Below are 112,258 nucleotides of genomic sequence, written 5' to 3' on the forward strand. Positions count from 1 at the left end.
ACACTCCCAATGAGCAGTTAGGGTGATAAGTTTGAGTTATGGAATTGCTGATATGTTGAAAATTAGTTTGACATGAATAATGATTAATATAACTTCCTCAACTAAGAACTAACAAGAAGAGAGAGAAGTCATGAGGCTAATTATGACAGGAAGAAATGACAGGCTTTGAACTGTTCAGGAAACCCAAACAGTTTCTACTGAGACGTTGATAGTAATAGATCAAGAGGCAAGCAAAGAAGAACATGGCTAAATAATGCAATCGAGCAAAGGCATTATTCAGGAGCTGATACAATCCATGTGTGCAGAGACCAGGAAGAATGATTAGCAACTTCTAGAACAGACTGACAGAGGTTGGGGCTGAAACTCAGTGGTCGAACATGATTATGACAGAGTCTTGAAAATTCATAAAAGGTGGCAGCCTTACACAAAATCTATTTTCATGTATCTAAATTTATTTTCAGGAAGTGGGCATCACTGGCAAGGCTGGCATTTATTGCCTATCCGCAGTTTCCCTGAGAAGGTGGCAGTGGGCCTTCTTGAGCCACTGCAGCAGGTTTTGATACTACAGAGAGGCTTGCAGGCTCAGAGGGCATTTAAAAGTTGATCTACCACACTGTTGAGAGGCTGGACTCACATATAGAATACCACTGGGTAACGACAGCAGGTTTCCTTCCCTAAAGGACATTAGTGAACCAGTTGGGTTTTTACAACAATCCGACATCTTCATGGTCACTTTTACTGATAACCAGCTTTTTAGTTCCGGATTTTTCGTTGAATACCTGAGTGCAAGCTATTGGAATGTTTTCTCCTGAAATATTCCTGTAGTGTGGTAAATATTTCACTGGGCCTTTAATTCAACATTGATAGCTAGCTTTTTCTATAAATCTAATCAATAGAAATTGCTTCTGTACTTTCAGCAGTTAGGCACAAAAATCAATTAGATCAGTATTTTCAAGCTAATCCAAATACACTCACAGAATCACTGTGCTGCACTCATGAAAGGATATGGAGAGAAATATTATTTTAAATGATGTCTCCAATGCCAAAGAATCAAAACTGTGAGACCTTTCTGGTACAAAGGTTCACTTGGCAGGTCAGAGAATCAGGGATGGAGGTCAGTGCACTTGAACCACAGTGGGGTAAATTTTAACTTTCGGCAGTGGGTGGAAAGTGGGCAGTGACGGAGCATGATACACCCCACCCGAGGACTGGTCAGTAGAAAGGAAAACAGGACAAAGTGTATAACAGCTGTTTGATCCGCAAATGTCCATTTTCCACACAGCCCAAGTTACAAACTACCCCAGTGTTTCCCATGCTACAGCAACTAAAATCAGGGGTGATGCCTGCACTCTGTTCTCCAGTCTGTGCCTCCATTCCACACTGGGGCAGGATCTTGCAATTTTGGGGTTTAAGGTCACAACAATCCAGGTAATGTGTTAACTGATTTCTCAAAACCACATTTAAGAAAAAGCAGATTTAATATGCTAGAAATCACTTACAATTGTTCAAGACTGAATCCTACTTAAGATGAAAATCTTTTCCAATATGACACAATTTCCAATCAATACTATGCAAAATATTGTTCATAGAATCTTACAACCAAGAAGGAGGCCATTCAGTCCATCATGCCTGTGCCCATTCCCTGAAAGAGCTACATAATTATTCCCACTCAATGTTCCCTCTAAGCCGTGTGAGTGCATGGTCACAGAGCAATCTGGAATGTACCGCACAGTGCAATAAGCAGGCAGTGCAGAACAAAGAAAAATTAGAGGGAACATGGGTCCCACACCCTTACTCTTTCCTCACAGCCCTGCAATTGTTCAGTTTTTAGAAGATCAAAAGATGAACCAAACATTTTCTCATTTAAGGCCAAATTGTATGCATTCCTTCTCATACCAGAATAACATATTAATCAATTAATCAGGTCTTCAGGGCTGATAACGACTTTTTAAGTATGAAGGTGCTTTTACAATGTGCAGCAGATGTCAGAAGAAACATAACTGAAGTGAGCACTCACACCTTGTTTCACTTTTGGTGATTGTGAGACCCAGAAAGACTTGAGAAAATTATACTGTAGTGACAATGGTAAATGACAGGTTTCCGAACATTATTGCATGTTGCAGTGATCTGGTTCAGCATGTGAAAGTTAAGTCAGAGATTAATCTCTACAGTCAGGGGATTGATATCCAGATAATGAGGTAATCTGTGGCACTTTCTACCAGCCAAAAGAATGCAGTGCCACTGCTGGCAAGCTGGGCGAGTTATTTACAATGATCCAGAACGCTGAAGTGTAGCTACAGTTGTTCTTGTGCTCCTTGCATAACCATGGTGTCCTGGCTTAAGAACTGGGAACTCATGATCCTCCTTCAATTCATCATCTTAGAGAACTGAGGATCTGACTCTATCTGTTTCACATCGTAGCACAGGGTTGTCCAACCTTTTCACATGGGAGGACCACATTAAAATTTTTGTCTTACATGGTGGGGGGGGAAGGACAGTGAGACAATTTCGGAAAGATAAAGGCATTAAAATATATCTTATTATTAATCAAAACAACAACAAAGGCACATTTTTGTGAAGAAGCTTTAAATGAGAAAACTAATTTATTGACTTACTTTCTGGTCACTATGTTGGACACTGATTTCGTGAGATACCTGACATTTTTTTGTTTGCACAGGTAGTCAGTGTTTTCACACTGACACACTTGTTGCAGTGATGTGGAGTATTCCGGATAGATGTCTTTCTGTCAGGAGTGATCTTGATCACTCTCTCTCTCTGTACCCCTCTCTCTCTGTCCCCCCACCCCCTCTCTCTCTCTGCCACCTCTCTCTTTCTCTCTCTGTCCCCCCTTCTCTCTCTCTCTGCCCCCTTTCTCTCTCTGCCCCCCCAGTCCCCCTTTTGCTCTCTCTCTGTTCCCCCTCTCTCTCTGTCCCCCTTTCTCTCTCTTGGCCCCCTCTCTGCCGCCTCTCTCTCTCAGCCCCCTCTCTCTCTGTCCCCCTTTCTCTCTCTCAGCCCCCTCTCTCTCTGTCCCCCTTTCTCTCTCTCTGTCTCTCTGACAGTTGCAGAGAGCAGGAACGCTCAGCAAATGGTTGATCAGTTTTAAATCAAAATCTCAAGTCAGTTTCACAGCTGACAGATCCTGACATCAAGAACAGCAGTTTCTGACTCCAAATCTGTCCGAAGTTCAGAAACTGCTGTTCCTGACGTCAGGATCTGTCAGCTGTGAAATTGACTTGCAATCTTATTTAAAAGCCCCTCTGACGATGGGAATTTCTCATCTCCAGTCACGGGCCCCCGGCGAGGAAAAGGAATGGCCCCGGGTACAGTTTAAATTCCCGGGCCTGAGGGAGTTTTTCACAGGCTGGATCCAGGCCCGCAGGCCTTATGCTGGACAACCCTGTTCTAAGTATTTAAGATCGACATTTATCCATTCAGCCTGCAATTTGATAAAATATTTGATGTGATATCCTTTAGTTGCTGCTGCATTCTTTTAGCACACTTTTCTACAATAATGTATTAACTAGCAAAAAACAACCAAAAGGATCAGAATCAATATTTTCTTCATTAGATTTAAAGAGTTGTTGAGATTAAATTCTGCTGAACATCTATTTTCACTTGGTTTGATCCCAAGTGGCTCTTCTGGAAAGGTAAATCTGCAGGGAGGATGTTGAGAGGCTGCAAAGAGATATGGACAGGCTAAGTAAGTGGACAACAGAATGGCAAGTGGAGTATAATGTAGGGAAGTGTGAAGTTGTTCACTTTGGTCGTAAAAATAGAAAAGCATAATTTTTTTAAAAGGTGTGAAAATGGTAAGTGTTGATGTTCAGAGAGACTTGGGGGTACCCGTACAAGGAATGCACAGAGTTAACATGCAGGTGCAGCAGGCTATTAGGAAGGCAAATGGCATGTTGGCCATCATTGCAAGGCGATTAGAGTACAGGAATAACAAAATCTTACAAAAATTGTACAGGGCTTTGGTGAGACATCACCTGAAATACTGTGTGCAGTTTTGGTCTCCACATTTAAGAAAGGATATACTTGCACTGGAGGCAGTGCAGCGAAGATTTACTAAATTGGTCCCTGGGATGAGGGGGTTGTCCTATGATGAGAGGTTGAGTAAATTGGGCCTATATTCTCTGGAGTTTATAAGAATGAGAGGCGATCTGATTGAGACATACAAGATTCTGAAAGAGCTTGATATGGTAGACGCTGAGAGATTGTTACCACTGGTCAGGCAATCTAGAACACGGGGACGGGCCCAGGATAAGGGGCCGATCATTCAGGACTGAGATGAGGAGAAATTACTTCATTCAAAGGGTTGTGAATCTTTGGAATTGTCTATCCCAGAGGGTTGTGGATGCTCCAATATTGAATACATTTAAGGCTGGGATAGCTAGATTTTGGACCTCACAGGGAATTGAGGGATATGGGGAGTGGGCAGGAAAGAGGAATTGAAGTCCAAGGTCAGCCATAATTGTATTGAATGGTGGAACAGGCTCGATGGGCCATATAGTCTACTTCTGCTCCTATTTCTTGTGTTCTTGTGATCACAAAAGCAGATTATCTGGTCATTATCGCATTGCTGTTTGTGGGAGTTTGCTGTGTGCAAATTTACTGCTGTGTTTCCTACATTTCAACAGTAATTCATTGGCTGTAAAGTGCTTAGAGACGTCCTGTGGTTGTGAAAGGTGGATGTTAATGCAAGTCTTTCTTTTATTAGTGTTCCAAAACCTGAACTGGATGTAGTTCAGCTGACTGAGTGCAGTACTAAGGACCACTGAGGCCTGGGTTTATATCTCAACAGAATTTACTCAACTTTCTAATCATTTGAAGGTAGTCAAGATCTTTGGATGTGGAAAGAGAGCAGGATGTTGAATGGGCTGTGTGCTATTTTGAAATACTGATATAGATATTGTCCTGGGGCGTTTCTGTTTTCAGATACAATGCCAGAGAGGAGATTAGTCCCCACAAGGCTGCAGGGTTCTGCATAGGTCAGGGGTCTGCAACCTGAGGCTTTGAAGCGCGTGTGGCTCGTTAAGGACTCATGTGCAGCTCCTGACCTTGATTAGTCAAGCCCATTTCAATGGTAACTACTTGGCTTGTTACACTTTTTTCAACTTTTATGAGCATTATACTTGTGAGAAAGTATCGTTCTTTTAACAACTTTTTTGTAAAAATCTTTAAAATGTTGTTGAAATATGTCTCTGCCTTGTTTTTCATTGTTATTGGCATTTGAGTAACAGCCCATGGACTCCCACAGCTACCTGGACTGCACTTCCTCACACTCTACTTCCTGCAAGGACACAATTCCATTCTCGCGGTTTCTCCATCTCCATCACATCTGTTTGGATGATGCAACTTTCCACACTAGCGTTTCCGATATGTCTCCGATATCTGTTCATCCAGGGAGAAGATTCGGAGGGTGGAGTTCCGGACCGGTAAGTATAAAAAACTTACCTGGGGGATTCGTGGCCTTCATCCAGGGAGAAAACACGGAGTGCGGAGTTCCGGGCCGGTAAGTATAAAAAACTTACCTCAGGGATTCGCGGCCTACATCCAGGGAAAAGACTCGGAGGGCGGAGTTCCGGATCGGTAAGTGTAAAAAAACTTACCTCTGGTAAAAAAAACTGAAAAGAAATTGAAAAAGTGACATCACAGGAAAGCTGTGACCTGATTGGCTGGTAGGGAATCTCTACTGAATTTGAAAATAAAACTTTGATAAAAATTGATTAAACCCTAATTAACTAATTAATTAATAAGTAGAGTAACTAAACCAGAGGGAGGAGATTACTGTAACAAAAACAAGAAATGCTGGATTCACTCAGCAGGTCTGGCAGCATCTGTGGGAAGAGAAGCAGAGTTAACGTTTCGGGTCAGTGACCCTTCTTCGGAACTGACAAATATTAGAAAAGTCTCAGATTAGAAACAAGTGAGGTGGGGGTTGGGTAAGAGATAACAAAGGAGAAGGTGCAGATTGGACCAGGCCACATAGCTGACCAAAAGGTCACGGAGCAAAGGCAAACAATATGTTAATGGAGTGTTGAAAGACAAAGCATTAGTACAGATTAGGTGTGAATATACTGAATATTGAACATCAGCAAGTGCAAACCTGAAGAAAAACAATCTGAAAAAAACAGTGGGTAAGCAAACTGAACAAACTAAGATGAAATGAAATAAATGCAAAAAAAGATTGTAAAAAATGTAAAAAGGAATGCAAAAAAAAAAGGAAGAAAAAATAACTAAAAATGACTAAAAATGAAAGTAAAGTGGGGGGCTGTCATGCTCTGAAATTATTGAACTCAATGTTCAGTCCGGCAGGCTGTAGTGTGCCTAATTGGTAGATGAGATGTTGTTCCTCGAGCTTGCGTTGATGTTCACTGGAACACTGCAGCAATCCCAGGACAGAGATGTGAGCATGAGAGCAGGGGGGAGTGTTGAAATGGCAAGCAACCGGAAGCTCAGGGTCCTGCTTGCGGACTGAGCGGAGATGTTCCGCAAAGCGGTCACCCAGTCTGCGCTTGGTCTCCCCAATGTAGAGGAGACCACACTGTGAGCAGCGAATACAGTATACTACATTGAAAGAAGTACAAGTAAATCGCTGCTTCACCTGAAAGGAGTGTTTGGGGCCTGGGATAGTGAGGAGAGAGGAGGTAAATGGGCAGGTATTTAGTTAGCATTTAATATTTATCGTAGAAATCTAGCACTCGGGACCATATAGTTAATTGTAACATAATTTAGTAAGGATTTAATAAGTATTCATTTATTTTAAATTAATTTATTAATTGGTGCTAGTAATGTCAGTTAGAGGGGTAAAGTGCGTCACCTGTGAGATGTGGGAGGTGCATGACGCTTCCAGCGTTCCGGGTGACTCCATCTGCAGGAAGTGTACCCAGTTGTAGCTCCTCACAGACCGCATGGATCGGTTGGAGCGGCAACTGGATGCACTTAGGAGCATGCAGGTGGCAGAAAGCATCATAGACAAGAGTTTTAGAGAAGTCATTACACCCAAGCTGCAGGCAGATAGATGGGTGACTGCTAGAAGGGGCCGGCAGTCAGTGCAGGAATCCCCTGTGGCTATCCCCCTCTCTAACAAGTATACCGTTTTGGATACTGCTGGGGGGGATGGCCTATCAGGGGAAAACAACAGCCAGAGCAGTGACACCACGTTTGGCACTGTTGTTCAGCAGGGAGGGACAAAGTGCAGAAGAGCAATAGTTATAGGGGACTCTATAGTCAGGGGCACAGATAGGCGCTTCTGTGGACGTGAAAGAGACTCTAGGAAGGTATGTTGCCTCCCTGGTGCCAGGGTCAAGGATGTCTCTGAATGGACAGGGGCCATTCTGAAGGGGGAGGGTGAACAGCCTGAGGTTGTGGTACACATTGGTACCAACGACATAGGCAGGAAGAGTGACGAGGTTCTGCAGGGGGAGTTTAGGGAGTTAGGTAGAAAGTTAAAAGACAGGATCTCTAGGGTTGTAATCTCGGGATTGCTCCCTGTGCCACGTGCCAGTGAGGCTACAAATAGGAAGATAGTGCAGCTAAACATGTGGCTGAACAGCTGGTGTAGGAGGGAGGGTTTCAGATATCTGGATCATTGGGATCTCTTCAGGGACAGGTGGGACCTGTACAAGAAGGACAGGTTGCATCTAAACTGGAGGGGCACAAATATCCTGGCTGCGAGGTTTGTTAGCGTCACTCGGGAGGGTTTAAACTAGTGTGGCAGGGGGGTGGGAACCAGAGCTGTAGGACAGCAGGTGAAATAACTGAGGAGGAACTAGGAAATAGGGCCAGTAAGACTAAGAGGAAGAGCAGGCAGGGAGATGTTGCTGAGCACAGTGGGACTGGTTGTCTGAAGTGCATTTGTTTCAATGCGAGAAGTATAACAGGTAAGGCAGATGAACTTAGAGCTTGGATTAGTACTTGGAACTATGATGTTGTTGCTATTACAGAGACTTGGTTGAGGGAAGGACAGGATTGGCAGCTAAATATTCCGGGATTTAGAAGCTTCAGGCGGGATAGAGGGGGATGTAAAAGGGGAGGGGGAGTTGCATTACTGGTTAAGGAGAATATCACAGCTGTACTGCAGGAGGACACCTCGGAGGGGTCATGCAGCGAGGCAATATGGGTGGAGCTCAGGAGTAGGAAGGGTGCAGTCACGATGTTGGGGGTTTACTACAGGCCTCCCAACAGCCAGCGGGAGGTAGAGGAGCAGATATGTAGACAGATTTTGGAAAGATGTAAAAGTAACAGGGTTGTAGTGGTGGGTGATTTTAACTTCCCAATATTGACTGGGACTCACTTAGTGCTAGGGGCTTGGATGGGGCAGAATTTGTAAGGAGCATCCAGGAGAGCTTCTTGAAACAATATGTAGATAGTCCAACTAGGGAAGGGGCCGTACTGGACCTGGTATTGGGGAATGAGCCCGGCCAAGTGGTCGGAGTCTTAGTAGGGGAGCATTTTGGGAACAGTGACCATAATTCCATAAGTTTTAAGGTACTTGTGGATAAGGATAAGAGTAGTCCTCGGGTAAAGGTGCGAAATTGGGGGAAGGCTAATTATAACAATATTAGGCAGGAACTGAAGAATTTAGATTGGGGGCGGCTGTTTGAGGGTAAATCAACATCTGACATGTGGGAGTCTTTCAAACGTCAGTTGATTCGAATCCAGGACCGGCATGTTCCTGTGAGGAAGAAGGATAAGTTTGGCAAGTTTCGGGAACCTTGGGTAACGAGGGATATTGTGAGCCTAGTCAAAAAGAAAAAGGAAGCATTCGTAAGGGCTAGAAAGCTGGGAACAGACGAAGCTCTTGAGGAATATAAAGAAAGTAGGAAGGAACTTAAGCAAGGAGTCAGGAGGGCTAAAAGGGGTCATGAAAAGTTATTGGAAAACAGGATTAAGGAGAATCCCAAGGCTTTTTATGCGTATATAAGGAGCAAGAGGGTAACTAGGGAAAGGATTGGCCCACTCAAGGACAGAGGAGGGAATCTATATGTGGAGCCAGAGGAAATGGGCGAGGTACTAAATGAGTACTTTGCATCAGTATTCACCAAAGAGAAGGACTTGGTGTATCTTGCGTCTAAGGAAGGGAGTGTAGATAGTCTGGGTCATGTCATTAACAAAAAGGAGGAGGTGTTGGGCGTCTTGCAAAACATTAAGGTAGATAAGTCCCCAGGGCCTGATGGGATCTACCCCAGAATACTGAGGGAGACAAGGGAAGACATTGCTGGGGTCTTGACAGAAATCTTTGTATCCTCATTGGCTACAGGTGAGGTCCCAGAGGACTGGAGAATAGCCAATGTTGTTCCTTTGTTTAAGAAGGGTAGCAAGGATAATCCAGGAAATTATAGGCCAGTGAGCCTTACGTCAGTGGTAGGGAAATTATTAGAGAGGATTCTTCGGGACAGGATTTACTCCCATTTGGAAACAAATGAACTTATTAGCGAGAGGCAACATGGTTTTGTGAAGGGGAGGTCATGTCTCACTAATTTGATTGAGTTTTTTGAGGAAGTGACAATGATGATTGTTGAAGGAAGGGCAGTGGATGTTGTCTATATGGACTTCAGTAAAGCCTTTGACAAGGTCCCTCTTGGCAGACTGGTACAAAAGTTGAAGTCACACGGGATCAGAGGTGAGCTGGCAAGATGGATACAGAACTGGCTCTGTCATAGAAGACAGAGGGTAGCAGTGGAAGGGTACTTTTCTAAATGGAGGGCTGTGACTAGTGGTGTTCCGCAGGGATCAGTGCTGGGACCTTTGCTGTTTGTAGTAAATATAAAAAGTCTTTGCTCGAGTCGCTCTGAACAGGCTCCAGAAGCTGGCCGAGCGCGTCTACCCTGAGGCACAGTGTGGCTTTCGTGCAGAGAGATCGACTATTGACATGCTGTTCTCCCTTCGTCAGATACAGGAGAAATGCCGTGAACAACAGATGCCCCTCTACATTGCTTTCATTGATCTCACCAAAGCCTTTGACCTCGTCAGCAGACGTGGTCTCTTCAGACTACTAGAAAAGATCGGATGTCCACCAAAGCTACTAAGTATCATCACCTCATTCCATGACAATATGAAAGGCACAATTCAACATGGTGGCTCCTCATCAGAGCCCTTTCCTATCCTGAGTGGTGTGAAACAGGGCTGTGTTCTCGCACCCACACTTTTTGGGATTTTCTTCTCCCTGCTGCTTTCACATGCGTTCAAATCCTCTGAAGAAGGAATTTTCCTCCACACAAGATCAGGGGGCAGGTTGTTCAACCTTGCCCGTCTAAGAGCGAAGTCCAAAGTACGGAAAGTCCTCATCAGAGAACTCCTCTTTGCTGACGATGCTGCTTTAACATCTCACACTGAAGAATGCCTGCAGAGTCTCATCGACAGGTTTGCGTCTGCCTGCAATGAATTTGGCCTAACCATCAGCCTCAAGAAAACGAACATCATGGGGCAGGATGTCAGAAATGCTCCATCCATCAATATTGGCGACCACGCTCTGGAAGTGGTTCAAGAGTTCACCTACCTAGGCTCAACTATCACCAGTAACCTGTCTCTAGATGCAGAAATCAACAAGCGCATGGGTAAGGCTTCCACTGCTATGTTCAGACTGGCCAAGAGAGTGTGGGAAAATGGCGCACTGACACGGAACACAAAAGTCCGAGTGTATCAGGCCTGTGTCCTCAGTACCTTGCTCTACGGCAGCGAGGCCTGGACAACGTATGCCAGCCAAGAGCGACGTCTCAATTCATTCCATCTTCGCTGCCTTCGGAGAATACTTGGCATCAGGTGGCAGGACTATATCTCCAACACAGAAGTCCTTGAAGCGGCCAACATCCCCAGCTTATACACACTACTGAGTCAGCGGCGCTTGAGATGGCTTGGCCATGTGAGCCGCATGGAAGATGGCAGGATCCCCAAAGACACATTGTACAGCGAGCTCGCCACTGGTATCAGACCCACCGGCCGTCCATGTCTCCGTTATAAAGACGTCTGCAAACGCGACATGAAATCGTGTGACATTGATCACAAGTCGTGGGAGTCAGTTGCCAGCATTCGCCAGAGCTGGCGGGCAGCCATAAAGACAGGGCTAAATTGTGGCGAGTCGAAGAGACTTAGTAGTTGGCAGGAAAAAAGACAGAGGCGCAAGGGGAGAGCCAACTGTGCAACAGCCCCAACAAACAAATTTCTCTGCAGCACCTGTGGAAGAGCCTGTCACTCCAGAATTGGCCTTTATAGCCACTCCAGGCGCTGCTTCACAAACCACTGACCACCTCCAGGCGCGTATCCATTGTCTCTCGAGATAAGGAGGCCCAAAAGAAAGTAAATATAAATGATTTGGAGGAAAATGTAGCTGGTCTGATATGTAAGTTTGTGGACGACACAAAGGTTGGTGGAGTTGCGGATAGTGATGAGGATTGTCAGAGGATACAACAGGATATAGATCGGTTGGAGACTTGGGCGGAGAAATGGCAGATGGAGTTTAATCCGGACAAATGTGAGGTATTGCATTTTGGAAGATCGAATACAGGTGGGAAGTATACAGTAAATGGCACAACCCTTAGGAGTATTGACAGGCAGAGAGATCTGGGCGTACAGGTCCAGGTTAAGAAAAGTACAGCACAGGAACAGGCCATTCAGCCCTCCAATACTGCGCCGATCTTGATGCCTGCCTAAACTAAAACCTTCTGCACGTCCGGGGACCGTATCCCTCTATTTCCATCCTATTTATGTATTTGTCAAGATGCCTCTTAAACGCCGCTATCGTACTTGCTTCCACCACCTCCCCCGGCAACAAGTTCCAGGCACTCACCACCCTCTGTGTAAAGAACTTGCCTCGCACATCCCCTCTAAACTTTGCCCATCTCACCTTAAACCTATGTCCCCTAGTAACTGACTCTTCCACCCTGGGAAAAAGCTTCTGACTATTCACTCTGTCCATGCCGCTCATAACTTTGTAAACCTCTATAATGTCGCCCCTCCTCCTCCGTCGTTCCAGTGAAAACAATCCGAGTTTATCCAACCTCTCCTCATAGCCAATGCCCTTGAGACCAGGCAACATCCTGGCAAACCTCTTCTGTACCCTCGCCAAAGCCTCCACGTCCTTCTAGTAGTGTGGCGACCAGAATGTCTTCCTTTTTCCTCAGCCGGGGATTTCCCCCACCATGGTTTGCAGGGCCCTCAAGCATGTTTGATTTGTTTTATGCACTTCTGCGCCTACCCTTCCCCTCCCTCCCAGAACCATGATAGGGTTCCGTTTGTCCTCACCTTCCACCCCACCAGCCTCCATATTCAACAGATCATCCTCTGCCATTTCTGCCACGTCCAGTATGATGCCACAGCAAACACAACTTGCCCTCCCCTTTCAGCATTCTGATCCACTCCTCAGTTACCCCCAACACCTCCCCCCTTCCCGAAGGCACCTTTCCATGCAAGTGCAGGAGATTCAACTCCGGCCCTTTTACCCTCTCCCTTCCCATTGTCCAGGGACCCAAAGACTCCTTCCAAGTGAAACTGTGATTTACTTGTACTTCTTTCAATACTGTATTCGCTGCTCACAATGTTATCTCCTCAACATTGGGGAGACTAATCACAGACTGAGTGACCACTTTGCGGAGCAACTGTGTTCAGTCCACAAGCTCATCCTCAAGCTTCCTGTCACTTGTCATTTTAATTCTCCACCTTGCTCCCATTCTGACCTTCTGTCCTTGGCCTGCTACAGTGTTCCAATGAAGCTCAATGCAAGCTCGAGGAACAGCACCTCATCATTCGACTGGGCACTTTACTGGACTCAATATTGAGTTCAAATAATTTTAGATCATAACCTCTACCCCCATTTTTTTTTGTTTTCTCATTTCTGTTTGCTGGTTTGGTTTCCCCATCCACCATCCACCCCCCCCCCCCAACCCCCCACCCCCCCACCCCCACTGGACCTTTATCTTTCTTATTCTCTTCAGTTTTTGTTAGGACAGCTGCCACACTGCCATCTACTCAGCCAGTTCCGAAGAAACGTTAACTCTGCTTCTCTTTCCACAGATGCTGCCAGACCTGCTGAGTGAATCCAGCATTTCTTGTTTTTGTTTCAGATTTCCAGCATCCGCAGTATTTTGCTTTCACTTCTTTTATTTCTTTACGTGGCTTTGTACCAAGAATTCTTTTGTCACTTAATGTCTCCTGCCCTCCACCCTATCACCGACCTTCCCTTTTGTTATTCTTCCCCACTCCCCCCCGCCCTCCACCTCCACTTGCTCAAAACTATTACATTTCTAACCTTTGCCAGGTCTGATGAAAGGTCATCGACCTGAAACATTAACTCTGTTTCCATCTCCACAGATGCTGCCAGACCTGCTATGTATTTCCAGCATTTATCTGTTTTTATTTCAGATTTCCAGCATCTGCAGTATTTTGCTTTTGTAGAAGTGGGGATAGATATCAAAACTTTGCAGATGGTACCAAACTGGCAGGGACTGCAAACAACAAGGAACAAGTTGATCAGATACAAAAGAAGCTGGATGATTTGGGAACTGGACTGACAACAGAAAATGTCACTAAATATGGACAATTGCAAAATCATGAGCTTAGGAAAGGATATTAAACAATGGTGAAATAAGGCTATTATTCTACAGAATAGGCTGTAGGAATAGGTTATATGTGTTCACACCTGTAACTGGAAGTCCTGGCCCACCTTATTAAGAAACATAAGCCAATTGAGTGATTTAGTAATCCAATTCAAGAACATTTCTTAGTCAATTTGTTAGCCTTCCCAGAGCTCAATTAAATTTGGTTGCCAGATATAGAATGAGGACTGAAAAAGGGCAATATACACCCACATTCAAATGTACATTCATTTCTTGGCAGAACACGTCATGGATTGCTGTCCGTAAAAGTGGTTGCTTGTGTTGCGTCTCTCAAAGATTTCAGGTGTGACACGCCGAAACATATCCCATAAAGCACGAGCCCCAGAAATCAGACACGTGATGCTCATTGACATGCAGACACCTCCCAAAATCTCTCCAGCTCCTTCTGTATCAGATCAGCTTGTTCCCTGTTGTTTGAAGTCCCTTCCAGTTTAGTGCAAATCAGCTGGAAAAAAACAGGTAGAGACACCGTGACACTATACAGGGCGACAGAAGGGAATGTGTCCTCAGCATGCAGCTCAGCTACATACATATGTATGAGGTCATAGCAATCTGTTCAACAAATGCAGCCACATTCAACCAACATTGAGACAATAAAACTTTGGCATGCCACATATATTGTTTTTGATTGCTCAGTGATTAATTGCTCTGTCCTGTGTCTGTAAGACCGCTCACAATGTTGTCAGTCAACCCTGAGGGGGCGTGGTTCCAAAAGTGAAATTAGGACTGATCAATGCAGCCATCTGAATGAAGCCTACACACACAGAAATCATGAGTCAAGTTCAGGGATTGTCAACCTTTTCTTTAGTGAGAGCTACTTCTGATAAAGGAAAAATATCCTGAGCCGCCCTCCCACTCGCTCTGCCCACTGCTCACTCCGTGTCCTTGCTTGATCCCTCCTCCACTCGCTCCCCCCATCTCGCTGCTCGTTCCCCCTTCACCGCTCGCTTATCCCGTTGAGATGTCAGTACGTGTGGTGACGTCAGGATGTGCGGCCGTGGATTAATGCTGGCAGGCTGAAGAAGGCAATCAGACTGCGTTGTCAGCAGCTTTATGCAAACTACTCAAAGGCCGACACGAGCTACTAGTAGCTCATGATCGACATGTAGCCGACCCCTGATCTAGTTTCTTCATGCTAGGTGTATGAAACATAACATCTGGCAATGAAGACGGCGAGTAATTTAAATTTACCGGCCCCAGCACCTTTCCTGTCATCAACGGGAGATCCTCCCAGTCTGTGGGACAGATGGATTTCTGAGTTTGAAATCTACTTGCTCGCTACGGATATTGTTTTGGGCCTCCTTATCTCGAGAGACAATGGATACGCGCCTGGAGGTGGTCAGTGGTTTGTGAAGCAGCGCCTGGAGTGGCTATAAAGGCCAATTCTAGAGTGACAGGCTTTTCCACAGGTGCTGCAGAGAAATTTGTTTGTCGGGGCTGTTGCACAGTTGGCTCTCCCCTTGCGCCTCTGTCTTTTTTCCTGCCAACTACTAAGCCTCTTCGACTCGCCACATTTTAGCCCCGTCTTTATGGCTGCCCGCCAGCTCTGGTGAACGCTGGCAACTGACTCCCACGACTTGTGATCAATGTCACAGGATTTCATGGCGCGTTTGCAGACGCCTTTATAGCGGAGACATGGACGGCCGGTGGGTCGGATACCAATGGCGAGCTCGCTGTACAACGTGTCTTTGGGGATCCTGCCATCTTCCATGCGGCTCACATGGCCAAGCCATCTCAAGCGCCGCTGACTCAGTAGTGTGTACAAGCTGGGGATCTTGGCCGCCTCGAGGACTTCTGTGTTGGAGATATAGTCCTGCCACCTGATGCCAAGTATTCTCCGGAGGCAGCGAAGGTGGAATGAATTGAGACGTCGCTCTTGGCTGACATACGTTGTCCAGGCCTCACTGCCATAGAGCAAGGTACTGAGGACACAGGCCTGATACACTCGGACTTTTGTGTTCCGTGTCAGTGCGCCATTTTCCCACACTCTCTTGGCCAGTCTGGACATAGCAGTGGAAGCCTTTCCCATGCGCTTGTTGATTTCTGCATCTAGAGACAGGTTACTGGTGATAGTTAAGCCTAGGTAGGTGAACTCTTGAACCACTTCCAGAGCGTGGTCGCCAATATTGATGGATGGAGCATTTCTGACATCCTGCCCCATGGTGTTTGTTTTCTTGAGGCTGATGGTTAGGCCAAATTCATTGCAGGCAGCCGCAAACCTGTCGATGAGACTCTGCAGGCACTCTTCAGTGTGAGATGTTAAAGCAGCATCGTCAGCAAAGAGGAGTTCCCTGATGAGGACTTTCCGTACTTTGGACTTCGCTCTTAGATGGGCAAGGTTGAACAACCTGCCCCCTGATCTTGTGTGGAGGAAAATTCCTTCTTCAGAGGACTTGAACGCATGTGAAAGCAGCAGGGAGAAGAAAATCCCAAAAAGTGTGGGTGCGAGACAACAGCCCTGTTTCACGCCACTCAGGATAGGAAAGGGCTCTGAGGAGGAGCCACCATGTTGAATTGTGCCTTTCATATTGTCATGGAATGAGGTGATAATACTTAGTAGCTTTGGTGGGCATCCAATCTTTTCTAGTAGTCTGAAGAGACCACGTCTGCTGACGAGGTCAAAGGCTTTGGTGAGATCAATGAAAGCAATGTAGAGGGGCATCTGTTGTTCATGGCATTTCTCCTGTATCTGACGAAGGGAGAACAGCATGTCAACGGTCGATCTCGCTGCACGAAAGCCACACTGTGCCTCAGGGTAGACGCGCTCGGCCAGCTTCTGGAGCCTGTTCAGAGCGACTCGAGCAAAGACTTTCCCCACTATGCTGAGATGGATTTCTGAGTTTGAAATCTACTTGCTCGCTACGGATATGGACAGTATGGATGTAGCAGCAACCTGCAAGAAGGCGATATTGTGTTTTGCCTCAGAGCAGAGGGCCAGGTAACGGGTGACACTTTTACTTTCGATAAGGCGGTAAGTGCTCTCGAAAAATGCTTTGGCCTGAAGAAAAGTGTGATGATTGAATGATACACATTCCACAAGAGATGCTAGTGAAATGGTGAGCTCATAAAACAATATGTAGCAGTGTTGTGTCGGTTGGCTTGTACATGCAAATTTGGCACACTAGCTAATGAACTAATTCATGACCAACTAATTAAAAAAACCTCAATCCCACAAATTAAGGAATGCCTACTCATGGAAGATGATGGTTTGACTTTGGAAAAAGCCACAACCTTGGCCGTCCAAATCAAATCCGTCATGTTAGATTTGAAGATGTTACACAAAAATGCACCCTCAGGGTCATAGACACAGCTTGCCCAATCAGCTCAAGTGCAAGGGTTACGGACAAAGAGACCTCAGCAGACTCATCAGCACTTGCCTATCACAGTCAGGCACCCTCAAAATGGTGCCCAAATTGTGGGGGTACCCATGGATTCAAAACACCATGTCTTGCGCAAGGGAAAAAGTGCAATTCATGCTCAAAGGTGAATCACTTTGCTGAGGCATACAGGTCATCAAAGAAGAAGACTTTGTCACTTAGACACATGGTGGAACCTATTCCTGAGAGTGAAATACAGTATGTGTACACTATCATGGACAGAAAAGCACCCAGTCCCATGTATGGAGATTACTTCAAGGGTTGCACAGTCGTGATTGTGGGCATTTCAGTGTTACTCCTCAATGACGTGGGTACGAAAGTATCCATATTGAGCAAAGACCTCTACCGTCATTATTTTTCACAACTTTCTTTCACTCCTGCAAGCTTACGATGACTTGATTATCCCAAAATTCAAATTGATCACAGTTCTAGTGTGCTACAAAAATGTCAACCTGGACAAGTTCACATTCTATGTGGCCAAAGGCCTTATGGGGGTAGTCCCGTTCGATAAGCTTGGCTTCAAACTTGCAGACCCCACTGGAGCACACATTAATGTGATCAATGATACAGACTATGCACAACAGTATCCTTCCTCATTCACCAGATTTGGAGAGATTAAGTGGTACTGTCATGTGCCTTGCGTCGACACGTCAATTCCGCCTGTTTAGCAAAATTTGGGATGGTTGCCATTCGCAATCCACGCCGAAGTGTCACAGGAGCTGAAACGACTGGAGGTAGATGTATCAATGAGCGAATCAACTCATCCCCATGGATATCAAAACTTGTCATTGTGCAACACAAAAATGGAGAACTTGTACTGATCTGTCAGTCAGTCAACAAAGCAATTATTCCGGACAAGTACCTGTTTCCTACGATCCAAGAACTATCAGCATAATTTCATGACTCGACATTCTTCACGAAGCTCGACATGTGACCTAACTATCTTTAGATACCACTAATGGAGCACAGCCGACATCTTACAGCATTTGTTTCACAAGATGGCATGTTTCAGTACTGCAGAATGCCCTATGGACTAAGGTCAGCACCTAGCATATTCCAGAAGATTGTCTCTTCAGTCTTGTCAGATGTCAAGAGGACGCTCAACCTTCTCGATGAGGTCATTGTCCGTGGAAGAGTCAAAGTAGAACATGATCAGTGGTTACCCGCGGTACTCTGTCCACTTGCACAACACAATTTGACACTCAACAACGACAAATGCACATTTTTGGTATCAGAGAATGACTTCCTTGGGTACAAAGTGACAGCAACAGAAGTAAAGCCTCCGTCTAACATAACAGAGTTGCATCATTCCTAAGCAGTATCAAATTTTATCACAAATTTGCGTCCCAGTACGCGGAGATCGCGGAGCGTGTTTGAAAGCTACTGCGCAAAGATACACAATGGGAATGTGTTTGACATGTTAAAGATGAAGATGGGACCTCATACATTTCAACCCACATGTGGAAACAGGTGACAGCAGAGGCATCAGGAAGTGTGTTGGGGAGCTGTACTCTCGGTACTTTGCAGGAAATTAACGAGCGATTGTGTACGCATCACACCTGTTGTTGGAAACTGAAAGCAAATACTCCACTGGAGAGCGGGAAGCACTAGCCTGCTTCTACGCTTGAGAACATTGGTACATGCATCTCTATGGTAGGAAGTCCACCCTCCACACTGATCACCAAGCATTGGCTACATTGTTAGCCATGTCAGGATCTGGTCATTGACCTTTACACATCTACCGATGCTCTGATTGTCTTCATCAGTACAACTTCAAGCTCAAGTATCTCACAGGTTCACGGAATGGAGTAGCTGACATGCTTAGCCACACCACTATTGCGGACAGCAATAGCGAAGCATCTTGTGACATTGAAGATTATGTAGTCATGATGATTTTGCACGTGACCATAAATCTTGTGACAGGAAAGGCGTTGAAGGCAGACGGCATACTGCAGAAAGTAAGCCAGTACCTAAAAACCGCCTGGCCTCACGAAATAGAGGAAGAACTGGTCCCGTACTACAGAATATGAAATGGGCTCACATTGTTTGATGACAACTGTATCACACGCAGACCTCAAGTGGTTATCCCAAAAGTGCTACAGTAACAGGTGTTGCATTTTGCCCATGAAGGACATCTGGGCATTGTTAAGATGAAACAATGATCTTGTGAAGCAGTCCGATGGCCGGCAATAGATCGCTGTTTAGAAGAGTTCAATCAGAAACTGTGTAGCATGTACACTCAGTGAAAAATCTGCTAAACTGTGACCTGCACCTTTTCAACTGACCCCATGGGCAACAAAACCATGGAAACAACTCCAAGAAGATATTTTCAGAGAAGTGCATGCAGCCCCCAGCAATCAATATTTTTGCTTGTTGTTTATGATCTACATAGCAAGTGGCCAGAAATCACTACAACAAATTCCGTAATCAGCACTTCGGTCCTTGACATTCTAGACAAGTTGCTTACAAAGTGGGGTTTGCTGGAGACTATCACTACAGACAATAAACCACAGCTTGCTTCCAGTCAGTTCACAGAAAGCTATGGAATTCACCACCATCTGACATGGTGATACAACCCTCAATTGAATGATGGTGTCGAGCGTTTCAACAAAGTGATCAAGGACAGTTTGAGAGCTACAATGTCAGAAGGGAAAATGTGTGAAAAATCCATTCATTTCCTACTTCGCACATATCGATCCATCCCACACTCTCTGATTGGAAAGACACTGGCCAAACTTATGACTGGTGGCACATTCACATGCTGTTGACCATTCTTCAGCTGTCACCACCATCCAACGCAAATGTCAGAACGAAAGCAGGCGAAATCACAAAGCAACAAGGCAAAGTAAAAGCATACTCCAATAAGCGAACATGCGCAAGCAAACCACGATTGGGGTTGCATCAAATGTCCAAATTACAATGTAAGCCCACGTCATCTCAAATGTGGATCAAGGGCATGCTCGGTACCAACACTTATCTCTTGGATGACAACACCAAGTGGAATGAGAGTCGCTTAATTGTGAGCAGACCTGGATCTTTTGATGATCATGACTATGAGGATATGTTTCCTTTTCTGATTAGCGGTCATGATGTTGATCATTTACCTCATCAAGATGATCGCGCTAAACCACAAATACGTCTTCATTGAATTCAGCGCCATTATAGAAGACCTCCATAGCTCAAAAAGGAATAGACTCTAAAAACTGACTCAATACATACCTGTTTGATACTTGAGGTTTAATTCAAAATACGCTCCTTAGTCTACAAGGGGAAATATGTTGTGTTTGATTGTTCAGTTATTGATTGCTCTGTGCTGTGTTTGTAAGACTGCTCACTATGCTGTCAGTCAACCCTGAGGGAGCGTGGTTCCAAAAGTGAAACTAAAACAGATCCAGGCAGCCATCTGAATAAAGCCTACACACACAGAAATTGTGAGTCTTCATGCTAGGGGTACAAAACATAACAACACAGAAATAGATAGGCACTTGGCAAAGAACGTCTCTGAGATTTAAATGATCTCTTATATTCAATTGTCTTAAATGATCTCTTATATTCAATCACTTTGCTAAATTTGAAATAATGCAGCCAATGGCAAAAATCATTGTAAACACAAATTGAGGTTTGAGGACCTTTGTTAAAAGTATCAGGAAAACTTCGAGCTTTCTCTTTTCTCTTCATAGGACAAATACAAATCAATAACCAGCACTAACTTTAGCCTGGACGGAGAGCAATTAGTTTCTTTAACATACAACTCTAGATTAAGTCAGCTCTAAATGTATTCCTGATACTGAGCTGCTCACTGGTATCAATTCAATTGTTAGGTTCTCTTCCCAGTTGCAAACATTAAGGACATTCCTAGTCATTACCTAAGGTTTGAAGGAATGGGGGCAGTAGAAGAAACTTGGTGATGAAGTGGGTTTAAACATTGTCCCTTTGTCTCTAGGGATTTGGGTTTCAGTTTGACTTAAACAGATACATTGTTTGCCCAAACATCTTTTCTATGTGTTGGTTGTGTGGGGAAAAAGTGAAATGAATTTGGACATTTCAATCCAGCTCCTAATGGTCAAGGGTAAACATCATTAGATCACCCACAATTCAGCACCAAATGTATTTATTTATTTAGAGATACAGCACTGAAACAGGCCCTTCAGCCCACCGAGTCTGTGCCGACCAACAACGGCCCATTCATACTAATCCTACATTAATCCCATATTCTCTACCACATTCCCACCATTCTCCTACCACCTACCCACACTAGGGGCAATTTACAATGGCCAACTTACCTATCAACCTGCAAGTCTTTGGCTGTGGGAGGAAAACGGAGCACCCAACGGAAATCCACACGATCACAGGGAGAACTTGCAATTCTTTCAAAAAGAAACCAGGTTTGGCTGTTGTAGGAAATAAAAATGTTATTCTGGTAGGATGTAGATATTCTGTTTTTAAAATGACAAAAGGATTTGATAATGTAGATAAAGAGCAACTATTTCCTCTGGTGGTGGAATCCAGAACAAGGGGGCACAATCTTCAAATTGGAGCTGGGCCATTCAGGAGGGAAATCAGGAAGCAGTTTTTCACACAAAGGCTACTGGAAGTCTGGAACCCTCTGCTCCAAAAGTTTGTGGATGCTGAGGGTCAATTTAAACTTTCAAAACTGAGACCAACAGATTTTTATTTGGTAAAGGTATCATGGCATCTGGAACAAAGGTGGGCAAATGAGTTACAGACCAGCCATGATCTAATTGAATGGTGGAACAGGCTTGAGGAGCTGAATGGCCTGCTCCTGTGACTATGTTCCTATCTGTTAAGGTGCATTGGTGCAACATAGGAGAAGGAGCAGACCCCTGTGTATGTCCATGTTTTAATTGAACAGAACATGCTTGAGCTTAATACTTGGTGCTAAGAATGGAAAAAATCCATTGTTCAGCACTGATTAAAACTGGACGGAACACTTGGCATCGACCTAGGCACTGGAAATAACAACAGCAATAACTGTTGCTGGATCAAAATCCTGGAACTCTCTCCCTAACAGCACTGTGGGTGTAACCGCACCAGATGGACTGCAGGGGTTAAAGAAGACAGCTCACCACCACCTTCTCAAGAGAAATTGGGGATGGACAACAAATGCTGGCCTCGTGAACGATGATCACAACCCATGATATGAATAAACAAAACTGACATCTTTCACCTCACAAAAAAGAGGAACAGTATTCACATAAGTGATGCACAATCACCGTGCCACGGGATAGTATTCCTGAGGTAACTACAGAAACTCAGATGGGGAAACCAAAGGCACAGTCAGAGAGGAGGCTATTAAGGCAGTGGCTGAAAGTGGTGAAATGATGGGAACTAAGTAGAGAATTCCAGCGGACAGGAGCGTATTAAATCAACAAGTCTAATCTCACTCAGTGCGAACCCTTTCATAAATCACTACTTTTATAATTCAGATCATTCTCAATTCCTGCTTAATGAAAAACAGAAGGGTTTAGTTGGATAATATTTGTGTGGAATTTGTGTGTCTATTTTGCTTTGAATTAGGATAAATAGTGTCAGAGGCACAGATGATCGGAAATTTAAATGAAAACAGAAGCATTTCATTTCAGAGAATCGAGTTCAAGAAGTATCCAGGAACATTTATTTGATTTCATATTTATTTAATATATATTTCATGTCAGTTAAATCGGAAGGGATTTGAATAGAGGGAAATTAATAGTTAGTATTACAATAGAGATTTTAAGACTAAAGAAAATGGCAATAATTAAAAAGATAACACAATTCACAAGCTACTGCAATCAATGAGAAATTCAGAAACCCATTTATATGCTAATCTGATGTTTATTTATTGTAAAATCATAAGGCTTTTCATGATTAGGATGAATAGAATCAGATTTAAATTTGTTTACATGTGGAATTTAGGTAATTTGCTGCTACTTGGGTCCTTTAATTTTTGAATTGAATTAGAATTAGAGATACAGCACTGAAACAGGCCCTTCGGCCCACCGAGTCTGTGCCGACCATTAACCACCCATTTATACTAATCCTACACTAATCCCATATTCCTACCACATCCCCACCGGTCCCTATATATTCCCCTACCACCTACCTATACTAGGGGCAATTTATAATGGCCAATTTACCTATCAACCTGCAAGTCTTTTGGCTGTGGGAGGAAACCGGAGCACCCGGAGGAAACCCACGCAGACACAGGGAGAACTTGCAAACTCCACACAGGCAGTACCCGGAATTGAACCCGGGTCGCTGGAGCTGTGAGGCTGCGATGCTAACCACTGCGCCACTGTGCCGCCAATTTCGTATATATCTTGTTAAAAAATTATAATTACCAGATAATTTGCATAGAAATATATAGACATGGTTTGGTGCTTTAAGATGTGAACCTTTTCAACAAAGAGTGTAAAACATAAGAACATAAGAACTAGGAGCAGGAGTAGCAATTCAGCCCCTCGAGCCTGCTCTGCCATTCAATACGATCATGGCTGATCTCATCTCAGCCTCAACTCCACTTTCCTGCCTGTTCTCCATAACCCTTCAACCCATTACTAATTAAAAATCTGACTATCTCCTCCTTAAATTTACTCAATGTCGCGGCATCCACCACACTCTGGGGTAGTGAATTCCACAGACTCAGGACCCTTTGAGAGAAGTAATTTCTCCTCATCTCTGTTTTAAATCCACTACGCCATCCTAAAACTATGACCTCTTGTTCTAGATTGCCCCACAAGAGGAAACATCCTCTCTACATCTACTTTGTCAATCCCCTTAATCAGCTTATATACCTCAATTAGATTGCCTCTTATTCTTCTAAACTCCAGAGAGTAAAGGCCTAAACTGCTCAATCTCGCTTCATAAGACAAACCCCTCATCCCTGGAATCATCCAGTGAACCTTCTCTGACCTACCTCCAATTCAACTACATCCCTCCTCAAGTAAGGGGCCCATAACTGTATGCAATACTCCAGGTGCCGTCTCACTAATATCTTGTACAATTGCAGCAACACTTCCCTACTTTTATATTCTATTCCTTCAGCAATAAATGCTGAAATTCCATTTGCCTTCCTTATTACCTGCTGTAACTGCATACTAGTTTTCTACAATTCATGCACGAGGACACCCAGATCCCTCTGCACCGAAGCACTCTGAAGTTTCTCTCCATTTAGATAATAATTTGCCTTTCTATTCTCCCAACCAAAATGGATAACCTCACACTTATCCACGTTAAACACCATCTGCCATATTTTGGCCCATTCACCTAACCTATCCATATCCATTTGTAAATTTCTTATTTCTTTATTGCAACTTACTATCCCACCTATTTTAGTGTCATCTACAAATTTGGTTATAGTACCTCTATCCTTGCATCCAAGTCATTTATATAGACTGTAAATAGTTGGGGCCCAAGGACCGAACCCTGTGGCACCCCACTAGTTACATCTAGCCAACCAGAAAAAGACCCATTTATCCCAACTCTGTTTTCTGTTGGGTAGCCAATCCTCTATCCAAGCTAATAAATTGCCCCTGACCCCATGTGATCTTACCTTGTGTATTAACCTTTTGTGCGCCTTATCAAATGCCTTCTGGAAGTCCAGATATACTACATCTACAGGATCCCCATTTTCCACTTTGCTTGTCACAGCTTCGAAGAACTCTAGTAAATTAGTCAAACACGATTTACCCTTCATAAAACCATGCTGACTCTGATAGATTGCATTTTGAATTTCTAAATGTCCTGTTATTACTTCCTTAATAATGGATTCTAACAATTTCCCAATGACAAATGTTAAACTAACTGGTCTATAGTTTCCTACCTTCTGCCTCCTTTATTTGATAGCCTCTTTTCCCAAGTTGTTATGTAGACATTGCTTTATGCTCGCTATTTAATGACTCGGTAGTTACAATGATTAAACAGCTTTGGCAAGAAATCTTATAGCTTTCCAGAGATTCCAAATAACAGGTATTATCAAAAGTGCTATAGATTGACAAGTATGGGACCCAATCCTTTTAAACTTCACTTCCTTGCGTTCCAATTACCCATCTTCCAGATTATCTGCTTGAATTTCCACCGGACATAGCTTTGTGTGAGATGTTATCTCACTGCAGCCTCATTGTATTTCAACTCTTTTACTTGGTAAGTAAAACTGCATGATGTCCCTCTTAGTGTTTTTAAATGTTGTCTTCATCCCTGTGCCTTTCATATTGCTGTACCACATTTATATATAACTGAGCTTTCAGAATGGTCAAATATCACTCAATTTGGATTATCTGCCAGAAAGAAAGAGGTTGCATTTATACAGCACCCTTCATGACTGCAACACATCTCGAAGCATGTTGCAGCCAATGTAGTATTTTTACATGTAGTCACTGTTACAACAGAGGGAAACGCGGCAGCCAATTTGCACACAGCAAGCTCCCACAAACAGTAATTGACCAGGTAATCTGTCGACTGAGCGATAAATATTGGCGCGGCCTCCCCTGCTTTTCTTCAAATCTGCCATTGGATCTTTTATGTCCACCCGAGAGGGTAGATTAGGCCTCGGTTTAACATCTCATCCAAAAGGCAGCACCTCTAACAGTGCAGCACTCCCTCAATACTACACTGGAGTAGTCAGCCTTGATTTTATGTTCAAGTCTCCGGAGTGGGACTCGAACCCACAACCTGGTGGCTCAGAGGGGAGAGTGCTACTCACTGTCCCCCAGCTGACACAGAGCCAGGTATTCCACCCCCGGGTGGGTCATGGTGGGTGGTTTACAAGTATAACATCTACAATTTTAATCTTTGGCACAAGCAGTGGAAATGAAAACTGCAGGATGAGGAATTTCTTGTCAAAGTAATGAACAGGATCGGAGTGATTCCATCATTCAACGCTCCCAACAGGGAATGGCACTCACAGAAAACGCACCTGGGAAAATCACAGGTGCATAATTCATAATGTTATAATAGATGGGAAATTGCAGGGTATATTCCAAAAATGTCCACCAGGTGGGTGCCGCTTCCAATTGGAAACACTGGATGATGGAGTAATAACTCACACAGGACAGTATTTTCCCTCTTCTCTCCTGAACACTCTCTTTATGCAATACGTTGCCTCACAAGTTTTCTTTGCTAATTTGTATATTTGTATATTTCTTGCTTTTAGCAGACGACACTTATCTTTGGAAAGAAGGGGGATGTTGTGTGATTGCCTTTAAGAGTGATGTCCTTTTTTGATCTTAGTATGCTAATGAGCTATGTGTCAGGATGCAGTCATGTGACTACATGCCAGAATCACTCTGCAACTGTAACGCCAAAAAGCAAGTCCTGTAAATAGATAGCTCTGTGCTGTATATATTAGCTGTTTAATAAACCAGTTTGCTATTTTCAATCAACTGAACTCCACACATCTCATTTCTGTCGCATCAGACAACAAAAAATGCTTCTCATTACAGTAAATAGATGAAGAAGAGGATGGGGATGGATAACCATGTGGGGAAGGGAGGGAAGTCATTGTGAGGCTGTGCGGGCTGCAGTGTAACCGGTAGGGGTGGAATCACACAAGAGCATTCCCATTGAAGAGGAGAGGCATAGGACAGTGTGGGAGACTGTATCAAATGTTGTAGGTCAGTCAAGGAGCGCAAGGGAGGATAACATGCCACGCCACAGCTACTGAGGATATCATAGGCAACATCGATTGAGCAGCCTCACTACTGTAAGCAGAGTGCAAACCAGTATGAAGAGATGGAAACAGGGGATCATGAAGCTCGAAGGTGTCGATATATTTTAGACAGATGTTAGAGAAGGGGCAGCAGTTGAAGAGGACTGATGAGTCAAAGGCAGCCTTTCTGATAGTGATAGTTTTGAAGGGGAAGCAATAGTGTCTGAACAAGAGGGAGATATTTAACAATGTTGGCAAGAATTGGAGTGAAATCAAGTAATAGAGGTGGATCTTATGGAAGAGATTAGCTTGGAGTGGTACTGTAGAGGGACATGAAGTCAGGGGCTAATGCCTGCTGGATAGTGACCGGGACATGGAGAGGAAGGGATGGTAGCAGCCGAGGAAATTGCATGGACAGTGTTACGACCAGGTGAGAAAGGGGTCTAGGGGTCCCTTTCAGCCTTTACCTGGTCTTACTTTAACAGGGTTTAATTTTAAACACACTGTGTTTTTAGCTCCCCCTTGGTGAATGCTTGTTCACCGCTTTCCAATTATAAGGCAAAGAAACTAGCATGAAATGGTTTTCTTAGGTTTAAAGACAAGAAGGTTGAAATTTATTAAACTTAAACTCTAATTCAGTTAATGCCTATGGATACACGACGCGCCCATGCTAGCATGCATACGCACATGCAGATAAGGACAGAACAGTGCTCAAGAAATAAAGTGGAAATGTTTGAGGCAATCTCTGAAGAGGGTTTTTGTTATGGTTCTTCAAGCTCACTGTAGAGTCCTTGATTGTAGGTAGATCTTGCTTTTCGGTGGAGCCCAGTATTCTTCTTAAACCTTGTTCTCTGTAGGAGACTTTTCTCTCTTGAGTTTATGTGTCTTCAGTGGATTCAGAGGCTTGTGAGAAAGAGATGGGAGAAGACAGGACAGATATTCTCAGTCCAGGAGCAAACAGTCTTTCTGAGTTCAAACTCTCTGTGGCGAGTTCAAAAGACCTTGGAACAGCCAGTAAGTCATGTGACCAGCTGGTTTATCCAGTCCTGAATTGTATCACTTTAGCAGTCTCAGGAATGCTCCTCTTACACACAATACCTGGTAATCAAGGTCCATTTTAGGATAAGCGGATAAGGGACGTAATCTCTCTTGTCCCCATTGATATGCAAATGTCCTCCATCCAAGTCTGGCAGCCTTTGTAAAAGGCCTTCTCTTCTTCCCAGCAACAATTTGAAATTTAATGTCCATATGGCAAAATTATTATGCCTCATTCTTGGCAGGTGGGGGCCCAGCATGACAACAGTCTTAATCTTTTTAACAAAGAACTACAAAGTCTTTCTCTCTTTTGCTCAAGTTTTGTCAATGCTATGTATTGTCCTTAATCAAGTTAGTGTTTTGAAAGCGTATTTAGAGTAAATTAAAAGAGGTTAATTCAGCAATGAAACACCTTTAGAGTATTTAGGAAGGGTTATAAAATCCATCCACTGAGATCAGCATGTATGAAAGTCATTGATATGTAACAACAGGATCATTTGGTACCCATCAGTTAAAACAACTGCAGTGTGTTCCACTGGAAAAAAGGTTCTTTCAGCATGCCAGCATACCTTGCTTCTGAAGTGGTTATAGTTTCAGATTGAGAACTCAAAATTAATATAGGTTAATTAGATAGATAAATGATTTCTAATAGGCATCAAGTTAGGCATGCTCCCTTCGACTGAAATTGTCTGCTTGCAATATTTATATTCAGCCACTTGATGGCAGGGTATAGAATCTTCAGGCATGACAGGGGAGGGGGTAAAAGAGGAGGTGGCATTGCACTGTTGATCAAGGAATCAATTACTGCAGTAAGGAGGGATGATGTTTTTGCAGCAGCTTTTTCGGGAGCAGAGAGTGCGAGCGAGTGAGCAGCTGGGAAGGTCAGTTTGAAAGTAAACTTAATTTCCTTTTGTTTTCGGCGGAGGCCAGGGGGCTGCTGGGTAAGTAAAACACTAGATATTTGGGCGGTTTAAAATAACTTTCCTTTCATTGCAGCAGCTTTTTCGGGAGCAGAGAGTGTGAGCGAGTGAGCAGCTGGGAAGGTCAGTTTGAAAGTAAACTTAATTTCCTTTTGTTTTCGGCGGAGGCCAGGGGGCTGCTGGGTAAGTAAAACACTATATATTTGGGCGGTTTAAAATAACTTCCCTTTCATTGCAGCAGCTTTTTCGGGAGCAGAGATTGCGAGCGAGTGAGCAGCTGGGAAGGTCAGTTTGAAAGTAAACTTAATTTCCTTTTGTTTTCGGCGGAGGCCAGGGGGCTGCTGGGTAAGTAAAACACTATATATTTGGGAGGTTTCTGAACCCGAGACACCACACTTGTAGTGTCTCCCACCCGCCCTCCTCCTCTAACCAAAAAAAAGGACTCGGTGGGGTGTATATAAGGTAAGGCTTTTTCTATTTCTCTGGTTTTATCGTGATTGGTAAAAACTTTTCGTTCCTTTTTCATTTAACTAAGTTAAGCTTAAGATTAAAAATGGCAGGAGATCTGAGACCCGTGTCATGCTCCTCTTGCTCAATGTGGGAGCTCAGGGACATGGCTGATGTCCCTGACTCCTTCACGTGCAGGAAGTGTGTCCAACTACAGCTCTTGTTAGACCGCATGACGGCTCTCGAGCTGCGGATGGACTCACTTTGGAGCATGCGCGATGCTGAGGAGGTTTTTGATAGCACGTTTAGTGAATTGGTCACACCGCAGATTAGGATTGCTGAGGGAGAAAGGGAATGGGTGACCAAAAGGCAGAGAAAGAGCAGGAAGGCAGCACAGGAGTCCCCTGCGGTCATCTCCCTCCAAAACAAGTATACCGTTTTGGATACTGTTGAGGGAGATGGCTCACCAGGGGAAGGCAGCAGTAGCCAGGTTCATGGCACCGTGGCTGGCTCTGCTGTTCAGAAGGGCAGGAAAAAGAGTGGAAGGGCTATAGTCGTAGGGGATTCGATTGTAAGGGGAGTAGATAGGCGGTTCTGTGGTCGAAAACGAGGCTCCCGAATGGTATGTTGCCTCCCAGGTGCACGGGTCAGGGATGTCTCAGATCGGCTGCAGAACATTCTAAAGGGGGAGGGTGAACAGCCAGTTGTCGTTGTGCACATAGGCACCAATGATATAGGTAAAAAACGGGATGAGGTCCTACAAGCAGAGTTTAGGGAGCTAGGAGCCAAGTTAAAAAGTAGGACCTCAGAGGTAGTAATCTCAGGATTGCTACCAGTGCCACGTGATAGTCAGAGTAGAAATGAAAGAATAGTCAGGATGAATGCGTGGCTTGAGAGATGGTGCAGGAAGGAGGGGTTCAGATTTTTGGAGATTGGGACCGGTTCTGGGGGAGGTGGGACTATTACAAATTGGACGGTCTACACCTGGGCCGGACTGGAACCAATGTCCTTGGGGGTGCTTTTGCTAACGCTGTTGGGGAGGGTTTAAACTAATGTGGCAGGGGGATGGGAACCAATTGAGGAGGTCAGTTGACAGTAAGGAGGTAGTAACAAAAGCCTGTAAGGAACTAGATAATGAAGTCAGTGTGACTAAGGGGAAGAGCAGGCAGGGAGCAGATGATGAATGTAAAGGGACTGGTGGTCTGAGGTGCATTTGTTTTAATGCAAGAAGTGTAGTAGGTAAGGCAGATGAACTTAGGGCTTGGATTAGTACCTGGGAGTATGATGTTATTGCTATTACTGAGACTTGGTTGAGGGAAGGGCATGATTGGCAACTAAATATCCCAGGATATCGATGCTTCAGGCGGGATAGAGAGGGAGGTAAAAGGGGTGGAGGAGTTGCATTACTGGTCAAAGAGGATATCACAGCTGTGCTGAAGGAGGGCACTATGGAGGACTCGAGCAGTGAGGCAATATGGACAGAACTCAGAAATAGGAAGGGTGCGGCAACAATGTTGGGGCTGTACTACAGGCCTCCCAACAGCGAGCGTGAGATAGAGGTACAAATATGTAAACAGATTATGGAAAGCTGTAGGAGCAACAGGGTGGTGGTGATAGGAGATTTTAATTTTCCCAACATTGACTGGGATTCACTTAGTGTTAGAGGTCTAGATGGAGCAGAATTTGTAAGGAGCATCCAGGAGGGTTTTCTACAGCAGTATGTAAATAGTCCAACTCGGGAAGGGGCCATACTGGACCTGGTGTTGGGGAATGAGCCCGGCCAGGTGTTTGAAGTTTCAGTAGGGGACTACTTTGGGAATAGTGATCACAATTCCGTATGCTTTAAAATACTCATGGACAAAGACGAGAGTGGTCCTAAAGGAAGAGTGCTAAATTGGGGGAAGGCCAACTATACCAAAATTCGGCAGGAGCTGGGGAATGTAGATTGGGAGCAGCTGTTTGAAGGTAAATCCACATGTGATATGTGGGAGGCTTTTAAAGAGAGGTTGATTAGCGTGCAGGAGAGACATGTTCCTGTGAAAATGAGGGATAGAAATGGCAAGATTAGGGAACCATGGATGACAGGTGAAATTGTGAGACTAGCTAAGAGGAAAAAGGAAGCATACATAAGGTCTAGGCGGCTGATGAAAGTCGAAGCTTTGAAAGAATATCGGGAATGTAGGACCAATCTGAAACGAGGAATTAAGAGGGCTAAAAGGGGTCATGAAATATCTTTAGCAAACAGGGTTAAAGAAAATCCCAAAGCCTTTTATTCATATATAAGGAGAAAGAGGGTAACTAGAGAAAGGATTGGCCCACTAAAGGACAAAGGAGGAATGTTATGCTTGGAGTCAGAGAAAATGGGTGAGATTCTAAACGAGTACTTTGCATCGGTATTCACCGAGGAGAGGGACATGAGGGATGTTGAGGTTAGGAACAGATGTTTGATTACTCGAGGTCAAGTCCGCATAAGGATGGAGGAAGTGTTGGGTATTCTAAAGGGCATTAAGGTGGACAAGTCCCCAGGTCCGGATGGGATCTATCCCAGGTTACTGAGGGAAGCGAGAGAGGAAATAGCTGGGGCCTTAACAGATATCCTTGCAGCATCCTTAAACACGGGTGAGGTCCCGGAGGACTGGAGAATTGCTAATGTTGTCCCCTTGTTTAAGAAGGGTAGCAGGGATAATCCAGGTAATTATAGACCGGTGAGCCTGACATCAGTGGTAGGGAAGCTGCTGGAGAAGATACTGAGGGATAGGATCTATTCCCATTTGGAAGAAAATGGGCTTATCAGTGATAGGCAACATGGTTTTGTGCAGGGAAGGTCATGTCTTACCAACTTAATAGAATTCTTTGAGGAAGTGACAAAGTTGTTTGAAGAGGGAAGGGCTGTCGATGTCATATACATGGACTTCAGTAAGGCGTTTGTGAAGGTTCCCCATGGCGGGCTGATGGAGAAAGTGAAGGCGCATGGGGTCCAAGGTGTACTAGCTAGATGGATAAAGAACTGGCTGGGCAACAGGAGACAGAGAGTAGCAGTAGAAGGGAGTTTCTCAAAATGGAGACGTGTGACCAGTGGTGTTCCACAGGGATCCGTGCTGGGACCACTGTTATTTGTGATATACATTAATGATTTGGAGGAAAGTATAGGTGGACTGATTAGCAAGTTTGCAGACGACACTAAGATTGGTGGAGTAGCAGATAGTGAAGGGGACTGTCAGAGAATACAGCAGAATATAGATAGATTGGAGAGTTGGGCAGAGAAATGGCAGATGGAGTTCAATCAGGGCAAATGCGAAGTGATGCATTTTGGAAGATCCAATTCAAGAGTGAACTATACAGTAAATGGAAAAGTCCTGGGGAAAATTGATGTCCAGAGAGATTTGGGTGTTCAGGTCCACTGTTCCCTGAAGGTGGCAACGCAGGTAAATAGAGTGGTCAAGAAGGCATACGGCATGCTTTCCTTCATCGGACAGGGTATTGAGTACAAGAGTTGGCAGGTCATGTTACAGTTGTATAGGACTTTGGTTCGGCCACATTTGGAATACTGCTTGCAGTTCTGGTCGCCACATTACCAAAAGGATGTGGATGCTTTGGAGAGGGTGCAGAGGAGGTTCACCAGGATGTTGCCTGGTATGGAGGGCGCTAGCTATGAAGAGAGGTTGAGTAGATTAGGATTATTTTCATTAGAAAGACGGAGGTTGAAGGGGGACCTGATTGAGGTGTACAAAATCATGAGAGGTATGGACAGGGTGGATAGCAAGAGGCTTTTTCCCAGAGTGGGGGATTCAATTACTGGAGGACACGAGTTCAAAGTGAAAGGGGAAAAGTTTAGGGGGGATATGCGTGGAAAGTTCTTTACGCAGAGGGTGGTGGGTGCCTGGAACGCGTTGCCAGCGGAGGTGGTAGATGCGGGCACGATGGCGTCTTTTAAGATGTATCTAGACAGATACATGAATGGGCAGGAAGAAAAGAGATACAGACACTTAGAAAATAGGCGACATGTTTAGATAGAGGATCTGGATCGGCGCAGGCTTGGAGGGCCGAAGGGCCTGTTCCTGTGCTGTAATTTTCTTTGTTCTTTGTTCTTTAAGGCTCCTCAAATGAGGCTATATGGGTAGAACGTAAAAACAAAAAGGAGGCAATTACTTGGCTGGGTGTGTACTACAGGTCCCCAAACAGTCAGGGAGAGATAGAGGAGCAGATATGTAAGCAAATCTCAGAGAGGTGTAAAAATAATAGGGTAATAATAGTAGGGGATTTCAACTTCCCCAATATCAACTGGGATAGTCTAAGTGCAAAAGGCTTAAAGGGAGCGGAATTCTTAAAATACATACAGGAGAGCTTTTTGAGCCAGTATGTAGATAGTCCTACAAGAGAAGGGGCAGTACTGGACCTAGTCCTAGTCCTAGGGAGCGAAGCCGGGCAAGTGGCAGAAGTGTCAGTGGGGGAACATTTCGGGGATAGTGACCATAACTCTGTAAGATTTAAGGTAGGTATGTGAAAGGACAAAGATAGACCGAAAATAAAGGTACTGAATTGGGGGAAGGCCGATTTTAAGATGATAAAACAGGATCTGACCAAAGTGGACTGGGAGCAGCTACTTGTAGGAAATTCGACATCAGATCAGTGGGAGTCATTTAAAGAGAAAATAGTGAGAGTTCAGAGCCAACATGTTCCCATTAAGGTGAAGGGTAGGACCAACAGGTCCAGGGAACCCTGGATGCCATGGGTTATAGAGGATTTGATCAGTAAAAAAAGAAGGCTTATGGCAGATTCAGAGTGCTGAAAACAGTGGAGGAACTAGAGGATTATAGAAAGTGTAGGGGATATTTAAAAAAGTAATTAGGAGAGCGAAGAGGAGACATGAAAAAACACTGGCGGGCAAGATAAAGGAAAATCCTAAGACATTTTATCAGTATATTATGGGCAAGAGGATAACCAGGGAAAGAGTATGGCCCATTAGGGATCAAAGTGGCAATCTGTGTGTGGAGCCGGAGGACATAGGTGAGGCTTTAAATGATTACTTTTCATCTGTATTCAGGACGATGTAGGTGTAGAGATCAGGGAGGGGGATTGTGATATACTTGAACAAATTAGCATTGAAAGGGAGGAAGTATTAGCTGTTTTAGCGGGCTTAATAGTGGATAAATCCCCAGGCCCAGATGAGATGTATCCCAGGCTGCTATGTGAGGCAAGGGAGGAGATAGCAGGGGCTCTGAGTTATTGTTTTAAACCTTACAAAGACTCAGCGATCTCTCCAAGCTAGAGGAATCAAAGTTTTCTCCTAGTAGCAACAATATACAATATGGTGGCAATGGTGAACAATGGAAAAACTTGAAGAGCTCCAGAGTGGCTCCATGGACGAAGGAAGGCATGGAATCAGGGAGTCCATGTCCAGAGGTGTTCAGGCTGCACCACAAAGGCGTGGTGGTCTGTGAGGGAAATCCCGTTCCAGAGATCGCAGGCTTCGAGTCAAAGAACCAAGCAACAGTCGGGGATCTGATGAGCAACCTTTGGAAAGGATACAAAATTGATTTTAAAGCGCATTAGATAGGCAGCAACAACAAAGCTGAATTCCTAGAAAAGGCAAATCTGAAGTTGGTGGCCATTACACAAGAGGACCGCGAGGCTGAAAAGTGGAGGAAAACTCCTAAACAGTGCTGGAAAACTCCTGAAAAGTGCGGGAAAACCTCAATTACGGGAAGGAAAATTTAAAGAAGTAAAATATCTAAAAGCTTAGGAAAGCTATGGAGCCTCAATTTAAGCTACTAGAGAGATTTGAAAACATGGGTGGAATGAATCAAATTCAAAACTGGTCTCTGTAGAGGAAAAGATTTCTGAGATTCCGAATTGCTTCTCAATTAAAGAGCAATAGCAGACGATGTTATTACTGGACAAGGCATTAATGAAACATCTGATAAATATGATGAAGTTTTAAAAACCTTCAACAAGTATTTTAACCTAAGGAACAATCAAATCCTAGAAAGGGCCAGAGTTAACAGAAGAGTCTAGAAACCAGGTGAATCAGAAGATGCTTTTATTAATGACCTTTACAAGCTAGTTGAAGGATGTGACTATGGAGACCGAAAGTCAGAATTGATAAAAGGTCACATTGTCATGTGTATTGCTGATGATTCCTTAGCAGATTTATTGCAGTCTAATGAAGACCTAAGCCTAGAAAAAGCAATACAGCTGGTGAGCCAAGCAGAGGTTGGTAAGCAGAACAGAGCAATCCTCAGAGGTGAAGAAAAACTTTGTGTCAGGAAACCTCCAATGACTATACAGTTCCTGAAGCCCAGGACCGTATAAGAAGCACCAGAAAAGAAGGTGCAAGGCACCATTAAACTTTGCCAACACTGTGATGGCAAAAAGACCCACAGGCAGTGTCCTGCAAACAAAGCAGAATGCTTTCACTGCAAGAAAGTTGGCCATTTTGGGAAGATGTGCTAAAGTAAAACCGCTACTTTAAAGAGTTCCGAACAAAAAAGTCTTTACACATAGAGCTATTAATGAAGTGTAACTATTTCCTTTGGAAGAGATTCTAAAGACTTCCTTGGTGAGATCAATGACCCTAATTATGCATTTTGGACTGCAGATATTTATGTCAACGGACATATCAACTGGACATCAGCTAGTGCGACGGTTTTATCAGACAACAAATCATGGTTATCAACACATTGCCTGCAACGAACAGATGCTCAGTTACACGGTCCCGGAAAGATTGAACTGAAAGTCAAGGGAAAGCTACAGGCAACACTCCAGTCCAAGGGAAAGCAGATATTAGAAACACTGTATGTCTTACAGAAACAAGAATGTTCTCTTCAGTAGAAGAGCTTGTATAGACCTTCATCTAATCAAGAAGGTGGAAAAAAGTAAGTGGCAAGAATCCAGCAGTCACTTCCAAAAAGACTTTCCGAAATTATTTACTGGTCTAGGAAGACCAGGGCGGCACAGTGGCGCAGTGGTTAGCACCGCAGCCTCACAGCTCCAGCGACCCGGGTTCAATTCTGGGTACTGTGGAGTTTGCAAGTTCTCCCTGTGTCTGCGTGGGTTTCCTCCGGGTGCTCCGGTTTCCTCCCACAGCCAAAAGACTTGCAGGTTGATAGGTAAATTGGCCATTATAAATTGCCCCTAGTATAGGTAGGTGGTAGGGGAATATAGGGACAGGTGAGGATGTGGTAGGAATATGGGATTAGTGTAGGATTAGTATAAATGGGTGGTTAATGGTCGGCACAGACTTGGTGGGCCGAAGGGCCTGTTTCAGTGCTGTATCTCTAAATCTAAAATCTAAAATCTGACACAAATTTTCAAATCCTCTCCGGTCACAGGAGAGGTATCAGAGGATTGGAGGACAGCGAACGTGGTACCATTATTTAAGAAGGGGAGCAGGGATAAACCAGGTAATTACAGGTCGGTGAGTCTAACATCAGTGGTTGGGAAATTATTGGAAAAAATTCTGAGGGACAGGATTAATCTCCACTTGGAGAGGCAGGGATTAATCAGGGATAGTCAGGGGGAGATCGTGTCTGACTAACTTGATTGAATTTTTTGAGCCAGTGACGAAATGTGTAGATGAGGGTAAAGCAGTTGATATAGTCTGTATGGACCAGTCAGGCTTTTGATAAGGTCCCGCATGGGAGATTGGTTAAGATGGTAAGAACCCATGGGATCCAGGGCAATTTGGCAAATTGGATCCAAAATTGGCTTAGTGGCAGGAGGCAGAGGGTGATGATCGAGGGTTGTTTTTGCAATATAGGAGATATGATCAGTAAGTTTGCAGATGACATAAAAATTGGTGGTGTCGTAAATAGTGAGGAGGAAAGCCTTAGATTACAGGACGATATAGATGGGCTGGTAAGATGGGCGGAGGTGTGGCAAATGGAATTTAATCCTGAGAAGTGTGAGGTGATGCATTTTGGGAGGACCAACCAGGCAAGGGGATATACAATGGATGGTAGGACCCTAGGAAGTACAGAAGGACACAGGAACCTTGGTGTACTTGTCCATAGATCACTACAGGCAGCAGCACAGGTAGATAAGGTGGTTAGGAAGGCATATGGGATACTTGCCTTTATTAGCTGAGGCATAGAATATAAGAGCAGGGAGGTTATGATGGAGCTGTATAAAATGCTAGTTAGGCCACAGCTGGAGTACTGTGTACAGTTCTCGACATCACACTATAGGAAAGATGTGATTGCACTGGAAAGGGTGCAGAGGAGATTCAACAGGATGTTACCTGGGCTGGAGCATTTCAACTATGAAGAGAGACTGAAAAGGCTAGGGTTGCTTTCCTTAGAGCAGAGAAGGCTGAAGGGAGATATGATTGAGGTCTACAAAATTATGAGGGGCATTGATAGGTTAGATAGGAAGAAACTTTTCCCCTTAGTGGAGGTGTCAATAACCAGGGGGCATAGATTTAGGAGGTTTAGAGTGGATTTGAAAGGCACTGCCTGAAGAGGTGGTAGAGGCAGGAACCCTCACAACAGTTAAGAAGTATTTAGATGAGCACTTGAAACGCTATCGCATACAAGGCTACGGGCCATGTGCTAGAAAATAGGATTAGAATAGTTAGGTGCTTGTTGGCCGGCACAGACACGAAGGGCCGAAGGGCCTCTTTCTGTGCTGTATAACTCTATGACTCTATGACCAAAGAAAACTGCTGATTTAATTAACCTATTCAGTGATTTGTGTCCAACGTAAGCTTAAGCCTAAGTATGGTGCCAAAGTTGCTAAAACGAGCTGAGATCAAGATGGCAACAAAATAAGATGAGGCGCTACAACTATGGCAGAAATTTTACAGTGGGTGGACAGGAGCCGGTCACCAACATAAAAGTCGGTAGCGAAGCTGTTTCCGCCTCGTCTGGGGATCTGTTCCGTACTTTACGGGGCCCCAGGCTTTAAATGTTCCAAGGTGGGACTTCCACCCACTTGAGGGAGGTAGTCCCGCCTCATTGAGCTGCCAGCCAATCAGCAGGCCAGCAGCTCTTAGCCCCAGCAGCGCCATCGGGAGCGGTGGCTACTCCTGGGACTACATTCCAGCATGAAGACAAGATGCCTGGGGGCCGGGAAATAAGGTAAGTTTTGATTGCTTCGCCAGGGATATTGGTTGGGCCCTGGCGAGGCAAGGGTGATGATTTAGGGGAAAGGGGGCGGGTGTGTTGGGTCTCGGGGGTGGTTGGGGCAGCGAGGGCTGCCCTCCATTGGGCACACTGTGCCTGATAAGCAGGCCCCCACCCCCCACCCCCACCCGAGACGACCAGAAGCTGCCTGCTTTTTCCAGGCAGCTTTTCCCACTCCAGGATGCCCGTTTGCCTTGCGTAAAATCCGGATGGAGGCTGGCGAAGGCCCTTAAGTGGCTGTTAAGTGGCCACTTATGGGCCTTGATTGGCTACATAAAGGGGGGTGGAGGCGGGTCAGGAAAGCCTCCTGGAGCCTCCCACTCCATCTTAAACCAACCCACCCACCACCATCCGGCTTGCTGGGGTGGTGTAAAATTCCAGCCTATGTATGGCGGCTGTGGAATCACAAAACTGGAAAGACGTGATCGAGAGAGTGTCTGCATGTGAAATCACTCACACACTACAGGATCTTCATAATGTTCAAAATGAGCTCACTGTTACAACCACACCTGATCTCATGTTATGCAGCAACTGTATTGTCATTCCACACTCATCAAGGGAATGTTTGTCGATACAGCACATGAAGGACACCAGGGAATAGTCAAGACCAAACAACTCCTTGAGGAAAAGGTATGGTTCCCAGGAATTGACCGTATTGGTAAAGCACAAAATCATTCAGTGTTTGCCATGTCAATCAACCACGAAGTCAATTCCTCGTGACCCTCTCAAGATGTCTGAACTACCTCCAGGACTATGGATTGAAGTTGGCGTTGATTTTGCAGATTTGCCCACAAGTGAACACCTGCTCGGTATCACTGACGACCACAGCAGATTCCCAATCATGGAAATAGTTGTGTCAACTTCAATGAAATCAGGCCCAAAGCCTGACCAGATCTTTGCCTGGTTTGGAATCCCTCAAACGGTAAGAAGTGACAATGGACTCCCATTCAACAGTGATGAGTTCAATAAATTCGCAAACTACCAAGGGTTCACACATTGAAAAATTACACCCCATTGCCCAAGAGCTAATGGGGAGGTCAAGAGATTTATACGTACCTTGAAAAAAAGTGATATGTACAACTACAGCTGAGAGCAAGTCGTGGAAGAAAGAGGTATATTGCTTTCTTCACAATTACAGAGCGACTCCTCACTTGACTATTGGAAAACCTCCAGCTATGCTGATCTTTGCACATCCTATACATACATGTCCGCCTGAGCAACCCCGCGGAACTAACGATGAACAAATACAGGAACGCGAGCGAGAACAGAAGGATCGAGTGAAGGTAAATGCAGAATGAAACATAAAGTTTAGAGCTACACCACTAAAGCCAGGAGATAAAGTACTTGTGAAATGTGATGGTCTTGTTGGAAAGCAAACAACCCCTTCCTTCCTTCTTCTTTGGCCTCCTTGTCTCGAGAGACAATGGGTAAGCGCCTGGAGGTGGTCAGTGGTTTGTGGAGCAGTGCCTGGAGTGGCTATAAAGGCCAATACTAGAGTGACAGACTCTTCCACAGGTACTGCAGATAAAATTGGTTGTCGGGGCTGTTGCACAGTTGGCTCTCCCCTTGCGCTTCTGTCTTTTTTCCTGCCAACTGCTGAGCCTCTTCGACTCGCCACACTTTAGCCCTGCCTTTATGGCTGCCCGCCAGCTCTGGCGATCACTGGCAACTGACTCCCACGACTTGGGATCAATGTCACAGGACTTCATGTCACATTTGCAGACGTCTTTAAAACGGAGACATGGACGGCCACTGGGTCTGATACCAGTGGCGAGCTCGCTGTACAATGTGACCTTGGGGATCCTGCCATCTTCCATGCAGCTGACATGGACAAGCCATCTCAAGCGCCGCTGACTCAGTAGGGTGTATAAGCTGGGGATGTTGGCCGCCTTGAGGACTTCTGTGTTGGAGATATGGTCCTGCCACCTGATGCCAAGGATTCTCCGGTGGCAGCAAAGATGGATCGAATTGAGACGTCACTCTTGGCTGATATACGTTGTCCAGGCCTCACTGCCATCGAGCAAGGTACTGAGGGCACAGGCTTGATACACTCGTACTTTTGTGTTCCGTGACAGTGAGCCATTTTCCCACACTCTCTTGGCCAGTCTAGACATGCGCTTGTTTATTTCTGCATCGAGAGACAGGTTACTGGTGATAGTTGAGCCTAGGTAGGAGAACTCTTGAACCATTTCCAGAGCATGGTCACCGATATTGATGGATAGAGCATTTCTGACGTCCTATCCCATGATGTTCGTTTTCTTGAGACTGATGGTTAGGCCAAAGTCGTTGCAGGCAGCCGCAAACCTGTCGATGAGACTCTGCAGACACTCTTCAGTGTGAGATGTTAATGCAGCATCGTCAGCAAAGAGGAGTTCCCTGATGAGGACTTTCCGTACTTTGGTCTTCGCTCTTAGACGGGAAATGTTGAACAACCTGCCACCTGATCTTGTGTGGAGGAAAATTCCTTCTTCTGAAGACTTGAACGCATGTGAGAGCAGCAGGGAGAAGAAAATCCCAAACAGTGTAGGTGCGAGAACACAGCCCTGTTTCACGCCACTCAGGATAGGAAAGGGGTCTGATGAGGCACCGCTATGCTGAATTGTGCCTTTCATATTGTCATGGAATGAGGTGATGATACTTAGTAGCTTTGGTGGACATCCGATCTTTTCCAGTCGTCTGAAGAGATCACGTCTGCTGACGAGGTCAAACGCTTTGGTGAGATCAATGAAAGCAATGTAGAGGGGCATCTGTTGTTCACGGCATTTCTCCTGTATCTGACGAAGGGAGAACAGCATGTCAACGGTCGATCTCGCTGCACGAAAGCCACACTGTGCCTCAGGGTAGACATGCTCGGCCAGCTTCTGGAGCCTGTTTAAAGCGACTCGAGCGAAGACATTTCCCACTATGCTGAGCAGGGAGAGTCCACGGTAGTTGTTGCAGTCACCGCGGTCACCTTTGTTTTAATAGAGGGTGATGATATTGGCATCGCGCATGTCCTGTTGTACTGCTCGCTCGTCCCAGCACAGGCAAAGAAGTTCGTAGAGTGCTGAGAGTATAGCAGGCTTAGCACTCTTGATTATTTCAGGGGTAATTCCGTCCTTCCCAGGGGCTTTTCCACTGGCTAGAGAATCAATGGCATCACTGAGTTCTGATTTTGTTGGCTGTACGTCCAGCTCATCCATGACTGGTAGAAGCTGGGCTGCATTGAGGGCGGTCTCAGTGACGACATTTTCCCTGGAGTTCAGTTCTAGATAATGCTCAATGCAGCGGTCCATTTGCTTGCATTGGTCAACCCCTTATGACATCTCAAAAGGAGAATGATCACCGCTAAGCGCAGTTCACAAATCATCACGAGAAAGTGTCATTCTTCAAAGCACTGAAAACACCACTTGCAAGCATCGAATCCAATTCCAACATTGACACCTCTGATGAAGAATATGAGTCAAATGATACTACACCTAATGTCAGATGATATCCTACTCATGAGAGAAAACGTTCACCATACTTAAGCAACTATGTTACGAAATGAACTATTTATGTTTAAGTTTATTGTTTACACTTTTGGAAACAGACCATTGAAACATGTTATGCCTCTCATTTACTAAGAGGGGAGGGATATCGTGTTTTGGGAATTGCATTGTGCCTTTTCTCTGCTTAAAGCTACCATATACATAGTTACCTGCAGAGGGAGTTGGAAAAGAAAGTATAATAAAGGAATTCATGTTTTTAACAGGATGCAGCCGTTCTGTGTTTCTTACTAGCTCTGGCTGAATCTTAGTCCCAAAAACATCACAACGCTATCTACAGGGGATCTGAGACCAGTGTGAACAGGGCAAAACAACAGCCTGTCTCTTCAACAAATCAGATTGAGGTATGCAGAGTCTACAGGAAGTGTACTTTAGAATATTCAATTCATTGTAAAATCAGTCACAGAAAGCAAAATAAAGAGAGGGAAAAAAGATGGGATTAAGAAAGAGATATAAGAAAGACAGAACAAAGAAGTTTTATAAGTTTTTCTTTTAATTTTTAAAAAATCTCCAGCAAGAATTAAAATCTGAATGAATGAGACTCTACAATTGTAAAATTAAACTTTCAGTTTATTGAAATTGAAGTGACACATTACCGCGAGGTCCTTTTTATAGTAGTCTTATTTTAAATCAAATTCTGAGAGCTCAGCATCATGTGAGTCAGCTACCATTATTTATGCTGATAAATCTGCTTTCTGTCATCTGGCAGAAAACTCATGGACCTGGGTAAAATTGTTTTCATTGCAAATGATACAATTCAAGTCAGTGCTAGCTTCTATATTTAACATTATAAGATTTGTCATCACTTCCTGCTTGGCACATGTCTTACACTTTAGGCATTGTACATTGACCAATGCAACGTTCTCTCTCAACACTTTTCAAATGTCTGCATTCATCTAAATTTTAACATATAGATAAACTTTCTATGCACAAAAAGTTACCAGAACCAAACTGGCTGAAGGCTATTTCAACCAACAAAGCAAGGGTTGTAATCTCTCGCCTCACTGTCAACAAACTATTCAATAAACTCCCCCGGTGGTGACATATTATATCAGTTGAACTTTGTAGCCAAAAAAGGGCACACAGCTAATCTGTAGCAGCAGCGTAATGCATGATGTTTCACATGCTAAATGATCTCCTATTCTCATGAAACAATGCATTGTTTCCCTTAACATGAGCAGCAGCCTGGGAAATTCACAAGTAGTTTTTGCAACAGTAGGGCAACAGGCTGGATGGTTGTGAGAATTTGTTACTGATCTGAAAACTGCATAGAACAATCCATATAGCACCAATCACAGAGTATTATAAACACACTGGTAGCCTGAAAAATGTAACTTGTTTTTTTTTCAACCTATGTACATATAGGTTGGGGTGGCACAGTGGTGCAGTGGTTAGCACCGCAGCCTCACAGCTCCAGGGACCCAGGTTCTATTCTGGGTACTGCCTGTGTGGAGTTTGCAAGTTCTCCAATGGGTTTTCGCCGGGTGCTCCAGTTTCCTCCCACAGCCAAAGACTTGCAATTGTAAATTGCCCCTAGTGCAGGTAGGTGGTAGGGCATATGGGATTACTTTAGGGTTAGTATAAATGTGTGGTTGTTGGTCGGCATGGACTCGGTGGGCCTAAGGGCCTGTTTCAGTGCTGTATCTCTAAATAAAATAAATAAATATCAATTTTTCCAGTGGCTCAAGGATCCTGCACTGCAACAGAAGAGGAGGATGCTATGTGGAGACATTATTTGTTTTCTTTTCATTACCCCCTTGGCCAGTTTGTCGGGCTGGCTGTGTGTCCAAGGAACAGTTGACCATTTTTACTTCAGTAGCAGTATAGAAGCAGTTGGACTTCTTATCCTTTTAGCTGTCCTAATTACAATTTACCTACTCTGGACCACTGTGAGTATCTTTTATAAATGCATGTGCAATTCATTTAGAAGTATATTTCTATACATATAGTAAATTCATTCTAGTGCTTAATGTTTTGAGAGCCACAGTCACAGGTTTATAGAAGATGCACAAATATCAAATTGCTAAGTAGGAGATAACAGGACACAACTTGGATTTACAAAAATCTACTAAACTGATAAAGTGCAAAACTGATTTAAAATCTAATATACCTTTCTTACTTTCGGCTACAGGCTTCTTTTCGATACCACATTCGACGGCTCAAAGAATGGAGACGGACCAACCAGAAAGTTAAATTGCTTATTCCAAAATCACAAGGGCTACTTAGCAACCAACCCAATCTTCTGGCTCGAAACTCGAACATTATTGTTTCAAAAGAGACTATTGTTTAACTTTTTAAAGAACTTCCTTGAATGTTGAAGTGTACTATGCCTGAAAGAGGGAGCAATCTTCTGGATTGTTATAGAAAATAATATGGATGTATTTTTGTCAATGTGAAGATGGGTGAAGAATGTAGATGAAGCAGTTGTACTGTGACTTTTCAATGAACCCTGCTAGTTTTAACCAGCCTTTCCTCTGCTGTATTTGTATTGATTTGTATTGGGGATTGTTTGCTATTACCATTTAATGGTAACAAAGACAAAGATGGATGTTAGAATTGGTGGGAAACCATCAGTTCCTTTTTTCTTTAGTGCACCAGTCCATGTTTTCCACCTACCAAAAATGGAAGTGAAATTCTTCATGATTTTTTGAGAATACTTATGTTATTTGATCAAGCTTATTAAAGTGCGGTGAATTAGTTTTCCGAGTAAAGTAATTTTCTCATGGGGGTAATTAAAATGACCAGGTAGGAAGTAGCTTGCCACTGGTGTTAATTTAAATATGGAGCCATTAAATTCTGGTATGATACATGGATTTTGCTGCAACAGGTATGTTGTCTGGCAGAGGCTTAGCAATGGTGGGAGGAGCTGTCAGGGACTGCAATGTTCCATTAGACACTAACCACCCATCCACAATTGCCTTTGAGGCTTTTAAACAGTTTATTGAATGCTACACGCTGGCACTTTAAACAAATGAGCAAAAAGCTGTTTATAAGTCCAATGCACTTCTCAGCTGTGTATTTTCCTTCAAAATGAAAATGTCAACGTTTGCTTGTTTGGATGAATCATAAGCACAGAGGAGGCCAAGTCAAATAAGTTAAATATATAATTTTTAACGTGAACTGTACAAGCAACTGATATACAATTGTTAATATTTCATTTTTATCCTGGTTTCCGTTTTCCAAGCTCAATAGTTTGGTGATAACAAAAGAAGAGCTATTTTAGTTTCAATGCCTGTCGTTCTATAAAAGATACTTTCAAAGTCTGGAAATGGTTCACGCTGCTTAATTTCCTAAATTCTTCAGCTAGATTCTAGATGATGGATTAATGACCTTGTCTGCTTTTTGTCCACTTAAGTGATTGCGAAGCCAATGAGGCAAATAAAGTCACATCAAATGAGCACACAGCACTGGGCATTAAATAATTAGCATTGCTTTGCTGTTAAAATTAAATATTGAGAATGGTGTCCTGGTTTAAGAATGAAAAAAGTAATGTGATGTGTGGAATGGTTTTTTGGTATGTTTGAATAATGTTAACTGGAATGTAAATATACTAGCTATAAGGACAAGGAACAACCCAGAGTAAAAAATACTTAATTGGGGCAGGGCCAATTTCAGTGGAGTGAAAACAGATCTGTCCCAGGTAAATTGGTAAGATTGGCAGGCAAAATGGAACAATGGAGGAGGAGATGGTTCAGGTACAGTTGAGGTACATTCCAAGAGGGGGAAAGGTAGGGCAAACAAAGCCAGAGCTCCCTGGATAATGAAAGAGATAGAGAGTAAGATGAAGCAGAAAATGCGGGTGCATGACAGATGTTAGGTTGATAACACACGTGAGAACCAGGCTGAATATAGAAAGTTCAGAGGGGAAGTGAAAAAGGAAAAATTAGAGGCAGAGAAAGAGTACACAAGAGACTGGCACCGCAAATAAAAAGGAATCTAAAGTCTTCTCTGGGCATATAAATAGTAAAAGGGTCGTAAGAGGATGGGTGGGGCCAATTAGGGATCAAAAACGATCTATGCATGGAGGCAGAGGGCATGGCTGAGGTACCAGATGAGTACTTTTGTATCTGTCTTTGTCAACGAAGAAAATGCTGCCCAAGTCATAATGAAAGAGGAGATAGTTGAGATACTGAATGGGTTAAAAATTGATAAAGAGAAGGTATTAGAAAGTTTGACAGTGTTTAAAGTTGATAAATCACCAGGACTGGATTAGATGCATCAAGGCTACTGAGGGAAGTAAGGGTGGAATTTAAGGAGTCACTGGCTATAATCTTCCAATTCTCCTTAGTGGTGCCAGAGGACTGGAGAGTTGCAAATGTTACCATTGTTTAAAAAAGGGTGCAAGTATAAACTCAGCAACTGTAGACCAGTCAGTTTAACTTCAGTTGTGGGAACTCTTTTAGGAACGATAATCCAGGACAAAATGAACACTCTCTTGGACAAGTATGGATTAATTAAGGAAATCCAGCACTGATTTCTTAAAGGCAAATCATGCTTAACTAACTTGATAGAGTTTTTTGATGAGGTAACAGAGAGGGTTGATGAGGGTAATGCAGTTGATAGAATGTATATGGATTTCCAAAATGTGTTTGATAAAGTGACACATAAAAGACTTGCCAGAAAACTTGAAGCCCATGGAATAAAAGGGAAAGTGGCAGCATGGATACAAAGTTGGCTGAGTCACTGGAAACAGAGAGTAATGGTGAAGATAAAAGCAAAATACTACGGATGCTGGGAATCTGAAATAAAAACAAAGTGCTGGAAATACACAGCAGGTCTGGAAGCATCTGTGGAGAGAGAGAAACGGTTAACATTTCAGGTCTGTGATCTTTCATCAGAACGGTAATAATGGTGTAGAATTGTTTTTTGAAAGTGAAAGACTGAAAGTGTGTGTTCCCTAGAGGTAGGTATGAGGATCATTACTTTTAAAAAAATGAAGTCAAGGGTCCAATTCTAAAGTGGGTGCAGGAACAGAGAGAGCTGGGGGTATATGTATGCAAATCATTGAAGGTGGCAGGGCAGGTTGAAAAAGTGGTTAAAAAGGTTTATGGGATCCTGTGCTTTATAGATTAAGGCACAGAGTACAAAAGTAAGGAAGTTATGATGAACTTTTATTGAACACTGGTTTGGTCCCAACTAGAATATTATGTCCAATTCTGGGCACTGTATTTTAGGAAGAATGTGAAGGCTTTGAAAAGCTGCAGAAAGGTTTGATGAGAAAAAATGTGGGATGAGAGATTTCAGTTACGTGCATAGATTAGAGAAGTTGGTGTGATTCTCCTTACAGAAGAAAAGATTGAGTGTAAATTTGAAGTGCTCAAAATCATGAACAGTCCAGACAGTAGATAAAGAGAAACTGTTTACATTGATGGAAGGGTCAAAAACCAGAGGACACCGTTTTCAAGTTTTTGGCAAAAGAAGCTGTGGTGAAATGACAAACCTTTTTACACAGCGACTGTTTAGGATCTGGAATGCACTACATCAGAGTGTGGTGGAGGCAAATTTCAATCATGACTTTCAGAAAGGAATTGGATAAGCACCTGAAGAGAAAAAGTTTGCAAGGCTACGGGGAAAGGTGAGGGAGTGAGGCTGGCTGAGTTGCTCCTATAGAGAGCCAGGGCGGGCACAATGGGCTGAATGACCTTCTGTGCTGTAATCGTTCTATGATGCTATGTGTTTATTTTCAGTGGGCCATGAATTTAAAATTATGGAAAACTTAAAAACAGTATATCAGATTTTATTGCAGAAGGCCAGGCTATACTTCACCTAATCTGCAGTTCATTCCAAGCAATTTCAAAGCAACCATTCAAGACACTTCTCCTCTGCATCATCTCACTATCCAAGGGGGTCGCTCCACATACATTATGTGCTTTTATATCTATAGATTCTTGGATGACTGATTCAACAGGGCTGAAACAACTTGAAGCTAAAGCCTGCTACCCATTCGTCAACTAGGCCAAATCCTTTTAAGTCAATCACAAATGGGGAAGAGAGTTGTTGGGGAACTTCAAAACTTTTGGGCAGTTGAGCACTGCTGCAAAGATGATGTAATACCGCCTTTAGGAGTGATGCAGTGGTTAGCACCGCAGCCTCACAGCTCCAGCGATCCGGATTCAGTTCTGGGTACTGCTGTGTGGAGTTTGCAAGTTCTCCCTGTGAGTGTGCGGGTTTCCTCCGGGTGCTCCGGTTTCTTCCCACATGCCAGAGACTTGCAGGTTGATAGGTAAATTGACCATTGTAAATTGCCCCTCATGTAGGGAGGTGGTAGGAGAATTGAGGGAAGGTGGGGATGGGAGAGGGAAATGGATTAATGTAGGATTAGTATAAATGGGTGGTTGATGGTTGGCGTGGGCTGAAGGGCCTGTTTCAGTGCTGTTTGACTCTATCCTGAGGCTGATGACCATTTGGGATACATTCATCTGAAAAGGCTAATAATGACACACAAATTATCCCAAGTTGTTTTGTTATTGCTTAAAAGTCTTTTATCATTCATAATTGATAGGGTTGATATGACTAGTGGGAGTCCAGCTCTTTACAACAAACTCACAAGAGTACCCTTGAGGTTAGAAGAAAATGTTATGCCAAGTTGGCATGACACAACACCCTGTAGCAAGAAACATCTGCATAAAGGTTGGAAGGTGATGTCTTACCTAACTACTGGTGAGGTAGCAGGCATGGATGCTACTGAAGTCAAATTCCTTAAAATCTGATGCAGCAAGATGAACAGTAATGGTCCAATGAATTATACCAGGAAACATTGAGTCACCGTACAACTGACCTTCTGAGGCTAGCAAATAAGGTTCTGCTTGAGGCACGTACAGCCTGTGTGCTCCAAAGTACAAGAAGTGTTCCGTTACAATCCCAAAATACACCACAGAAGCTCAGAAATGAGTAGCCCACAAAGTAACTATTTGGGTTGTCATGGCAGGTATATCTGATGTTTGAGAGGCAGACAGTAACCAGAATTCAACCAATTGGATTCCATTCATATGGAATGTGTAGTGGCTTTATTTGCAGAGCACAGAATGACTCTTGGGAAACCCACTTAAAATCATTTCTTTCATTTTCCCAAGACTTTCAACTCAGCCCTGGAATCTATGTGAGTACACAGGGAGATCTTTGATTTATCTGAACACCAAGGCCTGTGTAAAGGTGGATGGGAGGCTCACTAAACTTAGCTTTCCTGAAAAAGGAGAGAGGTGAAGTTGTTCAATGTTGCCCAACCTATTCAATAAATTCATCAACAATGTATCAGATGGTATCATCCAGGAACAGCTTAGTGTCTCCTCCAGACATTTCTGAAAGTTATGTAAGCACTTTTGCTCATTGCTGAAAATGTTAATGGACCCACCTGGGGCTCCTGTACACTCTACCTGCTATCTTGAACAGGCTAACTAGTAGGATATGGTGGTAGGCATTCCACTTGTGGTGAGTACCTGAAAGGGTTTTCTTTGAAGGATACAGGGTTCTTTCATTTCAGCACACAGGTCCAGGCGGATGCCAACTTCAGCCAGGAATTGCACTAAATTTTTTAAATTCATTCATGGGATGTGGGCATCACTGGCTAGGACAGCATTTATTACCCATCCCTAATTGCCCTTGAAAAAGTGGTGGTGAGCTGCCTTCATGAACCACTTCAGTCCATGCGGGGCAGGTACACCCACAGTGCTGTTAGGAAGGGAGTTCCAGGATTTTGACCCAGTGACAGTGAAGGAATGGTGATATAGTTCCAAGTCAGGATGGTGTGCGGCTTGGAGGGGAACTTGCAGGTGGTGGTGTTCGCATGCATCTGCTGCCCTTGTCCTTCTAGGTGGTAGAGGTCATAAGTTTGGAACGTGCTAAGCAGCCTTGGTGCGTTGCTGCAGTGGATCATGTTGATGGTGTACACAGCTGCCGATGTGCATCGGTGGTGGAGGGGGTGAAGGTTTGTGGATGGGGTGCCAATCAAGCGGGCTGCTTTGTCCTGGATGGTGTTGAGCTTCTTGAGTGTTGTTGGAGCTGCACCCATCCAGGCAAGTGCACAGTATTCCATCATACTCCTGACTTGTGCCTTGTACATGGTGGACAGGCATTGGGGAGTCAGGAGGTGAGTTACTCGCCACCTAGCTTCTGACCTGCTCTTGTAGCCACAGTATGGCTACTCCAGTTCAGTTTCTGGTCAATGGTTAACCACCCCCCAGGATGTTGATAGTGGGGAATTCAGCAATCCGTGGCTGCAAACTGGACGTGAGGCTGTTCCTCATCCTCACCGGGGGTCGGTGACTGGAGATGAGAAATTCCGCATCGTTAGAGCGGCTTTTTAAAGAACATCGCAAATCAATTTCACAGCTGACAGATTCTGACATCAGGAACAGTAGTTTCTGAATTTCAGACAGATTCAGAGTTTTTCTTAAAAGGCCGCTAGAAAACCCCAAATCTGTCCAATGTTCAGACACTGCTTTTCCTGATGTCAGAATCTGGCAGCTCGAAACTGACTTAAGATTTACAAAAACTGATCAACCACCAGCTAAGCATTCCCACTATCTGCAACTGTCTGGGACAGAGGGAGAGAAATGGGGAGAGAGAGAGACAGAAAAAGGGGGATAGAGAGAGAGAGAAAGGGGACAGAAAGAGGGACAAAAAGAGAGAGGGGGGGGAAAGATAGAGGGCAAAGAGAAAGAGGGGGAAAGAGAGAGATCGTTGGGGGGGGGGGGGGGGAAAGAGGAGAGGAAAAGGAAGTCAGAGAAAGAGAAGGGCAGAGAAAGCCTGGCAGAGAGAGACATCTATCCAGACTACTCCACATTGCTACAAGTGTGCAGGCAAACACTGACTACTTGTGTAAGCAAAAACATGTCAGGTATCTAAATCAGTATCCAATATTGTAACCAGAAATTAACTCAATAAATTGGTCTTTTCATTTAAAGCTTCTTCACAAAAATGCACCTTCATTGTTGTTTTGATTAATATTAAAGATAAATGTTTAATGCCTTTATCTTTCTGAAATTTTCTCACCGGCCCCCAATGTAAAACAAAAGTTGTAATGTGGCCCCCACATGAAAAACGTTGGATAACCCTGCTGTAATCCATACATAAGGGAATGATGTGGATTTGAATCTCTAGATTAGTTTGAGCTTGGTATGCAAACTTAAGGATCAATTTTGTGTTAAAACTCATTTTTGTCAAGACCTTACATGAAAAAAAACTTGCCCCCTCAGACTAGCATAGAATGGGGGGCAGTGAGAACAAACCAAATCTTGTGATCGACACTACTGCTGGAGATTGGACTCTCCAATGACAAGCTGCTTGCTGGGATGTAGAACTATATTGGTGTGAGGATATTCAGTGACATAGCAAAACCAATACATAATTTTCACCAAGTTTAAGCTCCATATAAAAATAAGGAAAACAGAGGTAAAATGAAACAGCAGAGTATGAGAGAAAAGATATTTATTAATGTAGTAAATTTGAAACTTCAAGTTAATATTTCATAATTTGAATGCATTGTAAAATCCTCAATTACATAACAATTTATTCATAGGTACAAAGAATATAGAAATAAGACACCCTAATCTTAAATCAACGACAACATATAAGCTGCACTACAAGTGGATTTGTGCATCCAAGGCTGATTTTCATTTGTAATTCTTTTTCCTGGAATATGAGGGTGGGAAGGCAAGGGACAAGCAAGGACAGAAGAGGGGATAAAAAAAGTAAAGTTGAGATTTTAGTAGGTAGTAGGTAACACACAGGCGGACAAGCAAACAAATTTAAGAGCTGGCTGAAATTGAAATATCTGATTTCCGGCAAATGTTCATGAAGCAGCAATTTTTCATTAAGAGCTCATTGATTATTATTGCACTTGAAGTTTACTAAAATTTGTCAGGAATTAAAGAACAAAGAAATGTGTCGCTCACATCCAAACACAACTTCGAAAAGGTGACAGCTGATAGATGGAAATTGAATGTGTGTGTTGGGGAGGTGGCGGCACTAATCAAACAAAACTGACCCAAATGAAAATAAAATTACTGAGCTGAATCACTCTTAAAGGCCACTTCAGTTATATAATCAGAGTCTTCATATAATTTCTCCAGAGTTTATCATGTTTGTTGGAGCAATTAATATTTTATTACATTTGTGCATCATTTTCATTTATACAGATGTCTAAAGTAAACAAAAATGAATTTTACAACTCAGCAGTATTTTGACAAAAATGTATGACGTGACATGACTTAATGGGACTCCATTAATGAGAACATCTATCTGAAGGAAAATTTACTTGGATTCATTTCTCTCGCATCTAAAATGGAAAGATTGACAGTTTCTATTAAGCAGAAACAATTTAGATTGGAGTTGCTAGCGTTGGCTCCATTTCAAGCCTGCACTGTAATTGGTTCAATGTTGGATTACATTATGTGCTAAATAAAATAGTCAAAGTTTCAACTCGAGGTATCCAAAGGACTGTGCGGTTTTAGATTTACATTTTTAGATAACACTGCTTTTTCACATAGTAAACAACTACATTGATACAAATTTTTCTTGCACTTACAGAATGCTTCAGATCACCTTAAGAATGAATCTTTTTAAACATTACAGTACTTGGATAACAGAAACCTTCTGATGCCAAGATCACTTCATTTAATGAGGTGTTCAGCAGTCACTCATTTTTAAAAATCAAACATTTCTTCTGAAACCGACACAATTCTATGTTCCAAGTAATCATTCAAAAAAACTAAATCAGAAATACATTCATCTGCTGAAGGATTCGGCCCTGACAATCTGTGGCTTTCGCTGTTACATTATAGTACAGCTTGGGGCTTCATTCTCAGCATGACTCTGGAAACCAAATAGACAGCATTCAATCTATTGTATGCATCGAATTAAATAAAGGTTAAGATCTCTTCTAATAGTTCAGTTAGCAATGATAGCATGTAGCAGGATATTGATCATGAAACAAGAGGTTCAATTTCAGGGTTACATTGAATTAGATGATCTCAGCAGAAGTAGAATTAACGACTCAATTAGTTTCAGTAGCTTTTGATCAGTGGGGGGAGGGGAGAAATCAGATAAAGTTTCAAAATTTTGTGATCTCTGCTGGAAAGTGTGCAACCTACTTATAACTTCATACTTACACCCAAATTGATAAAGCAATGCAGAAAACAGAGAATGAGGATCACATCTAGTAGGAATAAATAAACAGAATGAAATAACTATGACATCTGAAAAATATGCAATCCTACAGAAACGTACACATGAACAGAATTACCAAATATAAATACAGTTCTCGGAATCAGCCCTCCCCCCTCCAAACCCCAATGTTTTAATAAAAATTTAAAAAGGTATCATCGCAGTCCCTAAAAAAGATCCAAGTAGTCTCTGGACATACAATGAGACAACTGAATTTTGCCTTTTTTCACAAAGGATATTTTACCATTTTAAAAACTCTGGTACTTTTACAAGCGGTGTTAAAAATGCAATGTTTTTGGTGATCCAACTTAGAAAATCAGGAAGCTTCCAGATTTTAAAATCAGGGAGCATGAAAATCACCATAAAAAACATGAACAGAATTCATCAGATAGTTTCAAGCCAATAATTGATCCCTTCCAGTGACTTATGACCATAATTTAATTTACTGCAGGCTGTGATCTCATCAAATCAAAATTATTGCTTTATAATTCACTCAGGCATTTTTATGCAGCAAGAATGTTCTAATATGAAACAAAAGTACCATATGTGCTGGACCATAAGATGCACTTTTTTCTGGAAAAAGATTCACCTAAAATTGTCTTATGCTGTATTGTCCAAAGGTTACATCCAAATATTTCCTTTTAAAATCCTGGTGCATCTTATGGTCTGGCAAATATGGGTGTATCAAAATACATTTAATGCATGTAGTTGTCATACATGATATTAAAATAACTTGTGACCTTACTCTTTTAAGGTAGCCATATAAATTCAAAAACACAAACTATTAAACATTCACCATTTTACTAAAATCACAATGAACAAAAAGTGCACATTGTCTAAGTAAACTCAGAGGAGGAGACTGGGAATTAATAAACGGGAAACAAGGAAAAGGCAGAGACTTTGAACAAGTATTTTGAATCCGTCTTCACAGAAGACACAACAAACCCCAAGAATAGTAGAAAATCAAGGAGCAAAAATGAGGGAGGAACTTAAAACAATTAGAGAAAAAAGCACTTGGAAAACAAATGGGACTAAAGGCTGAAAGGTTCCCTGAACCTGATGTGCTGTATTCTGGGGCCTTAAACAAAGGGGCTACAGAGATAGTGGATGCATGGGTTGTAATCTTCCAAAACTCCCTAGATTCTGGAAAGATCACAGCAGATTGGAAAACTGCAAATGTAACACCTCTATTCAAGAGAGGAGGGAGACAGAAGGCAGGAAACTATAGGCTAGTTAGCCTAACATCTGTCATCGGGAAAATGCTGGAATCTCTTAAGGCCATTGTAGCAGGACATTTACAAAATCATAATACAATCAAGTAGCGTGAACCTTGTTTTGAGAAAGGAAAATCATGTTTGACAGATTTATCAGAGTCTTTGAGGATGTAACAATCAGTGTAGATAAAGGGGAACCAAAAGATGTAATGTATTTAGATTTCCAAAAGGCATTCAAAAAAAGGTGCCGCATAAAAGGTTACTGCATAAGAGTTCATGGTGTTGAGCATAATATATTGGAATGGATTGAGGATTGGCTAAAAGGAAACAGAGTTGGGGAAACAGGTCATTTTCAAGTTGGCAAACTAACTAGTGGGGTGCCACAGGGATCAGTGATGGGGCCTCAACTATTTACAATCTATATTAATGACTTGGACAAAGGGACCAAGTGTATTATAGCCAAATTTGCTGATGCTACGATGGTAGGTACGAAAACAAGTTATGAGGAGGACACAGAGTCTGCAAACGGATATAGACAGGTTAAGTGAGTGGGCATAAGTTTGGCAGATGGAGTATAAAGTGGAAGAAAAGTAAGGTTGTACACTTTGGTGCAAAGAATAAAAAAAGCAGATTATTTAAATGGAGAGAGACTGCAGAATTGCTGAATGCTGCAGTACAGAGGGATCTGGGTGTCCTCGTACGTAAATCATGAAAAGCTAGCATGCAGGTACAGCAATTAATTATGCAAACTGAATGTTGCCCTTTATTGCAAGGGGGATGGAGAATAAAAATAAAGCAGTCTTGCTACAAATTTACAGGGCGTTGGTGAGATCACACCTAGAGTGCTGCATACAGTTTTGGTCCACTTATTTAAGGAGGAATATACTTGCATTGGAGGCAGTCCAGAGAAGGTTCACAAGGTTGATACCTGGGATGAAGGGATTGTCTTCTGAGGAAAGGTGGAGCAGGTTGGGCCTATACTTACTGGTGTTTAGAAGAATGAGAGGTGATCTTATGGAAATGTAAAAGAATCTGAGGGGGATTGACAGGGTAGATACTGAGAGGATGTTTCCCTTCATGGGGAAATCTAGAACTAGTTTCAAACAAGGGGTCTCCTATTTATGATGGAGATGAGGAGGAATTTCTTCTCTCAGAGGACTGTTAATCTTTGGAATTCTCTACCCCAGAGAGCAGTGGAGGCTGGATCATTGAATATATTCAAGGCTAAGCTGGTCAAATTTTTGATCTAAAAGGGAGTCGAGGGTAATGAGGGGCAAGCAGGAAAGTGGAGTTAAGGCCACAATTCGATCAGCCATGATCTGACTGAATGGCACAGCAGGCTTGAGGGGCCAAATGGCCTATGTCTGCTCCTATTTATTATGTTCTTATGAGGACACCCTCAGCTATTTGTGCTAAACTATAGTGCTAACTCAAGAAACTGAACAATTTTTCATCTTGCCAGCCATAATAGGAAAATAACAGGAGACAATAAGTCTTCAAGATCAATCAGTTGGATCAGCTTTCCAAACAGGTTTATATTGGATCAGCCCAACTTCCTTTGCGCAGCAGATTTCTTCCCCATTTGTTCCCAACCCAAGCCCCCAAGGGCTGTACACCAGCCTCAAGAGGACTGGTACTCTGCCAGGCTCTGGAGAAAGAGTGGGGTAGTGAGATTAACTTCATAGCCCTTTCAAGCATCTTGCACATGCATGAGGGCCAAATGACTGCCTTCTGTGCTGCAGGATTCTACAGCCACCTTCTTTCTGATTTCTACCATTCTAATTTTTTTTTCAATAAATGTGAAAGAGCAATCATGGTGACTCATTCTGGCCTTTCTCCCTTGAGGAGAAAATGCCTCCCCCTCCAAGTACCAACAATCTTCAGTCATGCAGCCAAGACTGTTAACTCACGTTCACAACTATAAATCTCATACAAGTCCCATTATTCTGTGGTGTAGCTTGGAGCACAGATACATGGCACCACTATAACCCTTAATTTAAATACCAACTATTAGCTGAAGGGTTTTGCATAAAATGGTTAACATTTTTTTCAACCTTAATTTGATGATAAATACAGAGAGCACAAACAACTAATAAGAGTGCTTTACTGAGAATGAGTTAATTGGTTTACTGTAGAATCCTTGTATTCAAAATAATGACTTTAAACCTCTACTGGCTGTCTTGGGACTGAATGACCCAGACTGGCCAAAGTCTGAGCGTTTCAAGCCTGTGTACTTAGTACCGTGCTCTGTTGCAGTGAGGACTGGACAACGTGTCAGCCAACAGCGACGTCTCAACACATTCCATCTTCGCTGTCTCTGGAGAATCCTTGGCATCAGGTGGCATGACCATATCTCCAATGCAGAAGTCCTCGAGGCGGCCAACATCCCCAGCATATACACTCTACTGAGCCAGCGGCACTTGAGATGGCTTGGCCATGTGAGCCACATGGAAGATGGCAGATTGCCCAAGGATGCATTGTACAGTGAGCTCGTCACTGGTATCAGACCCAACGGCTGTCCATGTCGATGCTTTAAAGATGTTTACAAATTCAACATGAAGTTCTGCAACATTGACCACAAGTTGTGGGAGTCAGTTGCCAGCGATCGCCAGAGCTGGCAGACAGCTACAAAGGCGGGGCTAAAGAGAGGAGAGTCGAAGAGACTTAGCAGTTGGCAGGAAAAAAGACAGAAGTGTAAGGAGAAAGCCAACTGTGTAAGAGCCCCGACAACCAATTTTATCTGCAGCGCCTGTGGAAGAGTCTGTCACTCTAGAATTGGCCTTTATAGCTACTCCAAGCGCTGCTCCACAAACCACTGACCACCTCTAGGCGCTTACCCATTGTCTCTCAAGACAAGGAGGCCAAAGAAAGAATAATCCTTGTATTCAAAATAATGACTTCAAACTGGCTGTCTTGGGACTGAATCAACAAATATAATCTTTTTATGTAGATCAGAATGAAGCAAATTCATGGATATGTGGAAAGAGAAAGTGGAATATCAAATATGTTGTTTGATAGAATGGCAGAAGGGTATGAAAGGCTCATTCACAAATACTGACTTAACAAAATTGTTACAAAGGAAGACAATTGATCAAGTTGTTACATGACTGTAACAAATCTATTAACACCCCATTTTATTCCTTCCCACCTCAATGCAATTGTGCACACTAATTAAAGCATAACCTAAGTCTTCCGCCTCCCAATTCCAAAAATACACCTGCATTGTTTGCACACCTGACAGTGGAGGTTTTTTTTTAAAATGAAGATCCCTAGTTGCAAAAGCAATACCAAGATCAAAGAGAAAAAAAAGTTTTAACCCACATTTATGTGGCACATTTCAGATCTTCACGATGTTCCAAAGTGCTTTACATCCAATATCTTAAATACTTTTATAACGTGTAATGCAGGTAACTGTGGTACCCAATTTGTGCAGAAAGGTTTCACAAAGAGCGATGACAAATGATCAGGTAACTGTTACAGTGATATTTGCTGATGGAGGAAAGTTGGTCAGGACACCAGGAAATCTCCCATCTCTTTTTCAAAGAATGTCAATAGATCTTTTACAGTCACTAAGCGGGTGGACAGGATCTCTGTTTAATGTCTCATCTGAAAGACAGCAACTCAGGCTGGCTTGAACCGAAAACCTTCTGACCTAGAGGCAAGAATGCTGAACCAAGGCTAAAAGGGAATAAGCTTAGACTGTAAAGATCTATGGAAGGGGGAGGGTGGGGGGGGGTGGGGGTGGTGAAGTAAGGAATACAAATGTTATTATTCATTCATGGGATATGGGCATCATGGACAAGGCCAGCATTTATTACCCATCCCTAATTGCCTTTCAGAAGGTGGTGGTGAGATGCCTTCTTGCAGGTACGCCCACAGTACTGTCAGGGAGGGAGTTCCAGGATTTTGACCCAGCGACAGGAAAGGAACAGCGATATAGTTCCACGTCAGGATGGTGTGTGGCTTGGAGGGGAACTTGCAGGTGATGCAAGTTGCTGCCCTTATCTTTCTAGGTGGTAGAGGTTGCGGGTTTATAAGATGCTGTCAAAGGCTAGGTGAGATGCTGCACTGCATCTCATAGATGGTACACACTGCCACCGCTGTGCGTCAGTGGTGAAGGGAGTGAATGTTTAAGGCGGTCAATGGGGTGCCAATAAAGCAGGTTGCTTTGTCCTGGCTGGTGTCGAGCCTCGAGTGTTTCTGGAGCTGCACTCATCCAGGCAAGTGCAGAGTATTCCATCACACTCCTTATTCGTACCTTGCAGATGGTGGACAGGCACTGGGGAGACAGGTGGTGAATTACTCGCTGCAGAATTCCCAGCCTCTGACTTGCTCTTGTGGTTACTATTTATGTGGCTTGTCCAGTTAACTTTCTGGTCAATGGTAACCCCCAGGATATTGATGATGGGGGACTCAGTGATGCTAATGCCATTGAATGTCAAGGGGAGGTGGTTAGGTTCTCCTGTTAGAGATGGTTATTGCCTGGTAGTTGTGTGACACAAATGTTACTTGTCACTTATCAGCCCAAGCCTGAATATTCTCCAGGTCTTACTGCAGCTCTGGAAAGAATGGAGTTATAGTAACAATGCAGTGAATCTCTATTCCATGTGAAAGCTCATCATTCACAAGAAAAACCAACTTATTTTCCCCTAAAAGAACTGAGCATCCTCAATGTAAACCACTTAGATAATTTGAAAGACACAATTGGAACTTGCTGGAGCCCATATCCTCGAAGATCCAGCAAACATACCAGGAGTGAATAAAACTGGATGTCAGAATGGTAGATTCTTCTTTGCCAAAATCATCAGAATTAGAAAGAGAAAGGAGTCAAAAACATCATTTTTGTTTTTAGCAGGGAGAAGAAGTGAACTACACTATATAAACTATAACAAAACTGGATTTCTTAATACACGCCTCCATCTAAATCACAGTCTAAACACAAAACGTGGCAAGATCTGCTGAATAGGATATTTATACAACTGGTGAACAGGACATCATACAACATGAATCAGTCATTTGTTATTAGTTAGGGCCACTGACCCGAAACGTTAACTCTGCTTCTCTTTCCACAGATGCTGCCAGACCTGCTGAGTGGTTCCAGCATTTCTTGTTTTTATTTCAGATTTCCAGCATCCGCAGTATTTTGCTTTTATATTATATTTGTTATTAGTTAACCTTACTCATTATGTAACCATGTCTCCTCTGGTTCACTCGTGACATTTCCAACAGTAATTGCATCTACGACAGTATTGCCAGAAAAAATGCCAGAATGTTTGCATATATATCAGCTTCCTTATTCAATCACAGCATTCACTGACTTAAAAGGAGAGAGTGTCACTTCTGAGCCAAGGCTGATTAGCAATAAGCACACCAGGGAGTGAAACAGACTTTTCCCCCTCTTTCTTCCCCTTTCCAGAACTGTTGTTTTTACAAATATATCTAAAATTTTATGAATTTCAATTTAAACTGGACACAGCATGCACGAAACTCAACTGTTATGATCCAAAGCCATCAATGGAGTTGTTAAAATGCAGCCTATTAGTTATCTCACAAGCAGCTAAATGGTGAATTCATGCATGTAACTGAGCCACAACACACCAGAAGATTCAATTCCTGGTGTTTGAGTTTGCTCTTCTGAACTGGCTTGGCAGTAAGGACATGTGAAATTGGTCCCAGTACTCCTGGGAATAGCATTTTGCTTGAGGTTGTGCAAATCAGTATTCAGCAATCCCTGATACCCAGTGCATGTGGATGCTGTCAGTTGAGGATAGGTTCAATTGTGATGTTCACTATGTGCAAATAATCTCCACTGCTGGGATTCACACAAAGGATGCTCTGTTGAGCAAGATACAGGTGGTGAATGGACCATAGTTCAACACGAGTGAGTGCCAGAAAATTATGGTCTGGGTTTTCAATTGGGGTCAGGAACCGGAAATGGGGGCTGGTTCCGGGCCCTGATCCTGCATGGTGTACTTGAGGCACACGCAGAGGAATTTTCAAATCCTCAGCCAATTAATCGTCAGGGAGTGGACTCACCGTCCCTGAATGGGCTCCCAATGCTGGACGGGCAATGGGAGGCCCTGCAACACTCAGTGATTGGCAGCCGCACCGACTGAGGTGGGAGCAACCGATCTGAAGATGGAGGCTGTGAGGGAGGAGGCCAGGTAAGTTTATTTTGATTTTTTAAAACTGCCACTGTGGTCTGGTCATAATCTTGAAGGGTCAAACCCTCCAGGGGATGCCCAGTGGCAGCAGCTGTGGTCCGGCAGCTGTTACGGGTCAGGTGGCGCAGGAACGGAGCCCTTTAATGTTAATCGGCCTCAACTGGCTGCCTGCTGGGAAGCTGCCTGATCTGACCCTGAGCCACTCTCATTCAAAATGGCTCCGGGTCAGGATCCTGGCAGCAAACTGGCATGGAGGCAGACAACGCCAAAATGTGCATTTGCCCAACTCAGATACTGACCCCGACCGCATTTAAAAATCCAGCCGTACAAGTTCACAATCATAAATTAAATTGGACTTCTCAATATTGATTTGAACCGCATTGGTAGAAGTTACATTAGAGCTTTTGCGGGGCTTCCACTCAATAGCCTTGCTTCTGATTGCTATCCAAAGACATAACTAGAAATAACATGGTCATGCAGCAAGGTACAGATCATGCTCAGCTCCCAACTTTGTCTCCACAACAAAATACAAAGAAGAAGAAGAAACCTAGTGTCAACAATTCAGGGAATGCTTTTCTTATAACCTTGGAATAAATAGATCAAATAACAGAAAAGAGGAGACTAACCCAAGTCACAGCATTCAACTGATTTTTTGGAATGACTCCAGAGTTTTTGTTTGAGAATCACAGAATCTCGCAGAGCCGAAGTTGTCCATTTGACCAAATATATATCCAATTCCACTTTGAAAGTCACTGCTGAATCTGCTTCCATTACCTTTTTAAGCAGTGCCTTACAGATCATCACAACTCACTGCATAAAAAAAATTCTCCTCTTCTCATTTCTGGCTCTTTTGCCAATGTCCTCTGGTTACTGACCCTTTGTAAATGGAAATTGTTTCTCTTTATTTACTCTATCAATAACCTTTGTGATTTTGAACACCTCCATTAAATCTCCCCTCAACTGTCTCTGCTTCAAGGAGAACAATCCTATCTTCTCTGGTCTCTTCACATAACTAAAGTCTGAGACGTGGTTAAGGGAAGGGCATGATTGGCAACTAAATATCCCAGGATACCGATGCTTCAGGCGGGATAGAGAGGGAGGTAAAAGGGGTGGAGGAGTTGCATTACTGGTCAAAGAGGATATCACAGCTGTGCTGAAGGAAGGCACTATGGAGGACTCGAGCTGTGAGGCAATATGGGCAGAACTCAGAAATAGGAAGGGTGCGGTAACAATGTTGGGGCTGTACTACAGGCCTCCCAACAGCGAGCGTGAGATAGAGGTACAAATATGTAAACAGATTATGGAAAGCTGTAGGAGCAACAGGGTGGTGGCGATAGGAGATTTTAATTTTCCCAACATTGACTGGGATTCACTTAGTGTTAGAGGTCCAGATGGAGCAGAATTTGTAAGGAGCATCCAGGAGGGTTTTCTAGAGCAGTATGTAAATAGTCCAACTCGGGAAGGGGCCATACTGGACCTGGTGTTGGGAAATGAGCCGGGCCAGGTGGTTGACGTTTCAGTAGGGGACTACTTTGGGAATAGTGATCACAATTCCGTAAGTTTTAGAATACTCATGGACAAAGACGAGAGTGGTCCTAAAGGAAGAGTGCTAAATTGGGGGAAGGCCAACTATACCAAAATTCGGCAGGAGCTGGGAAATGTAGATTGGGAGCAGCTGTTTGAAGGTAAATCCACATTTAATATGTGGGAGGCTTTTAAAGAGAGGTTGATTAGCGTGCAGGAGAAACATGTTCCTGTGAAAATGAGGGGTAGAAATGGCAAGATTAGGGAACCATGGATGACAGGTGAAATTGAGAGACTAGCTAAGAGGAAAAAGGAAGCATACATAAGGTCTAGGCGGCTGATGAAAGACGAAGCTTTGAAAGAATATCGGGATTGTAGGCACAATCTGAAACGAGGAATTAAGAGGGCTAAAAGGGGTCATGAAATATCTTTAGCAAACAGGGTTAAGGAAAATCCCAAAGTCTTTTATTCATATATAAGGAGCAAGAGGGTAACTAGAGAAAGGATTGGCCCACTCAAGGACAAAGGAGGAAAGTTATGCGTGGAGTCAGAGAAAATGGGTGAGATTCTAAATGAGTACTTTGCATCGGTATTCACCGAGGAGAGGGACATGAGGGATGTTGAGGTTAGGGACAGATGTTTGATTACTCTAGGTCAAGTCGGCATAAGGAGGGAGGAAGTGTTGGGTATTCTAAAAGGCATTAAGGTGGACAAGTCCCCAGGTCCGGATGGAATCTATCCCAGGTTACTGTGGGAAGCGAGAGAGGAAATAGTTGGGGCCTTAACAGATATCTTTGCAACATCCTTAAACACGGGTGAGGTCCCGGAGGACTGGAGAATTGCTAATGTTGTCCCCTTGTTTAAGAAGGGTAGCAGGGATAATCCAGGTAATTATGGACCGGTGAGCCTGACGTCAGTGGTAGGGAAGCTGCTGGAGAAGATACTGAGGGATAGGATCTATTCCCATCTGGAAGAAAATGGGCTCATCAGTGATAGGCAACATGGTTTTGTGCAGGGAAGGTCATGTCTTACCAACTTAATAGAATTCTTTGAGGAAGTGACAAAGTTGATTGATGAGGGAAGGGCTGTAGATGTCATATACATGGACTTCAGTAAGGCGTTTGATAAGGTTCCCCATGGTAGGCTGGTGGAGAAAGTGAAGGCGCATGGGGTCCAAGGTGTACTAGCTAGATGGATAAAGAACTGGCTGGGCAACAGGGGACAGAGAGTAGCAGTGGAAGGGAGTTTCTCAAAATGGAGAGGTGTGACCAGTGGTGTTCCACAGGGATCCGTGCTGGGACCACTGTTGTTTGTGATATACATTAATGATTTGGAGGAAAGTATAGGTGGTCTGATTAGCAAGTTTGCAGACGACACTAAGATTGGTGGAGTAGCAGATACTGAAGGGGACCGTCAGAGAATACAGCAGAATATAGATAGACTGGAGAGTTGGGCAGAGAAATGGCAGATGGATTTCAATCAGGGCAAATGCGAGGTGATGCATTTTGGAAGATCCAATTCAAGAGTGAACTAAACAGTAAATGGAAAAGTCCTGGGGAAAATTGATGTACAGAGAGATTTGTGTGTTCAGGTCCATTGTTCCCTGAAGGTGGCAACGCAGGTCAATAGAGTGGTCAAGAAGGCATACGGCATGCTTTCCTTCATCGGACGGGGTATTGAGTACAAGAGTTGGCAGGTCATGTTACATAGGACTTTGGTTCGGCCACATTTGGAATACTGCGTGCAGTTCTGGTCGCCACATTACCAAAAGGATGTGAATGCTTTGGAGAGGGTGCAGAAGAGATTCACCAGGATGTTGCCTGGTATGGAGGGCGCTAGCTATGAAGAGAGGTTGAGTAGATTAGGATTATTTTCATTAGAAAGACGGAGGTTGAGGGGGGACCTGATTGAGGTGTACAAAATCATGAGAGGTATAGACAGAGTGGATAGCAAGAAGCTTTTTCCCCCAGAGTGGGGGATTCAATTACAAGGGGACACGAGTTCAAAGTGAAAGGGGAAAAGTTTAGGGGGCATATGCGTGGAGATTTCTTTACACAGAGGGTGGTGGGTGCATGGAACGCATTGCCAGCGGAGGTGGTAGACGCGGGCACGATAGCGTCTTTTAAGATGTATCTAGACAGATACATGAATGGGCAGGAAGTAAAGAGATACAGACCCTTAGAAAATAGGCGACAGGTTTAGATAGAGGATTTGGATCGGCGTAGGCTTGGAGGGCCGAAGGGCCTGTTCCTGTGCTGTAATTTTCTTTGTTCTTTGTACAGTCCCTCATCCCTTGGTATTATTCTAGTAAATCTCTGCTGCACCCTCTCTAAGGCTTCACCATCCTTCCTAAAGATGTTTGCCTTGGACATCATGTCCAAAAGCTAATTTTATGCCTTGATGACTAAAGGAACAGTTTCTAGATGCCAGTCCTATTTCTGGCCCAATTTTATCGAACTAGAAATATTATTTCAAATTGATCTCTTGTGTTCTTTGTGATCGTAGACATCATTGTGATAGGTTATTAAAATGGGGGCCAATAGATCTATTCCATTTAGCAATATATTCTAGCTTGCTCGTATCACCAAATTTGCTTTCTATTACAAACGCAAGATCATCAGCACCCTTTCGAGCTGCATTTTGTGCACTTGAAGATAAGCAGCATTCTCCTGAATAATCATACCATTGGAGTATATTGAATCCGCCGCCGAATGGGCTCACTGGGACTGTCACAGTTCTCGTCTCCAGTTGGACTTCCGTGTATTTCCAAAATTGTCTGTGTCGCCATCTCCTGTGAAATCAACATTGTTAGTTGTAGTAGTGTTTTTTGGCTAAAAGGTCATGCATTGCACAGAACTCTGAAAAGGCTGAAGAGGGTCCCTTAAGATGCTATTATACAGGATTATCACATCTTGTTAAATTATCCTGAAGGAATTCTTGTCTGTTTTATATTTAAAAGGGACTCTAGGCTTACCAAGCCCATAAATGGATTCCAATCCTACAATGATTCCAGTCACTGTAGATTTCCAATATAATTTTGTTTTTTTCATTTAACGTTGGCCTTGAGCAATTAATTCTCATTGCACCATTTCTCCCCCCAGACATCAAATTATGTGAAACAATTACTTATTAGAGGCATCAGTTTCAAACATTTGCTTTTTATATTAGAAAGTTGCAAAACTTTACAAAGAAGTTTAAAATGGTACAATGTCCTGGTAAATTAATCAGGCTTCTTGTACAACTCACTCAACAATTCCACATTCATCTCAAATGAATCCTTTCTGCCTTAAAACCTTTTAATCAAACTTTTGGTCATCTGCCCTAATATCTCCTTATGTGGCTTAATGTAAAATTTTGTTTGATAATGCTCCTGTGAAGTGCCTAGTGACATTATACAGTGTTAAAGTCGCTATATAAAATACAAATTGTTCTAGGAGAATCAGAAAAGTGGTTCACAAATTGAAACAAACCAGGAAATTTTTGGAGAAATCAAAATTCAAGTCAATAGCTGACCTCACATGCTTAACAAGTGACATAATAGAAATATTTCCATTTCAGGAGAAACATTACTGATTTACAGATTGTATTAAGCTCCCAGGATTTATATTAAATTAAAACAGTCATAGTAATGGAGAATTTGCATAGGAATGTTTTGAAAATAGAACAAAATTCAGCCTTAAAAAAATGCATGCATTACTCAGTTATACCTGTGTAAATTCAGAGTTAATAACTTTCCAATTCTTTTCAAAAAAAAAGTTATGTCGTTTTTTTTCACACCATCTCACCACCAGCTAAGAAAACATTACAAAAATACTTTTTTTGATTCAAGGCACCAAGAATCTACATTGTTACCAATTCAGCAAAGCATTCATACATTACACTTCTACTACTAGATGCATTGTGTAGAAGTTTTATTGTTCGCATACTGCCAAAACAATTTTTTCCAAAAGGTTACTAAAACTTTTGGTGGCTGAGGTGGCGAATCAGAATGGTATGAAATGAGCATTGAGCCATCTTAAATCCGCAGATTAGTAAAGCGGACATTCAAAATGGAGTGATACAAGTTTTAGTATTTGAGATTGTGTGCATATACAATCATATACTGTGCATTTATATCAATATATTTTGCACGCACATCTCTCTGCTTCCATTACACTTATTGCACACACCTTTCCACGATCATCGAGGAGAACCACCTGCACATCTCCTGTTCCCCAAGATTTTATGCTCTTCGACACCAAGTTAGCTGGAGGACCTTGGGCATCATTGCTATTCGCAGCCCAGACCTAATACAAGAAGAGAGAATAGTTCAATTAATGTTACTTCAAGATTCACACAAAAAAATTTACATTAGTCAGAATTATGCATTTCAGCAAACGTAAAATTAATTGTAGCAAAATCCATTGTATTCTCCCTCCCCAGCCCCGCCCCACCACAACAATTCAAGAACGTCACAAGACAAGCGAAGACGGTCAGCACTCAGACTGCACATTTCGATATTTTCTTACATAAGTTTAAAAGTATCCATTTATAGGAGATGGATTAAAAGTAGATTAACTTAAATATGCACCAGCATAGTGCATTCAGATGGGTTCTCTGGGTCAAAACAACCATTAAAGCATTAATGGAAACTGAATGTTATGTTAAACTCATTAATCTCATTTGCAAATTCCTGAAGTTAGTTATTTTTTCCATTTATCAAATTCTTTGTGGCACTTGTTCTATTCATCATCAACTTTCCTCCCCCCCGCCCCGCCCAACGTTCCCCATGACTGTCACAATGCAGTCCCTCTCTCTCTTCTGACTCTTTCCCTCACACTTAGATTGAAAGCAAAACATTATAAATATACAAAAGAGGGAACAGCAAGCCCAAATAACTACAGACCAAAGAGTTTAGTGGGAGAATTGGTAGAATCCATTATACCAGCAGAGTAAATGAGCACTTGAAAAAGTACAAACTCAGAGAGCTTGGGGATAGTTTTGGAAAGATAGCTGATGTCTAACTAACCCAATAGTCTTTATGGAGCTCAGAGTAGGATGGATTGCTGGCAGATGCAACAATTTTCAGATGGTATTTGATAAGGTTGCATGTAGCGATAAATAGCTGAAATTGCAGCACGTGAAATCATGTGGTGTGGTATATAATATCTTTTGTATACTACCTCTCTGTTGGGAGGTGTAAATAAAAAGCTTTCCCAACATGGCTGCTCTCAGTTAACACCTCATGTTAGTTTTCGTTTTATTCTGAATATACAACAGAAACATGAGGAAAGGATGGCACTAATTTTCTTTTTGCATCTCATTCAAGCGAATACAGTTTGAAGAACATTCTGACACACTTTTTGGAACTCCCAAAGTCGATTTTGAGGAAGGACGAGCAATTTGATAGATTGCTTAGTGTGTCTGCAATTCATGTTCAGCTACAACTCAGTGAGTACATAATTTTAAAAAGTATGGCACTGAGGACATATTTTGGGGCAATGGGGGAATTCAACCCTAACAAAAAAAGGACTAGTGTAATTATGAATGAAGGTTACACATTTGACTGCAAGCTAATAAAATCCTAAACAATAAACAGTATGTTTTCCTGACCATGATAAGGACAAATGCTTTTGAGGTGGTGTTTAATCAATGTTGCCCATGAGACCCCAGTACTTTGGACTATTCTGAAATAAATGAGATTCTGGACTCATTATAGCTCGACTGTTACGATCTGGTGAAAAAGGAATCTAGGTGTCCCTCTCAGCCTTCACCTGGTGTTACCATAACGGGGTTTAATTTTAACCACACTGCGTTTTTAGTTCCCCCTTGGTGAATCCATGTTCACCATTTTCCAATTATAAGGCAAAGAAACCAGCACAAACAGACTTTCTTAGGTTGAAAGAAGAAAGGTTGAAATTTATTCAACTGAAACTCTCATTCGGTTAGCGCCTTTGGATATACAATGTGCTCACGCTAACATGTGTACGCGATACACACATGCAAATAGAAACAGAACAGAGCAGAAGAAATAAAGTGGAACAGTTTGAGGCAATCTCTGAAGAGGGTTTTGTTAAAGTTCTTTGAGCTCACTGTAGAGTCCTTGAATGTAGGTGGATCTTGTTTTTCATTGGGGCCCAGTATTCTTCTTAAACCTTGTTCGCTGTAGGAGATTTTTCTCGCTTGGGGTTCATTTGTCTTCAGTGGATTCAGAGGCTTCTGAGAAAAAGATGGGAGCAGATAGGAGAGATCTTCGCAATCTGGGAGCAAGCAGTCTTTCTGAGTTCAAACTGTTTGTAGCATTCGGAAGACCCCAGGTTGCTGAGGCAGGTTAGCCATGTGACTAACTGGTCTGACCATTTTTTAGTTCTGTGGATTGTATCATCTTAGCAGGGCCTGGAATGCACTTCCCTGCCTTCAATGTCTGGTGCTCAAAGTCCATTGTGGGTTAAATGGATAAGGGAAGTAACCTCTCTTGCCCCTATTGGTATGTAAAATTCTTGCAGCCAAGTGGTGGCAGCTGTTGGAACAGGCCTTCTCTTGTTCTCAGCAACATTTTGAAATTCAATGCTCATATGGCAAAATTAATATGCCTCATTCTTGGCAGGTGGGGGTCTAGAATGATACGACTAACAACAAAATTGCGCTTCGAGCTACATTTCGTGGAAGGATGAAGTTGCCGAGTGAGTCTATTGCAGATTATATTCTAAAATTGAAGAAAATGTCTTGTCACTGTGGTTATTGTGCCAACTTAAAAGTCAGCCTTAGAAACATGTTTGTTGGAACTCTAAACAGTAAAATCCAGGTCAAGCTTTTGCGTAAAGGCAATAAGCTGATGTGGAAGGAGATCTGTGATGAGGCTACAGCCATGGAAATGGCAAGAGATAGCTTCAGATTGCAAGAAAGTTATTTTCCTGACCCAGATGGGAAGGTCCACTGGATTTCAGCAGGAACCAGACAGCCACATTCATAGACTCAGAGTCAGAAATTTGCCATGGTAGCCACCAACCAACTAAATGCTCCCATTTCCAGTCAAAGTGCTTTGGCTGTGGGAAATATCCAGACAGCATGCAATACAGGAAACAGTAATGCTCCAGGTCACAGCAATGCATCAGGTCGAAGTCATGGTAGCCCAAAAGTTAGATCAGGCTCCTGGAAGTCCACAAATGTGCAAATGATAGATATGGAAACAGAAGTTGATGTTATCGAGCAGGAAGATCAAGAGTTGTACTCAATCAGACAGCAAGGAAAACAGAACATGGATGTTGAGAGAAACAGGGCTGAAGACAGAATTCCAGCACCCACAGTAAAAATGAAAATCAGAGATTCACAACTTACGTTAGTCATCGATACTGCTGCAGCTGCGTCTGTTACCTTCGAAGAGTACAAGAAACCCCAAAGTCACATTTCCTTACGAAAAATTGGTGTGAAACTGACTAGTTATTCCAATAACAGTATTCCATTATTAGATGAAGTGAGTGCAAAGGTGGAATACAATGATGCATCCTATTACTTGCCATTGATAGTAGTAGGAGGGAACAAAGTCTCCCCGATGGGAAGAAATTGGCTTAAGAATATACATTTAAACTAGGCAGAGTTATTCACAGTAAGGACAATACTAAGTGGGATGAAAGGAGTGTGCTGTTTCTTGAATGATATTTTTGTAAGTACTAAGACAGAGAAAGAACACATTGTAAGGTTGAACGAAATCCTGGATGAACTTCGAGAGTATGACATCAAAGCTGAAAAGCACAAGTGTTGCTTCATGGTGTCAAGTGTAACATACTTGTGTCACCAAATAGAGGGTGAAGGTATCCACCCAACGCAGGAGAAGGTTGAGGGGTTTTTAAAAGCAAAGAGACCACAGAACAAGGAAGAACTTAGAATATTTACAGGAATTGTTGTGTATTATTCTAATTTCATCCCCAACTTAGCGAATACGTTCACTCCATTTTATCAACTGCTCAAATTGTAAGAAAGTTAGATTGGGAGTGGTCTGTGGAATGTCAGAATGCATTTGAAGAAGTAAGGCAAGTACTGACTAGTGATGCTGTTTTGATCCACTATGATTCCAAGAAACTACTGGTTTTAGAGCACAATGCCTCACCACAGTGGTTAGGTGTGGTGCTCACATAATGGAAAACAGTGCGGAAAAGCCGGTCACATAGGCTTCACGTATTTTAACAATGTCAGAGCAAAATTACTCAAGTTGAGAAGGAGGCATTAGTGATCATATATGGTGTTACAAAGTTCCAAAAATACCTGTACTTTGTTCACTGACCTTTTTGCTTCTCAGCATTTGCCCTGTCAACCCCCTCAAGAGTTTAGTATGCTTCAATTAAATCACCTCTTTTCCTTCTTAACTCCAGGGAATATAGGCACACTTTGCACATTCCCTCCTCATAGGGCAATTCCCTCATCCCAGGAACCAGTCTAGTGAACCTTAGTTGCGCTCTCTTTCGGTAAGGAGACTTTGTGGCCTCACCAATGCCCTATACAACTGTAATGAGATTTCTTTACTCTTCTGTTGCAGCTTCCAACGTCTCAGTGCTGCAGTGGAAGCTCAGACTGAAGTCATGCAAGGTCAGCTTGCTGCCATGCAAGCTCAGACAGCTACCATCATGGCTGTAGATTAGTGTGCAAAGGGGCTTGCAGGAGGTCACTGCAGGCCAGCACTCCATCCTCCAACAGATTACTAGGATTGCTGAGGCACTGCCCAGTAGCTCCATGAGGCATGAACCTGCTGCCCTCACTCAGGAAGACAGTGCTCATCCCACCCCACCTGGCTGTTGCCCGTCAGCCATCCCAGACTGCTATCGCCCATACCGAGATGGTGCCATCCTTCCAGGCTCAGAGCTGCTCAAAGATGTCCATCTGAACACTCCCTCACTGAAAGTCAGCAGCATTCCACCTGCCATGCCACAGCCACTGAGGTAGTATTGCACAGGAGCACGAGGATACGCAGAGGCATATGCAAGACAGGATCTAAGTGAATCCACAAGGGTGATTAATTGACTTTTCTATGCATTATTATGGCATGATTTCATTTATAAATTTGGTTTGGGATGTTTATTTTGTGGTGACTTTTATTCTGCATTGTGGCCAAGTAACAGAGGGAATGCAAGATGTGGGACTTTTGGTGAATAGAGATTGTAGTTATTGGTATTGCACTCAGGTGAGTTCTCCACGGACAGCCCAGGCAGAAAGGCACTGTCTAGGTTCCCTGCTCCCTTTTCCACTAGTTTGTCGTACTCGGCATGCCCTCTGCTCATACTGGTGCACGAGCCTAGTAGTGCACCCATGTTTGGAAGCAAGTGGCTTGTGCAGAAGCTTTCAAGTCAGCAGAAATTCCTTCAACATGTCACACCACTCGCTGTAGATTCTTCCAACCTGAAACAGCTACAGAAAGCACCAAACACTTGTAGAAATGGAAAGAACAAAGAAAATTACAGCACAGGAAACAGGCCCTTTGGCCCTCCAAGCCTACGCCGATCCAGATCCTCTATCTAAACCCGTCGCCTATTTTCTAAGGGTCTGTATCTCTTTACTTCCTGTCCATTCATCTATCTGTCTAGATACATCTTAAAAGACGCTATCATGCCCGTGTCTACCACCTCCGCTGGCAACGCGTTCCAGGCACCCACCACCCTCTGCGTAAAGAACGTTCCATGCATATCCCCCGTAACCTTTTTCCCCTTTCACTTTGAACTCGTGTCCCCTAGTAATTGAATCCCCCACTCTGGGAAAAAGCTTCTTGCTATCCAACCTGTCTATACCTCTCATGATTTTGTACACCTCAATCAGGTCCCCCCTCAACCTCCGTCTTTCTAATGAAAATAATCCTAATCTACTCAACCTCTCTTCATAGCTAGCGCCCTCCATACCAGGCAACATCCTGGTGAACCTCCTCTGCACCCTCTCCAAAGCATCCACATCCTTTTGGTAATGTGGCGACCAGAACTGCACGCAGTATTCCAAATGTGGCCGAACCAAAGTCCTATACAACTGTAACATGACCTGCCAACTCTTGTACTCAATACCCCGTCCGATGAAGGAAAGCATGCCGTATGCCTTCTTGACCACTCTATTGACCTGCGTTGCCACCTTCAGGGAACAATGGACCTGAACACCCAAATCTCTCTGTACATCAATTTTCCCCAGGACTTTTCCATTTACTGTATAGTTCACTCTTGAATTGGATCTTCCAAAATGCATCACCTCGCATTTGCCCGGATTGAACTCCATCTGCCATTTCTCTGCCCAACGCTCAAGAGCAAAGAAAATTACAGCACAGGAACAGGCCCTTCGGCCCTCCAAGCCTGCGCCGATCCAGATCCTCTATCTAAACATGTCGCCTATTTTCTAAGGGTCTGTATCTCTTTGCTTACTGCCCATTCATGTATCTGTCTAGATACATCTTAAAAGACACTATCGTGCCCGCGTCTACCACCTCCACTGGCAACGCGTTCCAGGCACCCACCACCCTCTGCGTAAAGAACTTTCCACGCATATCCCCCCTAAACTTTTCCCCTCTTATTTTGAACTCGTGACCCCTAGTAATTGAATCCCCCACTCTGGGAAAAAGCTTCTTGCTATCCAACCTGTCTATGCCTCTCATGATTTTGTACACCTCAATCAGGTCCCCCCTCAACCTCCGTCTTTCTAATGAAAATAATCCTAATCTGCTCAACCTCTCTTCGTAGCAACAACCAGAAGAAAATCAACTAGCAACCAACTTGTAAGTAGTTGATGATCCCTTTAAATAGCAATGGTGGAGTCCCACGCTGCTGCTGAAGGTGCATTCAACTGTGCGAGGTTATTAGAGGGTGTTGACTGCGGCTCCAAAATGGCACCACTGATGTTAAATTAGCGTTTGATCAAATGTCCACTCACTAAAAAGGAATCAGCATGATTCACACGCTATGTCCTTCCATGTCCTAGGAATACTCTTTTCACGACAGATCTGCCTCTTGCATACACCTGGCAGACACTCACTGCACATACGCTAATGCCTAAACCAAATGTGTGTGCCTGCCAGGATGCCCTTTTGGAGCACTAAGGGCACTCAGTATCCCAAAATGGGTACCAATGAGTCCAATTTCTTGCCTTTTTTTGTAAAAGATAAAGGTTTCTGATGAAATGCCAACATTCTACAACCTTTTTCCAAGCCCTATGAACATTTTTTTCCCCATGTCAGACACTTATTGAAAAAAAAGCTAGGAAATAGATGCATGGAAATGATTACAAGATTAATTCATCTAAGTTCAGATGATGGTTGGAAACTCAGACAAATTCATTAGTTATCCTAATACCTACATTATTCACAGCACTGAGTGCAGATCTTCGATGCAGAAATTTCTCTTTCAATGTCAGACACAAGTGATTGCTTATATGTTTCTGTAAAGTACATTGTGTAATGCTAAAGAAAAACTTATTATTCAGGAATTTAACAATATGCAACTGAAAAGCGGAAATGTGAACTTCTCAGCACAATTTTAATATGTACAAAATAATAAATCACACTCATTTTGTAGAAGAAAGTAGTATGGGTTGCTTCTGCATGGATATTATAGATGCAAAGTTCTACAGCTCTAGGTTAATACTTACAGTTACTTCTTGCTTAGCTTTAAGTGTATAACGTGTAGGAAACTTGTATCTAATCTCGGACAAATCCCCAAATCGTCTTCTTATAGTGCATCCACCTACTGGCTGATCCTACAAGGATATTAATAAAGTATTGTACTTTGAAATTCCTTGTAAAGTATTAAAAAGTAACCATTTGTATCCAATACTGATTTTTCTCACTATTTAAAAATACCTTTCATTAAAAAGTAATTTGATCTAGGTTTTTTAAAATATATTTCAAACCTAACCATGGCTTAACTTAACTCACACCCAAAAATATTCAAACATTACGTTTCAATAAGCTGCAACAGAAAATACTGTAAATTCAGAAAATAGCTTACAATTCTGTGTATTGTATTGGACAGCAGTGCCAAGGCACAACCTAGAGGCCAAATTTAGCCTGTAAGCTTCTCGCCAAAATCCCAGTTTTGTTTCTCGTGCACAAAGACCTAACTGGTTTAAATTTTCTGCGCCCAAGGATTAAAAAACATACACTTAATCGATGCAGCGGCAGCTTTTTGCAGCGATCAGGAATACAGGTTATGAATTGTAAATACTTAGTCCTAGTGCTGTATCAGAAATCCTTTTATTTTTAAAGAATTCTCTTTTGCTATTATCAGGAGTAAAGAAACAATAAAGCAAGCCATTCATCTACATGAGTCAGCACCTTCAGACGACAGCAGAAAACAATGAAATTTGGTGGGAAGGCAAGATGGTATGTACCAATTAGTAAATCAACAGTTGCTGCATGCAATTGCATTTTTGGTGCAGTTAAAAAAAGGCAACAAACCCTAGATAGATCTTTACCTCATTGGAAATGTTCTTTACTTTGACAAATTTCCCTTCGTTGTCAACTTCGCCGAAAATAATTTTTCCTGTAGAAAACGCTGGAGAACTATTTAACCTGGCATGCTCAGGTGTTGGCAATTTCCGTTTTTTTCCACTGCTCCGTGAAGTTGGACTGGGAGTCAAATCAAGTCTGTAATATTGGACAATGTTGAAAATGTTAATATCTTGATCTACATGCAGGCTGAGCAGTTTCACTTTCTGCAGGTTTAATCTTTCCACGGTGCATTGACAGGCCAAAGCTCACTAAGAAATAAACCACGTTACAGTAGATAAGTCCCCAGGGCCTGATGGGATCTACCCCAGAATACTGAGGGAGGTAAGGGAGGAAATTTCTGGGGCCTTGACAGAAATCTTTGTATCCTCATTGGCTAATCTCCAGTCCTCTGGGACCTCACCTGTAGTCAATGTTGTTGCTTTGTTTAAGAAGGGTAGCAAGGATAATCCACAAAATTACAGGCCAGTGAGCCTTACGTCAGTGGTAGGGAAATTATTGGGGAGGATTCTTCGGGACAGGATTTACTCCCATTTGGAAATAAATGGACTTATTAGCGAGAGGCAGCATGGTTTTGTGAAGGGGAGGTCGTGTCTCACTAACTTGATCAAGTTTTTTGAGGAAGTGACTAAGATGATTAATGAAGGAAGGGCAGTGGATGTTATCTACATGGACTTCAGTAAAGCCTCTGACAAAGTCCCTCATGGCAGAATGGTAAAAAAGGTGAAGTCACACGGGATCAGAGGTAAGCTGGCAAGATGGATACAGAACTGGCTCGGTCATAGAAGACAGAGGGTTGCAGTGTAAGGGTGCTTTTCTGAATGGAGGGATGTGACTCGTGGTGTTCCGCAGGGATCAGTGCTGGGACCTTTGATGTTTGTAGTATATATAAATGACTTGGAGGAAAATGTAGCTGATCTGATCAGTAAGTTTGCAGACGACACACAGGTTGGTGGAGATGAGGATTGTCAGAGGATACAGCAGGATATAGATCGGTTGGCGACTTGGGCGGAGAAATGGCAGATGGAGTTTAGTCTGGACAATTGTGAGGTAATGCATTTTGGAAGGTCTAATACAAGTGGGAAGTATACAGTAAATGGCAGAACCCTTAGGAGTGTTGACAGGCAGAGAGATCTGGAAGTACAGGTTCACAGGTCACTGAAAGTGGCAACGCAGGTGGATAAGGTAGTCAAGAAGGCATACGGCATGCTTGCCTTCATCGGTCGGGGCATTGAGTATAAAAATTGGCAAGGCATACAGCAGCTGTACAGAACCTTAATTAGGCAACACTTGGAATATTGCATACAATTCTGGTCGCCACACTACCAGAAGGATGTGGAGGCTTAGGAGAGGGTACAGAAGAGGTTGACCAGGATGTTGCCTGGTCTGGAGGGTATTAGCTATGAGGAGAGGTTGGATAAACTCGGATTGTTTTCACCGGAACGACGGAGGTGGAGGGACGACCGGATAGAGGTTTACAAAGTTATGAGTGGCATGGATACAGTGGATAGTCAAAAGCTTTGTCCCAGGGTGGAAGAGTCAGTTACTAGGGGACATAGGTTTAAGGTGCAAGGGGCAAAGTTTAGAGGGGATGTGCGAGGCAAGTTTTTTTTTTTAAACAGAGGGTTGTGAGTGCCTGGAACCTGCTGCCAGGGGAGGTGGTGGAGGTAGGTACGATAGCGATGTTTCAGAGGCATCTTGACAAATACATGAACAGGATGGGAATAGAGGGATATGGACCCCGAAAGTGCAGAAAGTTTTAGCTTGGACAGACATCAAGATCGGCGCAGGCTTGGAGGGCCGAATGGCCTGTTCCTGTGCTGTACTGATCTTTGTTCTTTGTACAGCGTGAATAATCTTCCTTGCACTTGGCACACAGTAAGAATTTGTACACTCATTATTGAATACCAGAGCAATTATTACACTTTTCAGTTCTTGTTCTAACAAAAATTTTGGTACAGGCTCGGGCTATTTTACCATGCTAACTCTCCCACTGGAGTTACGTACTCACTTCCCACAGATCCTTTAATATTTTCTACTTTTTTCTTATTCCCTTGTAAAGCACCTCGGGATGTTTTAGTATGTTAAAAGCACTATATAAATACAGCTCTAGTTAGGATGCTCCAATCCCTGTTGCCAAAACAGATCTGCAAAAATCACTGTCCTGAGCATTAGCTAAATTTGGAGAAATTGCAGTAGTACGCTGTGCAATTGGTTTATAAGACAGAGTCAGTCAATGGAAAGTGGATTTGAGAGAAGCCAAAAAAATTACCTGTGGAATGGTAAGAATAGTTTTAAACTGGGTCCCTGGGATATTTACCAGTGAAATGTTACAATGCAATATTTATCCCATGAGCTATTTCATCATCAAATCATTTGAGGTCTTTTTACCATATGAAGTAATTAACCAATGAGCCTACCTATAATCATGGGCCTATAAAAACCAAAGCTACTTTTTAGCTAAGAAACTTCAATTTACATTTGCAAGCAGTTTTAAACAACTTATAAAGGGACTACATTCAGTTATCAATCAGGAGTTAAAGGAGTTCTATTGAATGCAACTTTCATATCGCCCACATAAAGCCAAACCACAAAAGGAGGAGAACCTCCTGGACCTGATGCCAATGGTCCTGGAAAGGCAGTCTTGCCAGTCAAATGGATAAGAATGAACTGGGTTCTCAATGCAGCTCAAATAATCACTGCCAATATTCTGGAATATGATGTCCACCGCAGGGAGAATAAACTCATCAAACATAATTGAGCAAACTACTGACATGTAACATAATAAATTCAGATAGCTGAAGTTTTCCTGGAATGGAACAGGATTTCAAGCATTGACGAGGGAAGATGTTACTGGACTAGAAATCCAGAGGCTCCGACTAATATTCTAGGGACACGAATTCAAATCCCACCACGGCAACTGCTGGAATTTAAAATCAATTAATTAATAAATCTGGAACTAAAAGCTAGTCACTGTAATGGTGACCATGAAATGACCAGATTGTTGTAAAAACCCACCTGGTTCACTCATGTCCTTTAGGGAAAGGAATGTCATCCTTATCCTGTCTGACCTACCTGTGACTCTTGAAATGCCTCTGAAATGGTATACCAAACTATTCAGTTGTACAAAACTTTTATAGAAAAATCAACAAAGAATAAAAGCAGATGGAACACTCAGCATTAACATAGGAACCAGAAAACACAGCAGCTCACCCTGCTCAGTCAACTATGCAAAGTTCTGGGGATTTGTGCCAAAATTGGGAGAGCTAGCTCACAGACTAGGCAAGCAACAGCCTGACATAGTCATACTCACCAAATCATACCTTACAGCCAATGTCCTAGACACCTCCTTCACCAACCCTGGGTATGTCCTGACCCACCAGCGGGTCAGACCTACCAGAGGTGGTGGCACCATGGTGTACAATCGGGAGGGAGTTGCCTTGGGAGTCCTCAATATGGAGTCCAGACCCCACGAAGTCTCATAGCATCAGGCCAATCACAGGCAAGGAAACCTACTGCTGATCACCACCTACCACCCTCCCCTCGACTGAGGAATCAGTGCTTCTCCATGTTGACCACCACTTGGGTACCATTTTGGGTAACAAGGACACAGAATGTACTCTGGGTGGGGAACTTCAATGCAGCCGTTCAAGAAGGGAGCTCATCACCATTTTCTCAAGGGCAATTTGGGATGGGCAATAAATGCTGGCTTTGTCAGCAACACCCACACCCCAGGAAAAGGATTAAAAAAAAAAAAAATCTAGAATTTGACCCTAAAATATCACTGAACAAAATAATTTTAGCTCTGCATGCAGAATCTACACCCTTTACCCCCCATAGTAACAGCTGATGACACTGCTCTATTCAATATTCTATAATGGTTATGTATCTGTGGCTATATTTGCTTTGTACAAAGAATCAAATGTACCTGACAAAGAAAAATCTGAAGTGCAAGTGGTTATCAGCAGAGCACTTTAAATTACCAATCAGCTCTTCATTGGGTTTAAATCATTTATTGTGAGGCTACCGTGTTTCAAGTTAAAAAATACTAATATTTCTAGAGAATTTGGGATAGTGGTTAAGATAAATTGATGGAAGCTGGCTGCTGGCCAAATGATCCTGGAATCTGATACTCCACATCAGGACTCAGACAGGATAGGGAATGGAGTGACTAGGAAAAACAGCATCACAGAATTACCACTATATATCCAAGACTATTTTTACAGACTGCTGATATTTTTGGGTGGGGTGGGGCAAGGGTGAGAAAGGGAGTAGGAAAGAAATGGTCATGGAAGACGGAGTAGTGATGCACGAGGACTAGCACAGATTTATTTTAAAAATTAATTCTCGGACATGGGCATCAGTGGCGAGGCTGCCATATATTGCCCATCTCTAGTTGCCACCAGCTAGATGGCGATGGACTACCTTCTTCAACCAATGCCGTCCATTTGGTGAAGTTACTCCTGCAATACAAATATCCAGGAAGTTCCATGAGTTTGACCAAATCAGGATGGTGTGTAACTTGGTGGGGAACCTGAAGGTGATAGTGATCTAATGTACCTGCTGCCCTTGTGCTTCTAGGCAGTGAAGGTCACTGATTTGTGAGGCCTCGTTGAGGAAGCCATAGTGTGTTGAAGTGCATCTGTAGACAGCACAGGACACACTGCAGCCATGGTACACCAATGGCGGAAGGCGTGATAGTTAAACCAGTGAATGGGGCAGCAAGCAAGTGGGCTGCTTTGTTCTGGATCGAATGTCAAGCTTCTTGAATGTTGTTGGAACTGTAACTGCCCAGGCAAGTGGAGAGGATTCCATCACACTCCTGACTTGTAGGTAGTAGAGGGCTTGGGGAGTCAGGAGTGGAGCAACTTGCTACAGAGTTCTTTTAGATACAGATGCAGATCAGGAGAGAGTAAGTGCATAAATAAAAATAAGAAGACAGTGTGCTTTGTGGAGAATTATAGAATGCAGTCTCATGCTGTGACTGTCGAAGGAGCAATGCTCAACAGTAACATGGAAATAAGTATCTTCGTCAATTAGTTTGAACAGGTTAATTTTGCTTCAGATAGATCATTAAGCGATGAAACTTTGCCGAAAACAAATAAACAAGGAACTCACCTTTGTTCCTCTCCATCCAGCATTTTGCTGTAAGCGTTTATCTCCATGTCCAATGCCAGTTTCTCCTCAAGTTGTTCATTGTACTCATCCTGCAGTACCAACATTTCCTCGCGAATTTCATCATTTTCTTTCTCCTTGTCTGCCATCCGCTTTTGGTTAGCTGTCTTCTCACGATCTAACATCATCTCCAAATCCTGAACTTTAGTTTGCAGATCAGAACTCTGAGAAAATTAGAATAAAAAGGGAATTATAAGAAAAAGACAATAACAAAGAAAATCAGTTTGCTACAATGAGAAACCTCCTCCCAAAACAAAGCTTCCATCCTGCTGGGATATTTAGATAGTAAGTGGGAAGATCCAATGCAAGAAGCGATAGACAGAAAGGCTCATGACTTGACAGGGGACAACAGCAAGATCTTAGGCTATTGTCACTGACATCTCAACGACAAACAAATTATGATTCCATGTTTACTTGTGGGAAGGGGGCAAGGTTCATTTCTCTGGACTTAAACAGTATTTGATAGGTGTAAAATTTCTACTTAGTCACATGTCCACTTATATTCTATGGGTCTTAAAAAAGCCTTCCTTACTATGCAACATTGTACACACTTTAGTTACAGAATTAAGAGATGTTCCTCTTTACAGATATTCAGTTTGGTGGATTTCAGTGTTCTGCTGTTTAGAGCCTGATTAACCTAAGGCAATTCGGGAAATCTTTGGCCTCCTTATCTCGAGAGACAATGGGTAAGCGCCTGGAGGTGGTCAGTGGTGTGTGGAGCAGCACCTGGAGTGGCTATAAAGGCCAATTCTAGAGTGACAGGCTCTTCCACAGGTGCTGCAGAAAAATTTGGTTGTCGGGGATGTTACACAGTTGGCTCTCCCCTTGCGCTTTTGTCTTTTTTCCTGCCAACTGCTAAGTCTCTTCGACTCGCCACACTTTAGCCCCGCCTTTATGGCTGCCCGCCAGCTCTGGCGAACGCTGGAATCTTGAGATAATGCATCAGTGTTGGGGTAATGAACAAATTCTATCAGTGTGAAAGAATCCCACAATGCTTGTGATATTTGGAGATATATTTTTGAATGAGAAAAACTGCCTCTATTATATACATACAGTCGTTAAGTTTAATTATAATACAGATGATTTAAAACCAATCATATATTAACCCAACCCCGATAACTGGAAATTAGACGCAGTTTGAGTGTTCCACCAACACCAAGTTAGAGACAAATTAATGCAGGATATGACCTGAACCAGGCCTTAAATCCCAGCATCATCAGAAAGAGTGGGTGTAAAGAGGAGGTTGTCCTTTGGCGATTCTATTGTTACTGTTGGTTATTTATTATTCACTGGCTGCTGCTCCTTACCGAATGAATTGAGGAAATTCACAATCTTTTTAATGTTGCTGGTGATAACCTCAATGTCCACCCTGTTGGCCCAGTCCCTGCACAGGATCATTCTGCCCCACCATGTCTTAAGCATGACGATACACCCGACCCAAGCAGTAATCTTGCATTACCTGTCCAAAGTATCCAAAGATCGATCGACAAGATTGGCTAGATCGAAGTCACAATTGTGAGTTACACAAAGATTAGTGGCCAGGCAGCACATTGAGACAATGGATGAAACAAGCATTTCCACTTGTTATTTCTAGTGGCCTCCTCGAAACCTTCTCATGAACCCCGAGGTAGCTACGGCCCCTGGTTGAGAACCCCTGTACTGGATTATCCAACTTCTTATGATACATTAAAAAAAAAAGAACTCTAATATAGTAATATCTGGCAGGCAATGCTAATTAATATCCAAAGAGAATTAGAACTTCTGCTGATAGTAATCCGAAGGATTGGTAACTAGATGACACAGCTTTATGACAACTGGCAAAAGGATCAAGGGCAAGTGAGGAAATAAAATTTATGCAGTGAATTATGATCTAGAACGCAGTGCCTGAAAGGGTGGCGGAACTAGACTCACTATCAAAAAGGAATTGAACAGATACTTGGAAAAAAGAGAAATTTTTATGGGGAAGGAGCAGGGGCGTGAGACTAGCTCTGCGAAGAGTCAGCATAGACACAATGGATCGAATGGCCTTCTTTTCTGATGTATGATTCTACAGTCACCATTTTCATGTAAAACATTTTTTCCAAGTTTATAACTTTGAATACATTCTAGAGAATAAATTGAGGTTTTACCTGATTACGGCTTTCCTGAAGTTGAGATGTTAGAGTGTCGATCTTCATTTTTGCTGTCTCCACTTCTTCCTTTGCAGCACTAGCCAAATCGTTGCTCTTTGCAGCAGCCAGCTGGGCACTTTCAAGCTGTAGTACATGGAGAAAGAGAAGTGACCAGCACATTCTAAACAGGTCAAGGCCCTCAAGGTAGATGAGCTCATGATTTTTTTTTGCTGAAGTAAACTACTAATTTTCAAATTCGAAACACTTTCCAGCAGTTCTGTTCCTGGATTTATGTAGACTCCTACAAAGACCATGGAATAAAAGATTTATTTTTTCAGGGAATGAAAGTGAATTGCTGGTTGTGAATTGTGTACAATTATAAAAGTTGTCAATTTAAAAAGTGACAAAGGTCTGACAACACACAATAGTGACAACACTTCAAAAGTAGGTTATTGGCTGGTGAGTGTTTAGGGGCATGCTGAGGTCACGAAAGGCACGTTTTTCTTACCTAGTGGAACCACTGCTTTAGCTGTATAAGCTGTGGCTCAGTTGGTAGCAACTAAAACAAGTTATCTGATCATTCACTCATTACTATTTTGTGGGACCTCGTGCAAATTAGCTGCCACAATTTCTACGTTACAACTGTGATTATACTACAAAGGCCCATCATCAGCCAGAAAGCACAATTTGTGAAAGGTGCCAGATAGATGCAAATTCTTTCTACCTTGTCCAATGCCAATTTTAGCAGAAAGAAAGAAAGACTTGCATTTATAGAGCACTTTTCACAACCACTGGATGTCTCAAAACACTTTATAGTCAATGAAGAATTTTTGAAGTGTAGTCACCATTGAAATGTAGGAGATGTGGCAGCCAAATTGCACACAGCAAACTTCCACAAACAGAAATGCAACAATCACTAGATAATCTATGTGCATGTTGTTGATTGAGGGATAATATTGGACAGAACACCGGTGAAAACCCCCTGCTCCTTGAAATAGTGCCATGGGATCTTTTACGTCCACTGAGGGCCGACATTGCCTCGGTTTAATGTCTCATCTGAAAAATGGCACCTCTGACAGTGCAGCACTCCCTCAGTCCTGCACCGGAGTGTCAGCCTTAACTTTTGTGCTCAAGTCCTGGAGTGGGACTTCAACCCAGAACATTGTGATGCAGAGGCGAGAATGCTACCAACCTCCCTTTGCTCCATATCCTTTCCCAACAAAAAACTATTTACCTCAGCTTTGAATTTTTCAAATTATCTAGTTTCAGCTTTTTGTGGGAGTGTTCGATTTGTGTTAAGAAGTGCTTCCTTGTATCATCCCTGAATAGGCCATCTCTAAATATTAGGTTGTGCTCCCTTATTCGCAATCTCCCCACTAACGAAAATAGTTTCTCTTTATCCCTGCAAATCTTTTAATCAGCTTAAAGACCTCAATCTTCTATACATAAGAGACTACAAGCCACCTTCCTTCGTATATCTAATCCGTAGAGTCCAGATATCATTCTGGTGAATTTGCACTGCATCCTCTTCAAGGCCAATACAACCTTCCTGCAGTGTGGTGCCCAGAACTGATCACTGTACTCCAGATGTGGTCTAAGCAGAATTTTACACAATAATAGCATAACCTCCACCCCTTTGTATATCAACCCCCTTGAGATAAGAACAAACACTCCATTAGCCTTTTGATTATTGCTCAGAATAATATACACCGAGCACTGGTTCCACATTCATATGGTCTAAACTGTAAGCACGCTGTTTGCTGTTACTTGAATCTCCATTGTATTATCCATTTTCTTTTCCTATAGCTATCACACAAACTGATTAGTCAGTTGTATGTACATATGTAGAGTTTCAAATACAAACATACGAATTAGGAGTAGGAGTAGGCCACCTGGACTTTTGAGCCTGCTCTGCCATTCAATAAGTTCATGGCTGAACTGATTGATCCACATTTCCAACTACCCCCGATAACCTTCCACCCCCTTGTCAAAAATCTATCTACCTCTGCCTTAAAAATATTCAAAGACTCTGCATCCACCACCTTTTGAGGAAGAGAATTCCAAAGACTCATGAACCTCAGAGAAACAAATTCTCCTCATCTCGGTCTTAAACGGGCAATTCCTTTATTTTTTTTGAACAGTGATCCCTAGTTTCTAGATTCTCCCACAAGAGGAAACATCCTTCCCACATCCACCCTGTCAAGACCTCTCAGGATCTTATATGTTTCAATCAAGTCGCCTCTTCCTCTTCTAAATTCCAGTGAATACAAGCCTAGCCTGTCCAATCTTTTCTCTTAAGACAACTCGCCAATTCCAGGCATTAGTCCAGTAAACCTTCTCTGTACTGCCTCCAATGCATTTACATCCTTCCTTAAATAAGGAGACCAGCACTGTGCACAGTACTCCAGATGTGGTCTTACCAATGCCCTGTATAGCTGAAGCATAACCTCCCTACTTTTATATTCAATTCTCCTCACAATAAACGATAACATTCTATTAGCTTTCTTAATTACGTGCTGTACCTGCATACAAACTTTTGCAATTCATACACTGGGACACCCTCTGCATCTCAGAGCTCTGCAAATCTCACACTATTTAGATAATATGCTTCTTTTTTATTCTTCCTGCCAAAGTAGATAATTTCACACTTTCCAACATTATACTCCATTTGCCAGGTATTTGACCACTCCCTTAACCGATTTATATCCCTTTGTAGCCTCCTTACATCCTCTTCACAAGTTACTTTCCTACCTATCTTTGTGTCATCTGCTAAATTTAGCAAACATACCTTCGGTCCCTTCATCTAAGTCATTTATATCGTCATGTAGTTTTTTTTCGGAATACGCAGTTTGCCTTTAAGGTTTGCAAGGGATCAGTATTGCTTTAAGAGCCGGCAAGCCTCCGGTGTTGTAGAAAGATGCATTTTCGTTCCCTTAGTAAACAGCCATTTGGAGACTGCGATTCAATGGGTGCATTCTCAATACCATGGAAACAGCCAATGGGAGTGAGCCTGATGCAATACATTTGTTTCAATTCAGTTTGAACTGGCTTTTAGTGAGACAGTTTGTCCTAACAGAACACATTGACACAGACAGAAGACACAGCTGTGCTGTCAGAGCCTGGAAAAAGAGCTCTCAACCATTTAAACTGAAGGAATAGGAATTTAGTCTGTTTAATAATTATCCCTCAAAATTCAAAAGAAAAAGTCAAGCCAAAACAGAGATCACTGGTAATTTAAATTGAAGAAAGGGAGATTAGACTGTGACAATCTTTTATCCCCCAAAGACGCTAAAGTCAGATTGATTCTGTTGAAAGTGTTTGTAAGCCATTAATTGTTGAAATTCACTGGACTTCAAACAACATTCTGCGAGGACTTCAAACAACATTGGACTGTAAGTTTGCAAGGACTTTAATTTTTCTATTTTTAAATGTTCAGAATTAAGAATTTAGCTATTTTAATTAAAGAGTTAATTTGTTGATTTAAAGGCACCTGGTTTTGGGTAGCCTCATTTGGGTGTTAAGAGATGGTACAATTTGGTGGGTCTTTCTTTAATTTGGAAAGTTTTAAAATGATATGTTAGCCGATCTGTGGAACGACAGGATTGAATTAACAGTGCGTTGGTCCCACCGCAATCAGAATCGTATATTTTGATTGGGGCCTTTGACAGGAGTGGTCTGTCATAACAATATAAATTGTAAAAAGTGGAGGCCCCAGCACAGACCCCTGTGGCACACCACTCGTTATATCTTGCCAACCAGAAAATGACCCACTTATGCCTACTGTCTGTTTCCTGTTAGCTAGGCAATCTTCTATCCATGTCAATATGTTACCCCCTACACCGTGAGCTCTGATTTTCTGCAATAACCTTTGACGTGACACCTTATCAAATGCCTTCTGGAAATCTAAGTACATTACATCCACCGGTTCCCCTTTATCCACAGCACATGTAACTCCCTCAAAAGAACTCCAATAAATATGTTAAACAGGATTTCCTTTTCACAAAACCATGTTGACTCTGCCGGATTACCTTTAATTTTTCTAAATGCCCTGCTAGAACATCTTTAATGACAGCATCTAACATTTTCCCTCTGACAGATGTTAAGCTAACCGGCCTGTGGTTTCCTGCTTTCTGTCTCCCTCCCTTTTTAAATAAAGGAGTTACATTCGCTACTTTCCAATCTAACGGAATACTGTGTCCCTTTATTGACAAATGTAGTGAGCAAACCTGACTAAGCTAAAGCGTCTGTTCCCATGCTTGTTTGCTGAATGACCGGCTCCCACCCTCACTCAAAATATGTCATACTCAAGTAGACCAAATGAGCCAAGTGTTTATCCATCTATCGAATGTAGCACATGACATGTAGACAAGTTTCTCAGGACAGCAAGGCGGAATTCTTTGTACTAATGGTCGGAGTTAAAAGTTTTAACCGTCAACATGGCAGAGAAAAGAACAAGTTACATGGCAGCTTTCAAACTTAAGGTGACAGAAGTTGCTGAAAACCATGGTAACAGAGCTATAGCTGCAGAGGAGCTGTGTAAACTACTTGAGGAGAGTGATTCAGACACAGCTCCTGTACACGTAAATGAATTTTTAAAAAATCTCAAGACTTAGCTTCTTGAAAATTAAGTTTATAAATGCCAAAAATTAATAAAAGCAAGAGACAATTCTCATTTGTGCCTTAGAAACAAGAAGAATTTAGAAGAAATACCATGGAATTGCAACATTTCTAGTAGGTATGTGTAATAAGTCAATGCATCTGGAAAGGATGCTTTTGACCGGCTGCAAAAAGGAAAACCCATTTTGATTTGTTACCAAGTATAATGCGTACCCCAACTTTTAGGTAAATGTTTTAGGGAAACATTTATATTATATGTGGAAAGTCATGGTAGCATTCACTGCAGGCAATTTCCTCAGCAGATTCTCTTTGTCGCAAGATTAGGAGAAATCCCATTTTCATGGTGTTTCCAGCAAAATGAGAGTGATCATTCAGAAGAATCCTTGAGGGAATTCCAGGCACATATCTTTAATCCCAAGGAAACTGGCCAATGTAAACATTTAGGTGTGGCATGAATTATGAACCCACTGTAAATGAGCTAAGTTAAGGAATTTATTTTATTGAATAGCTGGTTTGTCTCCCACACTGCAGAAGAGTATCACTATGTTGGTGAATTTGATTCAAAATTGCACCACAGTAATGGTGCATCGACAGTGTGTGCTATTATTATGGAGCAGGATCTGACTTGGATCTGTATAGGACATCGGCTTTGCCACTTCCAACTTGCCACGGTCCTCACTACGGCACGTTCAAATGAGTACGTCATCAAATTTTGGCATAATTTACTACTGGAGGATTGGTGAGCTCCGTGGTCGAATGTATGGCACGCGTCAACAATATTGTCATTGCACTGAATTCAAGGTCAATGAATCAAAGAGATTGTAAAAAGGACTTGGAACAACCTCTCAATCATCACAAACAATTCCAAAAGTCAGGACAAATCAGAACTTCATCAATCGTGCTCACAAGGCCAGATAAGATAATTACAAAGCCCTGAGAATATAAATGTAGCAGTTGACTGCTTGGCAATCAATGTTATTTCAATCACATGGGTGGACTTAGCATCTATTGCTTTTATTGCAAAGGAAAAGGAATAGATCAGCGTTTAATGACACATGCACTCACAATCAATCACCATTATTTTCCCTTGGCTGGGTGGGAGCTGACTACAAGCGATCAATATCAGTACATGTTACACATTTGGAATCCGTCTTGGATATTCTCCCAGGTCCTGCGTCATCTGTCACTCCTGTAAGTGCACCAATTCCCTCAGCATCAGGAGTTGATTTTGCTACCCAATATTTAGATCAGTGGTTCTCAAACATTTTTGGGTAAAGGAAACTTTCAAATGCATTCGTAATCATGAACACCCTCATCTAAATTAAAATAATCATAATATGAAAGAGCTGCATGTGAAGTGTGTTTTTTTTTTTAATAATGCTTTTCATGAAAACAAGTATTTCCTTGCAGATACCAATTAGATAGGTGTGCCTGCTTCTCACTGCAGAGCCTGTCTATCCTTAGCAGGAGCTCAGAGAACAGGGAAGAGCAGAAGCACTGTGGGAGCACAGCACAAGAGCATGGAAGAGTATGGAAAAAGCAGGAACCCAGAGACAGCAGAGGAGAAATGGGAAAGGGAGGTGGTGAACAGTGCAGAACACAATAAGAACACTAGAGCAGCAAGAGTGCCAGGGGACCAGAGCATGCCTCCAGCCACCGCTCACTCACTCTTCATGCAAATCCCCCACCCGCATAAGGCCGGCCCTGTGTCGTGGACTCCCTGGAAGGTCTCTATGGATCCCAGGGGTCCATGCTCCCATTCGACAACCACTGATCTAAGTGCACAAAAACATGACCCAGGAGTGTGACGATATGCTGCAGCACTGGTGACCACATTCTCCGCTCATACCATTGTGCACTTCCCCAATCTTCAAGAAGGCAAACTGATTCACAGATTAGTAAAAATATGAATTTTTAAGTTTCTTTATTTACAGACAATAAGTGCATGCACAGCGTAACATTTATAGCAATTCTCACCTTATTTCAAAACTACCCCAGTTCCTCCTCCCACCCAAAAGAAAACAAAATATCTCCCAGCTTGCAGTCTATGTAACACTTTTCTTTGGCCAACTGCATCACTGAATCAGACCAAGATTTGGCCTCTCTTCTTAAAGAGGCTGGTCAAAGCCTACCTGATTCTCAGCAGATCTCAACAATTGACCCGAACATGTGGCTCTTTTAAGTGACCTCTCCCGACATGACATTTGCAGTTGGACCCAACTCAATCGTTACAGTGCAGGAGGAGGCCATTTGGCCCATCGTGTCTGCACTGGTTCTCTGAAAGAACAATTCCCTCAGTTCCATTCCCCCACCTTCTCCCCATAACCCTGCACATTCTTTTTCATATAACTGTCTAATTCCCTTTTGAATGCTTCAATTGAATCTGCCTCCAACACAGGAACTCCTTTCTCATTCAGACCTCGGGCACTAGAGCCACTAATTAAATTGGCTCCTAGCCCTTCCAGAGTTGAGGCTTCTTCAAACTAGCTCCTGCAGGAACTCCAGAGGGTAAAATATACCAATCCTTAATGAGTTAATATTTACCAGAAGCTTTTGAATGTGAGAATGGCTTATCCTTTAGTTTCCAGCAGATGAAGATAGCAATTTCAATGTTTGGTTCATTAGCTCTTGTGTAAACCCATTAACACACTTCACTTTGTCCCCAGCCCAGCTACCTCTATCATAGTGGGAGAAAGGAATCTGAATCTTGGTGAATTAACATTTAAAGATAAAGCATAAGCATGAAATAACTCCTCTGAAAAGAAAACTCCCCTATATTATATTTATACATTACAAGTTTACTTGATATGTTTTGCCTAATTATTTACATGCTAACTAGTTCCATGGTAACATAGTGGTTATGTTTCTGGACTAGTAATCCTGAGGTCTGGACTAATGATCTGGAGACTTGAATTCAAATCCCACTATGGCAGCTGGGAAATTTAAATTCAGTTAATTAATTAAATCAGTAATGGTGGCCATGAAACTACTGGATTGCTAGAAAAACCCAACTGGTTCAATAATGCCCTTTCGGGATGGAAATCTGCTGTTCTTACCCGGTGTGGCCGATGTGACTCCAGACCCACAGCAATGCGGTTGATTCTTAACTGGCACCTGAAATGGCCGAGCAAGTCACTCAGTTGCCAGCTCCAGCTTCTCAAGGGCAATTAGGAATGGGCAATAAATGCTGGCCTTGCCATCGATGCCCACATCTCATGAATGAATAAAAAATTAAGACATCTTCCATTACAAGACAGTCATTTTCTCCACATTTCGTCACGGTCCTGTAGTTTTTTCCCCCTGGGAATATGCAGTTTGCCTTTAAGGCTTGCAAAGGTTCAGTATTGCTTTAAGAACCAGCAAGCCTCAGGAGTTATAGGAAGGTGCATTTCTGTTGCCTTAGAAATAGCCATTTGGGGACTGCAATTCAAAGGGTGCATTCTCGTTACCATAGATACAGCCAATGGGAGTGAGTATCAAGTGATACATTTGTTACAATTCAATTTTGAACTGACTTTTAGTTGAAGACAGTTTGTTCTAACAGAACACAGACAGAGGACACACAGCTGTAGTGTTTTGCACCTGAAAAAAAAGCTCTCAACCACTTAAACTGAAGGAATAGGATTTTTGTCTGTTAATTATTATCTCTCAAAATTCTAAAAAAGTCAAGTCAAAACAGAGATCTCTGGTAATTTAAACTGAAGGAAGGGAAGTTAGACTGTGACAACCTTTTATTCCTCAAAAACTCTGAAGACAGACTGATTCTATTGAAAAAGTGTTTGCAAGTCATTAATTGTTGAAATTCGCTGGAGAAGGAAAGCATCACCTACTGCTGGAGTTGGACTACGGACTGTTCTACTGTGGAAGAACCTTTTTTTTCACATCGGACGTGAGGATTTCAAGTAACATTCTGTGAGGACTTCAAGCAACACTGGACTGTAAATTTGCAAGGACTGTAATTGTTTCTATTTAAATGTCGTTTATATTTTCATAGTGTTTAAGAATTTAGTTCTTCTAACTAAAGAGTTAATTTATTGATTTAAAGACACCTGGTTTGGTTAGCCTCATTCGGGAGTTAATAGATGGTACTATTTGGCTGGGTGTTTCTTTAATTTGGAAAGTTTTAAATGATATGTTAAGCGATCTGTGGAGCGACAGGATTGAATTAACAGTGCGTTTTTCCCACCACAAATCAGAATCGTATATTTTGACTGGGGGGCTTTGACTGGAGCGGTCGGTCGTAACAATTTCTCTAAGCAATAATTCCATATGGCCAGAACGTGACGAGTATTTTGAGTGCTAGAATATTCTACAGAACTTTTGAGACAGTACAAGTTACCTTGGCATGAAAGTTTCTTTCCAGTTTCTCCTTGTGTTCTTTGATTTTTTCATTCTGATCTCCCCTTAGCTGCTCAAGTCCCTCAGCTAGTTTGCTCTCATATTCCAGTTGACGACCAGACTCGATTTCCCGTAGTCTATTTTCATGCTTCTTAATATCCATCATTTCCTGCATGAACAAGCATTAACGCAAAGTTAGAGAATAGTCAAACAGTTCTGTGGATTCATCATAAATTTTCCAAATGTGCGCTTTCAAAACAGGATATTAAATTTAAAAATACATTATAAAAGAACCTTCAGAGCTCAAATTTGACCATTTCTAATTAATTGCTGGAATTTTCTACAATGAGAAAACATTTTCAGCATGATGACACTGGATATTAAGTCACCAATACCAGGCACTATGGAATGAGAGATGCAGATTAGGTTATCCACTGTACTTAATTGCCATATTGAGAAAGAAAGGAAAATTGGCAATAGACTCAATGGACTATTGTGCTGATCATAAGAACTTCTATGCAGGGAATGGAGGGTCAGTGGGGCAGAAAGAGATGGATGTTAAAAAATATAATTATATTAAAAAGCGACTTTTATAATCCAGCAATTGAACAAAATACAATTTGTTTAAAAATGCTTGACATATAGCTTCCTCAAAATTCAGATCTTATTCTTCCAACACACAACTCTGCTGGTTCAAATAGGAAAAAATAAAATTTATCTGTAAACAAAACAAGTCCTTTTACCAACACAGTAAGCTGGGTTTGATGAAAAGAATCCAAGTCTACATCTTCTGGTCTGGGACCTTGTTGGTATATGCCAGCAATGAGCACTTTCACCACAGAGGTGACCCCTAGCAGCCACAGTCTTCTGGGGAACAGTTCTAAATTTACACAACCCCGTGTATAAAAGGGCTTTCTGATTTCACTCCAAAGCTCTAATTATAAAAGAATATGATCCCTTGTTATGGATTCCCTCATCAGAAACCAGTTTATCTATCAATGGTATCAAATTACTATCATTTTAAAGATCTCAATTAGATCACCCCTCAGTCATTTAAATTCAAGGGAATATAAACCATGTTTATGTTACTGTTTCTCGTATTTAATGCTTGAAGCACTACTTTCATTCTGGTGAAAACGCACCATACTCCCTCCAAAGCCAATATATCCTTTCTGAGGGGTGATGCCCAAAATTGAATGCAGGACTCCAGATGGGGTCTGACCAAACCTCTGCAGTAGCTTTTAGGAATTTGTGTACATGGAAATCCAAATCCTTTTGCTCTTTACGTTTATCACCATTAAGAACTAAAGTGGATGACCTCATACATCCCCACACTGAATTCTGTCTTCCACAAGTTTTTCCATACTTATTTAAATTGCTCTATGTCCCTTTGTAACTTCCTGCTCCCATCTGCAAAATGTACTGTGCCTCCTAATTTAGTCACCTGCAAACCTGGATATACAACTCTATTTGTTCACCCAAGTCATTGATACATGGTGAAAAGCTGAGGCCTCAGCACAAAACTTCAGAACTCCACTTGTCAGATCCTGCCAGAGAATGTTTTCTTTCACCCTACTTTCTGTCTTCCACCTCTCAACCAATTACAAATCCATGGCACAGGAATTTCTTGAATTCAGTGTATTTTCAATTTTTTGAACAATCTCTTGTATTTGAACCTTATATGGACTTCCAGGAGGCATTTTATAGACAACATAAAACACCGAAATAGGAGCAGAAGTAGGCCTTATCGCCCCTCGAGCCTGTTTCACCATTCACCAATTCTCTACCTCAACTCCACTTTGCTGCTCTATCCCTATATCCCTCTATTCCCTTAGTGTCCAAAATTATATCTCAGTCTTGAATATACTTAACAAATGAGCATCCACAACCCTCAGTCCTAAATGGCTGACCCTTTTTCCTGAGACTATGACCCCTCGCTCTAAACTCTCCAGACAGGGAGAAAAAAAACCTCGCAGCATCTATCTTGTCAAGCCCACTCAATCTTAGATGTTTCAATGAGATCAGCACTCATTCTTATAAACTCCAGAGAGTGCAGGTCCATTCTACTCAAAATCCATTGATACTTCCTTGTCCAATATGTTAGTGACCTCCTCAGAAAATGCAACTAGTCAGACATGACCTTCCCTTCCCCACAATTTGTGTTTAACTGATAAGTCTGTCATTTCCTGGTTTCCCCCTCCATCCCTTTTAAATGCAATGATATTTTCCAGCCCAAAAAGGTACAATCCCCAAATCTAACTAATATATTTGCAGTGTCCTTACCCATTTCTTTTAAGCATTTAAGATGAAAACCATCAAGTCCTAGAGACTTGTCTACCTTAAGTCCTAATATTTTCTCCATTACCATTTTCTTAGTCCAGTAACTTCCCTCCTTGGCCTTATATTTTGGTTCCCTTGTACCAATGGTATTTTATCCTCTTCTTCCACTGTGAGCAGGGATGTAAACTGTTCATTCAATAAGTCTGGTATTTGTTTGTTGTCTATTATAGTCTCACCGCCACCTACCTTTAATGGGCTTCCACTAGGTTTCATAGGTTTTGGGCAATCACCTAAAACCTGATAAATTTCTGGAATCCTTGGTGCTGGTTAAGTGCAAAATACATTCAGTGCAATCTAAGTTTCCACGATCTTCTGTGCTAGTTTAAAAAACATCATGCGAGAAGCCTGCCCCACTCACAGAACTGGGCATGGACCCTCCCCACCCGCCAAACTCAGAAGAATTAATCATCATTGTGACTTTCCTCTAATTGCGTCCATTTACAGGCCTTCGAGGCTCTAAAAATGAAATTGGTTTATTGAGGCAAGGACACCAATCGGTATAATTTAAAAGTTTTTGAATGTAAATTAACCAATTACAGTGCCCCAACATAACCAACAAATAGTTCTGTATATTTTTCTTCAAAAAAAAAGACACTCAGTAATTTAAAATAGAGTTTCTCACGTGGTAGTGCCAATTTTGATTAAAAATGCTTAACTCTTTTGTGATCGGTCCATTTTCAGTTGTATTCGTTGAGAGGATTTTATTTTGGTATTAAAACTTAGGATTTCAATGTTTTTTTAAAAAACTGGAAAAGGATTTCAGTGGACATTGAAACACCTGCAAATAGTTGAACTTTATGGATGTTTCGAAAGGAAGTTCAACAAAAGCTGAACTGGTAAATAAGGACTGTAATGCAGGTAATTTCAAGGAAACCAGCAGGAGGTTGATCTCAGAGCTACCCTCTGTTATGACAGGAGAGAATTTATAACTGGGCATGTGACCTGCTTCTGAAAGGTTTTGGTTTCAGTTTGGAACTTCTAAAAGCCAGAACGTTTGGACAAAAAACAGGCATTTGAAATTTGATTTTGACCTGCCTGGAGATCAGAAAACGACCCAGAAAAAGTACTACCTCTCTGTAAAGGAATCCTGCATCTCTTGAGAAGAAATGCTGAATTTCAAATGTGGCAGATTTCTATTGACTCCTGTCTCTGAAGAATCCCTGCATCAAGTGTGGTTCCTGTTGCCTCCTGGGTTTAAGAAATTCTGAATATTGGAAGAAACCTTTTACGGCTGTACTGCTGCTGCAAGACCTAAAAAGATCCTTATTGCTGCACACTTGGTGGAAGACCTTATGTGAGGCCATTTACCGCTGAAGCTCTTTGAATGTCTACCCATCACAGACATCAACCTTGTCTGGAAAGACTTCACGTGGTATCCAACAACTTGACTTTGGGACACCTCACCAAACCAAAAGAACCTCCTTCCAGATCATGACAGTCGAAGTTTCTTTGATTCCTTTCACTGCTATGAAACAGCTGTAAACCAAAATCCTTTTTTTCCCGGTTAGCTGGTTTTTGGATGTATGTGTGTGAGGGCTAGGAAGAAATAAGGGGCTTTAATGTCTCAATTTGTATATAGATCTACTTCATTATTGGTTAAGACTCAGTTTTATAATAAACAGATAATTTTGTTGTAGGTTTCAGAAACCTGGTTGGTGTGCTTTATTCAGAGACACAGAGTATCTGATTGGCTGTTTCGGTAAGTGGGGAAAATTTATTGATATGCCGTGACCTGTGGAGAAGTGGGACTGAATTAACAGTGCACTCCTCCCGCCTCGGTCATAACATAGTCAAACTGCACCATGTTACCACTGAAATATATCCAAAAGGAACTTTTTTTTTAAAAAAGAACTTATGTTAAACAAAATATATTTTAAAACCCTGCCCGATTACACTGGTTCATACCAGATTGTGTGCTCAATGATATAAAAATGAGTTTGAGCAGAAACTCGAGGAAAGGAATTTCTCAAAACTAGTGCAATTTTGGGCACAATATATGCCAGTATCACCAGCTGCACCCAAAGGAGAAACTCTACCCCACAGTATTTCAATCCTCCTGTAGCAACCTGCGTCTACCCTGGCCACATTTTAACAGCCAGTCCATACAGCTGACAAATCACATTTGCACAAAGGTGCCTCCTATGCCTGACCGTCACTGTATTTATAACACAAAAACAAAAAATTTTGAAAATACTCAGCAGGTCAGACAGCATCTGTGGAGACAAACAGTTAATGTTTCAAGTTGATGACTCTTCATCAGGACAGATTTATGAAAATTTTTCCTGTTAATTTTAACATCCCTTTTTACAGCTCATTTCTTTCTTGCCTTTGATTTTTTTGGAACTTGTCCAGTTTGCTGGATTTCCACTTTTCCTTGTATTTGTGTGAGCCTTTTCTTTTAGCTTATTATCTCTTACCTTATTTATTGTCCATGGTTGCTTAACTACACAAGTGGAGCTTTTGCCTTTTGGAAGTTATGTACTGGTCTTGTACAGTGAAACTTGTAAATTCGGGATACCCAAGGAGCTTATGTCAGGTGTCTCATTTTCAGGTACCCTTATTTTCAAAAGGCTGCATTTGCTGAAAATGCAAACTCTCGGTGGCGCAGTACTAGGACATGTGCAAATGCAGCCTCTTCCGCTGGAACGTCATTGTCTGCAACATTCAGGCAGCTGCCAGGATTAAAGATGGCACCGCTCAATTTATCACAGAAAAAAAATGCAACCTGAATATCCACTCAATGGCTGCCATCGCCACCTCCATCCAACCCCAAAAGTCTCCGGCTCCCCCTGCCATTGATCTTCTCTCTGTCGGTCCCTCCTGCACCAGTCTTCTCAGCGCTGGCAACCCGTTGCCTTCTCTTAAGCACTCGCTACAGCATCACTGGTTTCCCCCTCCGTCAGCCGGTCAGTGCACACCTCGCCACTACTCCCCCCGACCGCCGCACCCCCTACCACCCCGCTCTCCGGCCGCTCATTCCTCGTCTCCCCCCCACCCGCCCCAGAAGCTAGCTCCAGGTTGCATCACTTCGTTCTCCGTGCGCCACCCGAAGAAGCAAGTCTGCGGTTGGGGGTGGGGGGGCGGGGGAGAAGCGGCCGGTGGGGAGGAGCGGTAGGGGGAGAAAGCATCGAGGTCTGGGACGAGTGGCCGAGGGGTGGGGGGTAGAAAAGGAGGAGAGTGGCCAGAGGGGCGAGTAGCTGAGTTGGGAGGAGCGAGTGGCGGGGATCGAGCTCCAGCCTCAAAGTCCCCCATTCAGCCAGAAAAAACGATTGCGATCGAAACGCAACCTCTCCTCTTTCCACTTTCAGAAACTCACACCGAAGATTGACGCATCTGCGAAGACCAAAGACCAAAGCAGCCAACTGGTGGGGTGGGGGAAGATACCCAAATGAAAGTTGCAATACACGACGACGCTTTACCCCACATGCCTGAAGACCAGGCACATGCGTGAAGAATGACCAGGTGTGGCTAGTTGACGTTTTCTCACGCAGGCGCCAACTAGTCCTGGCAAGACCTAGGCTGCGCACGTGCAGCATCTCACTGACAGCGGCAGATCATTTACGCATGTGTGCAGCTTGGAGCGCTCTAATGGCGCTGGCGGAAGTCACTTTGTTTTCAAAGTTGTCGAATGTACAGTAAACCAGATGAGTCAAATATCCCAGGATTGGCTGTACCTTCTGCAATGTTCCTTTCTTTTTGCAACTTCACTTGGATCGTGCCCAATTCTGAAGCCCTGCCAGCAGGAGGTAATTTAATTTTCTGTTCATTAGGTTTCCAAGTTCAGTGCCATCCCAGGGTCCTTTTCCATTGAAGGAGGAATGTTCATCTCTCCCGTCCCACCTCAATCCCCATTCCCATCTCCATTTCTCCCAGCCCCCTTCCCCTCTCCCCGTCTCACCCCCACATTCCTCAGGCTGCTCCCTAGACCCCATTTCCCAGGCTTCACCTCTCCCCCATCCTATTCCCTTTACCTCCCTCTCCTCAAACCCTCCCACTCACAGGATTTCAGGCCATCCCCCCACTCCAGATGATCGTGGGGCGCTGAATTCACAGTGTGTAACCAGTTGCGACTCTCTGCAGTGACGGCTCTGAGCACCAGTTGCTGATGAACTCAATGGAAAAGGCGAGAAATGATTCTGTTTAAATGAAAACACTTCAACCTTGTAGCTGACTCATGTGTCAGACTGACTATCAGGTGGACTACCATGGGAAATTTATCTGCCAGGCGTTTGGAGGCAGCGTTCGGGATAGGAACCCGATTCCAGGAAACTGTGGAGTGATGTGATGTTCCTCATTACACTTTCCAGCTTCTATGGAATGGGGAGTTCTTCACCCAGCATCCACAGCAGGGAAACTGCTCTAAACCTGGGATAGGGCCTACTAGCATTCAGTTTTAGAGATGGAGTACTTTCTCTGCTGCTATGGATGTTGCATAAAAAGATCTCCATTTTACAAAAGCTGCTTCTGTCATCCTCTGATACCTTGCATTGACAAATGTGTCCCATGTTTCAACTTGTAAACAGACTTGATGTATTGATGGCTGTCCATAGTTCGTAATTTGCAAGAGTCCGCGGTTTTAAGGTGCAACTTGTGTCTATTACAACGTAAATTACTTGCGACGGTCAGCAAGTGCCAATTTTTTGCCGGTGTCACTGTATGGTACCAAATATATCTTTGAACACTTCCCACTATTTGTCGGCTTATCGATTAACATTTCACCCCAGTTTATTGTGGTCAGTCTATTTCTCAACCAATTGAAATTTGCTTTACTCAAAGTTAAAACTTTTCTGTCTGTCTTTCCCTTCTCTCTCTCCAACCCAATATTAAATTCAATCACATTATGATCACTCTTTACAAAATGTTCCTCTACAATCAGATGGTTAACTAATTCTGTTTTATGCCTCATTGGTAAATCTAGTACGACCTGTTCCATCACCTGTTCTGAAAAACACTGCTGTAGAAAACTGTCCGAAATAATGTTCTAGAAATTTGTTAACTTTATTACTTGAGCTGTTCTGCTTCTCCCAATCTATATAAAAATTAAAAGCACCCACCATAACCAAATTGCTTCTGCACCCTAATCTTCATATTTATATGCCCCCCAGTATATCACTAGGTTAGCAAGAAGATCCTAGCAGTCATGCATTTGTTGCTGTTCCTTATTTATGCTCATACTGTTTATATTGCTTCTTCACCCTTACTGAAATCCTCTCTTTCTACTGCTGTAATTGGGTCTTTTATCAATATTATTCCCCCTCCTACTTTCCAAAGATCTTATAGCTTGTAATATTTATTCTCAGATGCCAAAGCTGTTGGCCAAGTGTCTACAACGTCCAGAACATCATGCCCTTTAAACAGAATATATGCTTCTAACTCACTTGTTTTATTTCTTACCCTATGTGCAGGCATATAACAAAGTATTTGTAGCAAAGAAACAAGCCATTCAGCCACTCAAGCCTCCTGCTGCCCCTCTTCATCTGACCTTACTGAGATCCTTCTATTCCTTTCTTTCTCATGTTAATACAGTTTCCCCTGGAATGCAACTATGCTATTTGTCTCAACTACTCCCTGGGGTAGCGAGTTCCATGTTCTAACCACTCTCTGTGTAAAGAAGTTTCTCCTGAATTCCCCATTGGATTTTTTAGTGACTATCTTAGAGTTATTGATTCTAGTTCTGATCTCGCCTGCAGGTGGAAATATCTTCTCTATGGCGACCTGGTCAAACCCTTTCATAATCCTGAAGGCCTCTATCAGGTCACCTCTCAGCCTTCTCAGAGAACAGAGCCTGTTCAACCTTTTCTGATAGCTCTAACCTCTGTGCAGAGCTCTACTTTGTAACAGTTCCTACTCCGCCTAGTGCCCAGATGTTCCCCCTGCCCCAACACTTCGATGAGGATGCTCTGAATATTGCTACGCAGGGAATTAAATATGTTATTTTTATTTTACCACTGCAGTTTATTTTTAAACAGGTATATTGTTATTGCTTTCAATAACATCTGTTCCAGAAATATATAGGTGTTATCACTTTTGAAACTTCAATCTTTGCTCTCTCTCATTTTTATCTTTAGATATCTGAACTATCCCTCCCCACGACTATGTCCCTTTCCTGGTTTAAATTATTTTACATGGCCTTATTATTTCTGTTCTCTTATGGAATATAAAGTTCTTTAGACACAATATTGCTCTTTCAGTCATATTTGAAATTAATACACTTTTAAACATATAAGGTTGCACAGGAGATCAAGAATAAGGTAAATGAGCCAGGAACTTTGCCATCAGATGCATTACAGCCCTCCTCAGGAAGGTATTTCATGAGGTAGTTCGAACAGCTGGTTACCGATCACAAAGGGAAACAGATGGTGACAAAGAAAAATCATACTTGTATCAGGTCCCCCATCTCACATCTGGACACAAGTTTCCCAGACATTCACCAATGTTGCCCTGCACACGTACCCATAGGAAACGTCCTATCTGATTAACAAAATTCTGTTGGCGACTTTGTATTGGTTGTGCATGCTTGAATGCCTAATATAAAAAGGACAGCAAGGAAATCTGGCTATAGTACTTCTGTAACGTAAAGGAGGTGGGCGATTGCAGCCAACTGAGCCGCTCTGGAATTTAGCACAACTTCATGATCTTTAAACACAGCCAGTGCCACTGATCAATGAGAGTTGATCTTATCAAGGGATCTCGCACAAAAACAGTTGTAACTGCTTTAAACATCAGATGCATACCTTCGCATGGAGGTTTTTCTGAAAATCTAACTTTTCCTGCAACGTTTGTAGTCTGTTTGTCAAGTCGCATTTTTGTACCCTTTCATCTTGTAGTTGTGTTTTGGCATCATTTGCAATTGAATTAACCTAAAGTAAAATGAAACAGATAACATGAGTATCAACGTCTTTTTTGAGGAGGGGAGGGATCAAGGTTGCTGGTACACCATGCTTACTTTTGCAATTTGAACTTGGGCTTCAGACAGCTCTTTCTCCAAGCTCCTCTTCTCACTCAGATATGTTGCCACCTCAGCCTCTTTGGAGTTCAGTAAAGTTTCCAGATCTCTTACCCGGGCCAAAGAAGATTTCAACTCAGATTCCTTTTTTGTATTTCTGGAAGAATAGAACATTACATAGGATTTTCATTCCAATTATTTCTACTTGGACTGGAGTTAATTTATTTTACTAGTTCTAAAATTTGACATATTAAAATCAAAGCACATCTGCTGCTTTTGTATCGAAGCAAAAGGACTTGCAAAACAAAACACACTTCCTCACATTAAACAGAAATCTTTCTTACAATTACTTTAAAAAGCACCAGCCAGTAGATCAGTGCTGCAGTAGAATTTGCCCCTGTAAAGAACTACAGGCCCAACTAATTTGCCTTGCATAATACAATGATAACAGAGTTGCTGACTAGTTATTGTAATTAATCTCTCTCAATTAGTTTACAACACACATGACCTGGGAAAATGCAAGTGGTGGAGAGCTTTGACAACCACAGGTTCAAAGTCACCAGCTGCTTCCAAGCATGAAATAACTCAGATATTGGGCTGGATTTTACAGCAACCTCTGCCCCCCAACCACCCCCCATCCCGCAACATTGGTGGTCTTGCCGGGGCAGAGGCAGAAAATGCATTCAGGAGAGGCCCACCACGAGCCGCGACACAGAGGCCCGGCGCGATATTGCCAGTGGCGGTGAGGCCTCGTGGTGGACCCCCGCCGCTTGAAGACGGGAGCAAAATCTGCATATTTTTAAAAATGCAAATGAATTAATTACTTACTTACCTGCTCCCGTGTCTGTCCCACTCTGATATTGGTGCCAGTGGCTGGCACTCCCACACCTCTGTCCGGAGATCCAAGGTGGAACACTGGTGGGGGTTGGGGGGTTGGAGGCGGGGGGGGGAGGGGGAGGGTGGGGGGAAGAGAGCAGGTAAGTTTCTCTATGCAGGGTGGGGGAGCGACATCACAGTAATTTAATTAGTCTCAGAAATGGTGGGAAGAGATAAAGCTTAAGGTGTGTGAACTTGGCGGGGGTTGGGGAGAGGGGAAATCACGTGCACCAGATAAGTGTTTTGGGGAGGGGTGAAAAAAAAAAAAAGAGGGCAGGTACTTAATTTATGGTTATTTGGGGGGGGGGGGGGAGGGGGCGCGCGGGATCAAACTTATTTAATTTTTAAAAATGTCCCTTTAAATTTTAAATTGCAATGTAGGGTACAAAGCCCTTTAAAAGTGGTGTCGGTGTCTGCACAGTGATGCCTGACTCCGTTGCCGGGACGGACTGCCCGTCCCCTCAACATCATCAGGAGGGCGCTGGGGGGGGGGGGAACGCACCACCCCATCCATTTAAATGAGTCGCTGTGTTTAATATTGCAGCAGCTCTGTGAAGTACCGCCCGTGTGTGCAGGCCCCCATTATTTATGGCCACTGCCGATTTCAGCAGCGGCAATGTAAAATCCAGCCCACTGTATCCCAAAATATTGTTTTCTGAAAGAAATCTGTTCGATCTGCATTTGAATTAATCGATATTAATGGCTTCCACCATCTCCCTATGGAGTTTATTGCACTGATTATTTCAGGTTCTACTGTTCTGGGAAGACAGAATTTCTTATCAAGGTCTTGATTATCTCGTCCCTTTCGGATCCTACAAACAGCAATCATATCAGCTCGAAACCTTCTACTTTCCAGTCAGAACATGTCCAATAACAATCAGATTTTTTAATCCTCTTTCATCATTCCGATTCCTCTATTCTGTATCCTTTCAATTGTTGCAAAATCTCTTTTTGCATTGTGACAACCAAAACTGTATTCTAAGTGCAGTCATGCCAATGATTTATAAATAGGCAGGATTACCTCAATTTCAGCTCAATATTGAACGTTTAATCCATCCCATCTGATTTGCTTTACTCACTGCTGCTTAGCATTGTTGAAATACCATCAATATGCTGAATGGTTTGAAGCTAACATGCTCAAGGAAACAACAACAAAAGTAAATATAAAGTTTTGCTAAATACATATATGATACGTAAACTAAAAAAAAACCTTTAAAAGGAATCATATTGATATACCATTTGTACATATTTTATCTGCAAACAGGTTTCAAATAGCAGCTGGACCAGGGGGTCAGATGAATGTTCTACAAAAATATTTTGACTGCCTTCCCAGCAAAATGCCTGAAAAGCATCAATTCTGATGATATAATGAGTGCCAATGGATGTTGTTATGAGTCAAACCAACTAGAGGCAGGAGGGCAAAATGCATTGCTTGGGAAGCAATTCCATACACATATCACAAGCTACTTATGTAAATATGGGTTTATAATTATAGTTATAGTTAGCATGAAACTGCAACTCATATGGATGACAAAATCCCATCAACAACAGGAATGGATGGGCTGGCTAACCTCGGACATGCTGAGATTTGTAAGCCCATGAACTCAGACACATCTATGAATAGATCAGTATGTCTACATGCATTTCCTATCATCATTCCCCAAACCCCCCAACTCCATCACTATAAATTCCTCTTTCCATATTCATACTGGAAGCTGCCTATTGGAGACTTGCCAGTAAAGTGGCATATTGCCTCTAATGTGATGCTGCAGCACCATCACAGACAGAATGATGTAAATATAAATGTGACATGTATAATTTATGCCAAGAAATGGGGATACAAAAATTTACCTGGGGATTGCACTTGGGCTTAATTCTCTGTGTGTAAAGTCACATAACATTGACTAGCAAATGAAATCAAACCACAAAATTTAAATATGGAAATGACAGGGTGACCAGAGAATATGAAACAAGACTGGTTACATCAAAAGCTTAATAAATAGAATAGCCCATCAACTCTACGCTGCATCTTGGTAATGGGAAAACAGTAGATTAGTGTACATTTCATCATTTCAGAACCTTGGTTCTCCAAACTCTGGAAACAACTAAACAGAAAAATTTACTAAAGACTTTTGCTGTACTACAAACACCTTTGACAAATGTGTTAAAGTCATTTGCTGTTTTTAGTATGGTACAGTTGTTTTTTGAAAATGAAAATCATGGACCCAGTTACATTCCACTGTCTCATTAGCAACCACTTCAGCCAACAGAATTTGCAGTTAGAATGATGAAATGAAAAAGTGTCCAAATTAATCATTTCAACTGAATTGTGGTATATATGTTTTATCAGGCCATTGGGCATTTTCATTACATTTTACCAGCTGAACAGGGTTGATGAGCTTTCTTTGGAACAGTTGTACTTCCACTAAGAGCAATGCAAGTTTAAAACTGGAACAATTACTTTGTTTTAAGTCCCGGAGTTTAGTCGGGTGTGCAACTGATGATCTAAAATTGTCCACGGCTCTAGAGACAAACCTGCAACCGTCAAATGTTGAATTCAGCAATAATCCAATCGAATTTGGAAGACAAAAGCTATTGTTGCACTCCCTCGTGTTCATAAGCAGCTGTTTGAAAATTTCATGAGCTAACACAGTACTTTAATGGAAAGTCAAGTGACATTAATGGAACCAATCCCTTTTAAAAAACAATCAAGTAATGCCAGCTGTGGCTCAGTGGTGGTATTCTCACCTCTGAATCAGAAGATTGTAGGCTCAAGTTTATAAGGACACGAGAGAGACTCACGGTTGGTGTGTTGCCTCCCAGCTGCCAGGGTACGTGATGTCTCGGATCGTGTTTTTGGGATCCTCAAGGGGGAGGGGGAGGGGGAGCAGCCCCAAGTCGTGGTACACATAGGCACCAACGACATAGGTAGGAAGACAGATGGGGATTTAAGGCAGAAATTCAGGGAGCTAGGGTGGAAGCTTAGAGCGAGAACAAACAGAGTTGTTATCTCTGGGTTGTTGCCCGTGCCACGTGCTAGCGAAGTGAGGAATAGGGAGAGAGAGGAGTTGAACACGTGGCTGCAGGGATGGTGTAGGAGGGAGGGTTTTGGTTTCCTGGATAATTGGGGCTCTTTCTGGGATAGGTGGGACCTCTACAAACAAAACGGTCTTTACCTGAACCAGAGGGGTACCAATATCCTGGGGGGAAGATTTGCTAGTGCTCTTCGGGAGGGTTTAAACTAACTCAGCAGGGGGATGGGAACCTAAATTGTAGTTCCAGTGTGCAGGATGTTGAGAGTAGTGAGGTCAGGGATAAGGTTATAAGGACACAAGAGGGCACTGGCAAGCAAGAGCTTGGTTTAAAATGTGTCTACTTCAACGCCAGGAGCATCCGGAATAAGGTGGGTGAGCTTGCAGCATGGGTTGGTACCTGGGATCTCGATGTTGTGGCCATTTCAGAGACATGGGTCGAGCAGGGACAGGAATGGATGTTGCGGGTTCCGGGATTTGGATGTTTCACTAAGAACAGAGAAGATGGTAAAAGAGGGGGGGGTGTGGCATTGTTAATCAAGGAAAGTATTACAGCGGCAGAAAGGACGTTTGAGGACTCGTCTACTGAGGTAGTCTGGGCCGAGGTTAGAAACAGGAGAGGAGAGGTCACCCTGTTGGGAGTTTTCTATAGACCTCCAAATAGTTCCAGAGATGTAGAGGAAAGGATAGCAAAGATGATTCTTGACAGGAGCGAGAGTAACAGGGTAGTGGTTATGGGGGACTTTAACTTTCCAAATATTGACTGGAAATACTATAGTTCGAGTACTTTAGATGGGTCTGTTTTTGTCCAGTGTGTGCAGGAGGGTTTTCTGACAGTATGTAGACAGGCCAACCAGGGGCGATGCCACATTGGATTTGGTACTGGGTAATGAACCCGGCCAGGTGTTAGATTTAGAAGTTGGTGAGCACTTTGGTGATAGTGATCACAATTCGGTTAGGTTTACCTTAGCGATGGGCAGGGACAGGCATATACAGCAGGTCAAGAATTATAGCTGGGGGAAAGGAAATTATGATGCGATTAGGCAAGATTTAGGATGCGTAGGATGGGGAAGGAAACTGCAGGGGATGGGCACAATCGAAATGTGGAGCTTATTCAAGGAGCAGCTACTGCGTGTCCTTGATAAGTATGTACCTGTCAGGCAGGGAGGAAGTTGTCGAGCGAGGGAGCCGTGGTTTACTAAAGAAGTTGAAGAGCTTTTCAAGAGGAAGAAGAAGGCTTATGTTAGGATGAGACGTGAAGGCTCAGTTAGGGCGCTTGAGAGTTACAAGCTAGCCAGGAAGGATCTAAAGGGAGAGATAAGAAGAGCAAGGAGAGGACACGAGAAGTCATTGGCAGATAGGATCAAAGAAAACCCTAAGGCTTTCTATGGGTATATCAGGAATAAAAGAATGACTAGAGATAGGTTAGGGCCAATCAAGGATAGTAGTGGGAAGTTGTGTGTGGAATCGGAGGAGATAGGGGAAGTGTTAAATGAATATTTTTCGTCAGTATTTACAGTGGAGAAAGAAAATGTTGTCGAGGAGAATACTGGGATACAGACTACTAGGCTAGATGGGATTGAGGTTCACAAGGAGGAGGTGTTAGCAATTTTGGAAAGTGTGAAAATAGATAAGTCCTCTGGGCCAGATGGGATTTATCCTAGGATTCTCTGGGAAGCCAGGGAGGAGATTGCAGAGCCTTTGTCCTTGATTTTTATGTCGTCATTGTCGACAGGAATAGTGCCGGAAGACTGGAGGATAGCAAATGTTGTCCCCTTGTTCAAGAAGGGGAGTAGAGACAGCCCTGGTAATTAGAGACCTGTGAGCCTTACTTCGGTTGTGGGTAAAATGTTGGAAAGGGTTATAAGAGATAGGATTTATAATCATCTTGAAAAGAATAAGTTCATTAGAGATAGTCAGCACGGTTTTGTGAAAGGTAGGTCGTGCCTCACAAACCTTAGAGTTTTTTGACAAGGTGACCAAACAGGTGGATGAGGGTAAAGCAGTGGATGTGGTCTATATGGATTTCAGTAAGGCGTTTGATAAAGTTCCCCACGGTAGGCTATTGCAGAAAATACAGAAGTATGGGATTAAAGGTGAATTAGTGCTTTGGATCAGAAATTGGCTAGCTGAAAGAAGACAGAGGGTGGTGGTTGATGGTAAATGTTCATCCTGGAGTATAGTTTCTAGTGGTGTACCGCAAGGATCTGTTTTGGGGCCACTGCTGTTTGTCATTTTTATAAATGACCTGGATGAGGGTGTAGAAGGGTGGGTTAGTAAATTTGCGGATGACACGAAGGTCGGTGGAGTTGTGGATAGTGCCGAAGGATGTTGTAGGTTACAGAGGGACATAGATAGGCTGCAGAGCTGGGCTGAGAGATGGCAAATGGAGTTTAATGCGGAAAAGTGTGAGGTGATTCATTTCGGAAGGAGTAACAGGATTGCAGAATACTGGGCTAATGGGAAGATTCTTGGTAGTGTAGATGAGCAGAGAGATCTTGGTGTCCAGGTACATAAATCCCTGAAAGTTGCCACCCAGGTTAATAGAGCTGTTAAGAAGGCATATGGTGTGTTAGCTTTTATTAGTAGGGGGATCGAGTTTAGGAGCCACGAGGTCATGCTGCAGCTGTACAGAACTCTGGTGCGGCCGCACCTGGAGTATTGCGTGCAGTTCTGGTCACCGCATTATAGGAAGTATGTGGAAGCTTTGGAAAGGGTGCAGAGTAGATTTACTAGGATGTTGCCTGGTATGGAGGGAAGGTCTTACGAGGAAAGGCTGAGGGACATGAGGTTGTTTTCGTTAGAGAGAAGGAGGAGAGGAGGTGACTTAATAGAGACATATAAGATAATCAGAGGGTTGGACAGGGTGGATAGTGAGAGCCTTTTTCCTCAGATGGTGATGGCAAACACGAGGGGACATAGCTTTAAGTTGAGGGGTGATAGATATAGGACAGATGTCAGAGGTAGTTTCTTTACACAGAGAGTAGTAGGGGCGTGGAACACCCTGCCTGCAACAGTAGTAGACTCGCCAACTTTAAGGGCATTTAAGTGGTCATTGGATAGACATATGGATGAAAATGGAATAGCGTAGGTCAGATGGTTTCACAGGTCGGCGCAACATCGAGGGCTGAAGGGCCTGTACTGCGCTGTAATGTTCTACGTTCTATGTTCTAAGTCTCACTCCAGAGACGTGAGCACATGGGATGCCCTGAATTCATGAAATGTGCTGATATAAATGGAAGGCTTTTTTCTATAAGCATGTAGGATGCCAACTTTAACTCTGAGACAACCAATTTAGTTTGGTTAGAACAACATCTACATTCTACACATTTGCATGGAATATTCCAACTCTGGCCTAACTAATACCTTGTTCAAATTCAATATTGTTTCCTTGTTTTTTTATATTCAAGGTTCCTTTGCCTTTTACTGTTTAGTTGGCCTCTTTCTGTGCTTTAAACTTTCTATGATTCTATGAATGTCTGCAATTCCACTCTTTATACATCTAGCAAAATAATGTACTTCACACTACTCTAAATTCAACTGAACCTGTTGCTAATCTGCCCATTCTGGAAACGGGCCTGCTTTCTTCTCATGGCAGGCCATGCATCAAATTCAGTATCAGAAAACTTCAACACTATTCTTCCTGAACCAGCGTCCAAATTGTTTTTATAACTGGAATACAGTTATCAACTGTAATAAAAAAAAAGTGGGTGATTAAACTACAGATTTCTTTACTGCACATGAAACCGATTCTTGATGTAATTTGACTGGGTGTGGCATCAAGGAGCCCTAGCAAAAAACTGCGTCAATGGGAAATGGGGGGAAACTCTCCACTTGCTGGAGTCATACCTAGAACAAAAGATGGTTGTGGTTGTTGGAGGCCAATCATATTAACCCCAGGATATTGCTCCAGGAGTTCCTCAGGGTAGTGTCCTAGGCCCAACCATCATCAGTTGCTTCAACAACGACCTTCCCTCCATCGTAAGGTCAGAATTGGGTGTCTTTGTTGATGGCTGCATAGCGTTCAGTACCATTCACAATTCCTCAGATACTGAATCAGTCTCTGTCCGCAAGCAGCAAGACCTGGGAAACATTCAAGTTTAGGCTGATAAGTGGCAACTAACAGTTGCACTACACAAGTGCTAAGCAATGACCATCTCCAACAAGAGAGAATCTAGCCATCTCCCCTTGACATTCAATGACATTACCATCACTGAATCCACCACCAACTACATCCTGGGCTTACCATTGACCAGAAACTTAACCAAACTAGCCATATAAGTTATGTGGCTACAAGAGCAGGACACAGACTAAGAATTATTCTGCAGCGAGTAACTCACCTCCCAACTCCCCAGAGCCTGGACAAGGCACAAGTCAGGATTGTGAAGGAATGCTCTTTCACTTGTCTGGATGAGTGCAACTCAAACACCACTCAATAAGCTCAACACTATCCATGACAAAGCATTCTGCTTGATCAGTACCCCATTCAACATCACAACTTGCCAAGGCTCCTTCAATAGTACTTTCCAAACTCATGACCTCTACCACCTAAAAGAACAAGGGCAGCTGGTGCTGTGGAACACCACCACCACCTGTAAGTTCACTTCCAAATTATACACGGTCACTGTTGCTAGATCAAAATCTTGGAACCCGCCCCCCCCCTCCCTCCCTCCCCCTCCCCCTCAGCACTGGGGGTGTACCTGCACCACGTGGAATGCAGCCGTATACGGCTGCAGCTCACCACCACCTCCTCAATGTGGGCAATTAAGGATGGACAATAAAGGCTGCCATTGCCAGCAATGCTCACATCCCAAGAAAGAATAAAAAAGTAATTCAGATTTTAAACTCCCCTGGTCTTTAATTGTGCTATAATCTTCATTGACAACTAGTAAATAATATACTCAGTAACCTCATATGAACAACCCTGTTGCAATGTCTATGTACATTATATACTAAATATAACCATTACTCAGTACCATTTTCTAAAATTCATACCTTTGGGCTTTCAATAATTATTACAGGTTTCTTTTGAAAAAAAAACTCCTCGTCTTTGTTTCACCATCAACTTAGTTTTCAAAATAAGAGTAGTTTGCTACTCAAATGATGATGTTTCTCTAAAATAACTTCAGAGTAATTTAAATTATTCACAAAAGGTCTATAATTCTAGCCAGATGGTTCCTGTAGAAAGAATATGGTAAAATAGATTGCCTTCTCACTTGTTAAAGCACATCATGTTGTCCTCAAACAGATCAATGAGGAAATGACCACCACCCACGTGAATTATGACACCAGGCAGGCTATTGAAGTTTAATCAAGGGGTACAGTGACTGGGCGGGAAAGTGAGGCTGAATCGCAAGATCAGACATGATCATTTTGAATGGCAGAGCAGGTTTAATGGGCCATATGGTCTACTCCTGCTCCTATTTCTTGTGTTCATGCATGGGGCCAATCCCCAATATCGCACAGCTTGTAGTGTCTCACACAAAGACATGTAGACCACAAGGACACCCAGCACTCAATTTTTACATTTGCAAAATGCAGACATCTACATTCACAATACAATCACTTACAAACCTGCATATCCCACACCTATTCGATGAAATTACCATATCTGAATCCATCTCCCAAGTCTTGGCTTTGGTAATGTGATGGTTTCATAGCAACATCTAGCAACAGCTGTTGTCCTTCAGAAGGCCAGTTAAAAAGTGAAAATTCCTCTTAAATACAAAACTCTCAACTTTACTTTCTGCAATTTTGAGAATTAGAATGTACATCAGCAAGTGCGTCTCTCAAATTAATTTTAAATGGTGGAGAATTAACTTTATTAAAAACTTAGTTATAAAAGAGATCAAGTGGAAGAATTTGGGACTTAATCATTTTGTACATTTAAAATAAAATATCAATAGTCAAAGAAAGTTGAACATGGAAAACGTTGGGAAAAAATGAACACTTTCCCCACAGCCAGTTCATGGCCCACTGCTCAGACCCATTAATACATCATTCAAGGGTAGGGTCAAATCTAGTTTTCCACTCTACCATAACCAGCCAATAACTGCATTACCAATTATTGTCCTGAACCAGCCAATGATAGATTAAGCTCTAAGCAAGGGTAGAATAGATAAACTTTACAAAATCACAAAGGAGTTCCTAGGAGTACTAAAAATGGCTATTTGCTCAAAAAGATATTAATCTGCCAACTGGGTGAACCTTTAGACATGCCCATGGTGCATGGAACAATTAACACTTAACCCTTTCACATCTTCAGCAAGTGCTATAGAGACAATGATTACAGATATCACCCCATAAAGGGTACAAGGAATGTAGTGGATATCTTGAAGGGAGTAAGATGGAGGCTGGCTTTAAAAGAATTTTTTTATACTAGTTCTAATGTATTTGATCAGCCCATGCAAATTGACTATATCATGATGCCATTATTGTTATGAGAATCTCCTAAAAATGATCAGTTAAAAAGTATTTCAGATCTCAATTACTATTACTAGTTTTCAGCGATAACTGATATTGCATTAATGGTACAGTTCTGAAGAAAGGTCACTGACCTGAAACTTTAACTCTACTTCTCTCTCCACAGATGCTGCCAGACCTGCTGATTATTTCCAGCATTTCTTATTTTTATTTCTAAAGATATTTGTTAGTTTCTCTTGAAAATTAGTCAATAAAACCAACAAATAATTTCAGAGCATGACAGGCCCCCCATTTTACTTTTATTTTTAGTCATTTTTTCTTTTTTGTGTTTATTTTAATTTAGTTTGTTCAGTATGTTTCTACTGTGCCTACCCACTGTGTTTTATTTCATGTTTGTGCTTGTGGCTGTTCAGTTTTCAGTCCATTAACACCCTATCTGCACTAATGCTTTGTCTTTCAGCACACCATTAACATATTGTTTGCAATTGCTCCATGACCTTCTGGTCAGCTATTCTGCGACCTTGTCCTGTCAATACCTTCTCGTTTGTCATCTCTTGCCCCACCCCACTTTACTTGCTTAAAATCTTTTACATTTCTTATATCTGCCAGTTCTGATGAAAGGTCACTAACCTGAAACATTAACTCTGCTTCTCTCTCCACAGATGCTGCCAGACCTGCTGAGTATTTCCAGCGCTTCTTGTTTTTATAACAAATAATTCTGCTGTGACTCTTTCTTCATCTGCTACTCTGGGGGAAAATACATATTCTCTACTTTCATTTGCGGGTTGGCAGTTTTGTGCTTTTTTAGTTCACACAAACATCCAAGTTAAATAACCTGCCTATGTCCACTTTTGCAATGGTTCTCATCATCTTATGGAACCAAATTATATCCCCACTCAAAAACCCTCAGTGTCCATGTCTCTATAACTTTAAAGTCCCAATCTATCCAAAGTGCAGGCCTCCCAAAATTTGCAAATGTGGAATGAACAGTTTGTGACCATTATTGAATACCCTTTAGATACATCATTGTGTGCCATCCCATTGACGTTTAGAATCTCATTTAGTCAACTGGCTGGTGACCACTTGACAATTCTTTTGATTTTTTTTTAAAAGGCTGCTTGCATTTAAATCCTGACTGTTGGAGATCCCATGTCTACCGGTTGGGTGACAAGAGCAACAACTACTAACTTGGTTCTCCACATAATTTGTCAACTTATATTACGTCCTACCATTTATAATCAGAATGGAGAAAATAAATGCTAACTTTTTGAATGGAGGAATCCACCAGCTGGGAAGCACTGATGGGTTTCAATTGGGTTGAGGTGCCTGTATTGCTCTCACCTGCCCTGTAAGTTGCGGTGCTCCTCATTGACTGAGTTCAGCTCGATTTGCAGCCGATCCCGCTCGCTGGCCGCCCTGTCCTGCGCCTTACTGGTGTCGGCCAGCTTGGTCTCATAGCGGGAACGGCTGTCGGCGCTGTCCTCTTGCAAGTCGGCGAGTTGCTGCAGCAGCGTTTGCTTCTCCGTCTCCAGCAAGAGGTTCCGCTCGATGCAGGCGGCGAGCCGGTCATTGAGCTGCTGCAGATCCTCCTTCTCCTGGAGCCGGCTTATGTTGCCCGGGCTCTGCTTCGCCCCGGAGCCCGGCCGGCGGTGCGGAGTGGAGAATCTGTGACTCATTTCCTTCACAGTTTGAGATCAGTTCTGCCACCCAACCTATAGTCCAACTGCATTAAATAGCTCAATAAAACACCGCTGTTCGTCACGGTATCTAAGAATAAAATCAGAAGTTGCACTTCGACCTAAGGCCTAGTTTGTTTCTGGGAGGAAGGATAGGTGAGTAAGATACCATTGGGTAGGTTTATATTGTGTCACATAGTTTTACGAAAAGATCTTCTATTCACCATTAGACTGTTTCCATCGCTGCACCGTTTTAAAGTGTTATTTCTAACATGTTAAATGTGTTGGAAACATAGTCAAGGATAATCCACGTGGTTTAAAGCCATCATTATTTAAAACAGCCAACATTGGACAGATTTTGAGTGTGCCTATTTTTGACAGACGAGTAATGGGGAGTGTCATAAACAGGGAAACTCCACAATGCCTTGCCATCTGAGGAGGGAGACCAGCTTCTGCATGTCTTTTCTCATCAAACACTTTGGGTTGCCACAGTGTCATCAAACAAAGCTAATCCCCCTCTTCGA

The 112,258-nt window shown here is 42.6% G+C and overlaps 1 protein-coding gene across 1 annotated transcript; it reads right to left on the reverse strand.

Moving 5' to 3' along the window:
- Positions 1 to 51,184: 51,184 nt before the first annotated feature.
- LOC137352313 (lamin-B3-like) lies at positions 51,185 to 111,743 on the reverse strand. Its single transcript, XM_068017598.1, has 12 exons — positions 111,400 to 111,743; positions 99,728 to 99,884; positions 99,516 to 99,641; positions 90,443 to 90,610; positions 81,505 to 81,630; positions 79,319 to 79,539; positions 74,167 to 74,338; positions 73,342 to 73,449; positions 65,925 to 66,041; positions 64,439 to 64,546; positions 52,799 to 52,845; positions 51,185 to 52,502 (listed from the first exon to the last, which is right to left on the reverse strand). The coding sequence occupies exons 1-11, from the start codon at positions 111,732 to 111,734 to the stop codon at positions 52,840 to 52,842; spliced, it is 1,644 nt and encodes a 547-aa protein (XP_067873699.1). The 5' UTR covers positions 111,735 to 111,743; the 3' UTR covers positions 51,185 to 52,502; positions 52,799 to 52,839.
- Positions 111,744 to 112,258: the final 515 nt, after the last annotated feature.

This window comes from Heterodontus francisci, chromosome 38 (genome assembly GCF_036365525.1).
Source record: "Heterodontus francisci isolate sHetFra1 chromosome 38, sHetFra1.hap1, whole genome shotgun sequence".
NCBI classification, from domain to species: domain Eukaryota; kingdom Metazoa; phylum Chordata; class Chondrichthyes; order Heterodontiformes; family Heterodontidae; genus Heterodontus; species Heterodontus francisci.

Coding starts and splice junctions, on each gene's coding strand:
- LOC137352313 (XM_068017598.1), bottom strand. CDS start 111,734: ATGAGTCACAGATTCTCCACTCCGCACCGCCGGCCGGGCTCCGGGGCG. Junction 90,611..99,515: donor AGAAAAACCTCCATGCGAAG/GTATGCATCTGA, acceptor TTGTTCATGCAG/GAAATGATGGATATTAAGAA. Junction 64,547..65,924: donor TCCTCGATGATCGTGGAAAG/GTGTGTGCAATA, acceptor TTGATTTCACAG/GAGATGGCGACACAGACAAT.